Source organism: Atractosteus spatula, chromosome 25, assembly GCF_055471065.1.
Source record: "Atractosteus spatula isolate fAtrSpa1 chromosome 25, fAtrSpa1.hap1, whole genome shotgun sequence".
Classification (NCBI taxonomy): Eukaryota; Metazoa; Chordata; class Actinopteri; order Semionotiformes; family Lepisosteidae; genus Atractosteus; species Atractosteus spatula.
The window spans coordinates 4,211,867-4,330,635 of NC_142730.1; the positions used below are offsets into that span (position 1 = coordinate 4,211,867).

Below are 118,769 nucleotides of genomic sequence, written 5' to 3' on the forward strand. Positions count from 1 at the left end.
TTGTCCCACTCAATAGCAAATAAGAAATAGAAAAGTGGGAAAATGCTGAAGGGGGTTATATAAAATTTGGACCAACAGTATTGGGAAATGTCACAGGCTCCTAACAGGACAGGGAGAACTTGAACATAAATGTTCCAGTCAACACATTGTATTCTGCAAGAACCTTCATCGGAAGCAAGATTTTGTTTTGTGGAACCAGCCAAGCAATGAATCAATTACATATTTATTTCCTTTAGTGCCTTTGCATGGTGATTGTCATCTTCCAACAGAGAGTCGGGATTACAAGGCGGCACTAATTTGTAGCAGTGTATTTACGAAATGAACAGATTTTTATATTAAAAGCATTTATGTCCTTTTAATAAGCTTATTTAGTGGCTGTACCATAGTCAGAACTTAACATCTGCTAATGGGTGTAGCTTCTGGGGAGTGTGATGTGAAACTGTTATTCTGTATGTGACCGTAAAGAGGTGAGAATTGGAATCACATTGCACACTGCAGCAGGGTCCTCTCTGTAGGGGAATGGAATAACTGAATCAAATAAATCTGTTAACCTGCCACACTGTCCTGTCTGTTTCTCCATTTTAATATCCAGTATACACTTTGTAAAAATGCAAAGGAAAAGGAGGAAATGACCAGATCCAGATTTTTTCGTAACCCCGATAAAATAAGAACAAACGCCAACAATTGGAATGAGATTGCATAGTGTCTTTCTTAAAACAATTGTAAAAATGTTCAACTGTAATCATGGTAGTATTGTGTAGAGCAAAGCCATATTCATCATTAATTGATCACAAATAAATGGGTCACATTTATTTACACCTCTTTGTATTCTCATAAAACCCAACTAAAACACAGCTACAGTAACATTCTGGTCTTTGGAAGTTTATTGGTGGCATCTGGTACTATGTACTGTAGGAGCCTCAGAAGATTTCTTGTTTTCCTCAAGTATAAAAAAGGAAGTAACACATGGAAGTCATTCAGAAGCGGCATCTATCATCTGGTTTAAGTTGGAGAGCTCTCGGAAGATTCTCCAATAGTACAGTAAAAGCTACAGATATGTAAGTATATCTTGCCACCTTGGCCAGTAAGACAAGTGATTTGCGTGTCAGTTGGAGATCTCCAACGCAGACTGGCATCTTCAGGATATACTTGAAAAGTACTGTAGTATTCAGTGTCCTGTACATGAATGGAGAGCCAGCCTTACAAACAGGTGGAGGCTGAGGGCAAACCACAAAAATGGATAACTAAAATTTGCCAAAATATATCTAAATAACAGTTGGAACCATGTCTTGAGGTCAAATGAAACGAAATTGTATTTTTGACAAATACAACTCTTTCTGAGACAATTAAAATAAGTCTTTTTTTTTCTGAAGGATGCATCCAATCTGCAAACCTTTGTTATATCCTGTTTTTTATTCTTATTCCATGGGGCGTATGAATAAATCTGGAATGGACTGGGCATTTACAGTAAGTGTTCATGTAGTGGTAGCTAAATATAAAAAAGTACACAACAGTATTCCCCTTTCTTCATAAATATTTTATGCGTCAAAGTGTTGAACTTGGTGACTTACAGTGGGTTATGCAACAGTTTTAACATGCTTGTTCTAACTAGTTTTAACTCTTGTTCTAAGTCCTGAGCTACTCCCAGGGGGCGCTGTTCCCTGGCAAACCAAGGAAAACGTGCTTATCTGATTTAACACACCCAGCTTCAGAGTTTCAGCTCTTCATGGGATCTTAGCCCACCAGGCTCATATCTGTGATGTCTGAACAATAGGGCTAAATGTGGAGTTTGAATGTATACACATGATATCTGAATCAATATTCTCATCAGTGTGCCATTCTAATTAGTTAGGGAACCCTGTCTGTTTGAGGCATCTCCCAGATTAAGGAGCAGCAGGGTGCAATCTCAGTGACATACTGATACACATTGAGAGCCACCACATTCCTAGTTTGTAACATAATAACAGTGAACAAATGTTCACTAGGACAAGTACACAAGAGCTCACAAATAACTTTTGTGATTATCTTACACTGTGGGTGTAATTGCCTAGGATGCCCATTAGCTTCAGGAGAAATGGATTCAGTTCAACGTGCTCGCAATGACACAGTGTTCTTTCGTTTAATAAAATGTTAATTTTAGACCACTCGCATCTTTTGCTGTACACAACAGACAATTGGTAGATAAAACAATGCTCTTTATTTATAGTGACTACAGAGCAAGAGAGCTATAAAAACAAAAATCTTGTTTTTCCAGGCTATAACTAACTCTATACTCTCTTTTTTACTATGCCAGACGGTTAAGTTGCTTACTGGATTCAAAGCCAAACACACTTTGTTTCAACTTACAAATGTCTCAAAAGCCCATACTTTATTTCCTTTCCTCTCTGGTGTGGTGAGAGAACTTCTGTACACAACCATATGGGATTTCAATATAACTACATTTAGCTAGTGAAACTAAATTCTATTAAAAAATTAACAAGAAACTGTGAAAATACTACAAACAGAAAATTTAAAACAGGGACCTGCAACACATCATCTCATTAAATAACTCCAAAGCGCAAGTTCAATGCTAACGGTTGTTGGGGTTGGTGTTGAAAAGTTCTCAAATACCCCCTGAAGTGCGTATCCAGCCTGTAATGTAGACTACAGCAGGTAACACAAGGTAGGCCTTTGATCGTCCCATAAAAAGGCAGAAATGAAACAGTGTTTCTCAGGACTGGAAACATGACAGCAGATGTTACGGGTATACTTCAAAATTTATCTCCCAGAAAAAGAGATGTACAGTAGCACTACATCAACAAAACAGACTACAGACTACAGAAAACACTCAGCAGTCCAAACAGTACACTTCCGCAGGTATGCTGACTGTTTACAGATAGGCATAAGGAAATTCACAAAGGACATATTTGAAAGGGAAGTAACTCCTAGTTGGACTCTCAGCTATACAACTCTTCACTATATGTGACTTCCTCATTAAGACAGACTATAAACCTTTGATCACCTTGTTAATTCAAGATTATTACATGACTTGCCACCATGTGTCCTGAGATTCAGACTAATTGATTGGATTCAACTGCAATAGTGTACCTATCGTCAGAGAACAAAGCTTCAACAAGTCAGATAAGCACTGAAAAAAGAGCAGATTGCACGCAGCTGAAGAGATACACAAAGCAAGGATGGCCAGCTACAAGGAAATGCCAAAATATTCCCTCCCCTACTGGCCAAAACAGATGGATATACACATAGCAGATGTGCTGATGAAGACAGACAGATTCGTACAGTAATTTTGAATCACTTTAGATAAAAGATGCTGGCAAAACTCCATGAAGAACATCAGGGAACAGACAAAGCCTTAGTAAGAGCAAGCAAATGCTTCTGGTGGCTTTGACTGGAGAGAAATAAATTATGTTGCAGTAAAGGAATACTGGTCTAGGTTCACTGAACTTGAAACCTACCATCATTAACCACATCAAAGACAACCGAGAAGAGCAGATTTGCTCAATTTGGCGTGCCAGAGATGCCGATCACAAGTCTCAGTTTGTGTCTTCTGCATTTGCTAACTCTGCAGCACATTACAGCTGTGTTCACAGCAGAGGCAGAGAGAGGTATAAAAACTATAAAATGCTTCTCACTCAGAACATTATCCTCAGAAAGCATTGGAGTACATGGAGCTGATGGGGAGGAGGATACTGTAAGTACACAAGTTCCAACTCCACCTCAGCAGCTCAAGTCAAAGGCCAAAGCTCAGATCTTAAAGACAGAAAGGTAAGAGTTTAAAGAGGGAAAATGAGAACAGTACAGCAAATACAGGAATGCAAGAATTACCAACAGATTCAAATTACGTCTATATATTCATATTTATAGATTGCAATTCAATCTGGATAGGGTACTGTAGCATCCCAGTGAAGTTACAGAAAGTACTGTTAAAGTCTGAAATGAAAAAAGAAATGAAGCTTCTTTATCTCTGTTAGATATTTGCCATGATGACTCAGAATCAAGTTGTACAGTCCTCTTGTTTGGAGGATAAATCAATTTTATTACAAAGAGAAGCCACATTCCTGTAAGCCTCACCCCAAGGTGTTTCACGGTGGGTCAAGTTACAGCACAGCACTGCGGCACAGCAAAAATGTGTAATCCTTCCGAATCTTTGCCGCAGTAAATATGCATATTTGTGCAGCTTTCCCAAGGAATTGCCAGGCATCAGCCAAACACTGAAATTTCTTTGATGTGGTTTCTAGTTTGCACAATGCTTTATTGAACCTCTGTGCTTTACCATGATTTTACCAACCGCATGACCTTTATCCTTCTGAAGTACTATCATATGGAATCCCAAACTGCAGTACACTAAAACATTAAAAAGAAATCTAAGCTGAATCTTTAATAAAATAAGATGTATTCAAATGTTCAATTTATTAGGAAGCTAAAGAAAAATGATATTTTCTTAATCGAGATATACTGTAAGTGGCCAAATGGTTTCTGAGTCTCTAATGATGTGGGGTAAGAAATTAGTGTCTCAGTGCATAAAGACACAAAGACATTTTGAGTAGGCAGTCTATAGAAGACTGTGTAAGACTAACACACCAGCCGGAGAGGACATAGGTTTGAGAATAACAGCGATATGGAGTGGTGCCATACCATTAAGGATTTAATATTAGTATTAATGTGTAATATGGCTATGATATACCATTTTTGTGATTTCCTAGGTTTTACTCCTCTTCTGCCACGGTATACTGTACCACTGTATGCTTTAATAATGGAGGTGGGTGCAACCAAGTAAAAATGTCTTTCAGAGAGAAGTCACATGAATTCAAAAGCTGGGAAGTTCTGCAAATGCTGTGTTTTTACAGGTCACAATATGAGCATGCACAAACCTGGCAAACTGCACTAAAAAAAGAGTTATTAGTCACACTGATGATAGGAAGTTTCTGTTAGTACAGTTCTAACTTGTTCTCCATGACACCAAAGGGGGAGTAGATATTGAAGCAGTCTGCTTGCCACTGTACAGGAGGCAGGAAGTCAGTGCAATTCAGCAAAGTTTTTCAATTAATATTAATTTGTTTTGAAATAAGTGATTATCAGGAGAACACAAAATTGTATACTCCATGGTGCCCTGAATCCAAGCAATTTTGTAAGAAGGTTTTACAGCCTGGATACAGCTGGATTAACAGTGATCTAATGAGGCAGTAGGTTCTGTACCAGAGAATAAGATACAGTTTCTAGAACGTCATTAACTTATCAAAGGATCTTCTTTATGCACATATGTGCAATGGATAATGTACAGATTGTGGGAGACTTGTATAATGTAACAGCTTAAGGCAGTATCATTTAAAGTGCTTCTCTGTTTCAGAACAAAGCCAAAAGTAGTATAATAGACAGGGACTAAAAGAGACCAGTGGTAATTCACAATGACATGCCAGCAATAAAGATGAAAAAGTTGAGGTGGTTGTTTGTTCTTTATGGTGCTTGAACAACAGGGCACAGGGCCAGAGAACAAAGAGAGAGGTTATAGAGTCTGCAATGTTCTCTAAGCTTTTATCGCAGTATGGTGTTAGATGTTTTTTTTTTCACTTGGGGGACAATTTGATTGAAGGGCACATGGATAAATGACCTAAGACAAGAGAGGATCATAACTTTGTGATTAGTTTTTTTTGTAATTTGCTGGTTAATTTAGAAAACAGATGGGCAGCAGATAGACCCTGTAATACACTGACATAATAAGCCACTTGCTGTGAAATAGACTGGCTAACAATGGAGTCTGGTTACAGTAGCCTGGGGGACCTGAATAACCGGTCAACTCACAAAAAAAAGGAAAAAAGCTTTTCTTTTTGGCAAAATGCTTTAGTGTGTTGTATTTCAGACTTCATCTCTTTTTTTCAGGGACAGCTGTTAGGTAAGTAAATGGAGCAAAAAGACAGCAGGGGCTACAAAGCATTTCTGAAACAAGGAGTAGAGAAACAAAGCTACAGTAATAACAGATATTGAACTACAGTAACAGGTTAATGTCATGTGAGATGCCTGTCAACCACTGTCTTCAGAATTTACATCATACGGTATCAAAGATATTATCTGGGTTACTAGTATGGTTCTTTCTAACCCCGCAATCTTAAAAAAAAGAGTTGCAGTTTGGCTTTAATACACTGGCAGGTGAAAAAGCTTGCCAGGGACCCAGTAAGTGGTCTGCAATACAAACTCTTTACTTTCTGAACTTCTGTTCAGCAAAGGCTCAGCCAAATCTCTCTGCCGTCTGGATATTTTTTATTTCAATTTTAATAAAAGTGTTGTACAGACACTATTGATTTTAGCCCATTCCTACTTGAGTGCCTCATGTTCAAATTACAGTTATATAATTTAAATAATCAGAGAACGTCATCTGATCATCTAAAAAAAAAGAGGAAGAAAAAAGAGTCAAGTTTTCCTCAATTTCACTGACAGCCTCGATGAGTACTGGTCCTGTGGAGTTTGTGAGCTGTATTGCATTCTCTGCAGGAAGAGCCATAAATCACCTTTTTGTTTTTTCCCCTCACCAGATGTGTTCATCTGTGCTGTGCAATAAAGCCACATCCTGGCAGGCTGCTTCTTTTACACCTGCGTGTGACACCCAGCTGAGGAACATTAGGATTTCCTAACTGGCTGGCCAATGGGGAATCACAGTGCCAAGAGACCCTGGAAATGTGACTGTTAATGGAGTGACACACGTGTCATAAACAGCCTGGTTAAAGAAGAGGAGTTAGCAGGAATTAGAAATCCCTCCAGATCAGTGGAGGCCAGGATTGGTTGTGGGGGTTCATAGAAACCTTAAGGTTCTCCAGTTCTCTTTAACTCCTCAATTCTTAAGGAACAAGAAAAACAGCCAAGCGACCAAATACTCAGTTCCATTAAGAGCCTGAGAACACAGATGAACAGAAAGAGATAAGCCCCCATGGTCTTGAGAGCCAGCCAATCAGGAATCAAATCCAGCTCTCCCATGGTGCTCTTTTATGCAACGATGGCCAACTCCAAACCTCAAGATCTATTTGGAATCACTTGGAATGTTTTTTTTCTCAGGTCTTTAAAACAATTTTAATTACTTTAAATGCTAATAAAAAACATTTATCCCAACCCCCAGTTTCCAGACGATTGGTGGTGCTCTATGCCAATTACAGTATATACTGTAACAGTCCGGTCTTCAATATCTAGCAAAGTTAACATACTAACTTTAACAACTTAGTAAAACAGTTTAATTTATTGAATAAAGTGAACAACATATTAACAATTTCACCAACTTCAAACAATGTATTTGATCAAATTCATTTTTTTTTTAAATTAACAATTCCTAACACTGTTAAAAAGAACCCCCCCCCAAAAAACTGGGCTCTGAATATCATTCCCATGTTACAGAGATAGGCAGTTTCAGTTTTTCAGAGTTTTATACTTTCAGATAGCATCTATCTAAAACCCAGACAGGTGCTATAATTTTTTTTATCTTGATTATTTGTTTGGAGAAGTAATTAAGAGGAAAGGTCTCTGCACGCTTACAGTCACTCTATCGCATCTTTTCCTAATTCCTAATAGATCGAATTCTTCTCTTATTTGGGCCATTTCAACATGGTAAAAAGGGCTTCGGACCTGCTGGATTGTTTGCCAAGAGGGAAAGGCAGGCTGGCCCATTGAAACAGCTGACTCAATGAGATAGTTATGAGCTAAGGAGGAGCAAGAGACTCAAGAGGCCAGGGAGTGCTGACTCCTGAGCAAGTAGGAAAGAATCTCTCGCTGATAAGGGCAGGCCACAGACATCTAAACCTTTTAAAGTTGTGGTGCTGTGCAATTTGCATGTCTCACACATTGCGGTGCAGCAACAGTTTTTATTCATTTAGCCAGGACATGCAGTTTGCTTTCTTAAAACCTTAATTCAGGGCAGTATTTTCTTACTGCTCCTATAGCTTTACCATGGGTTGTGCTCCTTTATTCTGATCCCCACAGTTTGTATCATGGTTTACTATGCATAGCTTTTATCATGTTTACACCCGGCTTTATTACTGTTTTTCGAATTCCGATATCAAACTGAGCCTTTTTTATCTTTTTCTGGTAAAGAGACACGCGTCCACACAGCTGTAATCAGTACACTCCAACATGTTCTCACTGGATCGTTGATTGTACAAGAGCACGCTATCCTGGTGCTGGTGGTTCCACAAGTCATCCTGTCCTGAATGACCTAGAATGGACTGCTGCTCCATTAGGTCTAACCTGCCTTGCGCGCTCTGTCTACCAGACAGGATTATCACCATACTTTTTATTACTAAATATCATTTAGTTCATGTTTTCAACCAAGCTTTGCAAGGTTCCAATGCATTTATAACACTGTATTGTTGGTACCATATAGTACATACTGTAATACACAGTATTGTCCATAGAAGCAAAGCTTCAGAGTGCACACATAATTTACAAAGTGTTACAAAGTGCGGCTGTTTAATAATGCAGGACGCAAAGCAGAAACACAATTAGCGAAGTGCAACAGAAAACAAGATGTACAGTATATTGTATGTTCAGGCAATACGAACAGATGGGGGAGTAATGGGTAGACTGTATGAAGAACAGACACATGTGAAGGGACTAGCAGCAGTAATAATAATTATGTTTTTATAGCATTTTTCTCCTCTAAGTCCTTAAGATATAGGAGGGGAACCTCTTCATCCACCACTGAACTGTACCGTGCATTTGTGTGATCCACAGTAGCCATTCTGTGCCAGCTGGCCAGGCTACACAGATCAGGTAGGGATGTGAGGAATTACTTTGACAACTGAGCTAAGGGGGGAATTTATGTACAGAAGGTTAGGCTGAGCAAGCCAAAAGTAGAGTTTGTAAAGGCACTTAACCAAGCACCTACAAACAGTGCCGTAGGACCTATTATCAGAGGAGGGGGAGGTTTCTAATTATCCTCAGTGACTCCATTAGGAATACACAGGATTGTAAGACATAGGACATGCTGCATGCAGTGGGAGAGGATTGGACTGGATTAGTCAGGACCATGCTCTCCGCACTGTACTGCAACATTTTTGGCTGTAATTACAGAGGGCGTGGTTGTCTCTCCAACAAGAGGGAGGACACGATGGAAGCAGTAATGACTCTTAATTGTAATGAGGGTGTTTCTCCTTCCTCCAGTTAAACTACTGTAACTCACCAGTTTCCTCTCTATCTTTCAGACCTTATCATCTCCCTCATTCCACCCTCATCTTGTTGAACATTGCCCTCGAACCAAGCTGACAGCCCAGTATCACACATTGTAGAGGAATCACAGGTTCCTGATTCAGAGCAGAAAACAGATAAGCCTGTTCTCACACACTGAACTCCTATCTCTGAGTCATGATAATGGTACACTTCCAGGAGTTAAAAACAGCTCTACATCTCAGACAAGAAGGCCAATGGAGACAGTGTGGTGAGATACGAAGTGGCTGATGCATTCTCACACACAGGAGAAATCCTCATCTCTTGCAATATTTTAAAAATGTTTAAAAACTAACTGATATAATGTAAATGTGCTCAATCCTACTCTGGAACATCATAAAACATATCTTTATCCTGTTATAACAACGTAGCTTAAATAATATATATATACCATTGCTTTAAAACATGCTTTTGTGATGTTAAGGTAGAGTTGGTAGAGTTTTTATATTTTAAATGTGTTGTTTTCAGCGAATATCAGTTGTCATATTCACCACTCAGAAATAAGCATACAAGAACACTGGCTATAGTGTAGGGAGATGTGAGTATGCCCTCTGGTCAACACATTGGAAATGTTTTTGCACTTTTCAATGGAGCATTAAGTACAAATCAAGCAGTAAGATGAAGAAAAATGACAACAGCCTTAAGATTGTCTCTCATGTTTAGCCAGTGCCTGCATTGATCTGTAACTCAACAGCTATTCTTATTAACATTTTATTAGGACTGATTAAGCCAGTGCCAATAGACTTTAATAATTTATTATTGTTCAGTATACAAATGTACAAATCATATTATTGTAAATTATTGTTACTGTGAGTAACAATACAATACAATACAAGAGTTACTGTGAGTAACTCTTGTATTGTATTGTATGTATTGTACTATTATTATATAATTCGTTACACTGTGGCTGTGTTGTGTGTGTTAAGCTGCTGTTGCACTGCAATTTCCCTCAAGGAATCAATAAAGTATCTATCTATCTTATTGTAGGAGTCTGTTAGAAAGCAGCTGTTAGCAAGATGGCCACTATAGTGAAAGGTGTGTTGCATTAGGCTTTCACACTTGACATAAGTCTCAATATATTTTTTTGTGTGTTTGGAGATATACAGGTTTGAAAATGAAGGTGCTCAGCCTGGGCAATTCTTATGTGTCCTCACCAAGAGACAGTTCAACCTGGCTTGCTTTGGAAATGGACTACATAACCTTACCCAGCAAGCAGAAAGTCAATGCAGTTTCAGCACAGGAGGGACTTTTGATCTAACCAAAACTGAATCAGTAAACGCAATGTGGAAATTATAACCCCTTAAGGTGCCTACAGATGCCACAGGGGTACATCTTCATTAGAAACTGCTTCAGAAACGCCTGATAACCTTTGTTTGCATTTAAACTGAAATATAGTTACAATGATGTTTAATAACTACTACTCTAAAACTTGATGACCAAGCTTTTAATCACCACCCTCAAGTAAATTGCTATCGAATCTTTATGCGCCATAGAAGCGTTAGCTTCAATCATTGCTTTCTGGGTGATAGGTTTTTCACATTACTTGAATGACTGATTTATAACAACAGTTCAGATGACAAGACGCAATCCCATTATCAGTAATCTTGTGACGGGTCTCAATTTAGCAAGGTGCGGAAATTTCGCGTTCCCTTTAGATAACGTTATATTTCTTGTCTCACAAGCTCCGGCCCAGAAACAAGCACAGTCCGCCGACCACCTGTGGGGCGGGGGACAGTCTCCTCACGTGGAACACCTGGTAGAAACATTACGTCATGCTGTTTGCAAATCGAGACATAAAATCTGAATACGAACTCGGGTTAACTTGAACAAATACTGCATTCTTAATTAGCCCAGTGTGCCGCTCGCATAGGCCGTGAAGAACACAAACAAAAAAAAGCGACAGTTGGAACTCGGGAAATCTGCATTTCTGAACTCTTAAAAGTATTTTCCCCCTTAATTTTTAAAGTTTTTTCTATTTTTTTTTATTTGAATCAAATGGATATACTCTAAAAGGTTAAAAAATTAAAATGCGAGTGGCGTTTTGGGTTGCTCGACATTGGCATTACAGATCAGTAAATAAAACTGCCATTTTAATTCCAATGGATTGCCCGCTAGGGGCTTTTCGTCTAGTTCCCGTAAACCTCCGAGAGCAGCTCTCTCTACCACCGCCACCTCGTCGGGCAAGCACCAGCTTGCTTCCCAGTTTGAACCCGCCCCCAAGCGAAGTTAAATGACTAATCCACCTGCTGATCAGACTAGTATTAACAGTTCTCTAGAACGGGGGGGGGGGGAAAAGAAAGTGTGCTCAACCAAGTGAAAATGCAACTCGCTTTGCATTCACGCTGTTGGAGGACAAAATAACAGGGGGATCCGACTCTCTTACGAAACGGGATAGATTGTTACTCGTTTGGGAAGTTTTCAGAGAGCACCTGTGCTGGCAAGTTTGGTTATTTTCTACCCACGCGTATTCTGTTTGGACAGCGGACGCGGCCAGGGGCATCTCACCTTGACAAAGGGCACCCACCGGAGCTGGACTTCAGGGGCAACCAAAAGCTTAGAGTAAGAGGAAGCGCTTAAAACGACATACAGTGAGCGTTCCTGAAGGTAAGAAAAAAAAATATCGAGATAAAAATGCGATATGGAAACATTCATCGCATACAGCCTGAAAGAACAAAACGTAAAATATTGAAAGTGTATGTTTTTATGTTCCGTCTGTTTGCTCACTTTAGATGAGATCTTGACTTGTTGGACTGCCCCTAAAGTTTATTGGAATTTTATTACATAGTTCCATTATAATTAATTTTCTTTATTTTCCTTCTATCGGGAAGTGCGGTGTTTGAACGCAGTGCAGTGATCAACTAGTTTGTGTTTGTACCATTCTTGTCCCTTTATCGTGCAAGCTGGACTCGCAGTCTATCATTATTTAAGCCTGTCTTTATTAAACCGTGGGAACTGAAACTTGCCCACATTAATTAAGGTTGTTTTGACATCATTCAGTTAGCTGATGAGTCAACACTTTCGGAGCCTTGTTTAAGAACCGCATTTTTTGCAACATGATGCATGCGATATACCTGGCTAAACGTACGAGTTTTCGCTAATATTATACATATGATATTCTCTTTTGTAAATAAATACGTATTCCTTGTAAATTCGGATTCAGTAAGGAAGCTGTATTTGAAAGGAACCCTGTTGTGCATACATAACACTTGGTTCATCATTGCGGAAATAACTACGTAATAACTTTATCTTTTCATCTGGTAGATGAAAGAGGTTAGGGAATGGTAGATTACATGGAATACAACAGGGTTAGATATTGCATAAGAAGCTTGCCTGATCATTTCTCTCCGGTATGCCACTCCTTGTCAATTAAAAGTAATCACAGACGATTAAAAAAGAATTAAGTTCCTGAGTGCGTTGGCGCCCGTGGTTTTAGTGAGCTCCGGACTGTAAATTTCAATGCTGACGCGAATACTGAACTTTATTCTGACCAGTGTCTGACCCGGGTATGTGCACTGTATAGTGAGCAGGCTTATTGTTTTTGTTTTCATATCGTAAGGAAAAAAATCACAGGAAGTAAAGTAATTTCAAAGATAAGCTTTTTGTGAACAAGACAAAAAAAGTGCTTTAAGGTTATGCTTGGTACTGTGGGATATATTCTTAGAACTGAACATGTCAAAATCTGGTTTCAATCTACTCTAGCAGTTTTATATCAATTTTCTATTCTAATACATTTGTCGTGATTAAAGATTACTGACAGCTTTGTGCAGTATGCCCCAAATATGTACAGTATACTGTACAATGTAGTAGGTGAGAAAAGTTACAAGTATGTACATGCAAGTAAAAGTAAACTTACTGCTACAAATGAATTAACTTCAGTGCTTAGGAGATTTGTACAGCATTACATTAATATTCATACACAACATGAGATTTCTCTAAAACATCTTAATTGCCTTCTGCTGGGATGGAGGAGTGTTTAGTTATTTTAGAAGGGGTATTGTTCTTAGATTTGTGTATGTATTAAATTTATTGTGTGTTATAAATTAGAGGAGTTGGTGGGTGCAAATATTTTTGTGCCTCTACATGTACGTTGAATATAATACAATGATTTAAATCACAAAACGTGGTAATGATTATTTTAATAACAATTACAGCTCAATCAAAACAGACTACACTGCACTGATGAGCTCTAATGAAGCCAAAACCAGTCTGTAAATATGAAAGGTTTTGGTTGTTTATTTGTAAAGTGAAGTGAAATAGAAAATGCTGATCACTTTCTTTGATTTCGGTTTTCTATAATTAACATCACACCTCAGTTCAAACTTTAACTTTAACTGTTTGGAGAATTCAATGGGATGGAATTGAATTTGAAGGATTTTTTTAACCAGCGATCAGAAAGAATGGAGGCAGACCTTCATAAAACTACAAAGGAAACCTCTTCTGTGTATTTTCTTAGAACTCTCCCTAGTGCTGCTATTGTTGTCCCATTGTGTCTAGCTCAGCCTCTTCACACACACTGCTATGTGAGTAAGGTTCTTGAGGGAATGCTTGCTGTGCCAGCTGGGTCAAAGGCCAACATCTGCCGGCTAACTTGCCCAGTTTGTGCAGGGTCAGTGTACCAGTAGACAGTGCTATGGCTCAGTTACCTCCCTCTGTGCTCTATATATACTGTACATGGCTCCCAGGCTCCTGCAGCACCTAATAAGGCCTGGATTGGCAGGGGAGTGTGTGGGAAATATTTTCACAGTGGGTGAAAGCCTGAGGAAGGGGGGAGGGAAGTAAGATTGAAAATCTAATCCATGGATATTTGCTGGGCATTTAATAATAACAATAATTAAAAATTGCTTACACTTATATAGCGCTTTTCTGGACAGTCCACTCAAAGCACTTTACAGGTAATGGGGACTCTCCTCCACTATCACCACCTCTAATGTGCCTCACCCACCTGTATGATGCGACGGCAGCCATAGTGCACCAGTCCACTCCCCACACACGAGCTCTCAGTGGGAGGAGAGCAGAGTGATGAAGCCAGTTCAGAGACGGGGATTATTAGGGACCATGACTGATAAAGGCCAATGGGAAGTTTGGCCAGGATGGTGGGGTTACACCCCTACTCCTTTTTGAAGGATGGCGCCTTTTCCAAAATGTTGTTTTTTTGAGAAATAGGTTCTTGTGGATACACCGTGGTTTCACCTTTCTGAGCTCCAGGCACAATTGATCCGTTAGAGACATCTGAAAAGATAATTTCCTTTTGCATCCTACACGGCTCTGATGAAGAGGTGCCGTTCGGGGTCGTGGCTGGTAGGTCAGTGGGATCTCTGTGAGAGTCGGTTCCCTCTTACAGCAGAAAACATGAGGATGCCCTTAGTAACGTCAGATGACCTAACACTGTGGTCTGTACTTTCACTGCTTTTTTTTTATTTTTTGTGTCTTTGTCTTTTCTCCACCATTTGACCCACCCTCCCATCTCTGTTCTTGCTTATCAGAACCACTGTTGCCTGTGAAGGAGGAGTCACAGGCTGGTCGGGCTGCTCTGAAACTTGCAAAAGAATAGGACATTTGAATGGGTGTAGAAAGGAACATTATGGACTGGAGTTTAGTGTAGACATGAGGCAGCGATCCTAATCCACCTTTTACTTTGCACCTATCGTGTCAACTCCATCTTAGTCTTTGAGCAACCAACACGAGTTTATTTAATTACGGTCTGTTGCACACACCTGACAACTGATAACAACCTGTTGAATCTTTCTTGGTGAAATATGTGATGGTAATGCAAACATATACACTCACTTGTCCGACCTGTTTAAAATTATTCATTGACACAAAGCAATAATTATGATCACACGGCACACAGTCATTAATGCGTACACACCCGATAAATGATGTTTTAACAAAGACAAGAACACGGTTTTTCATCCATCCATTTTCTAATAGAAAGCCTTCTTGACCCTTCTTCAAGAGAGTATAAGGAAAGAATAAAACAAGCAAACAAAATGTTAAGATATGTAGTTAAAATGCCTAAATGAAAGCAAAGGATCTCATGATGAAAGTTGTACATAGTAATACTCAAGTAAGGCATTGTTGAGAGTATTTTGTACAGGTTTGGTTCACTACATTATAGAAAATAAAACATTGCTGCTTTACTTTGTGAGGAGCAACCAGATGCACTTGGGGATTTAAGAGAATGTGCTACAGTGACAGACTGAATGAACTTAAACCCTTTGAATCTTGAACAGAATAGATTGTATTCAATATCTTCAATGACAAAATCACCCCAGCGCATGTCTACAGAGTGAAACACAAGTGGAAGCTATGTGGAAGAGTATAAAGCTGAGAATTTGAAGCTTTGCTTTAGGCAAAGACTTATGGAAGTACAGTATGGAACAAGCTGTCTGATTAGATTGCCTACTGTATTTACTAGCACCTACAACACTCTGAAGCACATTAGAGAGGCATTAGGTTTAACCCTATCTATTTACACTTGCCTAATATTTCTTTACTTAAAGTAATTTAGTTAATGTCCTATCGAGACTCAGAAAGTCACAGTATCTTGGGTATTTTTTCAGTAATGAACCCTTGTTAACTTTACATATTTCTTGCTTTATTTTATTATTGATATCAAATAGCTAGAATCTTCTTGCTGTGTAGGTTCAAGGTCTCTAAGTCACATCTCCAAGAACCTTTTTTAATTTGGCAAATAAATTGTTCCTCCATCAATGTGAAGGTCCCGTTTTTCACAATTTGAAGAAATTAGGACATTTTGCAGAAACTGACGCTGGCCTCCAGGTTCACGGTTCCTACAGGTGATATGTTAAGAATTGTTTTTTCTTGGCCCGGTGTTGAAAGGATATTTTGTTTAATGATTATCTGCGGCAGCTGTTTGATTAAAAGTAAAAAGTGTGGCTGGCAATTCCCTTATGCTAACAGCGTGATGATAATGAAAAAGCAGAGGGAGAGGGACACAGAGTTAGATGTGTGGACAGCCTTGTTTAAATCAGTCACCTTTACCTTTATTAATACCAATCTTGTCAACATCCTGAACTAGGTCTCATTTTCTTTACCTTATCCTGAGTCAGCAGATCCGATCGGAGGCAAAGGCTGTTTAATGTTTTCAGCTCTGCCTTAGGTTTGCTCAAGAAGTTACAGCAGATTAAAATCTACTGAAAGGCAGGTAAGTAAATAAAGAATTAAAGAACAGTACTTGTGCCAAAGCACTCCTTTCATTGGCAGGGCGTGGAAAGTAATGTCAGGTCATTTGTACAGTTCTGGTTGAGTTCCTTTATCCCCTGACCAGTTAGAAAAGCTGGAAGCAGAGCATTCCCTAGGAAATGCACAATTGCTTCATGCATAATTTTGAAAATTGTTTGGATTGGAATGATGAAGTGTTCTGGTCAAGCGGATTTCAGCAGACCAGATTTCAGACATCGCTTTCTGTTTCTTTCGCCGGCGACTCGTTTCCCAGAATGAGGGAATTTTGTTTTGGTTTGACACAGGGCATTCTGAAGGGAAAGCATCGCCTTTCTTGTTCCTGCAAAAAAAAACAAAACTTGTCTCTACTGGTCAGGTTCGTGAGGAACAAGCTTTTGTGGTTACGGTTGAGAACAAGAGATTGATCTGAATAATACAAATTAACATCATTACTTTGATAACCAAGGAGGTTGAAATCCTATATTTTGGCTAAGCAATTTATTGTATTATCGCATTTTAATTTGATGGTTACCAACTGTCATTTGACAAACAGCTGCTAAGCTGTGAACAATGAGAGACGGGTATATCAGGGACATCAGAACGAGCGAATGAGAGATGTGCTGAAATGCTGCTTGGTTACTGATCGACAGGTACTTGATACTGATTTCTGTTTTCACTTATTATTAATAGATTTCCTCCAAATATGGGAAATAGAGTTACTTTCTGACCAAATGTTTTTGGGCCAATCTCTAAATGTCAGTAGGAATTAACTTATTGAAATTGTACAAATTGTACGCGAGTCACAAATCTAGTATACAGTTGGACAACTTCCTGAACAATGAGATACTGAATCGTGGCTAAAAATCCCTCTTTCATTAAAAAAAAACAGTGCAAAGACTCAGTTTAGAAACGGCATCCCATGGTCCAGCTGTTAAAGTAAATGGCTGTCTACTGTTCAAACAGATTACTTTTAACATAAAAAGCAAACTTTTGTGTTTGTGTTCTGTTTGTCAGCTTTTGGTACATCAGCATATTTGTGAAAAGCTTTTTCTTTGAACAGGAAAAAAAATAAATTATGAGGTGTCTAATTCTGAAGAGGAGATATTCTTTAATCTTCAGTCATGCAGTCATGCAGAGACGAGGTGTTTAACTCTTATGTAGTCAATAAAAAGTGCTTTAAAACAGGATTAGGTAGTCAGAAAATATATATTTTTGATGGAATTTTTGTCGAGATGTTTGTGGTTCATAATACTGTAAGTATTCTCAATTAAAAATAAAGGAGCAATAAAACTTTCCATCCACTGAATCCAGATTAGAACTACAAATTGTGTGTGATCTCAGATATGATTTTCCAAAAGAAATTTGAATGAAATATTTGATTGGTGAGCTCCAGTACTCTGCAACAAATACAGGTTAATTCTATGCTGACAAAAGACATGTTGTACCTTACGAAGACACATCATTTGGGCATCCAGCTTCAACCCTTGTTGTCTACTACTTTGTTGTTTTCGTTTTGTAAAACGGAAACGTAGATTATATTTCTGAATGCGTTGCGTGTGCTTGGTTTGTTCCTGCATATTCAACTTGAGATCCACTCGGAGAATTCACTGTTTGATCACTGATGGTTAATAATAACAATGATCCCTAAATCACTACACCTGCATCCAAGAAATTCGGTTCATTGTATGTGGATTTCATAATATTTTGGCCAAAGAGTACAGTTTCCAAGTTGTAACACATAATGTAACCAGTGGGGTTAAATGCACATTTTACATGATTTATAATTTAAAGCATAATCCCCAGAATGTCTCGTGCCTTTGGGTGTTGTTGTTTATTTCACACGTGCAGTTTGTTTTGCAGACGCATTTCAATGCCCCATTGTGTATTGGTTATATAGCCTACAGCCAATTTCCGTGGTCTGTTCTGCAGCAGGCATTGTTGGGCATGAATCACATGCTATTTTAAACTGTAGTTGCTATACGTGTGACCTGTACAAATTGTCTCTATAAAGCATGTGCTGTTTTTTTTTTCTTCCTGAAGAATGATGAGGTTGCAGGCTGGAGAATACAAGAGTAGGACACCTGACCCATCCTACGTGTTTTGTTACCTATTGGTCCAAGCACTCCATCGCACACTCCCTTTAAGATTCCCATGAAGTCAACCTTAACACTGTGGCTTGCTTCTGACCACCCTGAAATCCTGAATGCCCCATAAACTTAATTTCCACTTGTTCCTGGTTCCTTCTTTGGTGCAGATTTATTTGCATGAGCCCCATTTGTGAGGACAAGGAAATAATGGGATTTGAACAATCCTGGCCTTTAAACTTGTTCAAAACTTTCAGGAGGCTTTTGTAAAATAATCATGTATCGGGATGGTGATTTTTTTGGGGGGGAATATAGGTTGGGAATGTTTCTTGAATGAGGGAACGGGCACTTCACTTAAGAACAGATGCCAGATAGTGTGTTGATCATTCAACCCTCTGTTGAGGAAAAATGACTCATTGATGCAGAACTGTTTTTCATTAAAATGGTCATTTTTGCTTAACTTCAGGGTTTGATGTTTGGCCTGACAAACAGTACATGATGCAATTGATATTAAATTATGGTATACAGGTACTTGTTCCTTGCAGACAATTGAATTTGTAGTTCTGTCTTTTGGATAGCTATTTTACACATTATTTTCAGTCGTAGTATATAAATCTTAGAACTTAGTCCTGGAAATCGTACAAAATTATCCCTCTCTGTTGTTAAACTGATTTGTATTCTTCCTGTGGGCAAATGTCTCACAGGAATGTTTAGCACATTCACTTGATAGCAAGTGAATTAGAATGAGCTCATAGGAAATGGTTCCTTTTTTTTTATTTAAACCTTAAACATTTATGACCATTTATTCCGACTATCAGGAGAAATCTTTTTTTTGAGATGACAGAGGTTTTGGAACAACAGAACGTATGTTATTTCAGAAAATGAGCAGAACAGCCAGTCACAGGCCTCAAGGTTATTTCCCTGAAACATAGTTACTTCTGTTTAGATTGAAACTTCAGTTTTTACTTGCATAAAAAGGTTTCAGAAAGGAACTGTATGCTGTACCAGTTTATCAGCAAGGTGTAATTAAGTATGAATCTGAATTTGGAACTGATGGTAAATGGAAAAGTTTAGTAATTAAGTAAGTGTTTTACTAAACTTGGCCTCCAAAATGTGTTTGATAATCAATTTCTTCCACCCAGCCCCAGTAATTGTTTAATCTGGGTACCACGTCTTGTGGGAGTGCAGACATGTTTCTGTGCTAATATCCTGCCTGCATTGCAGTTCTGATTTTTCAGATCCTGTCTGGTGACATAAAACATACTTTTAAAATCCTGAGTCTCAGTTCTGTCTCTCTTACACACGCTAGGGAAGACCTCCCTAATCCTGCTCCTCGTGACCCAGTGTGTAATGACATTCCTTGCAGCTGAGCTCTCTTGCTTAACTAATTCCTTAAAAGTACTCATTTTCAGGCATATTAATTTTTTTTCAGCTTTTAAATTGTGACAGGTCCCAAAATAAATGTCTAAATGTTAGCTATGAGGTCCTTAGATACTGCAAGTCCCAAATGTTTTAATGCACTGTGCCTCCAACTGACACAGGGTTATTGTTTGGAGTGCAGACTGATCCCCTTAGCGCCAGTTCAAGTCAGGGCTCTCTTGTTAGCCAAATGTGATTGAGGTTTCCTTAGTGGAAGCACAACACTGGGGATTCCCTTCTGGGAGTTTGGTGTAGTGTTGCCTGTTTTCTGAAATACTGCTCAACTGAATTCACTTCTTAGTAAACCAAGACTAATCAGGAGGGAGGGTAGAATGAGAACTGAGTCATTAGGATTCTAAGAAAGTCAGCTGAGAGGTCCTGTCCCAGGAGATGAGGCACGTTACAAATAGACAGCCTTCAGCTTCTCTGTGAAGGTTTTACTCCAGTTAATCTAAACCAGTAGCCTGTTTCTGGCCCGGAGAATCACTAGTGGCATCCTACATGTTGTGTTGTCCCCAAAATAGTTCTTGGCTTTGTTATCTGCCCATCCCCTTTGGTATTTTAAAAAGACTTCCATGTGAATGTTCTCAGGGATCTTGATGCTGAAGGGTATGTTTTTGTCCCCTGCAGTCTGCTTGAGCATATTAAGCCCAGTTCTTTCCAGGAGTTTCAGTGTTGCTTGAGTTCTGTCTCTCATGTGCCCATGGCTTTATGTGTGTCAAGAGTTAAATGGCTGCTGACGTCCACTTGAATGTGCTCCTCAGGCTGTGCAGAGCACAGCTAGGAAGGACAGTGAAATTCTTCTTCTTAATATTAATTGCCTCAGGCTTGCTGCTATAACTCCTTGATGATTAGAAGGCACTCCTTTATCACACCCTCCTGTTAGATCCATCTTGGAGACAGTGGCAGGAGTGTCATTGTTTGGAAGAAGATCATCTCTTACTGATGTTATTGAAAGCTGGCAGATATACAAGAAGCTGAGGAAAACATGGTCGTCCTGTGTAACCTAGATATGATCCTCAGCTTTTTTTTTTTAGGGAATCGTGGTCACAGTTGGCTAGTGACATGGCTCGATAGCCAACTGTGACTCATGTTAAATGGCTGCTGACAATCAGTAGTATGGCTGCTGATGTCCAGTAGTCCTGCAGTGGTAAGGTTGGGACTTTAGTTCACCCTTAGCTTCAAGCTGACATGTCTACTGGTTTCTCTCTTCTCAAGTCAGGTTTTTGATCGATTTTGACTGGTTGCAAGCAAAGCTTACCAGTCCCAGAACATCAGCAGCCTACAAGATCTCAGTGAGTTAATTATATGGTAAGGCCATAAATGACTTTAAGTGAAAAACTTGAAACTTTCTCATGATTGACCTTGAAACTGAAATTATGCATGGTGCTTTATCTTATCTTCCCTGCCACAGAAAGCCCCTGTCACAGGAATATGAATGTTTGTTTTTGGGAAAAAAAAGTTCCAGGAGGGAGGGTATTTGCAGTTCTTTTGCAATCCCAGTGAAGACCAGAACACCATGAGTGTGACTGGATCCAAAACTGTAAGTGCTTGGAATTGCATCTCGGCTTCTTATTTCTGATCAGATTTCTGTTTGACAAGCGCACAGCTCTTTCCAGTAAAGCTCTGAACCGCTCCTACAGTGTTGTGTGCTCTTGGGACCATCACAGGGCAATTGCAATGAATCTCCACGAATTCCCCTCTACAATAGGGAGAACCACATCCTGTTGTGAGAGAGAACGAAACTGTTTTCTTCATGTCTTTGTGAGGTAATCACACCATTCACTTTGGTGAAAGACCCTGTTGAGAGTCAGGAATGAAAATATTGTTCTTAATTTGCTTATCATGTGTGAAAAGTTGGCTGGGTCTGCTAGAGGAAGTCTGACAGGACCTGCAGCTACCTGTACTACGTTCTGGAATGAGTGAAGCTCCTGTCTAATCAGAGTTATGTTTACCCTCTCCAGTACAGTAACAGTAATACTTCAGAGCAAGAGTGATTTCATTACATCAGTGTAGCACAGTTACAACAGTGTTACATATACTAACATGCTAATTAAAATATAATTGGGGCATGTACAATTTGTTATACTTTTAACAATGTTTAAACTCTATAGCTTTTTGGCATTATACTGTCCACAGTCCAAACATTATGAATATGGCATTTTTGTTTTATGCAAAACGTGTTCAAGCCATGTTTCCCTATTTGCCTATAAAGTATGTACAGTATAGGGGTTGTAGCTTGGATGTTGTATGAATGCAGTTAAAGGTGTAGTAGCTATCCGAGGTAAAATTATTAACCCGTTAACTCATTTGTGTTTTGTGTTGAATTTGTGTAAGGCTGAACTCGACATGGAAATTGTATTTAAAAAATACAATGGGTCACTGTATTTCATTTTTTTTATAGGTGAAGTGCTTTCCACCCAAGGTATGTTTATGCAGTGTATGTCTTAAAGATACCTTGTATATACAGTATACTGTGCATGTGTGTGTATATATACTGTATATATGCTCTTCTGGCCCCCTTTCTCATAATTCCCCCCAAATTCTCTATAATCTTATATGTTAAGTTGTTTGTATGGAGGAAAAGCGCTGTACAGAGATTATGGCCATGCTGAAAAAGTCTTGTGGTATCTGTGATAACGCTGTGAGGTATGACTGAGACTGTCCCTGCTTTTCCAGTTATCTGTTGTGCTGGAGGACAGACTCATCTTACCATAGGAAGGAATTCTAAGTTCATCATTTAAAGACACAGGGGGTGGGATTCATGTCTATTCCTAAATGTGAGAAGTCCACAGGCAATTTGTGACCTATTGCAATCTACACGAATGTTAGAAGCTTTATTGATATTATACTGTAGCTAATTAATTCCATGATTCTCCCACTGGATCTGTTTTCTGAAATGAGAGGCTTTTGCAGAGGCCTTCCCTGTGATGTGTCACTATTTTGTTTCCTTTTCTGTCTCTTTCAAACAAAACCTCTTCGTCTTTCGTCTTCTCCTCCTCTCTCAGAATTGCTGTGCTGTTCATTTTCCATTTTGGCAGCAGCCGTTAACAGGAACATGTCAGGTTCTGCATTTGCAAAGCAAAACAGCGTCAACTTTCTGCGAGACAGCTCAGCGAGCTGAGAACATGTTAGACTCCTCAGGATTAAGGGCTCCTGTTAATGGCTGAGTTGTCATTGTCTTGCACAGATTTCTTATGGATAGTGTCAACATACCGGAAAAACATTTCTGTACCAGACTACAGGAATATGTTTAAGATGTCGTTGTGTTCTGTAGTTTTCCCTATTTTGCTCCTTTTTAGACAATACAGACAGCAAGATTGTCTGTCCCCTTCAGCTCCTTCTGCTGGTTGTCCTTCATTGGGTGGCAGCAGAAATAGCAGAGGATGCAGGACTGAGAAAGCTGGAGAATGATGACACAAACTGGCTGTGCTCCAAGCCTTCTTTCTGTACTGCTGGAGAAACGAGCTCTGGCTTGTTCAAGCCCCACTCAAATGTGAGCTGTGTCAGCCTACTGACGCTACTTATCATTGTCAAATGGAAAGATTTATTGTTGCCTTATTAAATCTCTGTAAAAAAAAAAAAAAAGGCTCATCTTCTCCTTCCACAAGTGGGGCCCTTACTAAAAATCTCATTTTTCAACTGGAAGATGATACGAGAGAGGGGAGATGCTTGAAAAAGATGTCTATTAAGAAGCTATACATGAGGAAAGAAGGACAAGAAAGACAAGTTAGCGTAGTTTTCCAAGTGATCAGAGGAGAATGGTGATCTGTTTATCACCAGCCCTGGAATGTACCCACTCAGCCAGGTGTAGCATGTGTAATAAGAACAATGCACCATTGTGTTTTAATAATGCATTGTGTGGCAGCTTTACACAGGGTTAGAGCACAGTGAGCCAGACCCCAAGAACTAAGCTTCCCCGACACCTCTTTGTTGTGTTTTGGACATGAATCTAATGAAATACTTGTTTACGTTACAAATCCGCTCTTAATCAGAGTAAACCCACACCCAGAGCTTTGTGTTGTACATAAATGTACTACAATGTTCTTACATCTGCATGCCGATTTACAAAAATCCTATAAGTGCTTGAGATAGAAAAGTCTTTAAGTCTTCAGTGTAGTCCTGCTTTATTTTGAACTGCTATTTTCTGTAAGTATACGTTTTGGTATTGGATAATCTCAAATGGGGATGCCACTTGTTTTTGTGAAATTAGGAACCCAAGTGAGTTTAGCCAGAGCTCTGCAAAATACTCCTTTTTGTGTGATTGAATACTGGTTACCTGCTATCCAATTGCAATGGCGGGTTTCAAAACCAGCCAAAATAAAATAAAAAATCACAGCACATTTATAAAGCATCCACAAGCTATGCATTTATTATGGAGCAAACTGTAACAAGCATAGACTAACTGAATTCCAAAATGAATTGGACTACGTTGCTCAAATATATCAATTCATCCATACAGTTTATTAAAGCAATGCAACTTTTTAAATAACCTTAGTGAGAAAGAAATCCTGAAATAAAGAAACACAAATGATAATTTGGCTGTATTGCTTCACCATTATACTATATATATGTTTATAGTATAATTAAAAAAATGGGAGGTTGAAAGTCTTAGTTCATATAAGATGCTATAGGCTGCTCAGCAGGTACTGTATTTCCACAGTTTCTAAGACTGCATTCTGTACAAAAGCATTGCTACAAGAAACAAGTCAAGTCAAGCTCCTTGTTCAAACCATTAAGTGCAATCATAGTCATACAGTGTATCCAGTATGCCTTTTTGTCACTAGAGCATCCCACCTGTTTCTCTTCCCAACTTTCAGTACTTGGGAACTGAAGAAATTATGTACAGAATGTGTTTTTGTATGAAAGCGAGATGCTAATGAATTAAATCAGATCTCAAAATTGTCCTTGTTTTACGCTTGAAGAAACGAGAGACGTTTTTTACAGTATGGTGGTTGACTCGTTTTTGTTTGTTGTTGCATTTAGCTTTTTGTTTTTCCTGTCCAGCGCACTTTTAATGCTGTGGTTAAATGTACTTGAACAAAAATGTCGGAAAGGGCTTCAGATTTTTTTTTCTAAATATTTACTTCTGTTGTCTTCTGTGAAGGAATTGAATTGTTTTCTCCTTCTGGTTAGCGCTGATAATTTGGGGTCATAAAGGATGGCCTGATGTCGTTGTGGAAGGACACTCGTTAATCATTGCCATCCCAGCGTGACGCCTGCTTTTCTCTGTCTCTCTACAGAGGCCTGCCGGGGTCGCGTGCCGCCCTGAGAGATGCCACAGCACAACATGAACACATCAGGGAACCAACTGCAGATCGGCTCTCCGCTCGTCATGCCTACCCAAGTTGCCAGGCGGGAGGCCATAGACGTGTCCGAGGTGTTGGAATGCAGCTCAGGCTCTGCCTCTTCTCCCAGCTCCGGGGAGGAGACGGACAGCGAAGAGAGCAGCAGCACTGAGAGCTCCCAAACCAGGGTGAGAGAGGCACACTGGCACAGGACTGTCTGGGGACTGTAGTACAATATTGGATTAATACAGACAATCTGTCCCCCTCTTCCTGTAGGACGGTGGTGCTTTTGGTGGTTTCCTGTCCCACTCACCACACTACTTCTCTGGCTTGTTCCTGCTGCTATTTTTTTAGCAATATTTATATAAACTTCCACTTCCTTAATATCTATTCTACACAGCTTCTACTCTAGAAGTCCACCTCGGATCATTCTTTAATTTTCCTCACTTCTCTTACTCTCCTGTATTTCTCCAGTCTCTTCACTGTCTCCCTTTTGCTTCATGCATCTGATTCAAACCTGTCACAACCACTTTGGAGAGTGCAAGCTACAGCATATTTAATTGTTAATTACAGTTTTCAAATATGAAACTAGTAATATAACGTACTAATTGTTTACAGCCAGTACATACTGTACAACGTATACATACCAACAGGGTGTTTATATCACTGCTGCATATCCACACTGTCTGTCCAAATTGAGCAGGTTGATAGCTGTAGGAGTAAAAGATGACTTAGTTCTGTTGCTCTCTAATCTTTGTAGCTGTAATCTTTGAGTTCAAATTCACTGCACAAGGGGTGATCATGATCATTGCCGTCCTGTTCTATGTGTTTGTCGTAGATGTCTGAAAGATGTGGTCATTGTGTACCAATTAATACTTTTTATTTTTAAAATGTTAGTCATCCTTTTCCCATGATTTTCTCTTGAAGGCTTGAAGACTTAGAAAATGCCATGAACCACAGCAATCCTCATGGTCCCTGTATCTATCTTATCTGCCTGCAGACTGAGAACTCCAGAGAAGATACAGCTCCTGTGCACCCTGCAGAGGTGGAGCACACACAGGCTGCAGCCCTGGTCTCCAGGCTGCAGCAGAGAATCAAGGACATGGACCAGCAGCGTGAAGAGCTCAAACTTGAGGTACCTGTAGGGCACTTATCTTCGGTCCTCCTCAAGAAGGAAGGAGGAGGATGCATTAAGGGACACTTTTTAGTCCTAATAAAAAAGCTGAATGGAGGTATGATTGTGAATTTTCATCATTTTAAAGGGAATACACATTGAATACAGTAGTTGTTTTATCCTGCACTTGGTAAGCCTAACCCTTAACTGTTAAAACCCAACTTAAGACTAAAACTAGAAAGTGTTTTGACAAAGGGAATTGTCTGTGCATCAGATAAATTCTCTGGAAAAACCCATGGAGCATAAATGTTGGGATTTTGAGATTTACAGTTTAAAGAATTATCGGGAGCATAGAAATAAAATATGGGCTGAATACTGTGTTCATTTACTTGTGCCATCACAACCTGGAGTTGTTCAATTTCCTTTGCAGCTGTAGTTCCAAACTTGCACTGAAACCATTAGGAATGATCCTTTTTTGGGCTGTAATTGCTGGCAGAAATTTCAGTACACGTATTGATCTTTAATTAGAAAGTGATTAATAGACTGACGTGAATGTTGCACACTATACAACAAATTAGTTTTTGATATTTGCAGATGGGAATTGTGAAAAGTGAAAGCTAATGAAACTGGATGAAAGCTCTGCTGGTGTTGCTCCTGAACTCTGACCCTGGCCTGTGTGTTGTGTGGTTCAGATGCAGATGGAGCGTGCTCTACTGGAGGGGGAGCTGCAGACCGAGCAGGAGGAGCTGACCAGAGAAACCCAACGTCTGGACACCCTCCAGGAGGCCCTGAGGCAACAGGAGATGAGATTTCACTCCGAGAGGCAGCAGGTACATACATCGGTACCCAGGGCACTGATTTCAGGAGAGAAACTCACGGCACTTATCAATCTCCTCTTTTTGATGAGTGTGGAAAGTGGGAATGGAGATTCTTGCCATGCAGAATTAAGTTGGTTTTCACACTCACTGGCCAAAATATTTGGAAATAAACACATTAGGCCTCTGTGGGCATCCGAATCACTTGAACGGGATGTTGCATGTATTCTGCGAGGGTCTGAAAAATTTGCAGTCCAGTCCCATCCCCTCTTCCATCATTATATTCAGTTGATGTTGGGTTTCTTTATGTTTTTAAGGTTGGCTGTGTTTAACACCATTCCAAGATATAGGAAACTTGTTTTACAAAAAACTAGTCTAGCCACGGGCACAGCATCCTATGGTAGATGTCAAATCCTCTCTCAACATTTTCCCTTTCCGGAAGGAGTCACCATTGGGGTTTGCAATCCACGTTTCACCAATTTTCAGTTAGTACTGTATGTCACAGTGGGATTGCTCTGGCCTTGTAAGATGAGTTTTTCTGAAGCTCTTTAAGCCAATCGCAGATCGCCGTGTGCTAAGAATGTGTGTCAGTGCGTTAATGATATTTTACCCATCGCTCCTTAGGGATGTGTTTGATCTGGTGTCTATCTCTCTCTGCCTCCCCTCTCTTCATCCAGGAGAAGATGAGACTGCAGGCGGAGCGGCAGAGGGTGGATGAGCTGCGGCAGCGCCAGGAGGAGTTCCAGCGGCAGGTGGAGACCCAGCCTGAGAGCCTCCGGGAGCAGCTGCGGCAGCGCCTGCAGGAGGTAACATAGACCAGAACTGAGATGACAGTAAGGAAGAGGCAGTTGGGTCATGTGGAAAAACATTCTAGAAAGTATATACTCTTCACATGTCAGACGCCTTAGTGAGATGACCTACAGATATTTGACCCAACCTAGAGAAGAGTGTAAAATGAGAGAAAATCCTATCTCTTACAGACTCACACTCCCACACTCTTGCACTGCTGCTTTCTCTCCTTCCCTCTCAGTTCCCATTCAAGCCAAATTTTCTGACAAAAGAATTCAAGGCACTAAAGTGATTTAAAAGCTCATAAATTATAAACGCTCTCAATGCATACTTTCGCCCGATCTTTTCCTCTCCTGGTGTCTGGCATGGCCACTCTCCGATGTTCTTTCTTCCTGTTTTGCATTCACGCCTTTTCCCTCTCGCGAAGGAGAGGGAGGCGCTGGAAGGGGCGGTGCGGGCGTTTGAGGATCTGGAGTTCCACTTCCTGGAGAGGGAGAGCGTGCTGGAGGAGGAGAGGGAGTTCGCCCACAGGAAGGCCTTGCAGGACATCTCCCAGCAGCAGCACCGCGTCAACTCCATCAAGGTACCGCCAGCCCTCGGGCCTTGTCCTGGGACACTCTGGTCTCATCGGCCGGCTCTTGGGTTGTTGTGCAGCTCTTTGGCTGCCAACTGTCCAGTGTCACGAGCTTCTTCTAGTGCAGAATCTCTTCCCTAGTATACAAAGCTCGTATTTGTTTGAACGTATTATTAATAGTAAATAATAATAATGGTAAACCCATCAAGTGAATCTTTTTGGTTCCGGTTATGGAACCAATAATAATGATAACGCTGACAGCTATAACATGTGCATGTACTATCTTGGAATACTTTACGACTAACCTTGATTTGGGCTCACATAAGGTTGTGTGGAACATAGCTCGTATGTCAGTTCAGTTGAGGAGTATTTGTAGTTGAAAGAAGGGCTCGTTCAGCTTGAATTAAACAAGATCTTAACAGGAGTCTGCACTCCAAATGAGATACACCCATCCCAGTATTGAGCAACTCCAGCCCTGCTGGCCTTCTGTGATGTAAATTCTAGCTGGATAAGGGAGCAGATTTTTGCATTCACTCTGCCATTTTTTCTCTTGCTTGTAAGACTGGGTTCAGGTCTGCCTATGCATAATGTGGAATGTGAAATGTTCTATGAATCCTCAAACTGTAAAGCAGGGTTACTTCAGCTGGCTGGCAGAATGTCCACAAATATTATTATTACTGTATTAATAGTATAGTATCATTACTACAATAATATAACAATCATAATACTATAAAATAGTTTATTTTTCTAACATAGTAATTTTTCACAATTCTTGCAGAAAAGATCAGAGAGGACAATTATGGTATTGTATGAGGCCTTATTAGCATTCCAGTTAGGTATTCGTGGTTTAGTTAGAGGAGTGGGGACATAAGAAAGTGATGGCCACTTTAACAGGGAGGTTCCATGCAAGTCCTTCAAGACTGGAAAGTATGCAGGTTTTCCAGGCCTCTTTAAAGCAAAGCTGGGAGAAGCTGTGGAAGTGGTCCAGTTAAGGCAGTAACCAGTTTGATTAGCTCGTCGAGCACTGAGTTGGAATAGAAACCCACAAACGCACAGACGTTTCCGGTCTTGGATTGGACATCCCTCCTGTTAAGACTCAGCTTAAGTGGCAGAGTCAAAGTATGGGACAGAAATGGAGCTGTTTGGATGGAGGGGGGGAAATACATCTGTTACTAAGTAGCTTCATACTAACCCCCAGGACTCTCTGTGTGAAAATTAGACACTCTTTTAGAGGTAATACATCTGTTCCAAATATGTTGTCCTTTTTTTTTTGCCATTAAGCGTTACATAAATCCTTGGGTTAACTTTGAAATTAAGTCCCCCTACTGTCTGTCTGTAGACTAGAGCTATTCTACTCCTTTGACGTGGCTGTTCTTAGCGTTTATCTAAAATGGAGAATTATCCCAGCTGTTGTTTTTTTGAAGCCCATTCCAGGGCAGCAGTATCTTGTTTTTACAACGTTGCGACTAAACTGTGCATCAGCTTTCCGACACGTACTGTGCCTAAGGTCATTATTGTGTCTTTTGGACTGTAGAGCTCTGTACCATTATTACTGCACTGATCCTAGACCCTCTCTGCCTGTAATTCATGGATGGTGATGACCAGCGATGATTCACTGTCCCTGGAACAAATCCCTTGTAAACTATGTATTTCCTTTAATCTGGTATAGTTTCTGCACCTGGAGCTGCAGATATACTGGACTGCAACCAAATGACTTTGTCTGGGAGTTTGAAGTGGTGTCCAGTTTGACAGAACACAAACTCATTTTTTCTCGAGTGATTAGGATATATGGTTTTAATCGCTGGCAACGGTGGCTTTGGGCTCCTTTTTACCACACGAGCGATGGCCTCCCAGTGACCGTTGTGAGTCATTGGTGCTAGTCAGAGCTCCTGCAGCTATCCGTCTCCAGATCTTTAAAACAGCTGCTTATTATTTGACAAGGCTCTGTGAAGGAGAAAAAGGTCTTGCTAAGCAGTTCTGCCCCTGACAAGATAGCTTGGGTAGGAGGGAGCTGGTAGTGCGCTGGCTTTAATCTAATCCTGCATTCTAATGCAATCATAGATCACCCCGCCTTCCAGCCACAGAGAAGAGCCCCGCTGAATCACACAGCTCTGTGGGCCGCCGTCATGTGACGGCCAGGGGGGACGAGTCAGACCTTCTGTCTGTTGTGTAAGAGTTGGAGCTCAGAGACATCCTCTGTGTGTGTGTGTACACGGCTGTTCTTAAGAGATCGGGCCCTTTCTTTTTGCAGGAGAGGGTAATTCAGCTGCGAGATCAAGTGAGGCAGATCCAGAAGCAGAGTGACAAGGAGCTGCAGAGGCTCAGCCAGGACAGGAAAGATCTTCTCAAATGCCTCCACATGGTAAGAAACTGTTGTTTTTCTGATTGAAAATTTGCTTTACTCTTTTAAGTGGGGGATCTCAAGCTCTTGTCTGTAAGCAGAGCTGCAGTCGCCTAGCTGAGATAAGCCAGTTAAGTAAAATTCAGCACAATTAATAGGTCTCATAATTGTCTGTTTAAAGTTACCAATAATCAGACATCAGACTTTTCAGCTAATTCGCAGATTTCGTCTTTGAAGTTTTCAAGTTTTCCTTTAGTGTATGCATAAAGTTCTAACTCAGTGGTTTTGTGGTTTTCATTAATTACCTTGATCATCTGATTTCATTTCTGCTGTATGACTTGCAGCAATGTGGAACCAGTGGTGACAGCCAACTCTTAAGGTGTCCACCATTACTCCCAAATTTAAGCCATAGTGCAGATTTAAAAGAATGTGGCTGTAGTGCCTTGTCAGAACCTTAGCAGACCCTGTGATTTTGATAATGGCCATCATCTGAATCTTAGGAGCTCCATCCAAGCTATTGTGTGTTTGTTTGTGGTCTCTAGAGTCTTGATGTTTTCGATGACAGAAGGAAAGGAATTGCTTAGGCTCTGTTTTACTTTTTCAAACTCCTTGAAGTCAGATTGTAGTTAAACTTGACAGCTTGCTGTATAGACCTGAGCAAAGATCTCTGAGCGAAGAGAACGCCACAGTCAGACTCTAGTACTTGTTTTTATGTGTTTTCCAGTTTCTCTAAAATTATTTGCAAATGAGCAAAATGTGTGTTTTTTTGTTGTGCAAAGTGATGACTTCCCACATTGCAGTTGATGGAGGCCTAAGAACACTAAGTTTTCACTGCAGAATAAAGCTGAGAGCATGTTAAAAGAAGCAATTTAGATGCTGGTTGGATCAAACCCTAGGCATGTCAGTTTGTCACTGACAAACTGGGAAACAATAGCTTGAATGACTATCAAGCCTTACCATCCTAATATACGTTAAAATTCTTTCACCTCAGAAATATTGCTAGACTACATCCTGTGTTATTGCTAACTGGCTGAAAAGCTGATCAACACATTTGTCTTCTCCCGAATTGACTATTGTAACGGTCTACTCGCCAAGGTTTCTAAATCCACATTGAACAAACTACAGTATGTCTGAAATTCTGCAGCCAGAATCCTGACCAGGTCTAGTGCAAGTGATCACATTACTCCTATCCTGGAGTCCTTGCACTGGTTTCCTGTCACGTTTCGTGTCGACTTCAAAATCCTCATGCTCACCTATAAGGTTCTGCATGGCTTGGCACCTCGGTACCTGTCTGAGCTACTGTACTATCAAACTACTCCCCACCTCTCAACCTTTGCTTTTCTACTTCTGGTCTCCTGTCTGTCCCTCAAGCCCGTCTACACTCTATGGGTGACAGGGCCTTCTCCTGTTATGTCCCAAAGCTATCAGAGAGTCACCTTGCCTAAACTCCTTCAAATCCAGACTAAACACTAAGAACTTCTTCTTTAGAACAGCCTTTACTTAACTGGTTCTGTTCTTTACCCCTCTGCTCCTACTGTACTCAGTACCCCCATCTATTGTCTCTTCTCATTGTGTGTTTTTGTGTCGTTCTGTAAAGCACTTTGAGAAGCCACCTTTAAAGGCGCTACATAAAATAAAGTTTATTATTGTTTATTATAAAATAGAACCACATTTTTTAAAGTTTCCCTTAAAATGAAAGCAACTTGTCAATTAAGTGCTACAGCTTACTGTTGACAACTGATTAATTGAGCAGGATAATAAATATAAGCAGAGATATGATGCTTAAAGCGCAGTTTAAATTATTTAATTTTAAAAGAAACTTTGAAACTCTATTTTCTGGAATCCTTACCAGTAGAACACTTTTAAGATGTCTGTGCAATGGTGTGCAGATGCATAGACCTCACAGGGTTAGCTATGTTTTCTAGTTATAAAAACAGATTAAATAGGCACCCTCACAAATTCTTCAGAAACACTGTGCTATCAGCAATGGGACATTCTGTAATCCGAGGAGAGTCCAGGAGGAATTAGCAAGGAACAGAGTTTGTGCTGATCTGAGGCACATGGACACCCCACCCCTCCATGATGGGATATGCTGAACAGTCAATCATGGGATATTTAGTCACCCTGACTGACCGAGCCTGGCTGACCAGATTTACTTGAGTGTAGTCAGGAGTCAGAATCAGCTAACTGCCAGCTGTCACAGTATATGCGGTTCTTCTTTTCTAACCTGTGCTGGCTGCATAGGGGAAAAAAACCCCCACAGCATTTAAAAGTATTGGTGCAGACAATTTTCGTCAGCTTTAACAACTGTCTATTTAATTCATAGTTTGACTACAGGTAGGACTCTTTGTTTTCAGTGTTTACTTTTAGTCACATGATAGCCCTTTAGACTTACCTTTGATCCCTCTTGTTTTCCAGTTAAAAACCTAAACATTTGCTTTTTTGCAAAATGAATTACTTCTTTCTTAGCATTGAAGCCCCTGGGTGTTTTACCTTAACAATCACTTACACAGTTTATAGGTGACACTGATCACTAATCTCTGAGATGCTTTCACATGTGTATATGATAACACATCTATTTTCACCAGTTTTTGAACACGACTTCTTGACTCGATCATTTTTTTAAATAAAATTTAAAACAATTTTGGTTAATAAAGATAAAAATATCCTACACTTAGTAATAAATACATTTACATAAAATCTAATGTCACTTGCAAAAGTCTAGTGACAAAGACTGCTAAAAAAGACTGTTTTGAAGGCTTTAAGGGTGGAAGGCCATTTGAAAATAGCTAAATGGTGCTACAGTTAAGAGACTTTCATTCTATATTTTGTCACTCAGATTTTACTTTGTCATTCAATACAGTGCCTTTTTTCTCCCAGAATGGAAAGCATAGGAAACTGCTTCTCTCATCTCCCAAGGACACAAATATGTAACGTGTTGACATACTGTATCGCAAATAAACTAGAGAGAGAAAAGGAGTGAAGATCTGTCTCCTCAGACGAGGCCTGGCTTGAATTACAGGTTGCTGGAAGGCTGCAATTACTGGTCAGAGGAATATGTTTTTTTTAGCAAAAAAAAAAGCAGAGACAGAAATCTGGAATTGTGCTGAAAAATGAAACATTTAATATTTATCATCAAAGGCACATACTTTTCATATTTTTCAGGGCAACATACTGTATAATACATGACATTTCCAGGAACAACCATCACAAACCAACAAAATGTAATGTTTCATTTTCAAACCAAAGCTCTTTAAGGTCAGTTCTTAGTTTCGATTCTTAATTATTTGGTTATATCGCCGGAAAACAGAGGTTTAAAGGAGCTCTACCTTGAAAATAATATGTATTCATTTGACAGAGCTGGCTTTCTAAAGTCTAAAGTCACAACAAACTTGCCAGAACTAGAAACAACAGCTTGCAAATGTGGTAGAAGTAGAGTGTGATTAGAGATTTTTTTAAAAATACTTCCTTCTGCTCCCAAATGGACAGTTTTTCTTTCATTTTAATGTAAAGATCACAGGTGGAGCTCTTCAAGCCTGGCTTGGCTAGTTCAAACCTGAGCTGTCATTAGCCAGATGTGACCAAGATTCTCCACACAAATAGCCAACTCTTACACAAGGAGGAGTGGGATCAAATTTGAAGTCACTCTCTCACCCCTATGATGACACTTTATCTTTGGGGGGGGAAAAAAACATTAGGGGGGGGTGGAACTCCAAGAAAAGCAGTGTAGCCACCACCCCACCACACTGCTGCGTAAAGCACAGACAAGTCAACAAGGTCCCTAATGAGATCTTGGGCGCTTAGCTGTTTCAGGTCAGCTTGATTCTGCCAGGTTTTGATGTGAATGTCACCTTATTCCTCCAATCAATCCAAGCTCTTGCTCCGAGATAATAGAGAAAAATTAAATTTTGTTTCCCTGCCTGTCAGGTCTGAGCTGACCTTCAAACGCTGACGTTCCGAAACACAGCGGGGACTCACCTCTGACTTTTGAACCCTAACGGATTATTTATGTTAAAAAAATAAATATCCTTGTGTGAGGTGGCTGCTTGGTGAGAGTACAGGTACTCTTTGTTTTGGTTCAAAAGAGAGAATTCCCCAGGTCCCAGGGGTTAGGCACTTATTGCAACATGGATTTCAGTAAATGCAACAAAATAAAAAAAATATCATGGAGAAAATATATACTGTATAGCCCGAAGTTAGAACCTATAAAGCAGAGGTGTCTAGTCTTGGTCCTGGAGCACAGCTGTATCTTCAGGCTTAAATTCCAACTTGACTCTTAACGAGCTAAATCAGTTGGTTACCAGCATGAATGGACCACTTTAACAGATCTTCAGATGTGACTACTTTACAGAGACCCGGAAAACCCACAGACAGACACGCTGCCCTCCAGGACGTTTTAGATGCACCAGCTACGCTATATACTGTAGCTATAACCCTGCTATAACTTCCCACTGCTACAGTAATATAACTTAAGTAAATTCAGCTAAGCAATGTCAGTCCCCATTGTACCGTCTGAATGATATTCTAAGAAGGGTCCAGCTACTTAGTTCTGTTTGAGACATTGACAAAGTTTTTGTATTGAGGAGACAATTGCTTGTCATGGGTATTATTTTAGTTGTGTTAATAGGTGTCAAACCTTGTGAGACCAGACCTGTCAGTTGTATTCATGTCTGAGTCTTTCTGTTTAGTTTTTGTTTGGATGATCCTCCTCGGTTGCAGTATTGTCCACTTTAGGGGGGGGGGAAACGCAGCTTAATAAACAAATGCAGCAGTTCTCTGTAAAAGCTGCCTCCTTCTCTGGTTGCACAGGCACTCATTTTAAGGAACTGGTTTAGTTTCAGAATTAGACAAGGGTGCTGTCTGTGCAGTCACTGGATCTGTGCCTGTTCTGGGACTTGCGCTTCGAAGCTTTCGCCATCTGACAGTCTTCCTCTCACATGTCCAAGTACCTCTTTTACAGCCAGTATTTATTCTCAAGGCGATTATTTTTACAAAACATAAGAGATCCTTGCTTTTCACATGATCCACCATATGAACTGAGCTGTTCTGGACAGACACTGCCAGCACCTTTGGTAAGGTACTGTTTTTTCTGATTATTTTAGGCCAGAGAGAGCAATGAGGAGGAGATTTTGATCGCTTATAGTGCTATATTTATAGTATACTAATTTAATAGTATTAATAATAAAGCAGAACAGCAAATTAATCTACATTTTTAATCCTTAGCATGGGTACATTTGTCCAAAAAAGGCGGCAAGCATAGAACTTCCATACCTCATATGTAAAGAGAGAGAGAGTTACTGTGGATGTGAAACTTGAAATGTGCGGAAGGCAGGAGCCTCATTTGAAAGTCCACCAGTGAATGACCACACCAGGGTTGACTGCATTCCAGTTCTGGAGTGGCTTGGCTAGGTCAGCACCAGGTCCAGGCTCCCCACTCCCGTTCTGGGTTCTAATTCCCAGGAGTCCCTGCTCTGGGCACCTCGCTCCTGCTTCAACTCCCAATTGCTTTTAATTCAATTCAATTCAAGGTGCTTTATTAGCATGACCGCTTTTATCTGACTCCAGAACTGGTGCTGTAAAAAAAACAGCTGGGTTTTGTATCTTATCATTTTGAACTGGTCAGCTTAAGGGTTAAAAAAATGTAATATTTAAAAAGCTGGTTCAAAGAATTTAGGTTTATATCGTTGTGAAATAATTTAGGTACTTATCAACCTTTTTATGATAAATAAACAAACACAGACAGACAACGTTCAGACAATGTGCAAGGGCAACATTCTTTTGATACATGTTTGAGGTAATAGTAATTTATATATATACTATTATAACATATAATACTAGAGGTAGGAGCATGAAAATTAAGAACATGTTGAACAAATTTCTGTTTCCATTCAGTGTAACTTATTATTTATAGTCTTATTGAGCTATAGTACTTTGAAGCCCTTACTCTCTTTGACATAGACCTTTTTTCTAGTTTATTGATTCTCAGCTTTTACTGAGCCATTGGTTACAGTTAATCAGGATTTTTTCAGCATTTGCAGAATTCTTTATTTTTGTGTTCCTGAAAGTGTTTTCTGTCAGTATTTGGTGATTTTCCTACTGCTTTATCGCAAAACTTCACTTATATTCCCATCCAACTGCCTGCATTGTTTTGCCCTGCTTTGGAACAAACTAGCAACGTCTTTGTAGCATTCTCCAGCTTGTTCTCTCTGTTCCTCATCCACGGTGGTTTGGACAATATGAAACTGAAGCATCATGGGCAGGAAATTGATAGAACTCTCCAGTGAAGAAATAAAAGTATTTGTCCCTTATCTAATATTCCTTATCTAGTTCCTTAAGTAAACAAGGAGATTGAAGTTAAATGGTTTTAAGATGGGTAAGATAGAGGTCTTATTTATGGAAATTCAGAGGCAGAGAGTCTCATTACTCTGGTATGTGCGCTCAGTATCCCAGTAACCAACAGTTTAAACAAGGATGAAATTGGTTGATGGCTAAAATAACAGATTCTTTGAAGAATGATGAATTAAATGAGAAGTGCTCTGAGATAACAGAATTCTTGAAGTCCAAAAAGGAAGGTGCCGTCGGATATAAACCAATAAAGTTATTAAAGAACAGCTTGATATGATTTTATCACCTCAACGTGTTATACAGTGCTTATCACAATAAGCATGGTTAATTATAGTAAATGAGCTTCAAATATATTGGAGTGTTTGGGAGAGAATGCAAGATAGTGAAATTCTGTTCCAGCTCCAGGTCTGCTCCAGCTGTTTTAGCTAGCTTCCAGCTCTGGAACTGGACTGCACCACAACCAGTTCTGCTAGGGAAAACGTCTCTGCAATTCCATGGTCTTTTTCAGCTTTTAAAGACACAAATATCTCTTTGATGGCACTACCTCCCATCTTGTGTTCCGTACTTCAGTGCTGAAGTGCACTGAAAGAAGAAGTCCTTCAGAACACCATGTGCAGCCATTGTTGCAAAGGCTGAGTTATTGTTTGTGCCGTATTTTTCTTTTCCCTACGTTAAACGTCAAGACAGGATTCGCTTCTTGCTTTCTGCTTGCCTCCGCCTCAGCCAAGAGCGTCGCATGATTGAAAAATAATTCTGGAGGAACTGGACCAGCCTAGAGTCATCACAGTTTGAATCAAGGATATGGAACATGCCTTGCGTGTTTTAAGATGGAATATTTTTGTGTTCTTACAGCATTTACTAAAGGACAAGAAACAGCTCTCTGACCTGGGCCACCTGGCGGGCTCTGCTCCCTGTATGCTGTCCCTGTCACCCCTGTCCATTCACAGGCCAGGACAGGTGGGTGTGCCGACTCTTCCCTAATGCCCGACTCAGAGTGCAGTCTTGTGTTGGATTGTGAGCACTCAAAGGTCTTACTACAGCCCAGCACAAAATATGACTATACAGGTTTGACAGTGTATTTGGAGGTAAACACGTAGGTAATGTTGCCATATTACTAAAGGACTTAATGGAGCAAGCTACCCAGTATGTTCTCAGAGCCAGTTGTTTCAAGAAGTGGCTGGAAGAGATCTTTGAATCAGTTTACTACAAACTACCGGATGCGCTGTACAGTATGTGTCAAATGGCTTCTTCTCATTTGTAACATTTCTTATTCTCTAAAGGGTGTTTATTTAAGCTCTTTTAAAGCAGCGCCCTTGAGCGCCTCAATGCTTTATGTGGGGAAAACTCCCGGTTTCCGAAGAATTTAATCTTTTTCTTGTTCTCTGCTCTCAAAGAATCTCTTGCCGGACATGAATGCCATGTCAAGCCTGCAGAAGAGGAGGAGTTCAGAGAAGAACTGCAAGCCTCCTGACAGGCCTGTGTCTGTGCACGGTAAGGACAAGGAGAGGATGGGGTGGTGTCTGTATTCAGTTAAGAAAGGATTGCCGTCCTGCTTTATTTTCTAAAATCCCACTTTACCCATTACCCATTTACTACAGTAAGTAGCTTACTTATACATTTTCTACACTCAATACAAATGCTATTAGAGTAAAAGGTCTCATATTTTAAAAGGAGACGGTTACACTGGTGCCCTTCCAGGAATTCCTATTGGCATTCCTGTTTCTCTGGTTGGGAACTAGCCTTTTTTGTGTGTATAGGATGTACAGTATCTACTGCTTGTATAGGGTGTGCAATGTGTGTGTTAGGAGATACCTGAGAGACATCAGATCAAACTCACCCCAACTGCACACCTTTCACTTCCAGTATTTTCAGTATCTGTACTGTACCTCCCCATCCACGTGATTGAAGTCATTCTCAGTAATGAAAAGCTTTCAAAATGCCCAATGTATGAATAAATATGAAGAAAATTAAGTGATATGTCCAATTTAAATACAAAACAAAACGTTCCAAGTTATAGAGATCAGTAAAGGTAAGTTACGTAAAGGACCTGAGTAGAATATGACACTGCATTCTTCAATGCTGCTATCCCATAGCTTTAGAGAGCAACAAAAAAATCAGGCAGCCATTCTTCATATATTCTTTGCAGTTTTACATGAGATTCAAGATGGAGGCTAGAGCGGTTTCTCCTAGTATTGTACAGATGTTAAACCTGCTGTCCATGACCTATGCTGTGCTTTGCCTTCCTCACAGGTCGCCTATTAACAACCATGGATAGTTATCCCCAACCCACATGCCCTCCAGAAGTAACAGTCTCAGAGCTTCACAGCACAGATACCTCGAAAAGCCCTCCTTCTTCCCCACTCAGCCAGGCCAATGGCTTCCTTTCCTGCAATGGCAGTATCACCCCGAATAACAGTGTCACGACCTCTCAGGCATCCAGGTGAGTTCTGCTGCTGACCTGCATCTCTGGAGCTGCTGCAGGCGGTCCCAGCAAGGATCTGTGCATTGATTAATCCAGTCTGCAGCTTTTAAGGATCAGCTAATTCTGATCAATCTCTCATCAACTCTGTGTTTGATTTATAGGGGCTGGTGTGGTCTAGCCCTTTTGAGTTTCTCTGAATAGGTACATTCATTCCAGATTCCCCCCACCTCCTTCCCTGACATGATTTTACCCAGTACATGACACTTCAGTGCAAAAAGAAAAACCTGTTAAATTCCATGATCAATGGTAATGGGAAAATGTAATCCATCAAACGTTCTTGCAGACTGGGAACACATAGGACTTGTGCTTTTTGGGTCCTGCTAGAAACAATCCCACCCTTAATTTCATAAGAAATCACTTCAATTTAAGGTAAAACAGCTTCAAATAAGATTTGTTTTTCATCTAGCAAAAAATCTTAGAGGTTTAAATGTGATTCCAGCCCAACAATCTATAAATATTCCTCTGTTCTTGCAGTATTACTGCAGAAGATATGGGCATCATTTAAGGAAAGCAACAGCAAAGTAAATATTAAACTCAATATGACTACTGGATGCACTATAGACCTGCAATTACAAGATGTTTCATTTTCATTGGTTTTTGATATGAACGTAACTTGTTTTATTTTTTTATTACTAATAATGCAAGATGTAATTTTTTGGATATTTCCAACCTATACAAAAATGCCATTTTATAATAATGGTTAAAAACGGTGGTACCTTTTTCATATCGCTGAACTGTAGTCCGTGTAGGACCTGTTGCCACAAATCTCCTGTGTTCAATTAACCTAAAAAGTAGAAGTCCTGAGCACATCAAAGCATACTGCCCAACACGGAGTGGTCCTGGTCTGCGGTTTGTTTTTTGCAAGGCCAGAAGTTCAGGCTCTGAAAGGGCATTAGCCCACTGTTCTAATTGGACGTCAGCCATCCAAACAGACAGCAGCTCACCTGTGCGTCTGCTTGTACCTGTAGCCCAGGACAGGGAGTCCCCAACATCGAAGAGATCGAGAGGAAACTGCGGGAGGCCAAAGCTGAGAGGGAGCGCCTGTTGAGAGTCCGGGTGAGTCTGACCACTTGTCTGGAGGACCATGGAGGACTGGGAATTCCCCAAGTATAAAATGCAGGACTGTGGCTCTTCAGGACTAGGATTATAGACCTCTGTAGTATGTCATTCTGCGGTACAGTCTGTATGTACTAGAAAAGGTTAAAAACTAGAAAAAGGCTACAACTAAATCTTCATCTTTCTTATGCTTGTCAAGGAAAGTAGAACAAGTAGACAAGATCATTCGAATGACCATAAACCATTTGCCCCCTGCTGTTGATTAGTACTAGTAAGAACCATGTAGACAGAGGCAGAAAATCTCATTTGACAAGTATATTTTTAGCTTTTTTTTTAGCAATATGCTATGTTTCACATTGACACGCTTTGAAGATGGATTTTTGGGAGTATCTATGGTGCCTGCCCCTTGCTTCTTTAACAACAGATATTTCAAAATAATTATCGCAGGAGGCTAAGAAGAGAGCCGAGGAGGAGGCTAAGAAGAGAGCCGAGGAGGAGGCCAGGCAGAAAGACCTGGAGTCGTCCCCACCTCCGTCGCCGGAATCGGAGCTCAGCTCTCTGGGCAGCAGTGTGGAGGTAGGCTCTTGAAACCCCTGGTGTTTTAAGCTTAAAGGGGAAGGAGATTTAACATTCTATCTAAGGAATTATCAAATAATTAACATTGTTTTTTAATCGAAATTTACTTGTGAGTAACACCATTTAAAATAAACCAAAAGGCTGGCGTTTTACACCTCTTAAAGAATAAGGCTCTTCTGAAAGCAGGATTATAACAATCAATTTTCAATAACTCGTGAATCTTCCCAGTGAGCAAAGGCCCAGGAGCTTTGGTGCTGCCATACCCAGTATTCACTTTGGAAATATTATTTAATTGGATCCAAAAAATCAGTCCCCGTGACTTTTAAACGAGCCGTGGGTGCGGTGGGCCGCGTTTTGTGGACCAAGACGCGTCTGAAAATGCGCGGCTCCTCTCGCGTTGCCAGGCCAGCCCCCCGCCCTTCCGCTCGCTGATCAGCTGCGAGGCCTTCGACTTGCGCGGCCACCTGGAAGCCCTGGGGCACGGCGTGGAGACCTGCCAGCCGGTGACCGTCACCCACAGGAAGTGCAAGGGTTTCCTCACCAAGATGGGCGGCAAGATCAAGACCTGGAAGAAGCGGTGGTTCGTGTTCGACGGCGAGAAGAAGCGGCTGGCCTACTTCGCAGGTGAGAGGGCCACCGGAGGGGGAGCTGCAGAGAGTGACAGTGCGGTGTAGATGATGGTGTGTTGGCAGCAGCACCTGGCGGTGGCTGCCAAATGAACCAATTTTTGAGGAACAAAATATTTGTGTAATCTTTACTCAATGACATTTCTACTACAAATAATTTATAGCACATGAATGTTTAGATTTTTAGTACATTTTTACATTTCCCAGAGTAGTAGTTCTTCTGTACTACAATTTTATATGCATTGTTATACCTGATGGTGTCATTAATTGGGGGGAAAAAACAGATTCAGCCGGGCTATGTGGTACCGTTATTCAGTTCCTGTGTGAGCTTTCTTAGTGTTGTGGGAAGGTTTCAGAGGACATGTGGAATCTACCAAAAACCAGTCAGTGTCTCTCATTGATCTCGGGCACTTTGTACAAAACCAGGGAAGAAAGGGACTTAGTTAGCGTCATTTCCAACTGTAGCTTTGTTTTTTTTTTTGCCTTTCAGACAAAGAAGAGACTAAACTGAAAGGCGTGATCTATTTCCAGGCTATCGAAGAGGTGTACTATGATCATTTACGAAGTGCCTCCAAGGTACAGTATGGTTAAACCCTACACTGAAAAGGTTGCTGTCACATTTCCACAGTTCTGACCACAGTATTGGAAGAACAAGACATTTTCTTTACCCTCTATGGCTTAGTGAGTTACCATTTTCAGTACGGTCGTTTGTTTTTGAAATGTCAATGATTCGTTCTTTACTTTCAGTTGTAGCTGCATGCTGTATGATGTATGACAGGAGTTAAGTGACTTTTAGCTTGAGTTTGAAGTAATCTGTAAAAGGAGATAATGGGACAGGGTGCCATGGCAACATGTTTGTTAGTACTGCTGCCTCAGCTCTTGTCGTGGATTCATTTTCAGACTCAAGTGCCTTCATGTTTTCATGTTCTCCTGGTCACCAGGTGTTTTGGTGTCCTATCGCCATTGTCAAATTACTATCTCCTAAAGTTCATGTGAGTGTATCTTAGGATGAACTGCCGTCTTGTCCAAGATGTAGATCTGCCTAGCACCCTGCATCCTGTAAGAGTATGTGATAATATTAGTATTAGTTTCACAAGGTAGAAGGAAAATGCCTTTGACAATTCAGTTAAGGAGCAGACGTGATTGTCTATTTCTGGCCCTGATTCAGGCTTTGGTTTTGGATTGTTTTAGTTTTGCCAAGTTTCTTTTAAAACTTTAGTAGACTATGTGATGGGCGATTTGGGAGTTCTAAATGATTGTACTGCTGCTCCCTTACAGAAGGCCATACAGATTGTAAAGCAGTAATGAAGTCACAAAGAAGCCAAGCTTGTTAAGTACCGCTGTTCTAATGGAGTGTTGAACTGGGTCCCTCTGCTTTTCCAGAGTCCTCACCCTAAGCTGACCTTCTGCGTGAAGACGTACGACCGACTCTTCTTCATGGTGGCTCCCACTGCTGAAGCCATGAGGATTTGGATGGATGTGATTGTCACTGCGACAGATGAACATGGACGCTATTGAGCCTACAGCGCACACCTCGACTTGTAAAGATCTTTACTGTCCAGAGCAGCAGTTGAGTCGGCCTCCTTTCCCAGCGATGTTGCATTGGCTCCATCTGGTGGCGAAAAACCAGTATACCACCCCCTCCCCTGAACTCGTTAACAAAATGTGCTTGTTCTCACAATACTAGCTTCGCACAAACGTGTAGACAACACAGAGCAAAGGAACTTCTCATGGGCAGAATGCAAAGAAGATTTATGTTGCTGAAGTTCATCCAATTAATTCTAGGACTGGCTGTAGCATAGGTACAATTTTGGAGTTGTCTGCTATTACAAGTGTACTCCTAATGTTTTGGCTTTTTACATTTTCCACTTTGTGGTCCAAGTTGCAACTGAGCTAACCTAAAACTGGTCATACTGACCTCCATGAGGTATAACAAAAATTGTTCTTACAACTCTGTTTTCACAATGGGTGTACTATGAGGTTGAGTTTTTTTTATTTGTCATTGGCTAGAAATATTGAAGTTGCAAATATTATACCTTCCCGATTCAGACTTGGCGGTTATCAGCTTGGCTTTCTGGATACAACACTTGTGCTGCTCTGGGGAAAATGCAGACCTGCAGACTCTGTTCTCCGACACCACCAGAGCCATTTGTCAGTTGGCACAGAGCAGGTTCCACAGTGCATCAGAGGAACATCGCTGGGAATTAGAAGAGTGGATCATTTCTCATTGACATTACAGGAAATGTGCTCACATCAGGCAGTGTCTGCTGGACCAAAACCTAAAGGGACCCTGACTGACTGAGGCCTGCGTTGATTAAAGCACTTGTTCAGTTGTGCTCCATTACTTGGGCTGCCCTGGCCACAGAGAGCAAATGACAAGGTCCACAGACTAGTGACATCAGGGCTCAGCCTGCAGTCTGACCCAGTTACCCTACAAAAGAGCCCTCTCTGGATATAAGATTTGAGGTTTTTTTCTTCCTTGCAGGCATAGGCATGCTTCCCAAAACCAATGCAACAGGCAGATAACTTGGAGAAACACTAAGAATTGTTCACTGCGGCATGTAGGATGTTGCATGAATGAAATAATCCCTGTTGATACCTAGGATTTTAATGTGCAATAAAAAAGGAAAGATGTTTTAATTTTTTTATGATATTTATGAAAAGCCGGACGGGGGGAGACCATTTTAATTCATGTTTATATCATTTTCTATGTCTTTTCACTAATTAAAGCCGTTTTTAGAACAGTTTCAACAAAGTCCTTTTCGTTTTCTAAACACACCTTGGATGCATTCATTCAGGGTGTTGATGACCGAGTTAAAGGTAGCCCAGATCATTTCTTAATACTGGTCTAAAGAGCTGCCTCACTTAGAATGGGAGGAGAGGTGAGCGTGCAGATTCAATGTCCACAGTACTGGACAAATACAAAGACCTGTAATTCATTTTGAACTATTTTATCTTTAACCACAGTGTCAATTGCATACATCCCTGGAAAGAGTTCCCTCTGCCTACTCCCATGATTCTCCATCAAGGAGCTTCAAATTTTGACTTTGACTTATATGGCCACAGCGATGACATCTTGTATGACATTAACTAGCTTCTAATCGTATGAGTAAACACAATTTTAGTTTCAGTACTTGATTGTTCCCTTCTTTTACAGTCTGTATGTTGAGAATGGGGTGAAATACTGAGAATGTTGCCCATTCAGACATCTCATGTCTGCATCTCAGACACTGTTTCTCTTAATCATCAACAACAACTTTAAAGAAGGGAATGGAAATGTCAGTGAGGCTTATGAGGTAGTGCTCACCAAACATTTAAAAGATTTTGTCATTTTCTTGTAATCCTTGATGTAAAATAACCCAGTTATGATTGTTTAAAAATAACCCAATGAAGTAATATATAATGTCCCCTTAAATCACATAGTTCCCATATAGAGATAAGTGGTTAGATGTTCATTTTGAATTTTTAAATAAAAAACAGCTAAAGGCATGTACAGTATATATTTATCCATGGAAGGCTACAGAGACCGCAGACATCAGAAGTCATCATTTGTTCCCAAATGGGAAAAAAAACACAGCATTACTCTGGAAGTTCATGATGTCAGACATTTCCACAGGTTAATTTAATCTTTTGACATCACACCTGTCAAAGTGTTTATCTTTAGTCTGAGTGCATATGCTTGAAAGTTCAATCTGGTTGACTCTGCTGGTACTTAAGGAGTCTGCCTGCATATGCATGCTTTAAGATGATCATTTGTATTGGCATTTTCTCAAGTTATGCATTTGTAAGTATGTGAAGCAGAACCAGGTTCCTGTGCCAGCTCTCTCAGGAGAAGGCTGGAACTTTTCCAAAATGGCTGTCAAAGTGGGGAAAAATGAAATCTAATCTTCTTTTGATATTGGCTCTCTATAAACCGAAATCCCTTAACTTGCTCAAGAAACTCGAGTGGCTCTCGGGTCTCATGTCATGCTTGAATATGGTTGCAATCAAGGTTGCATCAAGGACAAGGATGCAGTTGCAACCTGTTTTCAGACCAGAACTTGTCCAAGCATTGCTAGTAAGGTGTGATTGAATTTAAGCAGGGTGAGCATATTCTTAAATTCATCCCAACGCCTTACCTCTGCGGTTTTACTACAGGCTCATGATATAAGGGTTTGACAAGTGTGCATGTCTGATGCTGTCTATCGTTTGATGCTCAAATGTTAATTAGAATGTCAGTTTCTCTCTTCCTTTAGAGAACAGAGTCTCACACACGTGAAGAATGGTCCATAATCAAATATAAAGGCCGTGTTGCGATACTTTTTCATATATACTGTATAGGTAGCTCTGAAGCTGAGAAATGTACCATAATGTTAACAAAGATTGACTGTTAATGACTGTAGCATTGAACATTTCTGAAACAGTCATCGCCAGGAAGCTTGCCATGTGATATTTTTTTAACTGTCTAAACTAATAGCGTCATTATTTTAACATTATATTTACAAGTATTTCAGCTCAATATGGGAAGTAAATACCGTACTAGTAAACCAAATTCAAACCAATGGGGAAAATATTCTGTTAAGATTTAAAAAAGTATGTGAGGAGGAATAGTCCGAGTTGTGATTGATTTCTAAAAAAGAACCATTTCTGCAGAATGCCTGCTGTGTGTGTGTTTGTGACGCAAGCTGGCCTTGTGTTGGAACAGTCCATGTAATGGAGTTGGTGGCAGTTGTATAAATAATATAAGAAGATGCAAATTTAATTGTGAGTGTACAGTACAGGTTGTCAGAAGATATTTTGGAAATAAAATTTTGCTTGGAATAACTCTTAATGTCAAGACTCTTTTTGTATATGCGCCTCTGTGCTCGCTACCTGCCTTCAAAGCTGTAGTTGACATTTTAAACCATGTTTAGTTCTCTCTTGAGCAGTTCTCAACAATTGTACTTATAAAATTTTATTTCTAGTGCATAGCACAGAGCTTGAAGATCAATGTCATATGACCATCTCCAGAAGCATTTCTCCCAGCCAGAACTAAAATGTGTTTGAGCTAAAGGTGTCACTGGTCTGGTTTCAGCCCTGCTGTATGTACAATTAAAACAAAATATTTAAATACCCATTTTAAAGAATATCATTAACTTTTGGAGACTTCTCACCTATTATGTTAGTGAATATCGATTGTGTCATTGCGAGATAGTGTGTAACCTTTAGAATAAGCAGTGTTCTTGGCCTCATTACAGCAAATGAAAACAGGAGTGAAGTAATCTCACATCTATAAAAAGTATTAGACATGTAGCTGACTGCTTGACTTGTGTAATGTGTAATTCTTCAACAGATAATGCTGAATAATTCTTCTAAGAGGAGTACACATTTTAGAATTAGGAATTCTAAAGATTTAATTTCCTCTCATCAGTATGTTTGGAAAATGTTTAATTAATATCCATGCACCTCTCTCTCTCACTTGTACTATATGTCACTATAATCAACAGTGAACACAATTTGCTTTTCTAAAGAAAACCTTTCAATTATTGTATGGAATGACACTAGTTTCACTCTGTGCAAGAGAAAAGCTTATGCTGCGTTTCATAACAGATCCTAGTTCCACTGTAAAAGAATGAACAGAAGGGAAGTAGTCTTTATAATTGCTATTTGGCATAGTTGTGCACAAAACAACAGTAGCTTCTGAATGTAGGGTTTATCCTAACCGTGATTATCTTGGAATAAGTACCAGGGGCACTTCCAAACTTGTTTGTTCTTTGAAGAACAAGTTCACCTTACATGTTCAAAAGAAAACTACTGGAGGATGCTTGTTTGGATTAGTAGTTACACTGATTTCTTCTTACTTCTGTGGCTTTCAATCTCAGTTAAATATGCACGTCTAATCTTCTACTGTTGCACAGCAATATGGCAAATATGTATGTATTATATCATTTGAAGCATAGAATTTTAATTGTTCCAATTCCTGCAAGGTAAATTCTAGTCACCTCTACCTGAGCACTGGACTTCTTATGCTTCTCAGCAATAGCCTTGATTTTTGGATCTTCCAGCAAAGTAGGGTCCCCAGGTTTCACCCTGGAAAACACAAATTGCATGGATTTGTACATTTGCAACACTTTGGCCTTCATTGCTTTCATTGCTCATCATCATTCAATACCACACTCCAGGAAATCATTTCTAATACAGGGGCTAATCATTTAAGCGAGCTACTGTACATGGGGGAACATAATCTAGGGCTCATGATCTTGGTGACTGATAGTCTTGACAAAAAATATGCAAGAAGGTATATAGTAGAATCATCGCCACACCCAAACAACCCCGAAAAAAGTTTCTCTTCACCAAAAAGAAAACAAAAGGATATGGATTAAAACCATGAAAAGGCTACAGGCCAGCTTACAGCTGAATACAGACACGGTGAGATAGGATAGGTCATAATTCAGATGTCCCATAGGCAACATTGGTATAAAGACCTAGCTCTTCACCTCCTGGAGGTGGCTATATCCTGTTGATTAGTGGCTACTCTTCAAAATTAAAGGAAACAACTCTCTACTCTCCCTGGCTGACTGTAGACTCACCATGGTCTGTCTGGAGAACCCAGCGGGCTGTAGGCTGTCACTGCAATGTCTCTGGTTTGGCAGTAATTAAGCAGCTTTTCCTGGGTCAGGTACGGATGACACTCAATCTTTTAAAAGACAGTCATGATCATTTAGAGTGATGATTCATATGGAATCAAGGGGTTCACGTGGCTCGAGAAAGAAAGGCAAAAAGATGCACCTGGTTAGTCGCAGGCTTGTACTTTAAGGCTGGCTTCTTCAGTATGGCCTCCAGCTGCTCGTGGTTGAAGTTTGACACCCCAATGGCCTTTACCATTCCAGCGTCCACCAGCTCCTCCATCGCCTGAAGAAACACACACTGCTTGTCAAATTCATCCACGCAAAAGACTGAAAAGTCAAACTGTCATAAGATTTGACAAGCCAAGTTACTAATTTTTAATAAGTAAAAAAAAACAGTTTCCTCACCTCCCAGGTACCCATGAAGGTGGTGTTGTCAGGCACTATTTGTCCATTCGTGTCCAAAGGTAAAATCTCACTGCTAGGCTGCAAAGCAAAATGAGTTAAATTCCACTTCTGCATGAAATTCATGTCCATGGTTTACTTATGCACAAATATGTTCCTTATTACTGCATCTGCATTTAAAATCAAGTTTATATTTTTTTTTTCTGCTGAAACCAACTGCAAAGCATGGACTAATGTAGGCCTCCAGTTTGCCACTGGAGGTCACTGTTGTATTGCAAGCTGACAAAAAAAGCTGACCATAAACATGAACCCATATGGCAAAATCTGATAAATCTAGGTTTTAGACACCTAATGGCATAATCTAGGGCTCAGCCTGCATTTGCTAATGGAGATATTTGCATTTTAAAACACTCAAAAGCTAAGTATAATAATACCTGACACAGAGCAACAAATATTAATTAAACTATTTCAAGTGGGTAGCTGCGTCAGCGTGCATTCGGCTGCAAAGGAACAAGTCAAGGTTTATTCCCTGCTGAAAAGAGAAGAAAAGAAACACAACATTTCAGCTGTGGAGCCTTCTTTAGGTGTTTGAGTTGCTCTTCTCTTGTCAGTATGGAATAAACCTTTATTTGTTCTTTAATTAAACTATTTTAATACGTTACCTATGTCACTCACGGTACAGTATATTAACATTCAGTACTTGTTTAGAAACAGAAAATGTATTTGACATATACTTTTATTTGCTACTTCTTTTGAAAGTCTTCTCCCACTGGGTTATGTTGTGTGGCTTTCATTTATAATTAGTCTGTGACAGCAGTCGCCTTTCAATATCTTAGAGAAAAAAAAAACTAAATAACTTAAAAGAGGCAGTTCACCTTGAACCCCATTGGCATATGCATGAGGTAGAGGTCCAGGTAGTCAAGCTTCAGTTCAGTTAGAGTCTTCTGACAGGCCTCCTTCACCATTGACTTGCGATGGAAGGTGGACCACAGCTGTGGACCCACAGAGTGGGACAGTGGTTAGCACAGCTTTGGGGCACTGGGGCCTGGGGTTCAATCCTATACTTGTGGTGCTGTATGTGTGAAGTTTGTACAGGTACAGTATGCTGTCTTTGTGTTTGCATGGGTTTCCTCCCACAATCCAAAGACATACTTGTATGTTAATTGACTTCTGGGAAAACTGACCATGACGTCAGTGTGGATGTCTGTTTCTGTGTTTGTCTGTATGTGCCCTGCAATGGACTAGCGTCTCACTCAGGGAGTACCTTGGCTTGCACCCATTGCTTATCAAGATAGGCTCCGACTTCCCTGCAGTCCTAAACTGGATGAAGTGGTTATAAAATGGATGGATAGAAAACCTGTATTTCGTAATTAACCTGTATTTCATAGCTGGTCTTTTCTTATATAAATTCCCCCATGTTGCTAGCTCTCAGAAGATATGTTGCCAGACAGTGTCTTCTCTCAGCCCTGAGCCAGTAAGGCTGTCCTGTTACTCGGCAGCTCCTCATCATTGGGCATGACAAACTAGCTACCACACAGCCTTCTGGTCCAGAACCTGTAATGTATCTCAGCAACAGCATTCTTTGCTACATTTTCTTATTGTTGTTTGCTGCATGTTTCTTTTGACGACCTGATGGAAAAGCAACTACAGTACAAAACATTCCAGTTAGTGATTGATTGGGCTGATGGACATTTTGATTTCATTGCATCTTGTCTAGAAAACAATTCTCTCTACAATTTCTCATGTAGAAAGAATATACATATTTACCAGTAATACCTCACCTAATTTTGCTGAAAACCTCCTCAGAGCTACTAGAAGTTGCTTAAGAGTTTAATTGAATTAATTTACTGCACTATGTGTTTCTGACTGGAACTACTGGACACCAGGTGCTTCTCTTCCAGTGGAGGTCGTGAATGACTAAAACATCCCCCAAGGACCTGTTACCTTGCTGACTATGAAAAGCTCCTCTCTCTTCACAGCCCCCTTCTTGATCTTCTGCTCTATGGCCTCTCCCACTTCATTCTCATTCTCATAGGCAGCAGCACAGTCGATGTGGCGGTAACCCACAGAGATAGCAGCCTTCACTGCCTCTGCAACTTTGCCTTGCGAAGACTACAACATTGAAGAATAAAAACAAAATACCATTCATTAGATGTTTAAAATTCCTTCTTTGTTCAGAGCATGAAGAAGCACCAACAAAACAGGAAACTAAGGAGAACTGCATTGAAGACTGAGAGCAAGGAGCATCTGAGAGGATAAGTTTCGGCTGTGGAGCCTTCTTCAGGTGTGAGAGACAGAGGAAAAGTAGCAGAAGAACAAGAGACAGAGTAAGAAGAGGCAGAGAGCAGGGGGAAAATGGGAATGAAGCAGGTTAGAATGAGTCTCCAAACTCAGGGAAAAACAGGAGGAGAGGTGTGGAAAACCAAAATCTGCAAATAAATGGAGAGAATTTAGAAGAAAATAAGTCTGTCGTTAAGAGAAGGAGGAAGGTGTGATCCAAGTTCAAAGGATAATTTTGGTTTTGGATGGCTTTCTGCAATAAGAGTCCTGAAACCCAACCAATAACGGTGCCCATACAGAGCTGTATGACTGAAAATATCACAAGTATGAACCTGGGTTATGTCTTCAGCCAGCTGAAGGCAGGATTGGAAATAGTGGGACAGAGCCTTCTCAGTTATTGGCACAACAATACATCCTGCAACTTCCTGAGTTCCCTTAGGCTTCCAGTGACAACAATTAGATATGAAACTCTTCCAATGAGTGATGTTTCCTCTATGGCACTGTAGGGCTTTGCAGGGTGTTAACAAATGAACGGTTCAAAAGGCAACCTTATTTCCATTTCCTGTGAATAAAACCCTGTGCAGTATACTGTAAGTTCTGTACGGGAATTGTTTTTGTGAGCTGAAACATGAGCAACAATTGGATGTGTGTTTATAAAATAAACAAAATACCAAAAACATAAAAACATGAGGTTTGTATTTACAAAAAAGGCCAGTGGAAAATCAAGAACAAGCTGCCCTGTCACATTGCTAAAACCCAAAGAATAACTCCCTTTGTGAAAAAGCTATACTGTACATTTGGATCAATCACCTACTAGCAACCCAACATAGTAAGTAAGATGAATGTCCTTCTCATCTTCCTCTTTCTTAGATTATCTTATTTTATAAAAACTGGGGTAGTTCTCTGGGATTTTGAGATTTCAGTTTAAGACAGGTTGTACACCAACCAAAAAATGCCACAAGCACACAATTAAAGAACCATATAATTAAAAAATAAAACAGCAAAAACAGTTTTAAAATAAAAATGGCAATAAAAACGGTAGTCAAATGACGCTCATAAAATAGATGACAATTTGTGACCGAGCTTGTTGTATCAGTGATTTTGTAAGTTCTTATTCTAGGTGCAACTTTCTCAAAAGGCACAATGTGAAAACAGCTGCTGGAAATGTTTTTATTACATTTCTTGTTTTAATCACAAGATGCCGCCTCCGAAATACAGTACATCATCTAAAATGCCCAATTAATCAAGGGAAAACATGGATATCTGAGTGAGTTGGCTGTTCTACAGAATGGCTGGCCTGTGGAGAGCAAAGCCAGCACTAGAATGTTTGTGGTGAAGGCTGTGGAATGACTCAGCAGGACTGCAGCTGTTCTTTTCTAATAACTGGATAATTCCAGGAACAAACTGGATGAGATGTTTGAAGTTACATCCATTTTAAACCAGGGAATTAAACGAAAGAGATTTTTAATAATAACATGTATTTCAGTTTATTGACGCTTTAGAGTAAAATTATAGGAATGTTGTGATGTTCAAGGCACGCTACTGACCCTTACAAGTTAACAATCTGTTTTTTAAGATGAAATTCTCAGGGCTTGGGAACAGGCAACTCCTGTCTTCTCTTTCAAATATTTCAATTAACCAAACCTTTTTTTAATTAGAGATTCTGGTTTAATATTAAGCATTTATGTAAATGATTAGGTCATTTATCTCTCTGAATTTTGTTGTCCCTAATCCTCATAACCTATACAATCTTAAACCTCACTAACCCTAAACCTATTAACCCTAATCATAATATACAAGTATGCAATTTATATTTTCTTAAATTGTGACTTCTGACTTTCGATTTCAACTTTATTTTTTTTTCACACTGTGTGACAGGGCAGTAGGCTTAGACAAGATGGAGTTCCTTGCCTGAACCACATTCCCCAGAATGCAGTGCGGAAAGGGCTCCTGCCCTCAGTCACCTGACAGGACAGTGCAAGATAATTTGGCTCATGACAGCTTGAAAAACCAAGGGGCTAAAGCTTTTTTGGTCATTCAACATCTGCCGTCTGAAGATAGAGGGGAGATTCTCTGTTGTGCAAGACGCACCAAATGGAGTGAGTTAAGGATGGAAAAAAGAGAAGAAAAAAATAAACTGACTGGATGACTGAGCAACTGATGAATATTTCGAAAGTTTTTGGCATAAGGGCTGGAAAAGTCAAAGACTCTTTTTTGGAGCTTGTAAGCAGCTGAGCTACCCAGGTTCTGTTTGAAAGGGACCTTAAAAGATCACCTAATAAGAGGAACTTTTGGCTTTGGGTTCTGTTTAGCTGTTTTTATTTCACACTTTAAATAAAATATCACTTTCTTCACACCACACACTGTGAAATGAAAAATGAATTGACATTCATATTTATGACAATCTGCTTCAGGGCATTTAACAACCTGAACACAGAAACCTTTGCTGTAGTAGATATTCCCACAAACTCCTCTCATATTAAAAATAGCGCAGCAGCAAGAGAGTCAATTGCAGTATTCAAGAATTGACGACTTGCTTTGATTATTTCATCCTGACTTTACTTACATATTTAAATGCAATATATTCATGCTGGATTTAGATATCTCTGTATTGCTAATTTACTCTCTATGCGAAGTGCTTTGAGCTGCTCTCAACACTAAAATGTTATCCACCATATAACCTTCAGCATTGTCCGGAAAACTGCTTGACTGTCACAGTAATTGTTTTTTTTTCTTTAAACGAGTTATTGCTATTATTGCCAACAGATTATAGTGAAAGCACTGAGTAACAACTACAAAGTGAATTGGAATCTGTATATGAGTAGTCACAAAATGAGAATGCTAAACAAAATCAAGGCTTACTCCATTTCTGCAATCAGGAATGTTGGCTTTCACATTTTAAAAACCTGCTGACATACCCTACAACAGATTGAGGTCTATGGTCAATCTCTCTTTGAGCCCTATGCTTCTAAGACTGAGCTCAGGATTCCACCAAGGCATAAGGTGTTTTCTGATGAATGAATGCATGCATAGCTATATTTGCTAATGCCAATAACAGCCAAACACAATATCCTTACCTTCCATGTACCAAGACCCAGAATTGGCATTTTGGCACCAGTGTTCAAAACAACTGAAGCCATTGTAGCCTCCGAGCACCAAACCAATGCGAAATTAGCGGTTGAACGGCTCTGAAACGTTATACACTCTGCTCTTGCTTTCTAGAGAAACAGTAAGCTGCTAAACAGAGTTCATATTACAAAGGCGCTTGACTTTTGATTGGTGGCTGCGCATAAAAAGGAAATAGAAAAGATAAAATGAGCGCCTGTTTTTTTTTCTCTTGGCCTGTGAAAGGGAATTGAAATACACAGTGCAGTGCACCTTCTAAACTTTCTAATCAGATTCTGCCCTTCTCCTACATCTTCTCATTTCCTCTTCTCATTAGTATTGGGCTTTCTGTTGTGGACGTCTCCCATGGTCAGTTTGCTTTAATTTCCTAATGTTGCCATTTATATGCTGTATATGCAATGTTTCATGTACAGAAAATGCAGTATTGTTCTCCTGTTAGATACTCCAGAGCTTGTATTGTGTGAAATGAACAGTGGTCCAGGTGTGACAGAGGTCCTCATTCTCCCTGGGCTTGATGAGATTCGTAGATGTAGAGCTGAGGTGATGCAAATACCTGCAGTTCATCTCAGCCAGTAACCTTTGGCTTGTTATCCAGTGCTAAAACATGCATCTCAGCACAATGGATAAACATTAGACTGAATGCAGAGAGGTTTTATTTACAGTGGACTTTCAGGTCCAAAAACCCATAAAGACAAAAAAAAATAGCTCCTTCTTCAGAGCTTTAACTATTTTTTTTAGTCCCGAACTAATAAAACTCAGGTGCTAACAGGCTAACCCCATTCACGCTGTTTGTAATCTTGGAACCCCTCGGGCCAGAAATACCAGGAGCTGCCCAGATTAGCAAGGAGATGGAAAAAGGCGCGAGAGGTGTCACGAATGAAACCCGGGCTCTTCGAGAGAAGGAGGAGCAGAGGGTGGCCACGCAGAAGTGAGATGGAGAGGTCAAAAGAACGAGGGCAGAAACGGAGGACAGGCACGGACAGATTCAGTTTGCCATGATCCCTAGCGGAGAGTCATTATTCAAGTGCTCACACGTATCAGAAGGATAAATCTGAAAATCTTTGAGGCTTCCAAACATTACTGTAACTTCTAGATGACATACAGCATAAGTGTGAAATTTACAAGCTTGTACTGTACATGTACGGCAACAATTTCTCCACTTTTGTATGCTCATTCAGCAATCATACAATGATGCCACCTTTACACCAGTTTTTAACTAAAGAAACTTCATCTTTAGGAAACTGACCTATTCTTTTATTAATGTCTTTGTATTGGAGCACACATGCAAATAAGCATTTCATTGCACAAAATAAACTGAACTATTTGTCTTCAGAAACATATATTGTGTATACTGTATGTAGTGTATATATATATATGTTCATATATATAAGCATATATAGTCTGTATTTATTTTGTAGCACCATTTTGTGAAATAATTATATCTGTTTTGAATTTTTGGATGTGACGTTTTTAATTAGGTTGCTTCTAATCTCCTTAAACTACAGCCAATTTGGAATGTACTGTATATAATACAAATATATAAAGGTAAATAGTTTCATTGCTCAGCAGCTGTGAGAGATTTGCTACTAGACATTTTAATGCCTAATGATTCATTAATGTGTTTGGAATGTCGGTAAATATTCAGATTTCATGCTACGTTGCAAATACTTTAAAGACACTTATGCTATATATACAAGTTTAGAAAACATTACTTGAACATGTTTTGCTGCATACACATTATTAAACCAGTGTTTAAACCCTGTACATTATTAGTTACAATATTATAAAGAATCTTCCTGAAATTTGCAAATCTGTATTGCTGGATGTCAGTACAAAGTTACAATACACAATGTAACTTTGAGTTACATTGCCACAACATTTTATTTTGCTGGGTAGATCCCATATACTGTAGGTCTGTAGGTTTAAACTCCTCCCTACTTTATCTTGGGTAAACACTGACTCATAACTTTCTTAAAGAGGGGTTACCTTGCTGGATGGCAATGCTCTTGATTATGCAATAAGTAAATGGAACTAGCTTCTAAACAAAACTAAACAAATTATTTTAGCTAAACCCTTATTCTTTGCCTGAACTGCCTGTTGACAGATGGGATTAAGCTATGAAATTTGCAATGTCATTCCTTTTCTTTACCACAGTTACAGTGCATACTGTAGAATGCAATTGCCTCAGACAACATACAATACAATTAAATTCATATTTGTATATTCAATATATAATGTATACGTGGCTACAAATATCAAGGTTTAGGAATAAAAGGAGCACAGCTACTTGTTAAAAATAAGCAAATTACTTACTACAACTAAAGTAAATTATAGCTGATATCAGGACTACTGTGTTTATCAAGACGGACTCTGCAATTCATACATGGGACATAGGATATGTCACCATTCAGCAACTTGATCCACCCAGATTTTATGAGTTTTTCTGCACCTTCTGGTTTCTACCTCTGACACAGGCACGGTCTTTGTTCACTAATACACTCAAAATCACGAACCCATCTCAAGTAATTCTTCATTTTAAAATACTACACGTTACACCAGAGGGAGAATGTACTGTAGGAAGGAGGCAACAGACTTGAGGCCAGTTATACTGTGAATCTTTTAAGTGGAGAGAGAAGTTTTTGTTGTTTTTTTCCAGGAAACAGCTCAAGTGCTACATGTCAAGAGAGGACATTTAAGATTAAGTTTCATTAGGCTTATGTGTTTTGCTGCTTTGGAGTACTGAGCAATGTACAAAAACTATGTAATTTTAAAACTCTAAAAAACCTTGGGAGAACTCCAGTTGCCTCTTCATGGGCAATACTCTGTATAAAGATATACTCTGTATGAGAGATTGTTTTACAAAGTTTTGTATAATGGTCACATACCGTAAGGGTGAGTATGAAAGGATAGCTAGAAATATGCATACTGTAGGTCATACTGACAAATATAGGAAGAGAAACAGAATAGGTCATATTGAAAAAGGCACAGGAGAAACAGGATTTCAAAATGACATGAATGGATTATTAGGTCCACTCATAAATACTAATTGAACATTGCAGAGCCCTATATGATTTCTTATTGTTTTCCAGTATGTTTGTAAAATTGTAAAATGTTATTACACTGTCACAAGCATTCTGAATGACAAGAAGTTGCATTCTGTTCGATGTTTTGTACAGGCCTTCAGTTTCTACCAGAAGTGTTCTGGAAACCTAACTGACCTTTACTGACCTTGCTTGACAACCTGCCTCTCACTGCTGCCATGTCACAGATCGGTTGCTGCCTCCCTGTTATTGGATACTGAAAGGATACCTTCCTTAGTGTTATTGCCACAGTGTCTTCCAAACCAAGAAAAGCATCAAGCTGGTCTGACTCTGATCACCACCCATCATTGTACCTGCTCTGCCCCAACAAGGCACCTGGCATGAACATTTGCAACACCTAGCAACACCCAGCTCTTTGTGTTGTACAGGGAGTAAATATGAGGCTCTTATCATATTCATTATAATAAACACCTACTCACTAGTTACAGCTAGCTATACAGTATTTAACAATGAAGAATGAAAGACTAGAAACAAATTCATGATTGCTGTTGTATTCATCAAACTCCTTCTGCCTAATCTTATTGCCAGCCTCAAACTGCTACATCTTACTACCCTTCCTGTATTAGAGGAGGGAATCTTTCGTGGCTCAAGAGTCCTTACTGTGGGCCAATCTGGTAGTATTGCGGAGAAAACAACTATTGAATTCTGTCTTCGTATGTTCTAAATAGCACTCCGATACAATTTTTATCGGAATGTTGTTCTGCATCTCTTAAACCCTACTTTAGGTAAAGTTAACCGTGATACAATCTGCAAGTGCAGTCCTCCCTAATTTCCTGTTTCGAGTTACGAAAAATTTGGCAAATAAGATTGTGTTGCAATTTTAACAAACTAAAATTAAAGCTCAGATCGAATCTTTTCTACTGTAATTTGGTGTACTGGTTTTAATAGTGCATTAAAGCACGGAACCCTATCTTGTTTTAATTGCTATAATTTAAACAGTTTTAAAATTAGTGTGTTTGCAAATTGCTCCCCCTTCCTTGGCAGAACTCTCAATATATTTTTGGACATAATACCGCTCATTCCAGGACAAACAATAGTTCTGATATTAAGAAAAAAATAATGAAGTTTATACCTTAGTATCGCAGCAAAAAATAGTGATGTTGAGAGTAGCCTACATTCTAATTACCTGTTGTAGTTTAACCTTTTTTCTGTATCATTACTTTAGCTGATGTTTATTTCCTTTACTCTACTTTGTATATCTTGGAACTTACATTTCTATGTATTTTGCTATAAACCTGGGATATTGTCTGAAAGCACTCTAGTACATCATTTAAAAATCGGCACATTCTACATACGCAACATAGTACAACATGAAATGTAACATTGAAATGTAGTTCTGTAGGCAGTGATTACTAGTTGCTGGAGGAATAATATTACACACCACCCTTTCCCAAAATATTGTAGTTTGCACCGCGCTACAGGTGCTGAAAAGCTGCCCTGACCTCTTTAGTCCATGTCTGGGATTTCAGCTATCTGCAGTAGAACTTACAACAGACACGCCGACTTAATTCATGAAAGCATTATTTTAAAAATAATCAAATGCGTCACTCCCTTTTTTATTTGCGGGTTTAAACTGAAGAAATTACTCTTTGCACTGTGCTATGTGTATACCTTTCCCTTTAAAACATTTAAATTCGGGGAAAAAATACGAGAGTAAGGTCTGCACACGTCATATCAAGCATTGCAAGGCCAGGGGTTATCTTAAGTACTGAAGAGTTGAATTTTTGCTTTAAAGTATTAATGTCAGCCGGGCACTATACATTTGAAAAGGAAGGGCAAAACAGTTGTAGCTATAGCGTCCCAGTCTCTCCGCTCGTCATCACTGCCACTCCCTACTCCCACGTACTGTTGTTCTACAGCTGCAGCTGCTGGATCACTTCCAACAGTACTGCTAGAATGCACGTTCATTCTAGAAAATTCATGCAAGTTAACATTGCTGAAATTAATAACCCTCGTCCAAGAGTATGCAATATACACTGTGCATACGCTTTTTTAACTAACAATGTGCTGAGACCGAGTGCAATAACACACAGGTGTGTTTGTAGAAAGCACTCGCCCACACATAGTTAAAGAATACTTTCACTAATCCACCGGAGGGATGTGATTGGTGCATACAATATAAGGGCTTGTTTTTGCTTTCAAGACCAACGGCCGAATCTGCATCTTGAAATAATATAACATTTCCTGTGTAGCCACTCCAACCAATCAAAGTCAACCAATCATAATTTGCTCGTCGTAATGTCAACACTGAGCATGTGAAGTGGGTTACTCCCCTAGAGAGCAGAAGTGGGCTAACTTTAAGAACTGCACAGACACGTTCTGTATTTAAACGCAGTTAAAGAAACAACACAACGATCGAGGAATTTCACATCTTCATTTTAAATGGCGACCTCATTTTTGCTCAACACCGGCGCGAAGATGCCGCTTCTGGGTCTCGGCACATGGAAGGTAGGACGACACTCGCACACCTAAATCCTTTCATTTCGTGCGCCAGCAAGCGTGCAATGTATATTTTTCAAAACGTTCCTGCCAGCTGTTACTACTTCATGATTACTTTAGTGATTTCGTACTTTGATTTTCGTGTTAAAGTGCAAGGAAAGCGGTTACCAAGACTTGCTTCGTGCAGTATTCTTGTCAGAGGAGAAACAATGGACTAATTGAGAATTTCTGGACTGCGCAACCTGAGTTTGCACGATAGTTGCACAAAAGTGCTGTACAGTAGATTCGGCAATACGTCCGCCTTCTGTAACAATGAAAATAATCTGGTGTTACAAATATACTGGGGAGGGCGGAGCCTTTAACGCACGGAATCTATGAACATCTATGAACTTTTTTTTTTAAATAAAGAGTAATGACTGGGTCACCGAAAATAATAGATAAATGGTCCGGTAAGAGAATACCTGAAAAATAAATTTTCAGCCTAATGTTTCTGTAAAAATACTGCAGGCTTCATAATCTTTAGAACTCGCAAAAAAACCGCCCTGGTAGCACAGACCAAGATATTTTTGACAAAAATACTTATTTGTTTGTAAAATGTTTTTTTTTTTTGCAAATAACTGTTTTAAGGCGAGTTGTACTGTAGATGATAGAAAACGTTTCACACAACAGTATAATGCATGCATGAAGAATATATTTGCATCTTGAGCCAAGGTAAAATTCCATCCATTTATTTTCTAAATCTGTCCTTCAGTTCAGGGCTAGGGAAGTTTGATCCTGTCCCAGCAAGCAACAGGCGCAGGGGGAGATACCCCCTTGACTGGGAGCCAGTCCATCGCTGGGCACACACGGACACAAATGCACACAAGAGCCAGTTTTCATAGTAGCGAATCAACCTGTCGACGTGTCTTCGGACACAGCACCTGCAGGAAACCCATACGTACATGCAAACACAGGGAGAACATACAAATTCTACGCAGGTAGGACCCCACTTCCAGAATTAAGCCCATGGCATCAGTGCTGCAAGGCAGAAGAGCTAACTGCTGCACCACTGTGCTCCCCCAGGGTAAAACTGAATCAATAATTATTAACAGTACATAATACACTAAAGTCATTGAGTTCTCTTGAGTCTGTTTTTTATAATCATTGCTTTACATCTTGAGAATCCTTTCATGTCATTCCCCTGCTTTTATTACACACTGTGGATACTCAAAAGTGTACTGCAGACTAGTCTCTACAAAGGACAGAGCCCAGCAACAATGCCTGTCTGAAATACAGCCACTCTCTGAACAGATGGAGGCCTGATTGTTTTTTTCCCAAGTTTCGCCATGCTTATATGTACAAAAGCTTGAAGCCTGCTATAAATGACTAACTTTTTAATTTTTGTGTTTCACTTTTTTTTTTAAAGTAGCAATTTCTATACAGACTGAAAGAAAGTGGGAATGCAGCCCATTCCTGTTTTTTTCTGGGAGGAAAAAAAAAACATAAAAAAATGCCCACTTTGGTGAGCGAGGTCCCTATAAAAACACCCACATAAATCAATTTCTTCAGATATTTTCATCTGTCTTCTGCAGCCAGAATGGAGTGCATTCCTGCAGGCCAGATGCAAGGTGTTGGCACCACAAACCATTATCCCTGCTCAGATTTTAATAATGCCTTGCATTCAGCAGAGGTCCCTACTTGCAGAACCTGATGCCAGTCTATTGTAGTTCTTGAGTGCAACAAGGCCTTCAGTTCTTCAGTTGGTGATTGACAAGATAGACGTTGTACCACTAGTTCTAATTATTCTTACAATAGTATTTCATCCTTAAGGATCACCAAGTGCTTCTGTACCCTGTAGGTAACCATTATGTGTCAACAAGCTTTAAATGTTAAATTATCACATATAATTAGGTACATAATGATAGAAATTCTAACAAAGGACAGGACGTTTTATATCAGTATTTTTAGACTCCTACAATTCTTTGGGTTTTTTTTTTTCATTACACAGAACTTTTCTAATTTCTTAGGGATTTTTTTATCTGTTAATATTTTAGTCTCCTCCAGGCAAGGTTTGTGAGGCGGTGAAGGCGGCCATCTCTGTGGGCTACCGCCACATCGACTGTGCCTTCATCTATCAGAATGAGAATGAAGTGGGAGCTGCCATACAGCAGAAGGTCAAGGAGGGGGTAGTGAAGAGAGAGGACCTTTTCATCGTCAGCAAGGTAACTTTATCCAGGGAGATGTAGACATTGTGGAAAACCAATGGGAGAAGATGGGATGAAAACAAGGAATATGATCTTCTTCTAAAGACAACCAAGAAAGTGTAATACAAATACTGCCTCTCCATTGTACTAGAAAAAGTGATTTTTTTTTAAAGCAGACATTTCCATTCCAGAACCTATGTGGCCAAAATGTAGCAGTACTGTTCCCTGCTAATCTGAGACAGATTCTTGAGATGCTCATTAATTCCAGTGGAAATTTCATGAAGGAGGTTGAACGTTTCGTTCTTAATGACAAATCAATTCCACAAATCCAACACTCTTCAATTCCAAAAGAAAATATAGTCATGTTCACAGTTCCCTGAGTTTTTCTTCTCCAGCTCATAGGGTGACAGTGTCAGTTTCTCATCTGTTGAGTTCTTAGACTGCAAATCCAGTATAGTGTTCTGCCTTGTTATGGACAGTCTATGAAAGGTCTGACATGTAGAGTAACAAAGCATCACTAGGTTTATGTTTCTCAACCACAACGAGGTGAGAAAGCCCTTGATCAGAACTGGAGATGAAAGCAGGATTTAAGGAAGAAGCATAGTGAGGTTAACACTCAAACAGTATCGCAGGATTTTTAAAGACCTCAGGAAACTAGAATTTGTGGTTCAGACTGAAGAGAACAACTTACGACCAATAGGACTTCCATCAGCAACCTGAAACTCACTAGAAGTGATCTATAATACTGACCAGGCCTAACAAAGCTCACTTAGCTTGTGAGTTCTGATGTGATAGGGCTCTCAGAAGTGACTGCTACAGGATGAAAATGAATGTATGTACAAATTTTATAAATGACTCTAAATCATTGGCCATCTAATCAATTGATTTTCGTCTCCACAGCTGTGGTCCACCTTCCATCACAAGTCAATGGTGAAGGAGGCCTGTCAGAAGACTCTGACTGAACTGAAGCTTGACTACCTGGACCTCTACCTCATGCACTGGCCCATGGGGTTCAAGGTGAGGTGTCTGTTATAGATGTAGAGGGACACTCTCATCAATTCTGACATGCAGTTGCCATTGTGGGTAATTACACCCTTAATGTTATATTCTGACTAATACACTGTACAGTTAACCCTGCGTACTACTGTCACGAATTGAGTCACAGCAGAATACGCAAAGTTGGAGAAGGGAAACAGTGAGAAAGTACAGCACGAATGTATCTTAATCAAAGGTACCATTCACTTATTTTATATAGAAATTCAAAAATAATGGAGAAGAAGTGAACATGTATTGGATGTTCATGTGGATTTCCTCCAGGTGCCCTTGTTTCCTTCCACAGTCAAGAAACCTAGTGGTGTGAGTGGCGTGCCTGTGTTTGTGTGTGTCTGCATCGATCCAGTGTGTCCTGCCTTGTGCCGTTTGCTTGCCAGGATAGGCCCGTGCTTCCCTGCAACCCTGAATTGGAAGAAATGATTAGAAAAGCAATGGATTTAGCAGCCAAGTTAGATGTCTAAATAGTCAAGACTCATTTTCCAATATTGTAGAAAATGTTTACTATTTCCATATGTTTGCCCCTTAATGTCTGTGAAGTTCAAAAACAACCATTGTGCTCATGAGGAAACAGGGTAGATGAGTCAAATGTCCTCCTCTCGTTTATAAAAATTTACTTTTGTTTTTTGAAGAATGCTGCTTTTGCCATAATTGAACCACACAGGGATGCCACAATTGAAACCACAAATGAATTTCCTACCAAATTCTGCTTTGCAGCCTGGCGATGAGCTTTTTCCTCTGGACAGCAATGGTCAAATAGTGCCAGATGACACAAACTTCCTTGATACTTGGGAGGTGAGATAAGCAACCGTCGCTCAAGATAGAGTAACATAAAATCATTTATTAAACCAAATGATAGTGCCTGCTCTTTCAAGCCCCAGAGTTAATTTTATTCGACTCTTCCTGTTAGTGGATGACTGTGACAGATGATACCTTCTTCCTCAGGGAATGGAGGAGCTGGTGGACGCTGGAAAGGTAAAGGCCATTGGGGTGTCAAACTTCAACCACGAGCAGCTGGAGGCCATACTGAAGAAGCCAGGCTTAAAGTACAAGCCTGCTTCCAATCAGGTTCATTCATTATTTTCTCTTTGCTTTGCAGTAGTATAAGAAAAAGTAAAATTTTCAACTGTGATTTAGTACCTTTTATGACCATAACATCTGAAGACCTTAGTTAAATACCTGATATGGAAGATAGCACTGTCCCCTATCACCATACTTGGTTAACTAAACTTGCAAATGTACTCACTCTTTGTGCACATTCAGTATTATGGTCCAGAAAACACCCATTTGATGTCTTTCATCATTTTGAATTGGATTCCTCAAGTGGGGCACAATTAGCCAGGCATTGTCAGGGTTGAGTGGGAATGAGTCTGCCACAGATATCTTGCCGGATATCTTCGCGGGAACAGTGACTCCAGGGGCCTGTGAACTGCCAGCCATCTTGCAAACGGATGCACTGTCCTTCAGGTTGAATGTACTGGAAGGCACTCTTGAATTCACAGCAGGTCACATGGTGACCAGGTCAGCAGTGGCTGCGCCAGTAGAGAGAGAGCGAGAAAAATAATTGTCATTCTGATTTACACTGTGTGCATATTCGGTCGCATATTCGGTGATTTTTTACAGCATTACGTACATGTTAGGGCTACCTGGTGTTGAAGGGTTTGTTTTTGGCATGGTAGAGAAACTACAGATTGCATGCAGTCTATGGTTTTGCATACGGTACAGTAATTCTTCATTAATACAATGCTGTGGCTCAGTTTGCTTATAAATCAATTTCTCCACTAGGTAATTTTTTTTTTACAAAGGGGAGATCTAATTACCTAACCTAATAAATAAATTACCAAGGCCTGACACTGCTGCATATTTCACATTATCTTCCCTTTAGACTGTTGTCTCCCTGCTGTTACAGTGTTTCCAAATCTCCCACTTTTTCAACTTTGACTTTGTGAGCGTTTGAATTGTCTTACAGTAATTATCGCAGCTGTCCACTTTCTCCTCTAATTTCCTTTCCTTCATATTTATGAAAACTACGGGATTTTTTTTAAAATATTTTTTTACTATAGTTTGAGTGTCATCCATACATGACCCAGGAAAAGCTGATTAATTACTGCCAATCCAGAGGCATTGGTGTGACAGCCTACAGCCCGCTGGGGTCCCCAGACAGACCATGGTGAGTAATCCAGTAGATCAGGATATACAGGGTGTTCTAGACAACGCTGTGTAGGAGGAGGTGTTTTTTTTTTATTATTGTCAAACAGTATGAGCCTGGTGTTCTCAGGCCTTCATATGCATTCATGCAAATAATGTTTTTCCAGGTTTTAGCTTCATCGGTGGATTAACATTAAAAAAACATCTAGATTTGAAGTATAAACAAAATGTGCAAATATACACTACATCTGTTGTATTTATAGGGCCAAACCAGAAGATCCCTCTTTGCTGGACGATCCAAAAATTAAGGCCATTGCTCAGAAGCATAAGAAGACTACCGCTCAGGTAGACCGCTGGAATTCACTGGGATTTTGAAAGTACATTACCTTTTCATGCTCAGGGTAGTGTTTGCAGATGGAAGTAACTGATCTTCATGGATGGGGGGTGGGGGGGTGGCTGTATGCCTAGTGTGTACATTGTACATCCTGGGATTCTGTCAGTGGTTATGGACAACTATAATTAGATTGGAAGGTATACATAATAAAATTAAACATAATCCTATATTCTGCAAAATACTCTATATCCACCAAAAATTAACAATCTAAATTAAGGATAAAGCTCTATAAATGATCAAAATGAATAAGCCATCCTGTCATTTTCCACACCATACCTAGTGTCAGCTGTGATGCACAATACGGGTATTGTTTTCTCAGGTCCTGATCCGCTTCCAGACTCAGAGGAATGTTGTGGTCATTCCCAAATCCGTCACCCCTCAGCGCATTGAGGAGAATTTCAAGGTAACCAAGGAAACGGGGATAGGAGGGTTGCTGCAAATGGATATGTTGTGGAAATGATTTGCTGTGTGCCTGTCAATAAAACCAGTGCATTCCGATTGTTCTAATAGATTTTGCTGGATCAAGTTGGAAAACGCATTATTAGTTCAAACTGTTCTTGGTGAATTTTGTGCAGCAATCAACTCTTCATGATGAGACATTAATTTCCATTCATTGGTTTGATCACAGTGCCCTCTTCTGGTTAGAAAGTAGATGGCTACAGACCAGATTCAAAGACACTTCCTAAGAGTGTCTCACAGAAGGTCACTGACTTCTTCAGGCTGCTGGAAAAACTAATGTAAATTCTATCATCTTATTGTGGCAGATCTTTGATTTTCAACTGGATGAGGCTGATATGAATACCATTATGAGCTTCAACAGAAACTGGAGAGCCTTACCAATGGACATGTAAGTACTGCAGATGTGAAGCACTGGAAAACCCAACTTTTTTTTTTAAAGACAGCATATTAGCTACATTGCTAAATGATCCTTATATGCTGAGTGAAGATCACAAGTATTGATCAGCCAAAATAAGGCAGACTACTTCCACATGTCCAAGCAAGAAGAATAAGGCTCCTAATTAACATGGTATTGCAGTACACTCACACCAGAGCACATATCCATGGTGTTAACTTTGCTCTGTAAAACACTATCACTGTATGCAGCCAGGGTCTGGAAACAGTGTCTGAAGCATTAAAAACCTAAAGTTTTAATATGAAACTATGGTTTCCCTTTAGTTTCCTTAATTATTAACCTACTGATATCAAGTCTCACTTAAGGGGAAAATTAACCCGAGTGTTTCTTTAATGTAATTAACCACAGATGTTTGAGGTGGCAAGACAGAAGAGACAGTTGTGGGCTCTGGGGAGTTGCAGAAGTTTGGGTTGAATGAAAACTTGGGGGAAAAAAGTGTCTGGAGATGTAACACAAGGTACAACAGGGATGTACCAATGTGTTGAGGAAACGGAAAGAGTATTAAGCACTGCACATTGCTTCACACAGCAAATAAAAAAGTCAAAGCCTGGGTAATACAGAAACTATAGGAATGAATCTCAAACTCAGCAATCTGAGCTAGGCTCCTTAGTGGCTTATTTGGAAACAAATAAGTGGTTCCACCTGGAGTCTGGGCTGGCTCATGGATAGCAGGCTGAGATATGACAGTTTTCTAATTGCTAGGGCCATAGAATAATAGATCCCTGTTTTGAAAGTATATTTTTATTGCAGTGTTTTTAAAAAAAAACAACTGTGAAAGCCCCAAGGAAGATCTGGTATCATCCAGCTGTTCAGTAAATAATGTGTTTATGATTAAGGTTAAAAGGGACAATGTTTCATTGCACATGGTCATGCTCAAACACGGCAAATGAAAATCCTGGATCTCGAGAAACACAATAATGGGATTAAAAAGACTGTCTCCTTTTTCTGCCAGGTGTGTGAAACACAAGGACTTCCCATTCAGTGCTGAGTACTGAGGAGAGGGAGAGAGAGGAATACAGTTCTCTTCCACCTGGATGCTACTGATGTCTGATTCTTCTGATCATGTTTTGTTTTCTCCAAAGACTTCGAGTCTTAACACATTTCCCCGAGTGGGAAAATCTTCTGTCTGCCTTCTATAAAAAGATTTATGTGCATCTGTGACCGCTCTGGGTTCTGGACAGATACAGGGGTGGCTGGAACAGGGGTTTCTAATTTAAATGGGCACATTCTCTCTCGTTCACACACTCACATTATAGTTGAAAATCCTATAGGCGAACAAAGGAGCAGGAAAAAATAAATAACACCACAGGGCTGTGCCTTATCCCTTTTATTCTACATTTTATACTCTTCTGATTGTACAGACATACACACAGCCAGACATCTTACACGTCACATTGGCTGGTGAGGGTGGCTATGTTGTCTGGCTCTGCAGTACATCATATTTTCCCAGTATGGAATAATAAGGCTTAAACTGAATTTTGACTCAACACAACAAGAAATCAACAGTGCTCTTCCTGAACGTTATCTTTGTCTTCTTTACAGCATGGTAAGGTTTAGAAAAAATGTTCTTGTAAAGTAGTGAGTGGCGTCAAAAATCTCGGGCAGCATGCCCTTAAAAGAACTAAAACTTTCTTGTGTATGCACAGCAAGTATCGAAGTTTCATTACATATAAATGTCACTCCCACAACCTTTTGTGTGCCTTCTGTTCTTAGTGTTCAGTGCAGTTCTGATTCGTTTCCAAGTGTCCTCTGGTGTTTTTTTCACAGTCTATTCTGAAGAAGCCCACAGAATAGACTCATCTCTTTTCGGAATCCAGAACCACAAAAATCTCTTTTCTATAACATGCTGAGCACAATTGTAGAAAATATTCTAAAGAGGCAATGCAGGTGAATTACACAGTCTCAGCATAACTCCCCTTAAATTCTTTTCCTGTATATCTTACCATTATTTACTTATTTTATTGTTCCTTCTTTGTCTAAAAGATGAAAATTATGTGTCATTAAAAAACATCAAAGTATTTTTGTTAATGGCTTCTCTAATTCAGTCTTTCCCCTTTTTGTATTTATGGCAGCTTCTACCTTCAGGCAAAACCCAGCATATCTAAGCATTCTGTCTGATGATGATTCCGTCTTCTGGACAATTTGGAGAGCAATTAAAGGGATGTTATGTTAACATGGTACTGTATAACTCTAAAGAGACCCCATTTATAATGTTTTATACAATTTTTGTCAATACATTATAGAACATGCATTGCTGTTCTGGAATTGGTTTAAAAATACCAACATGATACATTCCTGAACATTGTTAGTTAATAATTCTAAATACTGTAGAGGTCTGAGTAGGGAGCTGTGTCAGCGTTGTAGGCTTCATTGTTAAAGAAACAGTGTTCCTGTTCTTTTCAGCATGCAATGAACTGTTGCCTGTTCCTAAATATTGCAGTTTCTGTGCTGAACAGTACATCTAACTGTTGACTGGTGGTGACAAATAAAAGATCACATATTGTAAATACAAAAAGCAGCACATATGCACTGACTCCACTGATCAACATAAGTGTCCTGGAATCACATCTGTAAAACTGCAAAACAAAATAAAGCACATTAACTTTTTAAGATCCAGCATGTGTGGCTTCAAAGACTTAAATGTAAATGTTGTGAGTACCTAAATCGATAAATTCAACAGCTATCTAATTTTTTTAAAATACTTTTAATTACCATCTACCATCTGTGTTTAAGTATGAATTGGCCTCTCAACCACAGGCCTCTTAAGAGAAATACATTCTGTGGTCTTAACCAGAACGTTTCCTCTTCATACATCAATACAATGAGGCCTTTCAAAGCTGTTGTAGATGTATGTTTGGACATGATTTTTGATAAATAGTGATAAATATGTGGAATAGTAGATTAAGAATTTAATCTTGGACTTAAACGTTCATATTTTATGAGTACCTCATATACTCAGTTTGACTTGTTTTGAAATTACTTTGGATAATGAAATGTAATATTCATCTATCAGAACACACTGGAAAGGTCTGGTGTGCTAAGCAAAATATGTTTATTTGCCCCTCTCTGGCACTCAATCCCTAGTATCGAAAGCCTTGTGGAATTCTATATATAAAAGTCGTAGGAACCCCACATAATGTACTGTATGCACATGGACTGAGAACTGGGTAGGAAAGAAGAAATAGCAAATCAAGCAAATTAGCAAATTAAGGAGCACTCACTGGGTTCATGGTCTGAGGATTTATTACTTACAATTGGCTTAAATGTATTAATTCCTTTAGCATATAACAAGGAGATGAAGATGAGTATAGAGAACATAAACTCAGGAGACAATTCCAGACTCAATTGTGAAACACAGACATGAGATCACAACAGGTAATTCGTTTAGGATGAAGAGCAGGAAATAGTTCTTAGTAATAGAAATTTGGCCAGGAGGCCAGGGTAACAACCCTACTCTTTTCGAGATACGCCCTGGGATTTTTAATAACCACAGGGAGTCAGGACCTCGGTCTTACATCTCATCCGAAGGACAGATGTAAAGACAGTGAGCTTTCAGAAATGGTGCACCACTTTCTTGACACATGGTTGTCAAATGTAACATCGGGATTGCACAAGAATAACTTTGACTACAGTACAACCAAGTTACCAGAGGTGAGAACAATAACAATGAGAAAATGAAACAAGAATATGATTGATATTTTATATGCTTAAAGTAGGCGAGAGCAAAGACTAGGGTGATACTTTCAAGACAATTTCTGAGCAAACAGTCCTTTTGTTGTGGTTTCTATATTTAGACACATCTGGTGTTTTCTGTGAAACTGAAAGAACGCAATTTTCACAGCACACCATTTTGATCATTTAAAATTGCCTTCCTCAGCAGGTGGTACTTCCTGAACTGACGGGCATGAGAAAGAAACAAGCTGGTATGAAACCCCGGGAAGTCCACTGTGTCATATACCCTCCTCTGTTGTCAGACGCAGCCCAATTGATAATAAAACACAGATAAAAAGTGTAGATTTACAGGTTGGTTCTTATGTGCGTCACTGACTTAAATGTGTAGGAAGGTGTTAATTGCTCTATAACTAATACTCTAGCCAAAAACAAGTGGGAACATCAGTCTCCCTGCACACACATTTAACAAGAACACAGAACACCTAGAAAGGATTGCATTCCATTCTTCAAAGGTGTGATGCTGACAGGTCAACTTCCCAACGTTTGGGAATTGTCCCAAAACACAGTGTACCTGTCTGCACTGTGCAGTTCTCTTCTGGAATGCATTTAGTTCTGTGGCACTGGAAACTGACCTTTGTGCTTTGATGCAAAATGGAAGCTGAGTGAGGTGAAACACCTTACATGTAGAATTAGAACTGGGTTTTTTTTGTTAGTGGTGCCCTTGAAAACGAGAAGGGAGCTCCACAAGAGAGAAGGAAGCTATTGAGATAGGGTCGTGTAGAATTAACCATGCCCCGTGATCAATTCAGAAGCTTTAGGAGGATTTGTTTTAGAGCAAGGCAAATCAAACCAAGAAAGATCAGCTTATAGGCATAGCTGTTGTGCCAGGAGTGCCAGTGTTTGGTATGGAGCACAATTCAGTTCCATACCAATCCATTCAAACTACCTTTTTCATCCCCAGGAGGCAATTTAAGGTAAACAAGGTATGTCATCCTGTACACATTCCCCACTGCCCACATTCTCTGGATGGCTTTGATCACAGCAGCAGAGAAGCAGCGCATGAGCCCTGAATGCAGGTGATGGAGACAGGTTGCTTGGGGTTCATATCATCAGGGTTCATCGTTACCTAATAAAAGCATGTCACCATGCTCCTGAAATCCAATAGTGTGTCACCTGTTTCTCTGATCACCTTGTAGGGTTGTGGATGCCGACTTCAACAACAGAAAAGACTGGGATCAAGAAAACCATCTTGCCATCTGCGTGGCTTTTTTCTCTTGGGGGCCAATACAGTACAATGCAGCCCAACATCTTCTCATTCAGGTCATTCTTTATCTTCTGTTCCCAGTTTCCCCTGCTAACCTTGTCTTGTCTTCTCATTGGCTTCTCTTTCTCTAGAGGCCATTTTGTCGCACAAGAGCACTGATCCACAACCATAGGCTCCTCTATTCCAGCAGACGAAAATGACTGTGCTGTGCCTGCAACCATGTTCAAGCCAATTGGATATTTGATATGCAGAATTTCAATGTAAAATGTACCAAGACATGCTACTCCAAGAGCTAATCACAGCCGGAATAATGATAGAATGTGAGGAAAGCAAAATGAATTAGTCTGTTCAACATGTTGATAAAATATATATTTTAATTGATTGTTTTATCATCAGTTGTGGGACTATGACGACGTTAGCATATTGTTTCAATGATAACACCCAAGAACCTTTTCTACACGAGTTCTGTCCCTATCTAGACATGATTTCTAATTGCTTGCTTCTCAGATTTTTCTCATACTGTATATTTTCACCATTAAAAATATGGTTCAATATAGTTAGGGGACATATCAAGTGAATCCATCTCTAGCAAAGGACAGTTGCCATAATCACTGCATACACACATGGAAAGATTGGACACCTGCTAGAAAACGTCAGACTTTGTTTTACCCCATTGAAATAAAACAGCAGAGCTGCATCTTAATTTGCATCCAACACTATAATAACTATAACATCCAAAATTATAATGAATATAATTAATAAATCAAACTAGTTTGTGGTTTCTCGCCTATAGCTAACGTTTTGAGATACAGTAGCAAAATAAGTGCCAGGTCATCATCTGTGTGTTAAAAGCTGCTGTAAATGTTTTTATATTTGGCTGATGTGTGAAGAGCTCTTCACCTCATTTGCAACACCTCATAACCTCTTCTGATTTGCATCTTTGCAGTTTTTTTTCCTCTTTAAAACTCAATATTCTCTCCAGTTTTTACTTTGTCAAAATGACAAAATCGGACCACATATTCACATAATCACTAGATTATGATTAAGGCGGCCCTACACCAGTTAGATTACAAAGTTATTCTCAGATAGAAACTGTGAAGGGTCTGAAAAACTATTTGGTACTGACAAGGAGAGATATGCATAACAGGACTGTTGGGCCATACACTTTCTGTATAACAGGTTGAATCATTTGCTCCTGAAAGTTCAGAACATTTTAACACCCGCATATACATGTAGCTGCATTAAAAACACTGGACATTCCTTCTTCCATAAGGAAGAGTATTTGCTTTCATTTTGAAAATTTCAGATATAAACACTAAGGAAATTTTCATAAATCGGCTTTCATTTTATTTCAGAGATTAAAACTATTTAAATGAACACATTTCTGTACCAATAGGTCAACGCTCAGAGTGGATGTTATTGTTCTTGAGACCGACCATGCATTGAGCTAGGCCTGTGAAAACATTATAATGTTTGTATGCGACATACTAAATTAGGCTTATGATAGACAAAACTGCTTCATGTGCAACTTTTGAGCTTCAGAACTGGAATTAACCCACCTTCCCTTAAGTTCAGAAACAGAGGACGATAGCAGTCAGAAACGTGACAACAGTTAATGTGTCTAAGGTGTTTGTACATTTACATACAATTTAAATACAGATGTTTAATGTCCAAAAAGCTTTACATTTAAGCAAACTACAGAAAAAGAAACTAAAAGAAAATAGCTTTTTTAGATTCACACCCTGAAGACTTCCTAACCACCACGAGGCATCCGTTTTATACCAAACAAACCACTGATTGACACCCCATGCGAGAATGTACATTTTCAACCCTTATTATATAATGCAACCAGTGATTAATATACCTCCTGTGAAACAATTTACAAGAGTTAGTAGGCCCACTTTGGCAGACCCCTGCTCCATGCTCACAGTCATTCCAGCTCTGTAAATTGTGAGCTCTCAGTAACCCTTACTTGATACATACTTGTCCCTAAGGTGGTCACCTTAGAAAACCCAAAAGCTTTAGTACGAACCAAATTTAATATTTGCTCTGTGACAGAATGCTTGTAACTTGCTGATAACAGCACTCATACACGCCAAACTGCACTAACTAATGCACTCTATAGCCAGGCCGCCATTTTAGTATTCAAGTAATTCACACTCAATGCACCTCACTTGCTCTATTACTACTTTGAATCTAGTGATTTATTTCATGGGTGCACACATGTAAGTAAATCATGCACTGCTATGTGACAGTTAATCCCATGCATATCACACATATACTTACACAACAAACAGTATCCACCATTTTGAGTTTCACTTCCTGGTTTAGGCCCCAAGGAAACCGAGCTTCTATCCTGGATTGTCTTTATAGATGCCTGTATAGAATCACTGATCCAGGGATGGGTAATACAACAGCACAGGGGGGCTTATTTCCCCACTACTGTATATTTTCATAAACCTGCACAGTTGAGTACTACGTGTGTGATTTTCATCTGACAGAAATAATTCAGTTTATATGTACAGTATTTGTAGTGATGAACCTTTTGATGACTGTGTTTATCCTATTTTGTATTTTGTACATAATTTCTTTAAATGGTTGGCTCCCATGGAATGAGGTTAGTGTAGCAAAGGGCCTGTTCTCTTGCCACAGAAGTAGAAATGGTTTAGAAGTGAGTATGGGAGGGGACAGAATTGGTGAGGGGAATACATTAATTGAACAACATTTAAAATACAACTGAAGCTACTGGTTCATTTGTATTTTAATGTTTCTCAATATATCTGAATTTTTCTTTCTAAAGTTTTTCTTTCCTTTTCCGTGTGCTCAGATCTGTTATAAAATAAATACCCATCTTTACTTTGAAATACCCATCTTTACTGTTAGAAATATCAAGTCAGAGGTCATTAAAGGTCAGCCAGAATAAACAAGCTATTTATTTGGAAATAAGCTGCGTTTCTCTTTTCTGGGAAATATTATTGTGGGAAAATATCTTATCTTTTTACTTGTGGCATACATTACACTTTTTCCTTTAATGGCTTTGTGATCTTAGATGTCACGGCATGAGTTAACTATGGTGATAAACTGCTTTTATTTCATCTTTTAAGTATTTGCTGAGACTACTACAAAAAAGGCCTGTTTCTTGCTTCTATAATCTCATTCTGCTCATTTGTATTAGTTTCACATGTGCTCTATAATACCACTTATATTATAAAGTATAAAGTATAGCATACTGTATTGTAGAAGTTCAAGTAGGGAGCTATGTCAGCATACATAGGCTGCAAAGGAACAGATAAAGGTTTAATCCATGCTGAAAGGAAAAGAAAAGAGACACAATGTTTTGGCTGTAGAGCACACCTGAAGAGGACTCCACAGCTTAATCATTCTGTCTCTTTTTTCTTCCTTTCAGCATGGAATACATCTTTACCTCTTACTTCTCATACTGTATTATAACTTTCTCCGATTGCCTTTCTTATCACATGTTAAGAACTTAATGCACCTTAATGATTAAGTATCTTGGCATGATGTTGGCATTTGTAATTTCACTGCTGCACATACAGTATTGCCATTGGTCTCTTCCTTCGTCATTTGCCCGGTCACAGTGGAGTCACTATTTGCGGCACACAGTATCTACACCAGACAGGGCAGACTACATGAGGAAATGGGCCTACTTCTGCTTCTCAAGGTCGGGAGACAATTTTGGGGAGTCTGCCACCTAATCTGCATGTCGTGAATCCCCCCCCCCCCCCAAAAAAAAATCATGTGACCCCAGCAAGAACACGCAAATGTCGCTCAGCCAAAGGCTTGAGGATAGAATCAAGCCCTGCACCAGAAGCTGCGAGGCAGTAGTGCTATCCACAGCTCCCTGGCGCCCGTACAGAAGATTACAATAATCAATACAAAAGGAGGAGTGGAAATGGCGAAAGAGCAAATGACCAACAGTGAGGCCTCTCAAGTGCTTGCAAGTGGGTGCACATAACAAGAAGCTGATCCTGGTGGAAGTCACAGGATCTACAAAACGTGCTGAAATCAGTCATTTTTCCTGTTAAGTTCTGTTTTATGTAATATGAGAGTTTTGTGTTGAATTTGATCTTTTTCTGCAATGAATCCTCGACAGTTTTGTCTTGTCCTTTGTTGAGCAGAACTGAAAGAGTACGGAAATGTTGTTTTTTCTGCTATTGCTGCTTAAACCCCAAAGGGGAAATGCATAAAGCTTCCTTCAGGCCGCTAAAAGAGAACTGTGCTGGTGAAATGAACTGTGTCTAAAGAAAGCAAACTCTGAAATAATTATGAAGGGGAAGGGGAATTATGAATAGGTCAGCTTCTGCTATGGGAAAAAAAACTGTTCCCACTTCAGTAGCTCTTCCCCTTGATTCTTATCAAAATGAAGATTTAAAAAGCAGATAGAAACAAGGTCAGTTTCATTGGTCCTCTGTAGTCCATCTGAAATCTTCCATTGTGACTATAAAGGGTGTGAAGTGCCAGCAGCCATATAACCCTCCAACTCACAACGCACATCCCACTGAAACTAAGCAAACGTCAGCCTGGCCAGTACCTGGACGGAAGACCTCCTGGGAAAATGCTCATCTAAAGCCATCCATTTTTCCCACATTGTCTATGATCATGCATTAGCTTTCTTCATGACCATCAAACTGCCCTGCCCTGTGCAAAGCCACCACAATACATCACAGAGCAAAATGTATAATTTTGTGTCTGGAGCTCTGGTGCAGCTGCATTATCTGTACCAGAGAGCTGCTTATTTTAATGCAATTAGGCTCTCTCTGGTTGTGTGGTAATTATCATTACTCAGTGGACATGAGTGGTACCGAAGAGCGCATAGAAACTGCTAATGAGCAAAAACAAAAAAGAAATTGAAAATACACAGGATGTTACCAGGTTTACTTTTGACTCTAGTGACTGTATCTTTAGAATCCAAAACAGAAGTGAATCTACATAGCGTCTTCAACCAAGTGCAGCACTCTGACTTCCAAACTCTGACGGATTTTCTATTCTTACAGATCTAAGCCTGTTTCTGCCTTATCAAGCAAGACAATCACAAGAACACAGGGCTATCACAGGCATCAATGCATCAGAAAACAGTGCTCCTGTAGTGCTATATTCAATAGTGTATTGAACGCTCATTTAACCAGGTAAAGAGATATTATTGTCAGTTACTTCTGTTAGGAGACTGCTTATACTGTTTGTACATACATTTTCTATCTCCTAACCCTGTATCATACAGAGTTTTCTTTAGTCTGGAGATTACTCATTGTCATAACCTTGAAGCAGTCACAATGGATTGGAGGGGTGATATCACTGACATCAACAGTGTCTGGAAGTTTTAAATAGCAGCTGTGGTTTCGTTTGGGCTATGGTTTGCTTTCTTTAATGTTGTACAACACTTGACAGCTCTGAAATGTAATAATATCACTTCAAAATAAACATAGAAGATAGAAAAGACACTCAGACACCTTAATCGGTGAATCTGTGAATGTCTTCAAAACCCAAAGCCAGGGAGCTATTTCTACAACCTTCTGACTAATTTTACTTGCAGTAATGGATCACAAAAAGGACCTTGGGAGAACTGTACAGCTTATGTGCTGCAATGTATAATGTAATAGTACTAATGGGTTATGACTGAGAGGTTATGCTGGTTGTATACTTCCCAAGAGGACTCTGCAGCTTTGGCTGCACTAGTTCACTAAATGCCACCGGATGGAAACTGCAGAACACCTTCAATAAGACAGAGACTGAATTACAGAGGAGTGCATGTCAAGAAATATACAGAAAGAGAAATAGCATGTGGTAGAAACAAACTTAGGAATTATATGTGAAATTCATTCAGCTGGTCAACTTAAAATCCAAACTGTAATTACATTAGGATCTCAAATCATTCAGAGTGACAACCATGTCAGATTTGGGATCTTGTAAAATGTGAACTTTTAAGGAATTTTGTGCTGGATGAAACCTGAGTAACTAGCATATTTATTCATATATTCATTTATATTCATTTGCAAAATGCTAAATAACTTTAGATGGAGAAATAAATATACTAGGGAGGACTTTCAGCGCCAACTTTTCATCAATTACTGTTTGTCTTTCTAAACGATGTACCTTTCGATGAGCTAGACAGCCCAAAAACAATACTAAGAGCCATACTGGTTACACACAGAGATTGCTTTTTTGTAGAATACACTTGAATCTCTTTTCCTATAAGGGTGAGTGGATTAAAAAGCAATCCACGTACATAACTTACATTAATGGCTTGGAGGAAACCATTAAGACTGATTCATCACCATGTATGAGTTCTCTCATAAGTAATAACCCAGACTTTACAAATGCTGGGAGATCCATTGTGTTGTGAAAATATTCACAACCGTTTGTGTTCAGGGGAGACCACTTTTCTTAATATTAATCCAACACAAATTTGCAGTTATCTAGTACATATTGAGAATGTATCATTAACCATTTCCTAATCGGCAACTGTAGGCAACTGTCCACCAAATTATATGCCAATACAAATTAATGATGAGAATCAACTGTCAAATGTAGTCATGTGAGCAGGAGATGTCTTGCGTCATATGAGAAGATATCATCTGTATTTCCTCATGACTAAATATGTGCTGCTTCTGTCCTTCATGGCATTAGATCAAATGTTCTTTCACTCATCCTGTCCCAATAATAGACCAACCCAGCAAGTAACACTGGCATGAACAAAGCTGGTGTGTATTCTTATAACTTATTTTTTTAAGACTCACAAAAGACACAGTGATTTTCTATTAAAATATTTTATCAAAGTTCTATAAAAATTACAAGAAAATGAAAAATTACAGTGCTGATGCAAAGATCCCAGACAATTTGCAAGAAAGGTAAGGCACATTGTTTTCTATGGAACATTACATTCACTTTCCTGAATCCATTCATTCATTTTACATTCTGTTAATAATCCCGTACTTCTTTAATGAGGTTCGTTTTAAGGCAATGAAGAGAAGAGACGAGACAACACAGATGGCACTCATTGACACACAGATCATTTTCATTTTCTTTTCAAAGTGATAAATTCACCTGTAAAACCAACATCCAATAACCCAAACAATTCTACTCAGGCAGTTTCTTGAAAGAGAATAAAATGAAAATTATTTTCACATCAGGAAGTTATTCCTGGCTGGCCTTCAGAAAACATGCATGTGTCTTCTTGTGCAGCTCTATGATGGTTATTATAGCACTTATTCTGCTTTCCAGAGCAACAGGGTTCTATTTTTAACTAGATTATAACCCCAGGAGATACAAGCCACACAGTTCAATCTGCTTTAGTAATTTAGTCATATACAAGACAGCCAGATACATCCCATCTGTCTTTCTACAATACAATACTCAGAAAGAGTGACTATTGGTGTGAGCTTGTAATAGGCTTCGCTCCTGAATTGATATTTTATTGTAATTAGATATTGCAATTTCTCTTACAATCCCACCAAATCTGTAGTTGCTAGTTGTTTATCTTTGCATCTTTGCATTTTCCAGCCATCTATGCAACCACACAATCATTCACCTTTTTAGATGGCTCGGGCTGTGCTGTCAAGTGTGACCGGTGAAGGGCCTATTGGAGACGAAGCTCATCCTTTGCTGACAGCATTGAGAGATTGCAGGCACCCAGGAAATCACAGGCTTTGCTCTTGCTCCAAGAAAGCCATGGTCCATGTCATCCAAAGTCTACCCCTGGTGACCATGGGGCCGTTGATTCAGTTGTGCTCCACTATTAGGGGAATAAGGGTCACGGTCAGCAAGCGACTTCTTATATCTCATATGACAGAGATCAGCTTGCACTTAGGTCAGCACCTCTACTGTTGGAGCCATGAGGAAACTAGGAATTCTTTAATTCCTCAACTCCATAAAAATAAAATAGACCCAAATAGGCAACAGATACATGAGCATTCTGCATCCCACAAGCATCATTGTTGCTAAAGATTCAAGAAAAAGTGAAGCTTGAAAGAAAGAGAAAATTCACTTCTAAGAAGTAAAAAGGACTTTAAAGAAGGGGACATGTTGTTATGGTAATCTGATTCTGCGATACGTTTTAAGTAAGTCTGTCACAGTGAATCAGCAGACCACCGCTAAGCAGGTTAACTGTTGCAAAAACAACAATTGCTTCCTGTGAGCCCTTTATTGAAACAAAACAAATTTCAAAATCAACGAGAGAAGAGAAATCACTTAAAAAGTTAATGGAAACTAGGAATAACAACAAACAAACATTCTGCCCGAAATTTCAAAATGTCTTTTCGCATTTATGTATTGTGGGACTATGTCTCCACATTTGTCTCTTATTCTGACACTGTTCGGGTCACTTTTTTATTATTAACAGGCCTCAAGGTAGGATTTAATGTTCTTTTCTGCCATGTAGTCAGTGCAGGCATTAGGAGTAATATGGGAAAAATAAGGAAAGAAAACCATCGGTCAGCCATAACATGCTCTGCACATCTTAACATTGTCAGATACAGTTAACTCAACTAACAGTCTACAGGATTCAGCTTGCAGTGCTAGAGGATTCACTGCTTTTATAAAAACATTATCAAAGGAGGCTAAAGAACCAGTGTTATCATTTGCATTTGCTGAATGTACATCCTGTAAATTTATCCAGCTCTGTCATTTTGAGTTTAGATGTAGACAGACATAAATGTGTGACATATCTTGCTTTGTAGACTGTCCTGTTGATAAGAACATAAGAAAGTTTGCAAGGCAGAAAAGGCCATTGGGGGTTTAGTACATTGATCTGAGGATCTCCTCCATCCTTTTCTGGAGAGCAGTGAAAGCACTGGTTTTCACAATGTTCGAGTAGCTAATTCCGGGCTCCCACAATCCCCTGTGTAAAGAAGTGGTTTCCCGTTCTCAGTTTTGAATGTCCTCCCCCTCAGTTTCCATTTGTGTCATCTGGATCACCTTCCATTGCCTCTGCTGTCCAAGATTAAAATGTATTCATTCTTTTAAAAAGTCAGAGAAGGACATTATTTTCATCCCGAGAATAAATCAAAATGTGATGGTTCTTTAATCTCTGTTTTCCTCACACCGTTGTGGGTATTCTTAAATGCAAGGTCACTACAGGCGCTGTCCCAAGAATGCGTTCTGAAAAAAACGCTAGCAAGGCCTCATTTTAGGAAGCATTATTCCTGTTGGTCTTTCTCAATTTAAGTAAGGAAAATTAATATTTCCCATGGAAACAACATCTTCTTTTATGTATGCATATCTGATTTTTATATGAGAACCAATATCATATACAGATTTGGTGCTCTGTAGCATACTCCTATCACTATCCTCTTTGGATGTTTTTAATTTCATACATCTGACTAATCGTATATTCTGAGGCCCTGATTTGATCTAGGTGTGATCTGTCATTTTTTCGTCTCTTATGTCTCCTGACTGTGTGTGACTCCTTCACAGATTTGATGTGGATTGTGCCCCCCTCCTTCCCATCTATTTCGAATGCTTTCACTTCAAAATGTAAAACATTCAAATGATCCACAATGCTGTGTTCCCATGACCTACGTACTTGAACCTCCAGTAAGAGGAGCTTATCCCAGCTTTGAAATTGTCTATGACCGAGTCATCACGATAAATCAGAATATAAAAAGATAATTATACTTTTGCAAAGTGTTATGAATATGTACAGGCACTTTCCTCTCAGGCATGTGTTCTGCAATTGGCTAAGAGAGGTAGAAAAAACAGCCTGATAAATTTCTGCAGTTTGTCCCTATGATTCCATATGAGATGATCTTAGAAAAAGCCAAGAAGAACAATCATGCTGCTGGTGCCATTGACAGGTGCTGCACATTTTTTACTTCCACTGATAAATTATTTCCTTCCATATTTTTGTTTTTAAGCAACCTGCCTTGAACTAAGGCCTCTGCCAATGTTATTATGGTGACAAAAGCTAGCTCTTTTAACACATCAGACTGCTAAATGAGATATATTGACAACTCCCTACATTTTGTGAGACTTCAAAGATTGTGGGAGGATATTTTATATACACGCTCTTTGGGTTTGCTCCCATACTTAATTCTTTCAACAGTTTAAGTCAACCGAAAATCTCTATATTCCCAGCATTGGGCAACCGGTCACAGAGCCAATGGATCAAAAGGAAAGAGTTGTGATGACAGCAGGATTCTGTCCATAAAGTGTTCATAACTCGGCAACATCCAAACTGTTGTCTATGGAGCCCCTTTCTCTCTTAATGGATTTCCCCATTGTAGATGATTCTGAATCTTCGGCCAGGGCCCTGCGATAGACCGCCGAGAGGCTCTGGTTAAACCTTTTATTGCGGTCAAGGCCCATGCAAAAATAAAGAATGGGGTTGATGCAGCTGTTGAGGTAGGCCAGTCCCTTGAAGAGAGGCAGGCCTATCTTCACCGCCATGGACTTCTTGTTGACCATCTTGGCCAACAGGAAGAAGTGGTACGGAGCCCAGCAGAGGAAAAAGGCACAGACCAGCGCCATGATGAGCTTCAGTGATTTGCCTTTCCGGGACAGCCTTGTCTGCCACAGCTTGCAGCCAGCCAAGGTGTAGGAAATGGAGATGACCAAGAAGGGAAGGAGAAATCCGCAGAGGAAACGCACAATGTAGAGCGCCAGCTTGGTCTCGCTCCCACTGCTGCCCGGAACGTCGAAGGAGCACTTGGTGAGGTTACCATTCTCGGGGTCGGGGGATGTCTGACGGAAAATGAAGTATGGCAGGCTGAAGCCGATGGCTAGCGCCCAGACAGCTAGGCTCGTCAGCGTGGCCATCGGCAGGGTGCGTCGCTGCCGCATCCGGACCGGCTTCAACACGGAAATGCAGCGGTCCAGGCTGATGACGGCCAGGAGGAAGACGCTGCAGAACATGTTGGCGTACTTGAAGAAGCCGTTGAACTTGCACAGGAAGGAGCCAAAGGGCCAGTAGCTGAAGAAGAGGTTCTTGATGAGGGAGGTGGTGCGGGTGAAACAGAAAATAAGGTCGGCTACCGCAAGGTTGCAGAGCCACACGTTGGTGACAGCTCTCCTCATGCGGAAACCAGTTACCCAGATGACCATAGTGTTGCCACAGATCCCCAGGATAACAGTGAGACTGTAGAGGAATATTAACACTTTTTCCATAACGGCATCAATATCCACCTCATTTTTTTCCTTAGATAGCCCCACTTTGGTGGAAATGGAGGTGTTTAGGTCCATTCTGGGAAAAAAAATGACATCATTACCCACTGCTTCTTGAAGTTTACCTCTGCTTCTGGACCCAGTTCTGAGTGATCCATTTAATACATGTTATAGATTATACTCTGACTGATTTTGCTCAATAAATTGTTTGGACTACCTAAAACTTAAAGCTCTGAAACGTTGCTTTTCGAAACTCTTCTTTTACACCTGCTGTAATTTTACATTGGAGAAGATATTTCATACGTGGAAAACTGGCATAAGCCAGTGTTACAAACTGTTTCCCTCTTAAAGGAAATGTGTAACACACACAAGCAATTTGGTCACAACAAACAGAAAATATGAATAATCAGCTGCTGACCTCATCTTTTGCAATCACCTCACTCTCCATTTTATTGTTGTAGAGCATAATCTCAGCCGTATCACAGATGAGGTCAAAGTTCTGCTACATCCATATGTTAATATCAGGCTGTCAATTCTAAACGCAGAAACCACAGCAGTAGCATCTGATTTCGTTTGCAAGTAATATGTATTATGTGTGATGAGTGTTAAACAACATACAGGGGATAATACATTAAAATACTAAAACACATACCTCTGTGACACACATTGAATAACCGATCCAGTGTGAGATTTAAAGCAGACTATTTATAAGATAGCTACTATTAGCAAAGAAGGAGCAGAACAGGAAAAGGAAGGTTCAAGTAGGTAACTGCTTCAGCATGCGACCGGAAGTGGAGAGGAGGAGGGAGCAGGAGAGAAGCAGAGTGGTCACACAGGAGGTGTGAAGTTGAGAGAGGTGAAGAGAGGTGCGAGGTCAAAAATGCAAATGAATAGAGAGGATTAGAAGGAAACGAGCCAGTTGTTGAGAGAAAGGGGAGGGTTTGATCCTAGTGCCAGGATAATTTTGGTTTTGGATGTTTATCTGCAACAGGAGTTCTGAAACCCCTCTTTGAGAACACAGACGGAGAAATCAGTATGATCATGGCTGGTAGAGGTGAAATGGGAAACTATGGGCTTGGAGAAATCCTTGATCCTCACAGCTCTGACATGTTCCCTGAAATTGTCTCCCAGTCTCCTTCCTGTTTCCTCAGTGTAGATAGCTTGACATTTTTAGCAAGAGATGCAGTAAATGAGGTTGCTGTAGGTACAAGATGTCATCTGAGTGATCTGGAATTGTCCAGAGGGGCCCTGAATGAGCCTGGTATTGGATATATATTTTACGGTGATGGACAGAGCCAGTGTAGGAAGTGAAGAAGCATTCAATTTAACTGAGGATAGCAGATCATTCACCAAAAGCTTTTAAGGTTGTTCAGAATAGAGTCTCCATTTTGTCTGAAACCACTTCCCTTTCACAGCAATTTTTATGTTTATTACTTTTTATAGCAAATGGCTCATTTCATTTGTACAATTTCAGAACCTCAGACATGATTGAGGTAATATGTCTATCATTTCCTAACTATATTTAGTCTCTCTTTTAGAAGACCGGATATTACATTTAGAATGTCAGTTCTCACATCTCCTGTCCTGCAAATAAGTTCCCTCCTTTGTTCGAGTACAAGTACAAGCTAAATGTATCATCTTTTTCTTTATTTAAAATTGTGGTGCTTTCAACACCCAATCTTCAGAAATGATGAGTAAGACTGCTGATTAACCTATATTCCTATTAAAAGTAAAGCATTGCAATTAATAATAAATCCACCAATAACAAGAAATAATTACATTTTTGAATTTGAGTTCTCTGTCCTGTGCTATAATAAGTGCAGGGGTAAAGTGAGATAGAGCATAGCTCTATTTTTGACACATTTTCTTAATCTCATGTTTTGCTTTCCTTTACGTATGAGGTCATTAAGATCCATTAAGATTGTCATTAAGATTATATCATATAATCTCAATCTTTGAATTGTACTGCATTTCTCATTTCAGCAGGCTGTGGTATATAAATAATATTTTGTGCTTAAGTGTCAATATTAAAACACTAAAATAAGAGAATGGAGAACACGTCTCAGTGGATGCTGACAATACACACAAGAGTGAAATGTCATCCACCAGAAGATGCCGACAATTTGTGGATACAAATTATGGTCACAGGGGTCATTTTGGTGTGTCCTGCTGCCAGTCATAGGGGTATATTCTGTAGTTCCATGTGTATGTATACTAGATTCCATTGGTCCATGGCTGACAGCTTGCATAAGAGTTTTTTGACTCAGTTTATGAAAGCCCCATAAGAAGAGAAAGCAACCTGGAGAAACAAGTGCAAAAGAGATAGCTAAAATCATGCCATACTGATGGAAATAAGGTGTAGCAGGAATTGCCTATAAAGCAGGGTTTGGCAACATATTACATCAAGAACATAAACCAGCCCTTGCAGTGGAGAATACAGATGAGGATGTAAAAGGATGTTTTTGTGCAATTTGTCCTTTATTCTTTGTGTGGGGTGTTTTTTTTTTCGGAACGAAAGCAAAAAGTGGGCTACCTCCTCCTCAGGGAAAAGCAACAAATCGCACAAATGAGACCCCCCTGCCCATCCCACCCCCATTCTTTGAAAGTGAAATGACAAACGTCGCCAAGGGGCCTCCCCCAGCATGCTTCACCCTTGAAAATAGCCTTTTAGATTTCCGCTACGACTTGGCACGGTGTCGGCCCCGGCTGAAAAACCGCCAGGGGAGGCGACACTTGGCTGGAGCCCCTCTGACTCACACTGCCACCATGTTGACCGCACTCAAGTTTCAAAATGTCACATGTGAAAAATCAGGAAGTGCTGGGCTGTCCTGTGAGGACTAGTGTGCTGGAAATAGTCACATAGACCCAGAAAGCTGTCTAGTCTGAAGATTCAGGCTCAGATGGTTAACGTCCTTTAACGCATAAAGTCTGTTATAAAAACAATACACCCTATGTAAAGATTAAGAAGTTGGGCTATGTACTGACAGAAAAGGACTCAATTTCCCTTTGGTATTCTGTGTGGGACTGTGCTTTTTCATCTATTAAAAAAGTAATTATGAAGTTAGTTTTCATTATTAATTAGAATACTTTCATCCAAAGGATATTTGTACTCTTTCATGTTATGTTTTTACAAGAGCAATCAGAGAGAATTAGGATGCTTAAACAGTACAGTATCCAGCCCTGGATCTGACCACACAACTGTCAGTTTGAGTCAAGAATGCTGACTGATCTTCCACACTGCTTTTGACAGTGTCCACCCGCCCATCCATTTTCCAACTGCTTTGTTCATTTTAGGGTTGTGGGGGAGCCAAAGTCTAACCTGGCAAGCAACAGGACCGGAGCAGGATTCGTTACTGACTTTTTGTTACACACTGCTATAAATGTAAATAGTTGCATTCACTTACATTGCAATTTTGAGAATTCAGAGTTTTAGTTGCCGTCTGTTTTGTTCAGTTGATCACCACCTTTGATCAGTTCTGAAAACACGAATGCGGAGCGTTGCATTGCAAAGTTTAGCTTAGCTCCCAAAGGAGATGGATTCATTCTGTCATTCGGCACTTGGAGGAATCCAATGCAAACTGAAGAGCTCTGGAAAACCGTATTTCTGTTTTAAGTCTGAGATGCCACTGCATTTAATCAAAAACAGTTGTTCTACACTAGGGTGAAAACAGAGTAAAATGCAGTAAAGCAGAGTTTCCTCATCGCACAATTATAGCAAAGCATTACGGGGAAGAGAGCAAGTAAAGCAGTATAGAAATCACAAGAAAAGAAGACAACATAAATGCCAGGTAAAAGTATGGTACAATTGCAGAAATACCATGTGAATATACCATGGTACTAATTGCAAACGGGTTCACATTGTAGTGAAATAACAGTATTCATCCCAACATGGTCAGTACATTTTTCCTGACCAGGGATGTGGCAACAAAGACAATTTTCTGCATATTCACTCATGTCTTTTGACCATGCAACTTCCTCTTCGACAAATATCTATTCGCCTCTACATTCATGGACTGGGGGGGGGGGGGGGGCTCTTGAAGTACATTAGGTGTGATTTAAGAGGCTGCAGTCCTAACCAGGACAATAACTTTCATCTGCCCAGGAGATATGAATATATTCATAATTAATTATAGATTAATTCATAACTAATGACAATGGCTATAAGTTCCTTTACTCCTGTCTTTCTCTCAAAGACCATTTAGATTGAATAGCTGTATGCGATACTGAATGCTAAATCTTTAATAAGCATTGCCGCGATATTATCTCATACAAATCTATGCAAGTAGTATTTCCTGTGGGGGTTAGTAAACTTCCCATCATGTTATACTAATATAATATTAACATATACTATATATATTATCATTTATATATTTATATTCATTATAGAAATGATAAGTTAATATTACTATAAATTGTATATAAAACATTGTTTATTGAAAATCCACACAGGTGTAATACAATAAAGGAAGCTTAGAAAGCCCTTTAATGCAAAGTAAACTGCACATCAACAAAGCTATTTAAGAGAGCCTCGTTGCTTAACAACAATCTCCTTATGTACCTACAGTGCTGGGCACCAAGTAAGTTTCCATTATGCTCTGTGTACCAAAAGAGAACACTATCTCAAATACTGTATTTCCTTGTACAGTACATTTGTAAAATAATCGATAAAAATAAACCTGCAGGCCGCACAAGATAACACAGGCTGGCTTTTGCAACCTGTGTTGAAATGGAGAGAAGAAAATGTAAAAAGGACTCGTTTTCAAATCATTTTTAAAGATATTTTCCTCCTCCATAGATAACTCAATGTGAGTATGAGGTGCACAGCTGCAGATATTGCAATGTTTTAAAATACTTCATTCTGGACAACATATCGCTGGAAAGACTGAGTGTTCTGTAAACGTAGAAGAGAGATCTCTTCTAATTCTGTGTAGCTCAACAGTACTGTAAATATTGATGAAATTTGCAACATTAATGACAGACAGAAATTGTATCTATTAATACTTAGTTGTATTTTGTATGGTATTATCTTCTTGCACTCTGCCTTGAAATTTGTCAATTGTAACAAGAGAAACCGTTTGTGCAATTTTGTCTACACATATTGTCTATATCCATATGCAGTGTACCACAATGTTATCTGTGTTGTGTAATTTAATAATGCAATATAAAATATAAAAATAATATAATATATAAAAATATAAAATAATGTAATATACAATATAAAAATGCAAGAACAGTTTTCCAATTGTATAAAGAAGACTAAAGAAACTGAAGTGTTTAGCACTTCTGAGGATACCAAATATGGACATTGCACATGGACACATTTTAACCACAAAATATTAATCCCCAGAAGATTAAATGAATCAAATTATATTGCTTGGTTGTTTGATTAAGACAAGAATAAAACTTATAGTACTATATTATGATTCAGTCAAGCAACCTGGACTTCTAATGAACCACTATTTATAAACCATGATCACTTACAGCCTCTGTTAAGAATCACTTCCAGAATTACTTCCTAAACTATTCAGTTCAGGGTTCAGGGCCTGAGTACCAGCTTTAGGAAGTATATTAATAATGTTAGCATTATGATTATGTGTAGTATTAGTAGTAGTAGCAATAGTAGTAGCAAGAGTATTGGTGCTTTTGTTTATACAGTAATAATAACCTCTCCACTTTTCACCAGATCTATGTATACGGTATGTATTTATTTATACCTGCTGAGATTATGAAGAAATGTATTTTTACTCCTGATCTCAGGAAACACAAATTAATAATTCAAAGCATCAAAAGAATGTTTGAATACATTACATGTTGGTGTATGAAAAAAACATACACATGCCAATAATGGTAACTTATACAGTAAAGTGTAAAAACAGCACTGATTATTTGCTAATTATTTGTTGTAATGGAAAGAGTAATAGAAATTATTATAGAAAACAGTTTAGGATCTATCGGCGTAAGCCTATATTATTGTTTATTAAAAATCAGGTAAATGCTTCCTGAATGTAAAAGGGAGTACCTACATTCAAACAACACAGTACGTAAATAAATCACGGTAGAACTGACAGATAAAATCAAACATTGATTACATGTCAAATTATTGGAATATTTTATTGAGTTCTTAAAAGGCTGTCTATAATCATTCTAATCACTCAAGGCTTTAATAGTGCTAGGTCGAGTCTTGCTAATGAGCAAACTAATTGTTTTCTAGTTCTCCTTTCTTGTCAAGTGTTTTTTTTTACCTAGCTCTGAAAGTTTATCCGAGTAGCTGAGTGAGCTTGTAGAAATGTAAGAAACAAGAGGCTCTTCATTTTCCTCACCTGTGTCTTGCAAAGGTTTCAGAGCTAGATGAAGAGGTGCAGAGCAGTCCGGACTGGCATCGCCTCAGTGCACAGTAAATGAGTGCACTAATACAAGAGTTAACAGGGGAACAAGTGTCTTCAATGCTTTGTAATTCTCCGTGGGTTGAGCTCCTCCCAGCAGACTGAAGATTGAAAACGCCTCTGTCTTGTATTGAGAAAAAATGACCTCCCTCCCCCTTTTCCCTTCATACCAATAGCTAATACTCCTCCTTGTCTCTTGATTGGTGAGCATTGTACAGTCTTTCAGCTGTACAGTGCTCATCTTGAAACTACAGCCAACAGCCTGGCTGATTGAGGTCTTCTGTTGTCTAGTATTGCTTAAGTGGTGTCAAGGGAGTGTCAGCAAATAAATACTGTAAGAACCTCAAAGAAAATGCTCTGAGGCCTCTTAGTTCTATTTTAGTCTTTTCTGGCTCGGGTCATCATACCATTGTTCAGGAATGCTAGATTAATGTTTCTCCAATGAAACTGCCATGGATTAAGATGAACATGTCATGCTCAGGTGATGAACAAGCCAAGATTGGCGGGTCATTTAACAGATTTGCAGTAACTAATTTACATTTACAAAAGATACTCTTTTAAGCCTCATAATGTCAGTAAGTTGTAATAATAAGTTGAGGAAGAGAAGGACATTTTCTCTATTTTAGAGTACAACATGATCTTTCAGTTAAGAAGAAGTATCTTTCATAAATAACTGCTGTTAAAAGACATCATATTTTACATACACTACCCATTTAAAATCTAGATGTTTACATTTCCTTTAAAGTGTTTGGCTGTAACACTGTGCAGTCTAGTGAAGGTATGAAATGAGTATAATTGTGACGCAATTTCCCCAAGAACACTGAAGGAGACACACACAAAGCGGATCACCCACAGTTCCCCGAATTACGGCAGTTACAGGAAGTTTTATACTTGGTTTTATAGTCCAAGTACCACCATGGTCACCCTATGTCATTACTATGAATGGTGTTTGAGTGACCCTTACCAAAATGCTTCTGACTATTCATGATGTTACCCCACCTTTCAGTTATTTCCTAGATGTCAAGTACAACAGCAAGTATTCGTTTAGAATTCCCTCAAGCCATGACAACAGTAATAACCCCAGGCCATAGTCCAATTTCTACAGGTGTACTTTCTCTTAATCCATGATTAAGTGATCCATGATTTTTTGTAGGATGTACAAGCACTTGAAAGGCTCAGATTAGAGATTTTATGCGATTGATAAAATAAAGGAAAATGAAGGTTCACAATCATATATCCAGCTTTGTTCAGTGAAGTGAGTGAGAGCTCTGCTAAACAAAATCAGCTGACACTGAGGTCTCAAGGCCCCGTATTAAGATACTCCACCCTACTGTTGGTGAAGATGACCCACATTCTGCCATCGCACTGCCAAGACATCCATTCAGATCTACAATCCACACTTAGAAATCATGATCCAGAAATCAAAGATTACTCAACTAACTCCTCAGATGCCTGGAATACATCAATGACAATACAGATGTTTCATATTCTCTTCAATTTTCTTGCAGTATAACTGCTAAATCAATCTGTGTATACACAGTTTACATACTATATGGTACTAATATTACTTAGAAGAAGGTACTCCTACAACAGCAGTAAACCAACAATGAAAAACAGATTTTGACATGTAGTGCCAGTTTTATTCCAAGCATAGCACCCATATAACTGTATGCTGATATCATCTGTTAGCTTTTTATCTTGCCCTACACAAGGATTACTCCAGACAACATTTCTTTATTCTTAAAGCACTCCCAATTCAGACACTTCAGATAAATATTAGATGAAACAGGAAAACATTGCGGTAAAAATGGATTGTACTTACTTCCCAAAACATTGCATCAGTTTAGAAAATGAACAGAGAAGTATCGGAATGAAAACTGCATCAAGAATCTGATGTGTGGTCTGGATAAATCTGAAATTGACACATACTGTAGTAGACAAGTGTGAGACCTGCTGACTGTCAGTGTTCCAAACCACAGCGAGTTCTTATTTTTTTATATCGAACCATTATTATTTAACAAGTCTCACATGATTACATTATATGATCATATCTTAGGTGCAGTGTGAATGCAGCTACATTTGTATGAATAAACACATTGGAAATGAGGGAGAAATTAAGATAGCTGCCTGCTGGAGATTGGAGTCAAAGGTAATCTGGATCATACTTTTGTATCGGACTGAACAGTCATTGAAAATGAACTGATGGTATTAAACTTCATTGTTATTTGTGTGAGCCCTCCCCGCTATTATTCCATACAACAAATATCAGTGCCTAGACTGCCAATCAGAACTATTGTAAACATTGTTATCATTAAACTGCAATAGCACCATCTAATGGCACAGTGGAGACCTTCCCTCCTCATGCTTCCCAAACTGATCAGTTTCTTCTCAGTTACAGTTAATTAATATATTTGGGTTGGTGAATGACAAGAGCAAGTTACTCCAAAATGTACTTTGTTTCAAGTATGTCATTGAAAACCACAACCTGATTGAAGAATTGGGTCCTGCAAGAGTCTACATACTGGTATCGCATCACCAATGGCCTGTGTAAGAAAGTGTCATCAGGCTTGACTGGAGCTCAGCTCTGAAACTCTTATTTTCATGATCTGTTTCACAGAGGATCTGAAGCCTATGTTGATGAAAGCAGTAATTGTCTGGGCTCCCACAATTTCTAGTAAATCAGGAATTCTCACCGTTTTCATTTTGTTTCATTTGGAAATACTGGGGGTGCAACAGAGACAGCTCTCTTCACCCATCCCGACTTCACACTTCCTGATTGACCACCGTCTGTCCCCTGCTTCCCTCCCCTCTCTCAGCTTCTGTTCTCCTGCTACATTACCTTTGCTTGCTGCCCTGTCTTTCTCACACCTGAAGGAGGTTCCACAGCCAAAACATTGTGTTTTCTTTCTTCTCTTTTCAGCATGTAATTAACTTATTACTTGTTCATTATCTCTTTCCTACTTTCCAAAACAAAACTGGTTTTAGGACAATCAAATGGCTGCTGATATTAAAGCGCTGAGCGCTGGATAAACACCACTGTGGTATCTAAACTCTCTACAATTCAGGAATCCACCAACACTCTCCCTTCCTAAAAGCACAGGTTCCCCTTCCCCTGACTGCTATTATACTGACTGCTGGCACTCCTGAGGCGTGTCCAATTAAGCACAGGGCCAATGAGCTGAACCCTTTCCTATCTGTTGAATTCCACACAGGAGCCCAATCAGTCAATCCAGGCAGGTGTGTCCAATTTACTCCAGTGAAGGAAGAGGTTTAAACTAAGCCTCAGCTTCCTCCAAAACAAGAATCATATGACTCAGGGAAACATCTGACATGCATTCATACATTAATATGAAACAGACCTCTCATTGGTAATCACAAACAGAAGGACCGTTTTTCCACTCCTGCGTTGGGTCTTCTGCATTAGCTTGACCCACAGCACAGCATACAGGCAATTTGATTCGCTCCCCCAATATAGTACACATATTTCACATTTTTTTGACACAATATGCGTCAAATAGGCTTTCAATTGAAGTCACAGCAGTCCATAAGGGTGTGCCTATGGGTTTGAAATAAACCCATAAAGAGGTACCTTATTACTTATTGGTAAAAAATCATTTGTGGATTTTTAGTATTCAGCAATATAATTGTGTGCTGAAACAAGATTGGTTGAGGGAAACATTGTGACCTTGGTTCCGACTTGGAAACAAAACAAAAGCCTGAACTTTTAACTCGATGCCCAAGACATTTTACTTTTGATTCAATAAACAGCGCCTTTAACCCAGACCATGGCCCACCCAGTCTGCTCCATCCCAAACATTTGCTGCAACTAGTTCCTTGATTTAATTGATAATCAGCAATATCAACATAGGAATTAAGGAGCCAGCTGCATCAAACTTCAGAACTGGAGTCGATTATGAGGGTCACAAGTTGTTTATTTCTCGTCTGTATACATCTTCAGCTCCTCTTTTAGCATAACTCTATCACTGTTCATTCTGTACACATCCCAAAGCCCTCTGATGCCACTGCACACCTCTTTTACACTTCATCTTAAATACGCAACCCTCCACACTGTCACCTCAATGCCCAGTTCCAGCATTTTCTAGCATTCCTGATTACTTCTTGCTGGCAATCGTTTAAACAATAACCTATACAAATCAGGGTTTTAATCATCAATATAAAAAAGTCCTGACTGGTAAAATTGTGGATGAAATAATCTAAGAATAAAAGCGATTAGATGTTTGTCCTCCTACCTTCCATGTCCCGAGACCCAAAATGGGACTTTTTGCTCCCGTGTTCAGCACCACCTCAGCTGCCATCGCAAAATCTAAACTAGGTGTGAGCGCCCAGTTCAGTAATATGAGCAGAACTTTACAAGCACGGTTTACATACTCCTGTAACGCTTACGGCCGACAGGTACTGTGTAAGAGCCGGCGTACCAGAGCAGGTGACGTCACCGCCCTTCCCTGTGATAGCAGGACTACAGCTACTGGGCTGTGGAGAGATCTCTCTTTAGCTCACGGGGCTAGGTCGCTGCAGAGAGACGCGGAGGACCCGGACGGTGTGGGGCCGACCTGATGCGGCAAGGGCGCCCGCCTGAGCCCCCGTTGCGTTACACTCCGGTCGCCCGAGAAATAAAAGAACTTACTTTGCAGGTGGAAAATCCTGATTGGTTCTTCTAACTAATCAGGAAAAGAAAGTCTACGCCTTCATCCATTATAATGCATCCCAGAAACAAATACCAAAGCTCAGCCCGCCTTAAACGATTGTGGAAAAGCTAAAATAACCCCACTTCACAATTGTGATACTTAAATGGAGAATTAAGAAAAAGGTTACTATGTATTAGGTGAAGTTATAACTCATTGCGCCGAATGCAGGTGGAGCAGCTTCACGGAGATCTCTGGGTGCACATTGTAAACTGATCTAACTGATTTAAACTGACATTTTCTGGTGAAATGTCGGACGGCATCCAAAGCTGTATTTTAACCCCGTGGAAATTCGGAATGGCGCGAGATTACGAGACATTTAGGCGCAAACACGCAAGTGAAATGAAAAAGAATTAAGTGCAGCGAACATGCTGTTTCAGACATTAATAGCAATTCATTATTCATCCACTAGAGGGGGGTGTTGCAGTCTGGTTCATGTCCCTGGATAAGTAGGCTACCTGCCGTCTGTTCTCGTCGGCGAAGGCTGCCGCAGAAACGAGACTTCACATTATACCACGATTACAAACTTAAAAATGGACCGGTGGCTTACTGCTAAAGTTAACAACAGCGGTGAACGTGAAACTGTTAAAGCAAATTAATGAAAGGCGCTGACATGCATGCATGTATGCATAATGTCAATTGTATTGCGTGAGTGGGTGTGACGAGGGTGTTCGCTTTGTTTTCTCAATGGGTTTTGGGTTGGGGGGCGTGCATGTCAAAAAAGTTTGAAAACCCCTGCTCTAGAGGATAGTAAAGCACAGTACAAACTTTGTCCTTTTGTATACATTAATAAGTTTTAATACTCAATAAAGTTTAAACTGACTTTCCGTGAATTGTCTTCTATTGAACTCTGATAAAACTACAGGAATAAAATTATATAACAATAATGCGATCTTCTCCATTAATAGCCATGCCAATATTGTTATTGTAAGTAAAAGTACATTGAAACATTCCACACCTTAAGAATATCTAGGCATCTAGTTGGATAGTGATTTAATTTTTAAAACACATTAATACAAAAACCTGGAAACTATAAGCTTAAGGCAAGTCTAAAAGTTCGTTTCTTTATCACTACAGATCTTTTTGTGTGCTTTCCTCTAGGCCTGCACTAGTTTGTGTGTCTCCTTTCCCCATCTTGGACTTTTCTGAGGCCTCTAAAGTGCTCCTTCATTAATTTGTCTGTTATCAGAGTTATCCCCAATGACCCCACACAATCACAAACACAATCACAGTCATCATGGAGATTGCATTATTTGGCTGATTAGGCCTTTCCGCATACAACACAAAATGATTTGCTGTTTAAAAGCACCTTCCTGTCATACCAATTTATTGCTGTTAATTAACAGCAATGTTAATTAACAATGTTAATTAATCCTAATTAATTAACAGCAATGATAATTGTTAATGTGGTAGTCAAATTAACTTCCCAAATGCAACTATCAGTTTTGTTCACAATTTAAATTTAAATTTGCAACTCCAAACGGCTAGGATAATCTGCAGAAGGGGAACAAAACCACTCAGTTTTGTATCTGGAATTAATTTCTCTTGGATGATTAAATCTTTTCTTCCTGACCCTTGCATGTGTTGACACTGCCACATCCTGTTATATTGTGACACTCTGTGTACGTTTAGTTCCGCGGTCTTTCTTATTTTTCTTTCACAACATTGTGTTCTGTGCAGAAATGGCGCATTACAAATACTGACTTGCGCAGGATTTGTTCTGTAGCTACGGGCTCACCTGTCCACAATGAGAAGGGAAAAGCTGTTCAGGCTGGGAACATGGCCACTTCTGCATCAAGCTTCGTGAGATATTTGTGTTTAAAAGAAGAAGTAAGACCCGATTTCACTTTGTGAAGTAAAATGCTGTCATCTTCCTGTGCAGACCTTTGCTTCTGTCTGCATTGTTGTTGTTTTTGTTTTGGTAATGATAAAACTACAGTATATGTGAAATCATTATGTTTCCATATTTGGCCCCCTGTCTTTGCTGGCACAATGACAATAGTTATAAAAATGTAATTGTTAACTAAAAAAAAAAGATGCAAGAAAAAAGGCTAATTATTGCATGCATATTTTACATGTACATTGTTTCATCAATAAACAAAATGTTTTTTTTTCTAAAACAAATGAAGTGTCTCGTGTTACCTGATAGTCTAAGGCCAAGTTGTTATGTGCAGAGCAGCTCCTGGGTAAATTCTAAGAGATTACTCTACCAGCACGCTGTATTAGGTGTTGTTTTTTTCATGCAGTTCTCGATACAAGCACTGACAAAGCTGACAAAACTATTTCCCACATTCCTCATCTAGATGGAAGAAACAGCATGGCTCTAGTAACAGTGTTGTTGAATGCTTAGAACTTACTTGTTTGCAGAACATTAAGAAAGAATTGCAAAAGTGGGTATTCTTTTTGCTTCATGTGAAGCTCTTACTGCAGATTCCAAGCTAATAGGTTTATAAACAGTCTTGCTACATATGGTTTTTGTAAGTCTTTGCATTAGCACATAACACCTGGAATTCGTTAGAGATTAAATTATAAATACTAATGTTCACAGGTCCTGCAACTACAGTCACAAGAGTAGTACTGTAGTACGTCAGCTAAATGGCTTATGTCACTTGTGAATATCTAACCACAGTCTTAATAAAAACACAGGAAAGGCTGCAGTCTTTTGCTAGTAACAGTAACTATGTGAAACTGAAATTTCATCCAGTTATTCCTGTCCAAATCAAGGATTTGGGCCTCAGCCATTTGACTGGGAAGCCTGTGCTATCCATAACTTTGTCTAGAGAAGATTTTCCTATTCTCCAACCTCAATGAATTCCCTTTCATTTTCTGACTGTTACAGAGTTACAAAAATAAATTTTAAAAAATGAAGGGATAAAAAACCTTCTTTAAAAATACTTTATTTGACTATAACACATAATAGCAATATATAGACAATCTCCTCTTAAATATATAAGCCAATATAGAAAAAAATAAAGACATTTTATTATTTTAATTACCCCGGTATCCCTCAGTTAACCTCAGTGGTCTGATAACACACTTTGCATAGAAAATAATTAACAATGGATCTATACTTAACAGCAGTGAAACAAAGCTAAAAATAAAAACACTTTGCTATGAAGTATTCAGGCTGAAATCTTGTGAAATTACTGAATGCAGAGTGGATAGCAATAACCAAAAAAACATGTATCTCCTATTATACTGTACCTGCTTTGCTACAAAATCACAAAAGTCTGTCTTCGGGATGCTGTTACAGATGATCCTCTTGCTGTAATAACACAGGATTAACAGAAAAGAAACCGATTTGACACACAGATAAAGTATTGATTTTCCTCTCCTTTCCATGGTAGAAGACATGTAAAGAACATATTTAAGTGAGGATGGCACCATGAATTAATTACATACTGCATATACATAAACCACAGGGAACAATGGAGTATTTTCTTAACTCACACATTCCACTTTTAAGTGGAAATGAAATTTAAATGTTATGTTTAGCCCTGTCAGACCTGCCGACATGCAATTGAGGCTCACTGCAAATGGTGTGCATTACTCACAAATGACCTTCAATGTTAAATGCAAAGAAACATGCATTGCTTAGTTGAACACTGTGCTATCAAGGACCCCTCTTGCTTATTTGGTATTTTAGTACCTGTGTGAACCTAAAACTTTGTCCAACAATTTTTCTTGAAGAGCCCAGAGCTTGTGCCTGTCTCTAATACATGCCTCATTGTACAATTTGAATTCCTCAATTGTTTTCTGTTTACTGCTGTTCCTAAAAATGTAAGAGGCTACATTTTAACATTTCATTGTGATTCTTAAGTAATTTAAAATCTCCAACCTTTCAGCCCCTTTAACCTGTATGTGACATTCCTTTCAGACTTTTAAGTTATTCTGATAGCACTTCCACAAACTCTTTATATTGTGGCAACTTCATTTGTGTATAGTATTTCAAAACGTCTCTAAATAGAGCATTGTATAAACCTAAACATGTTTTAGATCCTGGAATTTTCCACAGGAGGCTGCTATTAGGCACTGCCTTCCATCTACGTATTTGAAATTCATATAGGAGCATTTTGCTACAGATATTGTGCTTGTCCGCATGAAACCTTGCCTGCCTCATGTCTTCCCATCAGCTGGGTCATGTGCATTCAAGACCTTAAGTATATAATTAAGAGTGCAGTAAGCTGAGTGCAAGTAAGCCATGAACTGAAATACGACAGTGAAAAGAAGGAATTAAAAGTACTGTATGTAGTTCTGGCATGCCTGTGTGTGTCATGTCCCTTAAATGCAAAGAAACATGCCCATCTCCCTGAAGCAAGCAAAACTGTGGGCACTGAAGAAAGACATATTGCCCCTCTGTACTAGAGGGTGAAATATAGTATAGCTTCCATGCAGGAAGGGTACTCAGTCTGTTTAGTTTGCAGAGGAGTTTGCTCTTCTGTGATAGAGCCACTCTTCGCTGAGGCATCATCACGCAGGGAGCATCCTAGCCCTGCCTGTCTCTGCAGGGCGTGGCAGGTCCTCACTCTGTGTACTCCGGAGGGTGGGATGGCTTGGCTTCTGCAGACTCCACTTGGTTTTCCAGAGTTTTGTAGGGGGTGTTACCGCTGTCCTGCACCTTGGGCTGAGCGTTGGTCATGTGCTGCACAACCACGATGGGCTGGAAGACAATGAGGGAAGAACATAAGAACCCCAGGGTTTGAGGAAACTGTCGATGTTGGGTCAGCGTGAGGTCAGGGTTACTGTGTAAATTCTGAATGTTTTCATGAGTTTCAATGTCGGTGGTTGTGATAACCCATGAGAACTTTATTGATCCAATAAACAATAAGATGTAGAAAGAGAAATAAGAAAACTTTAAAAGGACAACTGGCTCTTTATCTAATGACTCATGATTCTAATGACTCTCATTCTGTTTACAGAGCCAGTAGCTCTCTCCTGCTGTGAGTGAGAGGTACGGTACTCTATACAGTGACTCTCTGTCGCAAAGTTGCCCACTATCCTCTATAATGAATCGCTCATTCACAGAACTAACCACTCTCTTCTACATTTATGCAGATTCTCACAGTGCTGGCCAAACTTCCCTTAACTAAGAGTCTCTCTCACAAAGAGCTGGCCACTCTACAACCTGTAGTTCCCATCCCTACTCCGGGGGAACCTCTGTGTCTTCTGGCTTTTGCTCCGACCAAGTCCTTAACCCCAGGCTAAACATTTACTCTTTGAGGCATATCTTTTAAATGTCCTTTCAGCCCTTAAAAGCGAACAGGATTTTAAATTGGTATTAACCCCGTGCAAATAAGTGAGATTCAGTGTCACCTCCCAATCAACTGTAATTGTAGAAAGTGATCGATTGAACTTAAGTAGAAGCAAGAAAATACTAAATTGCTGTGGTAGTGTTTGATATATTGTCATTCTGATCTGTATTTTGTTATCATACACTGGTCCTGTTAAGAGCTTTTCAGTCAGAGATAATTAAACAAAGGTACCCCCAAGAAGCTGCCTGATAAGACCCTGGCACCAATAGCTTAAGGATAACCTAATCAGTAATAATGGCCTCTCATGCTGTGTTCATATGTAATATTTAATACCTTCTCCAACATGAACCAGTCTTTCTTACCGCAGAGTTGTCGTAGCAAACAGCGTTGCAGGTGAAGGCCGAGGTGCTGATAGTGATAGCGAACTCTAGGATTGTGAAGACCAGCAGGATACCCTTGATAGCACTGTGCAGAACAGACTGGAAAGACATAACACAAGGAATGTGTTGAGCTTCTGAGTTCCAACATAGTCATAATAAAGGACAGAGATCCAGCAATACTGGACGATTCAGATTGAATACCAAAACCACACATGTACTCACACGGCTGTAAGAATGGTAGAACAGAACCAAGTCTAAGGAGTAGATGATTATCCCAAAGCCTGCTGTGATCGTGCTGGTTATATTCATAGAGAGGGAAGCCCTCAACTGCAAGAGAACAGAAGCAAATGCCTGTTTATTTCCTGAGATATCTCAAATGTGAGATTTCAACTTATATTCACCACAATCTTACTTCAAATTAATGGGCAAAGTAGACCTTTTGCTTCTCTCACACCGAGAGCCCAATAGCACTATCATTTGTGCATTACAGGGAGAGCAGAGGCACCTCTCATTGACAGAGCTGGAAGCCCAGTGGAGAATCATCAGTGTCCTTATTAACCCCAGTGTCCATGCCAGTATAGGCGAGAGAAAAACCTAAAGCTAAATTCAGATTTGTTTTCAACCAAGCTTTAACACACTGTGATTTTGATCATCTTACAACACTTGACATCTATCCTGCTTTCTTCTAAAAGAACAATGTGCTTTTTTTCCAATAAAAGCAGAAAACATGGCAAATAGCTTCATAGCTCTAATCTAGATTTATTATCCAACATCCATTTTTACCGTCGTGGAAATACCACAATGTCTAAAAAGCACTGAAACACAATCAGCAGTATAAGAGACTTTCCCATGTTTTTGAGGCAGTAGGGTCTGTAGGAATTGTGCTGAAATGCCTAAACACTGTCTGTGCAAGAAATAAAGCTAGAGCACATTCAGGAGCTGTCTCTACTGGTCTAGTCTATGGGCTAAATCGAGACAGAAGATTTGGACCTGCCTTGCCTAACAGACCCTAGACTCTCAGTGTGTGGGATTCACAGCACCAGGGGAGACTAAAGACTTTGTGTCCAGTAGATTCCAGACCCTTTGTGGGAGAAACCAGTCCAGGTGGTTGGAAGGAGCTGTGTCTGATCGTGTCAATGCTGACTTACCAGAGGGAAACTCAGCTTCTTTTCAGCTGCAACAGACAGAGCCCCAGAGGCGATGAACTGCCATAAGAAAGAAAAGGGTTTTATAAACAGATGGAATATCCTTCCAATATTAACGTAGAGTACAGGAGAGGCTGCCTGCACAATTTAGTCCAAGCAAGTACTGAATCTTGTGATTACTACAGATTGTGAATGCTAGAGTTAACAAACAGCAATAACTAGTTCTCCTCAATCGCCTTGATAGTAGTTCTCCAACTTTGTCAAATAGCGCTATTTCTCAACAGAATAATGAAGGAGGTGGCTGAAACATACTTTCATACATACTTAACATACATACTTTGGATCAGCCACAGATAGAGTAGCCTCGCGTTATCCACAGTGTGTGGCTCCTGCACTTTCATGCTGATTGTGCAAGAACGGGGACAGCAATGCCGCTAACAGTGCCTAAGATGTTACTCTGACACACAGTAGTAATTAATGTGTTTATCTTTTTTATAATATTTTTATGTGCAACTCCTACCATTAGCCCTCCCCAGAAAGGGATTCCAGTTAGCAGTGCGAAGAAGCCATTCTCCTGCGTCATCACCACTCCAGAGAATATGGACAGCAGTCCTACTGTGATCTGAACAGCCTGGCCATGAAAAGAGACAGGACAGGGACATAAAACTCAGATCAGAATGTTGTATACTTAAGAGACCCCCTTACACTAGTTTACTACAGTGTTATTACACTGTGACACTGAGTTGTGTAGTAAGCCCAAGAAGTGTACTGCAAAGAAACTGTCTTTATTCGACCAACTTAAAGTACACCAGGTTTAGGTCAGTTTGGTCCTGCAAGTGTTAGTATAGATGATGACCTCTGACTCCTAGAGTTCTGGTTTAATAGTATTAGTAAAGCCCCAGAGCTTTGAGCTGCCTTACATACAGTGAGCTCTGAAATCCAGGGCTCTGGGCTATTACTACAGATGCTGATCTCTAACCCCGCTAGGCTGGGGGTGGCGAGAGTTATTACAGATGGTGAGCTCTTTTCGCAAGACTCGCTGTGATTGTGAATGCAGAAGACGGATTCTCACCCCCAGGGCCTTAGGCTCGCCGTTGAGGAATTTCTGTAGAGGTGCAGACAGACTTGAGCTGTTTGGCACACCAGCAGGCAGAGAGCCCTGGCTCTGTGGATAGACCTGGGTGACTATTACCGTCCCATTGTCTGTAGTCACAGAGCTGGCCATATTTAACTGTGTGCAGCTTCCTAAGAAGAGAGGCAGGAGAAAAGAAGAGAAGTTGCATTGATATTTACTGTTACACAGCGCCTTGAAAAAGTATTACGACCTTTCTCATAGTGTCGCATTTTGTGAAATTACAAAATGATGCATGCCTGTTTTTAAACAAAGGAGTGAGGAGTGAAATAAAATTTACTAGGCCAGCACGGTACAAGCGAATTGTAGTAACCGTGCTCACAAGCAACTTTCCAACATCCCTGGTACAAATCCCTAGTAAACTAAAGAAAAACACCATGCATTAAAAAAATAGCTGTGTGTTTTGAACTATTATTTATTTATGTACTGCACTATTACACACGATATATTGAGACCGTGCATTCATTTTTAGGTGTAAAACGCACGGCTACAATTTTTAAAAGAAGATACAGTTTAAAAAAAAAAGAGGTTAGTTTTTTTCCTGATGTAAACATGAGTTACTTATGAGCAACATACAAGTCGAATATAAATTCACGCATTCTTTAGAATAAACTTACCCCAAACTCAAGTTATAAAGGTCTTGCGCAGTATCTCCACTGTACTCTAGAGTGTGCGGGTTTGAACTCCAGGTTCATGAATTCTGTTTTATATAGAGATCGGCCGGGAGGAGGGGAATTCCAGTTACAGGATCCTTGCTCAACTCGGGCTTCTGCTTAAGAAACGCAGGAGGTACTGCGTTGCTCGATAACGTCCCTTTGGCACTATACCAGCGAAGACGTACAAATATCTCGTACATTTGAGCCTGCCTTGACATACTGAAATGAACTTTCTCTTGGTTCTAGTGATGTTATCTGCAGGAAGAGTACGAGTAAAAGAAGTCGTGGTAGCTTTTTCCGGGTCCAACTGGATCCGTTTCGGACTATTACAGGAAGCTAGGCGCCTTTGGCGCTGTTGAGCTACAGTTTTTTATTTTTTTTATTTATGCTTAACAAAAGAAGAAAAATTACAAACCAAACAAGAGTACTTATAACAATTCAAGACAACAATATCGTCAGGGGTACATATTACTACATAAATTCAAGTTATGAAAAAAGATTAAACAAATTAAAAATAATGTCCACATTGCTTTCATATTTTTCCACATCGAAATAGTCTGCAAATACCCCCTTACTTCCATTTTAAAATGCTCAAACAAAGGGTACTTCCCAGACCGCTTCATTTTATGCATATAATAACGTGCCGTTATAATAATTACATTTATCACAAACGAAATTTTAATATTGTTTTCGATGGGGCTGAAACGTAACATAACATCTTTTTCATCGAAAGCTGTTGAGCTACGGTTTGGTGCGGTGTAGTCGTTTTCCTCCCTGGTTTAACAAACGTACTGTAGCAGTTACAAGCCCATCACCGGGTTTGAGTGCAGAGTCACTACTACCAAAGATCATTGTGTAACTTGAAGGTTTTGTCTTATGATAGAGCCAGCGGCAGTTACTATTGTAGTCTTTTCTCCACAAGTACATCTGTGACTTTTACCCCTGTCCTGTTACTACTGCTGCTAATTCTATTACTAACCTCAGCTGCTGTACTGCTGTTTCTGTTAGTTACAACTATCACCGCCGCCAATTCTAATACTGCCATTACAATTACTGCTACTTCTATAGCTATCACAATCACTGCGAATGTTTGTCTTAATAACGCATGTATCTGTTACTTGATGACTGGATTTCCTCTTTTTGAACAGGAAGGTGTTTTTACTCTAGAAGAGCTCCGCTAGGTCAGGACGCGCTGTCCGGGCAGGCAGGCTGTGACTCAGCTGCGACGCACTTTAGGGAACACGCTGTACAGCAGCTGCTGTCAAGACACCCCCTGAATGACTTCAAGCCGATTCTCCCTCGCTTCCTTTTTCTGGACGGGACCCTCAGTCCACAGGAAAAAGCGCACGTACTGTTCATGAAATGGAATGATGTCAGAAATAATGATATTTACAATTCTGAAAAGGAAATGGGAATAAAATTGCAACCCCCAAACTTCTGATTCACGGTAGGTTTGGGCATTCCATGACAACCCCTGGATTACGATCAATCTACTGTTGTTACGCTGTTTGCATTTTTCATTTCTGAATATGTTATGGATAAAATCAAGCGGAGCTTGGTCAACAACTGGTCAACAAGATTCCAGTATGACCTGCAGCCCAGGACCAGCTATTGTAATTAAGCAGTTTTGACAGTTTCCGTAACATGGGACCCCCTTACATTAGAAGCACAGTTGCGATGACATTATGAAGTAGTTATGACTGGCTGTGGAGTACACACCTGTTATTGTGCATTTCTGAAACTGAAGATTAACATACTTAGCAAATTAGTAAACATCTCAACAAGTATATGGATATTTATACATTATATACTGGATACTTTATATGCATATGTAATAGGCTGGACAAAGTTATTCCAAATTCACTTATATTCTTACCAAAATCAAAACCCCTTTTCTTTGTCTCTGCTTATTCTCTGAAATAGAATGATATGGAATTTGCTCATCTCGGGACTTGCTTTAACCATAAGACTTTTTTTTAATCAGTGTCTGAGATTGCTCCCACTATTGCAGTGTTGGGTCAAGTGATGGTCCTTCAAGAATCCAGTCAGGCCAATCAGATATAAGTTCTGGAATCATTTTTATGATTCCTCTGCTTTAGAGTATGATAGGATGGTAAAAAAAAATAAAATAACGGTGTGTTTTGTTTTTTTTTTACCTTGCTCTCTCACCACCCAACACGCTGTCTGGGTTAAATGGGGTCTCTAGAGTGTCTCTGTGTTCTTGTGTTAGTGTGTGTGCACTCTGTGATAGGCTGGCATCCCATCATACATCCTGTGCTTTTTCAGCTACTGCAGCCTTTACTGTTTGTGAAATATCAGTGCCAGTAACTTGGTTATGAGGACATTTGTGGCTGTGCTTAATTTCTTGCGTCCTAGATAATTACTTTAGCAATCAGCTGTGGCCAAGTGCTCCATAGTCTATCCGTCCCTGTCGGTATAATTTAGTTCCCCTACTCTTATTCAGACATTGAACTTGCCTCACTATGAATCTGGCAGTCAGCTTTTCCAGGCTACCCAATCCATCCGAGTAGCTCACTGGCGGTACCTAGCACTTTTCTTTAAAGGAACTTTGCTAGCGTGCTCTACGCTTTTAAGGATATACTGTAAGCTCTAGTTTTTTCTCAAACGCAGAAAAAAAACTTTTGAGTCACGTAAGACTAAATGCATTTTAATCTAACACCAACAAAATCCACTTACGGAAAAAGCAAACCTGGCTTTAGGTTTATTACAGTATACATAGACGTATTTCGGTTAGGCAAAAAAAATGTTTCGCTCGTGAGAACGCCTGTATTTTACCCCACCCGTGCACTATTTTACAAGCTGTTACACTACTGAAAGTATTATTCTGCCCTCTGTTGAACTAAGAAGAGAGCAGCGCCTCCATGTTTCGGTAGGAGACCGCACCACACCGCCAAGAGGATGAAAAAGCGGATTTGCAAATAGTTATGAATACGTTTCCTTGTTTGTTGCAGCTCAAGTTCACCCACCTCAACTAAAGCCAAAACTATGCTTAGGCGCAGAGTCAACATACAGCTCAGGAAACAGTAAGCCACTCACCAGTCTGTTTCTTCAGCTCCCTCTGGTGGTCTAGAGGGGAATTGATTCTCCCGCCCACCTATTCACGCGTGTAACCAAACGCTATGACATCGTACTGTAGTTAAGTTATTCACCGTAGTTAGGACATCAGAAAAACGACGCCAGGTGGAAGGAAGGATGAAGAGGAGGGCTTTTGCATAAAATATCATTATAGTGAACCAAGACATTTCATGTCTGAATCAATGCAATAGAACCAACAAGTACGAAGGGATTTCAGATTCTTAGGTCTCTCAAATCTGAGCTATCTGCACTAATCACGTGTGTGTCTTGGTTTGTCAGTCTAATGAGGAAATGGGATTATGTGTTGATACATATGGAAAAGATTTCAGGTTTGGACATAGTTAGCAGTAATCAAGTTTAATTTTTAAATCAAGCACAGGCATTTTTTTTTAACAAATGGTTTTATTCCAGAAGAAGTGTGTATGAAAACAACTAAGCGGAATGTTCTTTAACATGTATGATATAAGAATTTCTTTTTTCAGTCTCTCATTGTAGATGTGCAGATGGACAGATTTGTCTTGACTGTAAGACAGGAATTAATATCTATGTCTGGAAGCATATCATGCCGATGAAAGAAAAAATACATTGAGTTATCAGAACATTCACGGACAGTACATTCTGTCGTTCTGCTAAATGACAGCAGCAGCACTGAATTCTTGTTCCTTATTGATTCTAACTGATGAGTTTCTCTCATTAACACATCAGCACCTCAGTTATGTCAGACTGCAGGCCTGATTTTCCCGGCAAATGGACTGTAGGCTAATTGCTCATTTAATTAGTGTGCTACAGAGTGAAAAGTTTGCACACCATATACCACAGTATAAAACAAGGACCACTGGGTTGAGTCTGAGGTCATTTCAGTTCTGAGGCTCAGCTTTTTTCTCTTTGCTCTTGGGATGACTCTGGAGTGCAGTGCTAGCTCTGTGTTCTCTATTGGGAGTGGTTATAAGGGAGGTGGGGATGGGATAGACCTTCTTGCTTGGCACAAACAGCTTCAGGGGCTCTGGTTAGAGCTCCGTTCCTGTGAGCCAGGTTTTATAAGAGCAGGCAGCTGCACTTGACAGATTTCTGGTGACTGGTCAAGCCTTCTTGGGCACCAGCCAGTTGCTGGATCAGCCCCCAGAACTCCTTGAAGGTGATTCCCTCACTGTCCTTGACATTCATAGTCTTCAGCAGCTCTGCCACAGCCTGGTCATCACCGGAGTTCTGCAGGAAAAAAAAAAAAGAGACTAGTTGACACAAATGACTGGACCCTTTTCGGCACAAGATTCTTATTAGCCAGCAAAAGACCGAGCAATGACTACAGAGAGTAATCTCTTTGTTCTTTTTTTGGGTGAGTTTTGATAACCTTTTTGTTGCGAAAAATGGATATTGCAAAGTACTATCACCTGCAGAGCACTGGTGTGGTTTAACTACTCACAGTACAGCAATGTTGCCAATCTAGCCTCTATACAAGCACCAGCAAGATGACTGAGGTATTTTCATTTTGAAAACCTTTCTCGTTTCTCCATTTGCAAAGGTAAGGAGAAATTCTCCCTTCAGAAAAGTTTATTTGATCTTACAGTGACAATCCGAATGTGATTAATCTATATTCCCCCCCCCCCACTGGACTTAATGGGGATGCATTAACTTTTTTGGCATTCTTTCTAGAGGTCTTTGAACAACAGCAATTCTGAATACACAGTACACGTGATATGATGTGTTTAGATTTGAAGGAAGGCTTTTGATTACATTTCTCACAGACAGAATCTCAGGAGTATTTAAATGACCGTACAGTAGGGTCTCGACATCAGAGAGCTAAACATTTGAACACAAAATTGCTTATTCGCGATTCTGTGTGGCTGACGGAGCTTGACTGGAAGAACAGCAGACTGGGATGAATCCGAGCCGAAGGCTGTGAAGCATATGTTTCAAATTAGCAACCCAACAGACCGGGGTCGTCACATGAATCTAACTAATTGAGCGAGCCTCTCCCCCTGCCTCCCGCCCAAGTATTCGCCACCGGACCTTAGTGTGGGCTTGTTTTTATATTGTACTGAACCATGCCGGTTCTGTGTCAGCAGCATGAGGAGTGACAGTCCTGCAGACGACTTTGCAGGCTCTGCGACACTTTCATGTCCCGTTTCACTACAGAGCGGCGTGATAATCACGGAGGCAGAGAAAGCAAGTGCAGGCTGGAGGCAGAGGAGGGATTCTCATTTATTATAGCTATTCACTGTACCCTTGTGATCAGCATTGTTTGTTTTAGCGGATGTTACTTTTTATAAATGTAAACCCAAGCGTTAGTACTTTATCACATAAGGGAGAATTATGTATGTCTTCTAACCATAAATACTATATTCTATATTACATTATGCAAAGTATTAGGGTGGACTTGGTTGTTTTTTTTATTTGGCTATTTGCAAAAACATTCTGCAGATCTCGAGACCCTACATATAGAATATAACAGAAATTCTGATGGTGGTCTGAGATAGTCATCAGGTAAAGAGTATTTGAAGCAGTGCTCTGTCTCCCTCTAGTGGACGGATGTCTAAATGTTAGATATAGAGATTACCATGAGCATCGCACAAAAAGTGAATGGCCATTTTTAAGGAATAAAGGGAGATTATTTTTATACAGCTCACTATTTCTATGTACAATAAAGTACTCTGCATCAGTACATAATTACTGTCTTCTGTAAATTGCATGAGCATTACCTGAAATTGAGGGACATACAGTGTAGTTAAGCTTTACTTGTGTGACAGGAGTTATGCTTATTTGCTATGCTAGATTTTTTTACATGTTCACTTCTATTCAGTGTAGTAGGCGAGTGGTATTTTAAAGTGCTTTGACATTGCTGTCATTTGAAGTGTAACTCAGTTTAAGATTTTTCCATTGGAGGTTTGCACTGAAAACTCACAAGTATACTATGTGTTTTTAGTACTAGTATGTTAGACAGCTTCATTAAGCTAGGATATGCACTGTAAACTTTTCTCCATTCACACCAGACAAAAGGTTTATTATACAGTACAATCCTCATTAAAATAGTGCAATATTGTTTGATGTTTTTGCTGTCATTTTTTAAAATGGAATAAAGGCAGATCAGCATGAATAATATTTGAATTTCACAAAGGAAAGGGGGGCAGACAAGTGGCATTGCACTTTTGTAAAACTTCATTTCAAACAGTAACTTTGTCCATGAAACAAGACTTTATTTATTTTCCACTGCTATCGATATTTGGACATTCAGTGCCCATGGACATTTTCATCCGTCTCACCCACTGAACTCCGTAGCTCTTTCACAGTCGTTGACCACAGGGCACATCCCTTGCCAGTGTCCTCTTGCTCAGCTTCTCAGTTTGGAGGGACACCCTGGTCTAGGACCTGTTTGGGTTCCACGTCTGAATAATCTACTTCATTATGGTCATAGAAATGTTAAGAGTCTCCTGTTGTTTCATCTCTCTTGTAGTCTATGCTTTTGTGCAGCTTTATGCCTGAGTTTTGAAAACTCATCAGTCTTCATGGTTGAATCACCTGACTCAGTGACCGTACAGAGACAGTAGTATTTATAGTATTCTGAAGTCAAGTGAACCAACATTATTGCACATTCAACTAATTGTGTGGCGTGTTAAAAGTAATTTTGTGCACCTAAATTTTTGAATACTCATCCAATCATGACATTTCCGTTTTATATATTATCTATTTATTCCTCTATTTTTGTTTCTTGCTTTGAATGTGTGGAGTAGATAGTGTATATAACAAATACGGCTGCTTCAAAGAGTCCCGACTACAAAGCAACCACGTGTGAAAACTGTGCAAGAGTCTGAATACTTTTGCATGCTACTTTGCGTAAGATACACTGTATGCATAACAGATTTTAAAGAACACATTTTTTTAGTTATTGGATATTATAATAGTTTATGTCATAAAAATCAAACTACAAAGACTGTGACCACAGAAATAAGAAATGGGACAGGCATTCTATCCCCATTGACAGAGACCTTGTGACCCAACAGCAAGTTCAGTCCCCATGCTGCACAGGCGCTGAACTTCACAGCTCCTCAGATTGTCTTCCAGAGTACTTGCAGCTGCATGGTAACAATCTGTCCCCTAGGACAGAGCTCTCACAACCCCACAGTGTAACAGATTGTCCCCCGTGACAGAACCTTTCCTGTCCCACTCACACAGCCTGTCTGTCCCCAGTGACGGTCCTCACACCTCCATACTGCACAGGCCCCTCTCGTGACATTAATCTGAATGATAAGTACTTTGCAATAAATGTTTTCCATGCATGCATGTATTGAGTTTGCATGCATTTGACTTTGGTGTTGTAATGCACTGCATCTCAGGATTAGGAACTTAAAGAAGTTTAAAGATTTAGAAATAAGGAAATTGGAAATAATCCAAAACGTGAAAGCTTTGCTTTATTATGATACTGTCCATTAATGCACATTATGTAAAATGGTGGTTTCCTATAAAGCTGAGACCTATGTCTTTTAATAGCACAACTAGCATCTCCATTTTAAAGGGAAATGGACTGCAACAGTATGCATACCCTATGGGAGTGCCTGTCCTATAGAAAAGGATCTTGTAATTGATTAAATCATCTCATTGATCTACAGTAGGTCTTGAAATAGGGTACAATAACAGGTTGTCATTCTTTAAGAACAATTTTTTTTTGGCCACACCCTTTGTGAACAACATCAGTGCTGGTTATTTTTCCTTTGCTAGTCTGAGCGCTGCCTCTGAACATCCAAAGAGTACTAATTCAGGATATGGAGGTACATGTTCTTCCCAAACATTTTTGAGTAGCTCTGAAAGGCAGCCAGCTTTTCTAAATGACACACGGCTCACGGCTCTGTCTCCCTCTCTCTCTCTCTTCCACGCCCTCTCTCTCTCAAGGCACCTGGCTGGGCCGCGCCTACAGGAAGAATGACTTGCAGCCACACCCTGAGCACGCACTCAGTACACACTCACCCTCACTTCTAGTCCTCTGCCTGCCCGTCTCACAAACCCTCTCACTCTGCTTGGTCTTTGCTTTTCTCTGCCCATTCAAATGAAAGTGGACCCAGTATGAAAGCCACTGCGATGCAGTTTTCTCGTATAAGTACAGCAGTGCTCGCGCACACCGGCGGGCACACGGACACCCGTGCAAGCTCAGGCAGCTCACCTTCACCAGGTTGGGAAGCTGGCTGGACAGCAGGCTCTTGAACTCCTCAGTCTTCAGGGTCATGCCATTGGAGCCCGCGGCATTGTGGAACTCAGTCACCAGAGTGTTAATGGCATTCTCCAGGTCTGAGGGCTTCTGCTGGAGGAGGGAGGGGGAGGAAGAGAGAGCAAGTCAGGGAACTCCATCTTGGGTCGGACTCACAGGACTTACAGCTGGTCCTGCAGCAGTGCACTGGGAGCCAGCATGACAAAGGCACAGCCCGGTACAGCAGAGTGCCTTAATGACAGCGAAAGCATGGACAAAAGTGCATCAAAGAACGGTGAAGCCATGGTGAAAGCACAGACGCAAACTAAATGAGAAACCATTGCAATGTAAACGACTAGCCTAAGCACAGTATAACCTGGGGAACCAGAAAACATTACACCGGAGTCTTTCTAAAGTAGTTTTGTGTAAGATTCCTGTAAAAACAACTGCCTCCTTTTCCTGATGGCTTGAAGTAAAAGGCTCAGTTAAATAATAAGACTGTATCTTCTCATCCGTCTCTGAGCCTGTGTTAATCAAGGCAGGTAAACAGTACTGGGTGGAAGGGCTGTTTGCTCTGGGTTTGGACCCAGATCCGGAACAGCACTACTGCACTGTGACTCAGAGGTATCACTTCTGCTTTTTACCAGTCAATTCAATTCAATGGGCGTTTTTTTGGCATGACCGAGGAATACCATTAACACAACAGTTACTGTACAAACATATCATTGCACATATACATATACACACATCACATAAAACATTGTGGAGAGCCAGCCTGAGGTTTCTCAGGCTGTGACAGGAAATCACATACTAGGCTGTAGTTTTATTGGGTTTCCTTCCTCAGTAGGACTGGAAGCTGCTCCGATTCTGCCAGCAGTGGGGATTCTGGGATTAGGGTTCTTATTTTAAGAAAGAATGTCAAATTCCAGGGGACTTCTTTAGTCAAGGAAGCTAGGCTGCTGCTGACTGTGTGAGTGACCACAACCAAAGGTTGCCGCTCTCTAAACAGAAAGCAATTAATAAAACAATTACGCATTGGAGCCTAACATGATCAGGAGTTCACCAAAGAATTCATCTGAAGTAACAGAATCTCTTTAATCCCGGAGAGGACTGTGAATGCAATCAATTTAAGTGCTGTCTTTTTGTCAGAGTCCACTCTCTGGAATCCTGGAATTCCAGGAAAGACTGGCTGTGATTATGGGATCAATTAGCTACTGGTATCCAGAAAAGCAAAGGGTAAATGAACTACACAGGAAGCCCACAATTTTCTGCTCGAATGTCTGTGAACACGTTTGTAATTGAGACAGCCATGACAATAATGCGATATAGATGTCACATAGATATGTGTAGAAGGGTGTGTACATATTGGAATTCCCCGTTTTCTGAAGCTTGAGACCAAAATAAATGTAAGAATAATTGCTGATGTAAAGAGGACATTTGATCAATCTAGTTGATTTGGTTTCTAGTAGATAATTGATCGCATCTAACCATTTCTTGAAAGAAACCAAAAATAAGTATCTACAACAAGATAACATGGTACTCTGTATATTGTTCCTGAGATCTATAACTCTTTGTGAAAAGAAATGACCCTGTCCAAAAGAAATTGCTTATACCATGTTGAAGAAAACAAAACACAGTCACAGGAACTACTGGGAATCTGTCAAAACAGGCAGATTATTGACTGCCTAAATTTGCTGCTGCTTTTAATCAGCCACACAAGCATTTCATTACATCGGCTAAGAGAAAAGGAAAAACAGAGCTGCCAATGGTAAAATACCTAAAGCTTTTTATAGGTGGTGTGGAAGATTCTCAACTCAATAAAAAAATGGAATCAAATTACCCGTTAGATTTTAGGAAAACGCGCAGACTCAGTAACATTAAAAATCCAGGCTCTCAAAGATGCCAAACGAGGCTGAAACTGAGAATTAGAGACTCTTGCAGAAAGGGCTGCATTTAATTTGCAAATTAGTTGCATATAAGATCCCCGTAACAATAACCGCCTCATTTTCCTGATGGCTTTAAGACGTTCTCAGGCACTGCATTTAAAATAGCAAGAGGAAAGGAGCACACAGCTATCACATCTATTTCAGTAAAATACGTAGAGGCTGCTTACAGTTCACCTTCACACAACAGGTAGAATCACAGACCAGCATCAGCTACACAGTTTAGCCCATCATGGTTTTCCATAAAGACAGGGCATGAGACAGAATTTCACATAAAAGAAGATAATCCTAAAACCAGTTTGAAGAAACAAACTGGGTTTTAACTAAGACGGAGGGTTTTTTTGTAAGACGAGTTTATAATAATTAATAACTAACATTGGTAAAAAGGGAAGATTACAGCATGTATGAAGCCCATTATGAAGGATAATCTGCCTTTAATTTGTTCATAGACCCTGATCACAATACTGTATATGGTAGTCTGTAGCCCCATTCCTGCCCTGCAGTGCGAAAGTTGCAGCAATGAGAAACAAAGTGATGAGCAAACCTTCATTTAGAGGTAGGCATTCCAGGGCCACTGTGCTGATGAGTAACACAGCCCTGAGGTTTCCTTAGGAACTGGGCTGGAACATCTAACCTCAGCACAAATATCTCGTAAATGGCAATTTCCTTTAATCCCCTTTGTCTGCCTTTCAAGAGCGATTTCTTCATTCTAATTTTAGTTAACTCCCCAACGACTATGCCTGCTCACTCTGCATAACATTCTGCCTTCAACCTGATCTCCAGAAACCAAGCTCTGCCAGAATTATCCTCAGTATGTTTTGGGCTAATTTCTTCTTGCTTATTATCGTCTAATCGCATTACTCGAATAGTCCAAATTAAGACTCATCAAGGGCTATGTGCATTTGTATCTGTTGACTGGATAAAAATATGTGTTTGATATCCGTTAGAGATGTTCAGTAAGAAGGATGACCCAAGGAGAAATGCTTTAATAGCATTTTTGTCCTGAAAGAATCCTGAACTCAATACTTCAGGACTGTATACTTATACTGTGATTGAAGGAACATGAACAAACGAGTCAATGACCAAAGAATTATATGCAAGACAAGATTTTAGGATCATTTACCTGTTGCTAATTATCTTATTATCACATGAGCAAAGTAAGCTCAATGACCTCCCCTTGTCTACACTTTGAACTGCACTTAAAGCAGACAGAAATACTCAAACATACTTAAACTGGGTTTAGGATGCAGGACAATTAGGATGTATATTTACTGAAGGAAGACACCCCATGTCAGCTGGGGAAATCCTCACATGATTCTGGATCTCAAGGATCTAATTATCCTGGGAAGAGGCCATGACACGCCTTTGTGTTCCCAAGGTTACCTTCATAACTGTATGCAAAGCCCCACAGCTGGACAGAGAAGCTACGTTGATCACTGCCAAGTCATGCTGAGAAAATCCACCCTTTATGTCAAGCTAAGAACTTGATGAATTATCAGTGACTTTGGCAACAAGGTGGATCTCTCCAAATTCAAATTAAGGTTGATGGAAAATGTTCAGGTCTACTGGCATGGCCATTTACATTGCAAAGTGGGTCTACCTTAATTTCTTAATTCCTTCATTAGTAGCAACTAGAGAGGGGAAGAAGACACTGTAGAGAAGTTTCTGAACACTCATGCATGTAAACACTTTTAAACCTTTAGCTATTGATCAGCATGAGTGTACTTTGTTCAACTGGAATGTCAGAATTAAAAACCATCTTCAGCTTCAAAATGTATTTTATAGAATATAATATACATTTTCATAAATGAAAAGGCTTATCATCAGTTTACTGGCATCGGCTATCAAGAGCAAAATGACCCATACGTGTATTATTGAGGAACGTACGGTAGATGCACACAGCCCTGGTGTTTTGTCCAAAAATACTAAAAATCTTGTCTTTCACAAAGAACCATGCCATCTTTGTAAAAATAAAATTGAATCATGTTTCAATCAATCACAGTCAACTTGTAAGTACTAAAGCAAGGTTAGAAATGGGAGAGAGCCCATTTGTCATTTCAAACTCATTTGAATCCAAGCAAGTTCTCAAACTAAGGATTCTGTCCTGCTATTTATTGACAGATTCCACAGAATCTGCTTCAACAACATGGCTTGTTCCAGACTCCCATACATATTGTGTAAAGCCACTCTTCTTGAATTCAGCTCTAAATAGGCTCTTTCTCCATTTCCATTTGTAGACTTTGTCCTATCTGGTCTTACTCTTAAACTAAAGAGGTACTTTCTTGGACTAACTGAAGGATGTTCAGTTTGTCTATTCAGGATTCTTTTAGTCACCGTTGTCCAAAAACTGAAGCAGATCAATCCCTTTAACCCATCTGTGTAATTTGTTTGAGACCAGAAATTAGCTTTGTTGCCCCTTTTTTTGCACTGAATCCAGAGCAGCAATGACAAAGCTCCAATTCCAGACAGTGGTGCCTAGACTTGCAAGGCTTGCTAAGCACTTACCAAGCCCTGCTGCGAATTAAAAAACAAATTAAGATCGGGTGAGTCCAAATGAAGCCGAGAAATGACGAGTGGACAATGAGGACAAGAAGATTTTAAGGAGAGTCTCTCCAGCTCAGCACAAACCCCTGAAAGGAAACATTAAAGGCTGTATGAATGCAGCTGCTTCAGCAGACACTGTGCTAAAAGATGGGGGTTTGAGAGGAGAGGATATAAATGAGGGAATCTGAGGAATTCAGCCTGGGATTTCAAAATAAGAGCATTGCTGTTGCAACAAGATCAGGATCCAAAAAACTAAACTTACATTTCTGTTTGTGGCAGAAAACACAACACAGCATATTTATTATTAGGCTATAGTAAATGCATCTGGCACAAACCCTGTTAAAATTACATTGCAGAACGCTCTTTTTTTTTTCTAATCATATCCTTAAACCAACTGCTTAAGCACTGTCTTTTTCAAATGTTTCTCCTCTTTCACGTACTGTAATTTGCTTAACACACCTATTTCATCCTCCTGGTTATTTTATTACCATGCTTTGCATGATTATTTTAATGTTTTCTGTTGTGTAGTGCTTCAAGTTATAGACTGACGCTGTAAAAATAACTGTACAAAACAAAGCCGCCGATGAACAATTATTAACGAAAATTAGACCCTTTTCACAGAAGCGGAGAGCATTTATCTCGGAACCTCATCTGCTTGTCTGTTGAGGGATCCGGGCAGATTGCGGAGAGAGGAGAGTAATAAGACAGAGCTCTGTTTGTTAGAGTCTGTGAGGTGTTTGTCTTCAGGGTGTAGCAGCAGCTCCAGAATCCAGTTGGGCAACTCAGTGGGGCAAGTCAGGAACTAGCAGGAGTAATGATGGCATTCTGACTAACTCCCTGGAGCTCCATTTGTGACACACAAGACAAGCAAACAGTTCTTGCAACATTCTCAAGAGCACCTGGTGGAATCTGAGCTGGATTGTGTCGGCACTCAAGAGGATCTGAATGGGACACACTCCCTCCTGAACACCGAGACTTTACTAATGAGAAAGGGAATATAATATATAGCATTTTATTTCTGTATACCATATTTTACCAGGGTATAGAAGTGTTCATTATAAAAAACAATTCATCACACTGTATTATGGTGTATTACAGTATACCATATTGTCATGATTACCATAAAGTAAAAAGGTTTTATAGCAAGCATCGTGGGAGTTCACCAGAATCTGTTTAATTTTGTTAACGCATACCAGGTTTTCCCAAAATTATACAATGTCACAGTTTCCTGTGATGAATTACAGTTAAAACAGAATACTACAGTTAACTTTATCACGGCAAACCACTGTTATGGTATATTAGAGTTTATAGTACACAGTATAGCGGTTCACCATGGTGTTTTATAATTTATCATAGTATACCTTATTTTACTATGGTGCTTTGTAGTTCACTATAACTATACTATACCATAGCTTGTGGTAGTGCATTACACTACTTTCAATGTTATTCCAGCAGTTTTCCACCTAGGAACTGACTGGGCAGGGCAGGGCGGATCCATCCTGTGGGAGAGTCCCTTCGAAGTTTATCTCCCGATAATAGAAGGAGCACTTTCTGTTTTGACTGATATTTATCTCACTTTAAATATATAAAAAGCGAACGACAGAACTTCGAGATACTGCACTGTCCCTCCCACTACGGTCGATCATTTATTACATACGGTATTTCTATCCAGAACAGCTCACGGGGAGGTTTAAAAACGATCAATTCTAGCATGCCACAGCATTATTTCCCCGGGGGAACATTTTAAAAATTAAAGCCCATGTCTCGCATGGACTGATTAAACCGTGAAAAGTAAAAAAGGGGGTCTAGTTAAATCACAGCACAAAAAAAAGCCAAGCGCTGTCTTTTCCATCAACGTGGAAACAAAGCTGGCAAGCGGGCGAATTTTTTTTTTCTGCACAGCAGAGCACGAAGTCCAACTCCCTTTCCTCTTTGCTGGACAAGAGCATATTATCCCTGACAAGCGCCTGTCTGCGAAAGCAAAGCGCTGATTGAGTTCCCGTGATTGCAGTTTAAGTCTAAGGACAACACAGTGGATCAAGAGAAAGGCGCAGAAATTCATCCGGACTAAATCCATTTAACGTCCTAGCCCCTGATCTCGCGGATCGACTCGAGTTTCGGGGTACTGTTGATTCCGAAATATTTTAAAATCCAACAGCGCCTCAAACTTTGACCATCGGCGTAAAAGGGACAGCGTTAGGATATGTACTAAAAATAAGACCTACAGAATAATAAATCAAATACCACCTACTTTTCGATGTTTCCTGCTGCAGGAAAAAAGTTTATTATTAAAAAGGAGTTAGAGTGTCATTTGTAAATTTTACCTTCCAAAATTACATTTCCCATTTTCAAGACGATCAACGCCCTTCTGTAACTTGAAAGGTGTTTCCACGCGTTTCGAGTGTCTCGGCTCAGTGATCACAACGCTGCAACGCTAACTGCGTTGTAGCAATAGCTTACTTAATTGGCCAAATACACAGACAATAAGTAAAATAACAGCGTCTAGATCTACAGCTTTACTCAGTTATGCAGATTTACTTTTTTTCCCCCCTTTGCGGTTATCCTTTTTACCTACACGACCGCTCCTACTGGCTTTACAAACTGTACTTTGCAAAACCAGACAAAACCTTCCGAAAACCGGCAACATGTGGATCGTATTATCCCCTACCTGATCCGCCATTTGGAGTTTTCTTTCCCTTGATTTCAATATCTGCCGAAGTTGCCCTGCAAAGTTTAACAGTTAAAACTTTTCTCTCTCCCTCTCTTTCCTTCTCTCTCTCTCTCCCCCTCCCTCTCTCTCTCTCAACGTGCCATAGCTCTCCCAAGCACAGCCTGGCTCCGCTCCCAAGTCCACCCACTCCCTGGAAACGCGCAGGGCGACGCGAGATTCCACCTCCAGTGTCAGAGAGCCGGAGGAGAGAGGCGATGTGGCAGAAGAGCTACAGCCGAAACACAATTCACTGGGGTGGGGTTGTGGAGGAGGAGGAGGAGGAGGAGGTGGGGGGGGGGGAAGATTAACAAAGCCAGGCGAGGAAGGAAGGGCAACTATTATACTGGGCTGTGATACATTGTTCACGTTTTTTTTTCCATTCAATTAATTAGGCCGCTCAAGTTACAGAGTTACAGTGCATGCTAAACACCCCCCCCTCGAAAGGATCTGGGCACATCTGGATCTTTTTAGGAACAGTTGGAACACGCCTCGGATCAGCGAGGGCTTCCCTTCAAGTTTAGACTGGTTGACCGACCATTCTTTTCATTCAGGGCGTAGTATTTAAAGACGAAGTTGCGAAATCATTCGCTATCCCGTAGTTGGTGGAATAAGTTGCACTAGATTGAAAACTCATTCCCCATTCCAAGACGACGTTTGAAAGTGCCGGGGCCATCTGGAAAGGCTCACATCCTGCGTGGAATGCGCTGGTTGACAGCGCAGCGCTCCTGCGTAACACAGGTGTGGCTGAGTGCTCGAGTTATCAATACTCATCGCTTTAACACAGTCACGGACGTGGGAAAAAAAAGCCGCAGAGGCAAAACGGGTCTTACCACATTCTGGAAATTGCTCCCGGTTTTTAACTGCGCACTTCTGAAAAAGCAGTGACTATTGCTTTCTCTTTGAGTTCATTTGTTGTCTTCAAGCGTGCCGGGGATTTTGATACTGTTCAAATATATATCACAACACATGATCTATTTCAATCAATCAGTATTGGACGGCTGCCCTGTCTGCAGCTCTCTTCATATTTATTGTTTTTTTCCCACTGCTGTCCCCACACTCTCCTGCTTCAACAGGTCCCTGCAT

At 39.8% G+C, this 118,769-nt stretch overlaps 7 protein-coding genes across 8 annotated transcripts in view; 3 read left to right on the forward strand and 4 right to left on the reverse strand.

The window, feature by feature from the left end:
• The window catches only part of ethe1 (ETHE1 persulfide dioxygenase), a 13,365-nt gene extending 12,810 nt beyond the window's left edge, over nucleotides 1-555 (forward strand). The window contains exon 7 of the mRNA XM_088905849.1: nucleotides 1-555. This exon is cut by the window's left edge and continues 1,943 nt beyond it. The gene's annotated coding sequence lies outside the window, so the exon portion shown is untranslated.
• Nucleotides 556-11,496: 10,941 nt separating this feature from the next.
• phldb3 (pleckstrin homology-like domain, family B, member 3) lies at nucleotides 11,497-46,698 on the forward strand. The gene is made up of 15 exons (XM_088905851.1): nucleotides 11,497-11,805; nucleotides 25,133-25,365; nucleotides 26,178-26,312; nucleotides 26,984-27,121; nucleotides 27,784-27,912; nucleotides 28,323-28,478; nucleotides 30,721-30,831; nucleotides 38,008-38,112; nucleotides 38,550-38,646; nucleotides 39,406-39,595; nucleotides 40,606-40,693; nucleotides 41,141-41,269; nucleotides 41,674-41,893; nucleotides 42,386-42,471; nucleotides 43,279-46,698. The coding sequence occupies exons 2-15, from the start codon at nucleotides 25,165-25,167 to the stop codon at nucleotides 43,411-43,413; spliced, it is 1,920 nt and encodes a 639-aa protein (XP_088761977.1). The 5' UTR covers nucleotides 11,497-11,805; nucleotides 25,133-25,164; the 3' UTR covers nucleotides 43,414-46,698.
• A 768-nt stretch (nucleotides 46,699-47,466) lies between these two features.
• LOC148815113 (aldo-keto reductase family 1 member B1-like) lies at nucleotides 47,467-54,304 on the reverse strand. The gene is made up of 8 exons (XM_088905823.1): nucleotides 54,242-54,304; nucleotides 50,829-50,996; nucleotides 49,760-49,876; nucleotides 48,888-48,965; nucleotides 48,643-48,765; nucleotides 48,444-48,550; nucleotides 47,862-47,943; nucleotides 47,467-47,475 (listed from the first exon to the last, which is right to left on the reverse strand). Exons 1-8 carry the CDS (start codon nucleotides 54,302-54,304, stop codon nucleotides 47,467-47,469), a joined length of 747 nt encoding a protein of 248 aa, XP_088761949.1.
• A 5,281-nt stretch (nucleotides 54,305-59,585) lies between these two features.
• LOC148815114 (aldo-keto reductase family 1 member B1-like) lies at nucleotides 59,586-68,536 on the forward strand. Its single transcript, XM_088905852.1, has 10 exons — nucleotides 59,586-59,839; nucleotides 61,864-62,031; nucleotides 62,914-63,030; nucleotides 63,781-63,858; nucleotides 64,009-64,131; nucleotides 65,127-65,233; nucleotides 65,475-65,556; nucleotides 65,925-66,008; nucleotides 66,370-66,452; nucleotides 67,471-68,536. The coding sequence occupies exons 1-10, from the start codon at nucleotides 59,774-59,776 to the stop codon at nucleotides 67,511-67,513; spliced, it is 951 nt and encodes a 316-aa protein (XP_088761978.1). The 5' UTR covers nucleotides 59,586-59,773; the 3' UTR covers nucleotides 67,514-68,536.
• Nucleotides 68,537-78,223: 9,687 nt separating this feature from the next.
• On the reverse strand, nucleotides 78,224-89,034 carry LOC148815115 (C3a anaphylatoxin chemotactic receptor-like). Its single transcript, XM_088905421.1, has 2 exons — nucleotides 88,890-89,034; nucleotides 78,224-82,648 (listed from the first exon to the last, which is right to left on the reverse strand). Exon 2 carries the CDS (start codon nucleotides 82,645-82,647, stop codon nucleotides 81,622-81,624), a length of 1,026 nt encoding a protein of 341 aa, XP_088761547.1. The 5' UTR covers nucleotide 82,648; nucleotides 88,890-89,034; the 3' UTR covers nucleotides 78,224-81,621.
• Nucleotides 89,035-96,536: 7,502 nt separating this feature from the next.
• On the reverse strand, nucleotides 96,537-102,502 carry LOC148815116 (membrane-spanning 4-domains subfamily A member 8-like). Its single transcript, XM_088905832.1, has 7 exons — nucleotides 102,182-102,502; nucleotides 101,505-101,677; nucleotides 100,953-101,063; nucleotides 100,436-100,492; nucleotides 99,510-99,614; nucleotides 99,270-99,386; nucleotides 96,537-98,315 (listed from the first exon to the last, which is right to left on the reverse strand). Exons 2-7 carry the CDS (start codon nucleotides 101,655-101,657, stop codon nucleotides 98,178-98,180), a joined length of 681 nt encoding a protein of 226 aa, XP_088761958.1. The 5' UTR covers nucleotides 101,658-101,677; nucleotides 102,182-102,502; the 3' UTR covers nucleotides 96,537-98,177.
• A 3,196-nt stretch (nucleotides 102,503-105,698) lies between these two features.
• On the reverse strand, nucleotides 105,699-117,905 carry LOC148815117 (protein S100-A13-like). 2 transcript variants are annotated; one of them, XM_088905678.1, is made up of 3 exons: nucleotides 117,645-117,905; nucleotides 110,466-110,603; nucleotides 105,699-106,522 (listed from the first exon to the last, which is right to left on the reverse strand). In XM_088905678.1, exons 1-3 carry the CDS (start codon nucleotides 117,654-117,656, stop codon nucleotides 106,352-106,354), a joined length of 321 nt encoding a protein of 106 aa, XP_088761804.1. In that variant the 5' UTR covers nucleotides 117,657-117,905; the 3' UTR covers nucleotides 105,699-106,351. The 2 variants fall into 2 exon arrangements, with proteins under 2 accessions (XP_088761804.1, XP_088761805.1); XM_088905679.1 differs by having other exon boundaries at nucleotides 110,466-110,600; nucleotides 117,645-117,900.
• Nucleotides 117,906-118,769: the final 864 nt, after the last annotated feature.

Bases quoted from the DNA above. Each gene is read 5' to 3' on its own strand.
- phldb3 (XM_088905851.1), top strand. From the start codon at position 25,165: ATGCCACAGCACAACATGAACACATCAGGGAACCAACTGCAGATCGGC. The intron at 27,913-28,322 runs GTAACATAGACC...CCTCTCGCGAAG, and splicing joins TGCGGCAGCGCCTGCAGGAG to GAGAGGGAGGCGCTGGAAGG. The intron at 41,894-42,385 runs GTGAGAGGGCCA...TTTGCCTTTCAG, and splicing joins GCGGCTGGCCTACTTCGCAG to ACAAAGAAGAGACTAAACTG.
- LOC148815113 (XM_088905823.1), bottom strand. From the start codon at position 54,304: ATGGCTTCAGTTGTTTTGAACACTGGTGCCAAAATGCCAATTCTGGGT. The intron at 49,877-50,828 runs GTAACAGGTCCT...GTGGGTCCACAG, and splicing joins AGCTTTTCATAGTCAGCAAG to CTGTGGTCCACCTTCCATCG. The intron at 48,766-48,887 runs GTGAGGAAACTG...GTGTTTCTTCAG, and splicing joins CCTTCATGGGTACCTGGGAG to GCGATGGAGGAGCTGGTGGA.
- LOC148815114 (XM_088905852.1), top strand. From the start codon at position 59,774: ATGGCGACCTCATTTTTGCTCAACACCGGCGCGAAGATGCCGCTTCTG. The intron at 59,840-61,863 runs GTAGGACGACAC...TTAATATTTTAG, and splicing joins TGGGTCTCGGCACATGGAAG to TCTCCTCCAGGCAAGGTTTG. The intron at 63,031-63,780 runs GTGAGGTGTCTG...TCTGCTTTGCAG, and splicing joins ACTGGCCCATGGGGTTCAAG to CCTGGCGATGAGCTTTTTCC.
- LOC148815115 (XM_088905421.1), bottom strand. From the start codon at position 82,647: ATGGACCTAAACACCTCCATTTCCACCAAAGTGGGGCTATCTAAGGAA.
- LOC148815116 (XM_088905832.1), bottom strand. From the start codon at position 101,657: ATGGCCAGCTCTGTGACTACAGACAATGGGACGGTAATAGTCACCCAG. The intron at 99,615-100,435 runs GTAAGTCAGCAT...GTTCTCTTGCAG, and splicing joins AGAAGCTGAGTTTCCCTCTG to TTGAGGGCTTCCCTCTCTAT. The intron at 98,316-99,269 runs GTAAGAAAGACT...ATTGTCTTCCAG, and splicing joins TTTGCTACGACAACTCTGCG to CCCATCGTGGTTGTGCAGCA.
- LOC148815117 (XM_088905678.1), bottom strand. The intron at 106,523-110,465 runs GTGAGCTGCCTG...TTTTTCCTGCAG, and splicing joins AGCTTCCCAACCTGGTGAAG to AACTCCGGTGATGACCAGGC.